General features: G+C 40.9%; 6 protein-coding genes across 11 annotated transcripts in view; 3 read left to right on the forward strand and 3 right to left on the reverse strand.

The window, feature by feature from the left end:
* Positions 1 to 434: 434 nt before the first annotated feature.
* NMT2 (N-myristoyltransferase 2) lies at positions 435 to 32,137 on the forward strand. Its single transcript, XM_065629156.1, has 12 exons — positions 435 to 544; positions 8,539 to 8,674; positions 14,151 to 14,295; positions 17,559 to 17,677; positions 17,776 to 17,867; positions 17,974 to 18,090; positions 18,747 to 18,917; positions 20,104 to 20,212; positions 23,728 to 23,898; positions 26,098 to 26,265; positions 30,386 to 30,523; positions 30,733 to 32,137. Exons 1-12 carry the CDS (start codon positions 435 to 437, stop codon positions 30,751 to 30,753), a joined length of 1,497 nt encoding a protein of 498 aa, XP_065485228.1. The 3' UTR covers positions 30,754 to 32,137.
* A 2,420-nt stretch (positions 32,138 to 34,557) lies between these two features.
* RPP38 (ribonuclease P/MRP subunit p38) lies at positions 34,558 to 38,861 on the reverse strand. Its single transcript, XM_065629605.1, has 2 exons — positions 38,794 to 38,861; positions 34,558 to 35,953 (listed from the first exon to the last, which is right to left on the reverse strand). The coding sequence occupies exon 2, from the start codon at positions 35,920 to 35,922 to the stop codon at positions 35,071 to 35,073; it is 852 nt and encodes a 283-aa protein (XP_065485677.1). The 5' UTR covers positions 35,923 to 35,953; positions 38,794 to 38,861; the 3' UTR covers positions 34,558 to 35,070.
* Positions 38,862 to 39,282: 421 nt separating this feature from the next.
* Positions 39,283 to 49,712, forward strand: ACBD7 (acyl-CoA binding domain containing 7). Of its 2 annotated transcripts, XM_065629102.1 has the most exons (5): positions 39,283 to 39,346; positions 40,441 to 40,683; positions 49,136 to 49,253; positions 49,360 to 49,422; positions 49,511 to 49,712. In XM_065629102.1, the coding sequence occupies exons 2-5, from the start codon at positions 40,672 to 40,674 to the stop codon at positions 49,582 to 49,584; spliced, it is 267 nt and encodes an 88-aa protein (XP_065485174.1). In that variant the 5' UTR covers positions 39,283 to 39,346; positions 40,441 to 40,671; the 3' UTR covers positions 49,585 to 49,712. The 2 variants fall into 2 exon arrangements, with proteins under 2 accessions (XP_065485174.1, XP_065485173.1); XM_065629101.1 differs by lacking the exon at positions 39,283 to 39,346 and having other exon boundaries at positions 40,238 to 40,683.
* A 471-nt stretch (positions 49,713 to 50,183) lies between these two features.
* OLAH (oleoyl-ACP hydrolase) lies at positions 50,184 to 64,028 on the reverse strand. The gene is made up of 7 exons (XM_065629103.1): positions 63,998 to 64,028; positions 55,034 to 55,165; positions 53,282 to 53,420; positions 52,607 to 52,706; positions 51,532 to 51,707; positions 50,561 to 50,646; positions 50,184 to 50,317 (listed from the first exon to the last, which is right to left on the reverse strand). Exons 1-7 carry the CDS (start codon positions 64,011 to 64,013, stop codon positions 50,184 to 50,186), a joined length of 783 nt encoding a protein of 260 aa, XP_065485175.1. The 5' UTR covers positions 64,014 to 64,028.
* Positions 64,029 to 73,241: 9,213 nt separating this feature from the next.
* On the forward strand, positions 73,242 to 92,613 carry CROT (carnitine O-octanoyltransferase). Of its 5 annotated transcripts, none has more exons than XM_065628783.1 (17): positions 73,249 to 73,356; positions 73,920 to 74,043; positions 79,295 to 79,419; positions 80,417 to 80,598; positions 80,782 to 80,906; positions 81,583 to 81,691; positions 83,683 to 83,776; positions 83,870 to 83,995; positions 84,424 to 84,525; positions 85,133 to 85,216; positions 85,333 to 85,440; positions 85,693 to 85,823; positions 87,205 to 87,328; positions 89,311 to 89,389; positions 90,201 to 90,294; positions 90,467 to 90,586; positions 91,666 to 92,613. In XM_065628783.1, the coding sequence occupies exons 2-17, from the start codon at positions 73,929 to 73,931 to the stop codon at positions 91,784 to 91,786; spliced, it is 1,839 nt and encodes a 612-aa protein (XP_065484855.1). In that variant the 5' UTR covers positions 73,249 to 73,356; positions 73,920 to 73,928; the 3' UTR covers positions 91,787 to 92,613. The 5 variants fall into 5 exon arrangements, with proteins under 5 accessions (XP_065484860.1, XP_065484859.1, XP_065484855.1 ...); XM_065628784.1 differs by lacking the exon at positions 73,249 to 73,356 and adding an exon at positions 73,594 to 73,812; XM_065628785.1 differs by lacking the exons at positions 73,249 to 73,356; positions 80,417 to 80,598 and having other exon boundaries at positions 73,953 to 74,043.
* A 1,959-nt stretch (positions 92,614 to 94,572) lies between these two features.
* LOC135985909 (ATP-dependent translocase ABCB1-like) overlaps positions 94,573 to 110,228 on the reverse strand; it is a 50,653-nt gene continuing 34,997 nt past the window's right edge. Inside the window, exons 19-27 of the mRNA XM_065629609.1 lie at positions 109,044 to 109,127; positions 107,984 to 108,187; positions 104,457 to 104,557; positions 103,139 to 103,279; positions 101,653 to 101,809; positions 100,231 to 100,428; positions 98,014 to 98,220; positions 95,992 to 96,138; positions 94,573 to 94,779 (exon numbers count right to left, since the gene is read on the reverse strand). Of these exons, the coding sequence (XP_065485681.1) occupies positions 94,573 to 94,779; positions 95,992 to 96,138; positions 98,014 to 98,220; positions 100,231 to 100,428; positions 101,653 to 101,809; positions 103,139 to 103,279; positions 104,457 to 104,557; positions 107,984 to 108,187; positions 109,044 to 109,127 (1,446 nt within the window). The remainder of the gene's footprint in view (positions 94,780 to 95,991; positions 96,139 to 98,013; positions 98,221 to 100,230; positions 100,429 to 101,652; positions 101,810 to 103,138; positions 103,280 to 104,456; positions 104,558 to 107,983; positions 108,188 to 109,043; positions 109,128 to 110,228) is intronic.

Raw genomic sequence — 110,228 nt, forward strand, 5'->3', positions numbered from 1 at the left:
GGACGTGGCAAAACGCGCTGCCGAGGCCCGGTAGCTGCCGGCCCACCGAGCGGGCCCTCGCCGTCCTGCGAGCCGCGGCGAGGCCACCGCCGGGCCTGCGCCTCGGGCCTCCCTGGCGAAGGGGGCAGCGCCGACCCGGTGAGGGGACCTGAGGGCCGAGGAAGGCAAGGAGCCCGGGTAGATGTTGGGGGGAAGGACGGGGGGGGTCAGACGGCGGCCGTGCGCGGGAGCGACACCCCCCGGGAGTGAGGGAGAGAAGGCAGGAGAGGGCAGGGTACAGCCCCACCCCGGCCCCCCGCGGGGAGCGGCTGGGCGGCCTCCGCCGGCACGGGGGAGGACAGCAGCTAGAGGGAGCTCCTCCAGACCGCATCTGCCGTGCGCCCCGGTTCCTTTCATAGGCGCCCCCGCCCCCTTCCCTCCCTCCTTCCCCCGTGATGGCGGAGGACAGCGAGTCCGCGGCCAGCCAGCAGAGCCTGGAGCTGGATGACCAGGACACCTGCGGCATAGACGGCGACAATGAGGAGGAGGCCGAGCACACCAAGGGGTAGGGCCGCGCTGCGGGCCGGGCGGGCACAGCTCGGGGAGGCAGCCCCCGTGTCTGCGGCCGCTGTGCGGGGCGGGCCGGGCCGCGCTCCCATCGCCGCCCGGGGCGGGCAGCGGAGTGCGAGGGCTGCGAGCCGCGCTGCTGTCAGCCGCTGCCGGCCTGCCCGGCCCGGCCCAGCCCGCTGCTCCTCCGCGGCGCCTGCGCGTGTGCCGGCCGCGGCCGAGGGGCCCCTTCGGCGGCTGCCCGCGCCCTCCTCCGGGCCGCCTTCCGCCGCGGGTGGCAGCGTGCGCGGGCGGGGAGGACCCGCCGCCCCGCGGGGCCGCCCGGCTCGGCTCCCCTCGCCCCTCCGGGGGCGGCCGCTGCCGAAGGGAGAGGCGGGGGCCCGGCCCACGGTGTGAGGTGAGGGGGGCGGCAGGGCTGGCGCTGCCCTGCCGGACACGGGCCTTAAAAGCGGGCATTAAAAGCGAGGGTAAATCCTGTTTTGTTGTCCGTGCTTTTTCAGGATTTGGGGGCTTTTCTTGGCTGTTTGTTTGTTTGGGTTTTTTTTCCTGTTAGGAAGACACCGTAGTGGGTCACGGCGCGCTGGGGAAGTGTCCCCGTGCTCCCCTGCTTGCTTTGGCTGGTTCCAGCAGAGCGGGTCCCTCCGGTCACCCCTCACACCCCTCACACGCCCCCCACCCGACCCGGGCACCTGTCCGGGCATCATCTGTGACCGTCTGTCCTGCAGACACTCATCCTCAATGTCACCCATTGTCCAAAAAGGAAACGTTACCTCTAAATCCCCACGCTGCGGAGAGCAGAGCGCGTGTTTTACCGAGGAGTGTGTTTTGCCGGAGCAGACGCTGTTGTGGTTGTAGGTCGTTCTCCACCAGCCTTGCGTCTTCAATCTTCCCACGCTGCAGATCGGGCGCTGTCTCCAGTTGCTTGGCGAGCTGACAGGAGAGGCAGTGAAGCCCTCGCACCCGCGCGGCGTTTGGCTGGCACGAGGTGCCAAGGGTCTGGCTTGCTCTGTAGCTGGGGGCTTTTTGGGGCAGGGAAGTGGGACGAATGTGTTCTAAAAATCGACTTCATTTAAATTTACTTCTTTAGGGTTTTTTGGGAGGGGTTAGAAAACATGATTGCAGAGAAAATGCTTTGTTGTCACAACTAGGAATGGCTGGAGTAACCTAAAATAGAAATAGGGTAATCTGTACACTCTTAGACAAATATCTTCCTCATGAATTTCTCATTCATCTGGTTGAGAGCGTTTCTGTAGGTGATTGATGTTTGAGGATGTATGCTGTTTGTCATTTCCTGCCCCTTGGATTTGCTTGGCAACAAGCAGCTCTGCATCATAAATGTGGTAAGAGAAATCTAAGAGACTTAGGTTGACTGACTTGTCTAAAAGGCAGGAGAGGGGAAAACTTTTATGCTTGCTGCTCTGTCAGTGAATTCATGGCATGCATGCTAAAACAGTTGTGTCAAAAATAATTACAGTAATATAAATCTGAGAGATTAAAAATGGGCAAAACAGAGTTTATTATCTTGGGGCTTTTGTTATGTTTATTTGCATAAATATGCCACAGCTGATGATTCCCAAATACTTAAAAGTAACACTGCTGAGAGCAGAGAATGTTTATTGCACTTCGTAGGAGCCAACCTGATGTGCCGGGCAATATTGTTTGATAGCTGGGTGATGCCTGTCTAGAATTCATTTGTATCTACTCCTGCTCCAGTTTCCTCTCATGTTTGTGAGCGGGACTGAGCGGTCGCTGCCCTCTGCAGCGTAGCCAGGCTGGTGGCCACACTCTCGGGCTGCAGTGGCAGCGGGTGCAGAAGCAGCGTGTGAGAAGCAGCCAGGGAACAAAGAATTGCACTTTGCTGTGTTCTGAATCACTGCTTGCTGCTCTACTCCAACTTGGGTCTTGCTGAGCTCTGAGGGACGAGTACTGTGGCTGCAGGCTGTACACCATTCTCCCCAAAACTGGTTTTCATTGAATATCACAGATGTATTTTAATGAGTATTTCAAAGAAGCTGCTTTATTAATCTTTGAATAAGAAAGTGAATGCTTCCAAGTAATATGAAGTTTAATTAAATTAATGGTAGAGCATTCCAGTAGAAAAAGCCTCTAGGTATTAGTATCAGTTTTCTATCAGGTTTCTGATGCATGAAGTCAAATATTGACTTCTGAATTACTTTATTTTCCTATAGTCTTCAAGACTCTTGTTTGCTACTGTTTGTCTGCAGGCTGAAGTATTTGAACAAATTCCAACAAATAAAAAGAAAAAATCTTACATTACAGCAAATACAAAGATCTACTCTTCATCTGGGACATTAACCCGTGGTAATAGAAGCCTAACTATTCTCTGTTTTCTCCCTACAATGGTGTGTTAATTTTTGAGGTAGCTTTAAAGTTTGCTTTGAGCTTTTAGATTAGGTTTTATATACCTAAGCAATTTATGAGCAGTCTTACTACTTGAGACTATGACTGTGTCAACTGACTTGCTGAATTCTGAATGGTCTTCATTGCTGCCCATCAGTATTTTATGCTATTGTAACCTCACTTTTTTAGAAGGGGATAGAGTATGTGTTGTGTGACAGTCTCTTGTAGGATTGCTTTGTAAATGAAGTTACTTTCAGGCTGTTTCTTGACATTTGAAAATATGTCCTTATAAGCCGACCACAAAAAAACGTGATTTGTGTATATATATATATATACACACACACATATATATGTATAATTTTGATTTTTTTTTAAAAAAAAATTCCTATTTTTATGTGCCTGAGCACTGAATGACTGCAGCACAAAATACCGTTTTATAGCTCTCAGCTGTGCAAATGTCTTTGTCCTCTGCTTCTGCTCCTGTTTTTTAGATGCAGGATTATGTATGTTGTGTGACTCATTGCTGTTCTCCCATTCTGTGTCTGCAGCTTGCTCCTGCTAGATGCATTATGCTATACTTGTTCTGTTTCATAATAAGGTGGTGTTTACAGAATAGCTTTGTTAGTGTGTATGTAGAAAAAAATTATTTATTGCACCTGGATCTACCGTGCTGAGCCCAGCTTTGTAAGGTCTCTCAGTTCTTTCTAAATAGCTCTTTATGTTCAATGGCAGAAAGGCTTTGGGCACAGGACATGTATTATAGTAAACAGACAAGGAAAAATCATGACCTTTAAATAACTCCACCAACCCTCAGAAATTATTTACTTCGTATGTTTTAGTAGTATACCCCTTTGATTATTGTCAAATGGCAACTTCATAATCAGCCTACTTTTAGATTTAAAAAAAAAATCTTTTTAAAGTGCTGGAGGCAGTGCTCTGTTTTAGCAGGTGAGATTTACATCTTGGTACAGCCTTACAGACTTGGAGGGGGAGGCAGAGGAAACACGCAGAGCTTTGAGGAGTAGCTGATGTGTTAGGTTTTAAGGCATTGCCGCTAGGTTTTCATGCTTAAAAAACTTCCATTTCCAAGTACTGAAATGTATGGAAATGAAATGTTTGTCCAGAGAGGTTGTTAGTAGCGGTAGTTTGTTAGTAAGTGGAATTTGGAGGATATAAGCCCTTCTGGTCAGGACCTTCGTATTCTCTGGAAGTGGTGGTAGTCTAATACAGCGATGGGAAAGCCCTTTGCATCTAAGCCTCCATTTTCTTTACTCTGAAATTTTTTTGAGTCTTGCCCATATAAATGAGATCTGATTTTTGTGATCAGAAAGATCTATATAACGTCTTCAGAAATGTGGTTTTGCAACCTCTCTTATTCACAGAGAGGGGAAAAAATACTGTGAAGGCAAAAACCCCACATAGGCCCAGGCCTTTGCAGCCTAAAAATAAACATCTGAAGTAGATGTTTGGTTTTAAATTTGAGAAATTGCTAACTTAAACTTACTATTCGATGTAATTTAAAACAGATTTTGATATTACAAAAAGCTGTTTCTGCTAAAGCAGAATTTAGTGTCCAAAAAGGCAATTAAAATAACACTGACAAAAAGAAAGATAATTTAAAATCAAAACCAAGGCAGCTAAAACAGTTTGACCACCTGAGTAGAGTAACTGTCAGGCTTCTGATTCATTCATCTCAGCTTTTCATGGTTTTGCTCAGGGCTTCACAAAGTAAGTTTATCTGCCTTTGCCACAGTCCTCCCTTCAGTGGGGTTGTTGGTTTGGGTTTTTTTTGGTTGGTTGGGGGTTTTTTTTGGTTGGTTTTAAAAAAAAACTAAAACAAAACAACAAACAAACAAAACCACAAACAAAAACCCCACAACCAACCAACAAACAAACAAACCCAAAAAACACCACCAAACCAAATGAACAAAAAGCCCCAGCACGTGCAGGGAGAAGCAGAAGTCTTTTTTTCACATTTATGCAAAACACCAGATGTGTGTACATAAGTGGAAAGGCATGTGGGTGGGATCAAGGGCTGGCATTTGTATCTTGCAGACAAAATCATGAAACCGTGAGCCCAAGTGACTGTCTCAGTCATATCAACAGCCTGTTTCTGTGGCAAGGTTAAGTCTTTTTGGGGCAGAATGAGATCTTTTGACTCTTCTTTTGCCTCAGTGGAATTTTGATTTGCACATCACTTTTGTGCTGGTCTCACTTCTTTCTTATTCATCAGACTGACAAAACCATCACTGTGGATGCAGTTAAAAATACCTTAGACCACGTCCGTGCTCAGGTACACCTCAGTCTCCGTGTGTAGGCTCGCCCGTCTGTCAGTAAAGTACTGACAGGAAAGTGCTCCTTCTATAAGCGTGTCTCTACTAGACCGACACAGTCAAAATCTTTCCAGAGCCTAAAGTTGAATATTTTTGTCAGTATAGCTGGCTGTGGTCTATGTGGTGGCTGGACTGCGGCAGATGTGTTGATCTGGTGTGTGAAAAGGTTACGTTTTCTGACCTGACAGCCAGATGTAGCATCAACCTGAGCTGTATATCGTTGTCCTGCTTCCCACGTGGGACCTGCGCTCTGAGTTGTGTCTCTTCAATGGTAGCACGATAGTTCAGCAGAAGAGATTTCACACTTAAAGATCAGCTTTCACAGAAGTGGGAATTCCCATCTCCCTTTCTACCCCCACCAAACTTCTAAGAGTGAGATACGTTTTGTGGTGTCATCATATAGGTGTACCTGACCAGATAAAGGAGAACTCATCTTAAGTCAGCCCACAAGAATGTTTAATTAAGAGGAAAGCTTTTCATAGGAGTCTTTGCTTTTAATCTCATTGCCTTTGCGTATCCTTTATGCTGTCACGTCCAGTGTCATTACCGCAAGTTGAGCAACAAAGTTCCTCCCTTCCCAGCTATTCTCTTCCACTTTTTAGAGCCTTTCGGCGTTTTCCAGGGTGGAGCATGAGAAGGACAAAAAAATCCTGAGATGTTTTGGTTTTGCTTTTGCCCTAATTTGCTTGGTATCTCTGGTTGTGACTTGTGTTGGACAAACCTGTTTACTCAGTAGAAGTTTCCACGTGCTGCTTGCTGCCAAACCTCTGGGTTGCAGGCATGCGTAAAGACTTGAAGGAGAAGTGGATCTCTCTTTAAATCTCCTTTACATTCGGTGGACTGTAACAGTGAAAAAAGACTTGACCCACTCAGGAGACTGCATAAATAACTGCTTTGAATGGTCCCTGGATAACCTGTCAGACAAAGATACCAATATTTATTTTGCAAGAGGCAATGCAAAAACTCTAAACCTGAAGGTCATAAGCTGAGGACTGGGATTTCAGAAGATTTAAAAAAATAAGTAGTTTTAAACACCATCTGTCTTTTACAGCAATTTAGTCCTCTCCTTCCTCTTTCTGAGCTAAAAAAAAATAAGCATTTCTCTATGAAAAAGACCTTGAGCTGGTCAAAGAACAGACCAAGATTATCCTGGTAGAAGTACAGTTTACCTGGGTTAACATTAGCAAAGCTTGGCAAAGTTGCTTTTTCTCCATCGCGGCCAAACTTTTTTTTTTTTTTTGGTGAGTACAGTGATTCATTATTTCACCAAACTAAATAAAACATTGACCCTCAGGTAATCCCAGTGAGCAGAATTCCCCGGTGGGTGGTGAGACTGGGGCCAGCTCCTGTGAAAGGCAAGAAGAGCAGAGCTGCACCGCTGCGGCTCGGGGGCAGCGTGGGGCTCGCGGCCGGCGGAGCGTGGCGGCTCCAGGACCGCGTTTGCTGAAACTCCTCGCAGACCCATGTTCAACACAAGAGCCCTTGGGAGTCAGCTCAAGGACACAGTCGCATCATATGTTTGCTGTATGTGAGATGTTGGAGGAAAAGGCAAAAGTTCACAGACAGTTCAAGAAGTAGAAGAGTACCTCATTAAATTGTCTTAGCAAAGGTGAAATCACTTCCTCTGGTGTTTTTATCTCAGTTTTGCCAGAGGTGGTGAAAAGTCCTAGGTCTTGCACACTTTTTTTGTTTGTTTGTTTTTTGTTTTGGTTTTTTGGTTGTTTGTTTTTTTTTTTACTCTCACATATTTATAACCTGTTGCCAGGCCCCTGAGTCTGTTCTGTGTTTAGCTTCTGTGAAAAATGTCAACTTGGTATACAGGCCTTCAAACAGATTTAAATTTGATTATTTTAAATTGAGGGTGTAGAAATTTGTAACAGAATCATCTAGGTGATCAGGCAGTATCTTCATTCTGCAACAGAAACTATTGTCATTTGAGTAACTCCTTGGTTCCATCCCAGAGGGTCCTGCATTTATAACTCTCTTTCTGGGAGCATAACTTAACCCAGTGTTACTGTGCATGTTAAGGACTTCTCAGGGTTGATCTCTCACTGCAGGCTGTTCTAGAGAACAGTAATGATCTCACAAACGTGTTTGTTGAGTTGTCTGTTTGATAAATGGCAGGCTTTTGGCCTCCTGGTTGGACATTTGAGTGTTTTCTTGCCAACTTCAGCTCTGGTGTGAGTGGTATAGATGCTAGGGCTGGACATCGTAATCCTGAAAGTGAGCGTGTTACAGTGAGTAACATGGCCCTTGCAAATCTTAATGACTTCAGTTACGTTCTTCTCAGTTCTTCTTTGGGTTTGCCAATATCACATCCGATTTTTTTTTTCCCCCTCCAGAATTAAAATAAACAGTTGGTTGTTGCACTGACTTTTTTCAAGAGAAAAACACCCAAGCCTCCCAAACCCCAATGTCTGTCTTGAGCTCCATTATGTAGAGTGCAGTTTTGCTGGGAGATTAACCTCTTCGGGAGGATTCAGTGTTAACTGACTCATTGCCTCCTTATTTGCCTTCTGTCTGAGAGCTGCCAACACCTCCCACACTTGCAAATTCTAATCTAATCTTGATTCTATATCTTGATTATCTGTCAAATTAGAATCTCCTCAAAGAAGAAAGGAGTGGTATTATCAATAGTCAAAATATGTCAGAATCTGCAAGTGCAATGTATGCTTTGTTGGTTTTGCTTTATTTTTAGTAAAGTTGACCCCATTCTACTTATCATTTTAAAAAACAAATATTTGATTAGTTTTGTGTTGTTTCTCACTGAGATTTCAGCAAGACTTCCATCACTACTTAGGTTAGAAACAAAACTCCCTGAATACAGAATGTTTTTGTTTGGATTCTTCTCAAATTCAGATGTCCCTGGTGGTTGAGGATGAAGGGGAAAAAATATTGGGCCACTAGTAGTTACTGAATTTCCAAGGAGGTTACTTTCCCCAGTTCTTGCACTTTCCTGAGTTCCTCCCAACTGTTGAATTTGGTCGTTTGATGTGTGTGCCAGGTAATAGCCCGGAGAAGAGCACTGGCTGTTATATAGTGTCACAATTTGACAACGGTGTGTCGAAATGCCTGGTTGTGCAGGGATCTGAGTATAAAACGAATTGGAAAGCAAGAAGTTTTTCGTCAGTTCTCTCAGTTCCCCTCTTCCTTTCCCAGCCTTTTATTCACAATCAAACTGCTGTTAGATTTTCATATTAAAATGCTATTTTTTAAATTTTTTAAATTTTTTTTATTTTTAATTTTAAGCTCAGTGGTATTGATTTTTCTTATTGCACATTCTCTGAATCTCTGGCAGAAGTCCTGGAGGGGATTTGGGAGCGAAGAAGAAGAAAAAGAAGCAGAAGAGAAAAAAGGAGAAACCAAATTCTGGAGGCACCAAATCGGATTCTGCGTCTGACTCCCAGGAGATTAAAATTCAGCAGCCTTCAAAAGTGAGAGCCTGGTTATTTTTTTAATTTGTGGTTGATTTCTGATTTAATTTTGTGTGTTGGTAGTTCTACGTTAACGTGTCAGAATTAAGCAAATGGTTACTGCCCTGAACAGAGACAGAAGCAAGGTGAGACCTGGTGTTTGCAGACTGTATGAAGTTATCTGGAGCGTTGTCACCACCACGGTGGTGTGCTGTGAGAAAAGCAGAGGAGGAGGTGTTTTGTCTTTCTTTTCCAGTGGTTAGAACTCAGGCTAGTGACAGCTTCTTTGCAGGGAATCTTAATCTGCAGTGGTAATGCTTTTAAATAGGCGTTGTGTTTTGATGAATTGCCTGTAGTTTAGCCACCATTGAACTTGGCTTAGTGCAGTTTCAGTAACTCGCACAGCACAGTGCTGTCTCCTGGCGAGCATCGGCAGTAGGAGGGAAGGTTTTTCTTGCTATGCTAGCCAGAGTTGCTTTTGGGCAAACAAGCAGCGTGTCATTTTACATAAAAAGCGGTAACCTCTAACTCAGAGATGCAGACTGAAGAAACTTATTGCCACCTGAAAGGCCTCTGCTGTATATAAGAGTGCAAAGTTACGTGACAGGATGTACAATCTTTGTGGGTATTGTGATAAAATAGCATTGTCTATGTGCTTTTGACTACCATGTTCTAAATGAACAATGAATGAGATGGCATGTTGGCTTTCTAACATACAGCTTTTATCTCAAGAGAAATCTGAGCCTGAGAACTGAAGTTTATAACATGATGATAAGAAAGTTTATGGACCATTGAGAATGTTGAAATAGTTATATTTGCTTTATCAGAGTGATGTGGAGAAAGTTACACCGTTGTTCTAGTAGTACTATTAATCCTGTAAGATTTGTGAAGTACATTGGGGTTACCAATTTATTTTAGGGAAAAAGTTGTGTTCTGGTTTGTTAACGTACTGATAGGTTTCGTCTTGTACCTCTAGATCTTCTCTGCATCACCCCCATTGCTTCGAATGAGCACATTTGGCACACTGGACACTTGAAAATATGTAGAGAGATCTTATGTACTTTCTGATCTCGCCATATGTTTTGATACTGTGTTTCTATAAAGCACGTGGCATGAATTACTAATACAAGAAGACGGTTTGCAAGCAATAACCAACTAACCTCAAATTCTTTTACAATTGGAGTGAGGTCAGTTTTAATGTTAACATAAAGACATAGTTTATTGCTGCAGTATCCTGGAAGTTCCTTGGTTCCCTGCTGACCAAACCTATTGTTCCATATGTTGCCTCTAATTGCATTAAAAGAAAGATGCTTCACTTTTTTTGTTTTCATGTGCAAGATTTTAGTTCTGAGCACCTTGCAGTCTTGCACACCATTTCTCTGGTGTGATGTGTTTTGCAGATGTGGAAGCCTATCCTTGTTTGAAGTTGTGTACTCAGAGTGACACTCTTTGTGATTATTTTATTGTCACAAGCGGTTTAGCCAGTTTGTTAGCAATGATACAAAATTTTCGCTTTTATTGCTATAAAAGAAAAGCCTTTATTTAAGTCTTTCTCTCAAACTCTAGGCAGCTAAACCATTTTACTGTTCTTATATGGCTTCTACTTTTCTCTAGTTGCAAATGCATCAGCATTGGCTGGGTTTTTTTCACCTTCTCTGCTGTGTTCCAAATGTACACATGGATAAGTAGATGCATATGTCTGTCTTGGACAACTTTCCTGTTCTAAATTTTTCGAAAGCATCTTAGACTGCTGATGTGGATCAGTGTGGAGAAGTATTATTTATTTTCTCTGCTACCCAAGTGATATTTAGATTTTGTATTCCATGTGCTATGTGAAATGTATTATAGCAAAAGGCTTTTAGCATTTGCTTGCTCTTGTTTGACAAGAGGATTACAAAATATTTCAGAGGAAAGTTACATTGTATACCTTACCTGTAAGAGAATATATGCAGGATCATCAGATGATACTCAGTGGGGCTTCTGAACTCATTGAAAATGATTTTGAAAAAAGATTTTGTGGTTGAGTGAGTTTGTAAACAGCTGTACCGGTCTGGGGAGGAGAAAAACAGAACAGTGAGTCTCCTTGTCTTCTCCCTCTCTTATTTGTGATATTGGACTTTTTGAACAGTGGCATGACTGTAACCACAGCAGTAAATTCTTGTTAGCATTATACGCTTACAGTTACCTTTAGGACACTTCACTGCCCATCTGAGAAGACTTTGATCTCTCCCCATTACAAGTCCCACTGGTGTAGACTGACCACACTGACACAAATGAAGCTTGCCTGATCTGCAATATTATCAGTCATTATTGTAGTCACCAGTGGCCTGCACAACATAGTCACAGAATGACTTCAATTGGAAGGGACCTTTGGAGGTTTTTTGACCAACCTCCCGCTTAGAACAGATTCAACTAGATCAGGGTGCTCAGGCCTAGGTCAGGTTCTTTGGTCTCCAAGGATGGAGAGTCCACAACCTCTGTGGGTGACTTCTTCCAGTGTTTGACTGCACCTTTGGTTAGAAAAATAGTAGTTCCTTATATTTGAATGTACTTTGCTGGTTTGCAACTCATGGCCATTGTTTCTTGTCCTATCATTGTGCTTAGCTCAGCTTCCTTTATGTCCTCCCATTAGGCAGCAATAAGATTTCTCCTGCTCCTTTAACCTTCTCTTCTTAAGGCTGAAGAAACCAAGATCTTCTCCTTGTATGTGCTTCAATTCCCCAGTCACCTTCATTGCCTTACATTGAACTTGCTCCACTGTGTCAATGTTTTCTTTGTAAGGGCGAAACCAAAACTGTGAGATGTGATCTCAGGGGTGCCAGACAAAGGCCAAGACTTGCTGGCCAGTCTTACTGGTACAACCCAGTCTGCAGCTGTCCTTTGCCAGCCAGCAAACTGCTGGCTCATGTTCAGGTCTGCCAACCAGGACCTCCAGGTTCTTTTCTGCAAAGCTTACAGCTTACAAAGCTTTCTGGCTTCCTGGCCACTCCACGCTGGCCTCTGCCATTGCGTGGGCTTTTTCTGTCCCAGATGCAGGCACTTTGCATTTACCTTTGTCAAACTTCATGAAGTATCTGTTTCCAGCCTGTCAAAGTAGCTTTGAATAGCAGCTCTGTGTTCTAGCATATCAACCTTTCTTCCCAACTAGGTATCATCTATGAACTTGCAGAGAAAGCACTCTTTGTCACATCCAGATAATTAAACAATATTGGCCCCAGCGTTCTCAAAATCCTCCCCCTTGCCTTCTTGAAGATGGGTGTGACATTTCCCTTTTTCTAGTCATAAGAAACCTCCACCAATTGCTGTAACCTTTTAAATTTGATCGATGCTAGTTGCAGTGACATCAGCCAGCTCCCTCAGCACCCTCAGATGCAGCTGGTCTGGTCTCACGGACCTGTGCGTGATGAGTTTGCTCAGTGGTCCCTGACTCTGTCTCCTGCTGCGGGTCATGGGAGTCCCACAGACTCTGCTACAAGGCTCAGTGACACCAAAGGTCTGAGTTCAGATCTTGTCACCAAAACCGAGGGCAAAAAAAGCATTGCCTACCTTTGCCTTGTTGTACAGCGGTGCCCATCTTGTGCTGTGAGGAGATATTTCCCCCAACTGAAATTAAACAAAATCATTCTTCTTTCTATTCATGTGAAGTTCTGCATAGGTTTTTCTTGCTTTCCATTAAAGGAAAACAAAGAGAGTTGAAAGTAAACTTAGCTAGGTAGATCTCTGAACATGTTGAATGGAGAGGAGATTCCTCCTGATGTCCCTGGCCATGTTGTGTTTAGTACCGGGACATGAACTTTGTACTTTACATATGCTAGTAAGACATTTTTCAGAATGTAATTTTTATATATATTTTTTTTCCTGTTTTCTTCTTAATGTAGAAAAAAACATTAGAGATTTAAACATACAAAATAAATTACAGTATGTCAGTTTTTATGTATGATTTTGTAATCTACTGATTTCAGAATTTATCTAGTGGCATTAGAAGTGTTTGTATCGGGCCACTGTGTAATAGAAAAGTTGATTTTTATTTGAGAAAAGTAACTTATGTCACTGTAATCTGGACCTAGAAAGAAGGTAGGTTTTTTTATGCTGCAATAGTGTTGTTCTAAAGTGTGTAAATATGTTAATTCACAGCTACTCAGATGACAGGTGTTTAAAGCATGCTCACAGGTAAAGTTTTGCAATAGTTACACTAATGAAAGAAAGGCAGTACAAGTTTTTATTATAAATAGAAAATGATGGCCTGCTTGAACTACCGGCAGGGAGTCTTACTCCTTTTGTGGCTGAGGATACTAGAGGCAGATGCCCATCCAAATGAACCTTTGCATCATTATTACATGTAAATCAGTGGTTTTTTTTCAACACATGCATCCTAGAAAGAAGGTGAAATAGGAAAATAGTGATCCATTGGTATTCAGTAAAAAAAATCAATTTGAAACCTCTGTACAGAGTTGCCTAAAATTTTCCAGTCCATTTGAGACTATTCCTTCAAAACCAAAATTTATTGCCCTGCAGTCTGGGAAAACCCGAGCACGAGCTTGCTGCTAGGATGCCTCAGAACAGGACTTACTGCTGGGGAAATTACAAAACAAAACAAATAAGTAGATTTTAAAAAGAGAGAAGAAAATCTCTTTAGATTTAGAAGTCTGTTACCATTATTCCTCTGTACTTTCCTGTGTAGGTAAAATTCTCGTTCCAGTTGCACTTACTCAGAGTGAACAAAAGTGAGGGTTTAAGAGCTCAGTTTAGAAATGCTTAGCCTTAGGTTTTATGCTTTTCAAATAACTTTTCTGTAGAGATTTTTCAACTTTTTAGTGGAAAGTTGGATTATTTTGTCAGTCTGCTTTTATCAGTTAAAATTATCTTCAGTTGCGAGTGTTGGCACTGTTGGAATTAGTAGCAAGATGGTTAACTCCTACATATGATACAATGCAGTAAGGTTCCTACTATAATAATTGCAAGCTAGTAGAAAGCAGATACAATATAACTAAAGTTAAAAAGTGGATATTTTTAGCAATACAGTATGCCTGAAATACTCAACCATAGTGAATTTAAATATTATTTTATATTGTATGTGTAAAGTACAACTTCAAACATTTCTGTGTGTACCAATAGTATCTTTGGATTGTTAGATAGCCATGCTGATTTGCTTTTTGCTGTTTTATTGGTTTTTACGAGAGAGGGCAGGGAATATAAGAAGCTTTTTATTACAATACTGGTACCCTGCCTTAGTGCTGCAGTATTTGTGTTAAGAACACTGGAGTTTCATGGTTAAATGCAAATGCTACTCAAAACTATTAAGTATTTTGTGAAGCTGCCTGTCTGTTGCCCACCTATATTTCCACCCTCCTGCCTCTGAAGGTGATACCTAAACTTACTATGGTAAGAAGAGTACGTGAAAAAATATATAGCAGTACAATAAATAGACATGTTTGTACAACTAGTTCAAGGTAAACATACTCAATAAGCTTCCTCTTCCATTTATCTCTGTGTGCAGAATCCAGCCATTCCAATGCAGAAGCTTCAAGATATCCAGAGAGCAATGGAGCTGCTCTCTGCATGCCAAGGCCCAGCAAAGAATATTGATGAGGCTACCAAACGTAAATACCAGTTCTGGGATACGCAACCTGTACCTAAACTTAGTAAGTTTAACTGGACCTGGGCATAAGGTCTGTCTTACTGACCACTAAATGAATGTGTGCCAGCTGTGTGGCTTGTTCTCTAAAATGGGTATGAAGTTGGACTGTGTGTGGTAGAGATCCTTAATCTTTTGTGTAGTTTATATGGAATTCTTGCTGTTCTGTAGGAAGGTGCTTGCAACCCCTCCAAATGATATGCAACAAAATACGGTGTTAATAAATCTCATTCTGATATTCTGTATAAAAATGGGAAATGCTGTTGAAATAGCATTCCTTTATATATTTTAGGTCTTAGCTCTTGAACAATAGAACATGGAACTCTTTTCTGCGTCAGGAAAAATAAGAACTGAAAGTAGCGGCAAAGAGTAAACTTCGATTTTATGTATTTATTGCCCCCCCCACTCTTTGTTTTTTTTCAATGGATGGATTTGCTATCACAGAGATAATGGCTCTCCTGCTGTAGGTTCCACTGTTTTCATGCAGCTGTAAGTGGATAATGGCGCTTCTCTCATGCATAAACACTTTTACTGCTGTGTGTTCACCTGCTTCCCCCACAATGAACACTACCTTGAGGACATGCTGTCTCAGAGTCCATTTTCTGTTCTTGGTACCAAATAAGACGGTGAGGCAACCTCTCCTTGCCTTTGAATTTGCAAGGAATTTGGCAGATTACTTTTTATACTGATCTGATCCCTGATAACGTGGTTGGTAAATCTTTGTTTTTCCTGGAGAAGATAGTTGCTGACTCTCTTGCTTTTTCTGAGTTGCTTTCTGCATCTTCTTAGTCTCCCTTCGTTACCTTCAAGCTAAGCAGTTGTAGCGCTTCAAGTGCCAACAAAACTTGGGAACACCACAAGTAAAGCAATCTCAGCACAATTGCTCTCACAGTTCTGTTCTGCAGGTTTCTCACCATGGCACTGGAGACTGGTGTAGAATAGGCAGAAATAAGGTAAAGTCTAAAGCACAGGAGCACTCTGCTCCTCTCTCCACAGGGCAGCATTTCACATTAATCCATTTCTGTAGCTTAATCCACAGTGATCTAATTTCTCTCTGACTTCCTTGCATACAGAAGTCCAGAGCAGAGTCCTTGGATGCAATATTTTCTACTGGATTGAACTGACCTGTCCTGGCTCTTCTCTGTACGAACTCCGTCCAGATACCTTTGTAAAGTAATGATAGTAATTGTCGCAATAATCCTGCCTTGGTGGAGGAAGAGCCTATCTCACAGTTTTAACCGCAGCTAGCAATCAAAACCACGATGGCTGCTTGCTCACTGCCCCTCACCCCCAAGTAGGGAAGAGAATCGAAAGGGAAGGGAGAAACTCATGAGTTGAGATAAAAAACAGTTTAATAAGACAACAAAATAATAATAATATACTACTAATAATAGAAAATAAATGATACTTAGTGCAATCCTGCACGAAACTCCAGTTGTGCCCAACAGCCGGTCCCGGAGAGGAGAGCGCTCTGGTCCCATGCAGCTGATCCCAGCGAGAGAGCAAAGAAGCAAAAGGCAGAAAGGCCCAAAGGCCAACTTTGGGCAAGCAAAACAGCAAAAGACTGAATGAACGGAACTCCCAAACAGAACTGAACCGAAACGGAAAAGAACACAGCCAGAACTCAGCCAGAAAAGCCAGCTCCAATTTTACACTGAGCATGGTGCTAATGGTAGGGAATATTTCATTGATCAACCTGGATGTCAATCAATCTAGGTGCTGTCCCACTTGCTCTCCCTCCTGGCTGCTTTGCCTTGCACCTGCAGCTGGAAAGTTGAGAAAAGACCTTAGTTTCCTTGACAACAGCTGAGATATCAGTGAGTTCTTACATTCTCTTCATACCAATTAAAAAACACAGCTACCCGCTGAAAGGAAAACATTAACTCTATCCTAGAGAAAAACAATGTTATCTCGTTATTCTTATGCTAAATGCAAAACAAAGACTGTGCTAGCTACAAAAAAGGAAAGTTTCTAACTGCATAAAGAAAATTAACTCAATTTCAGTCAAACCAGCACAGCCTAGCCAAAATAAGTTGATGTGTAAATCGAAAAACACTCTGGTCATAACAAAGCTGTTTCAGAGCTAGTTCAGGTGTCTGTGCAGCCATTCCAGGAGTTCAGTTCAGGTTAATCAATATATCTTACCTATAGAGAGGAGAGTCTGTCACTTGCCAGCCTAAAATAAGCAATACATTGGCTCTAAAAATGATTTGTGTTGTTCAGTAGAAATATATGTTGTTGAATTTGGCCAGCAAGAGGTTTTGTTCTACATTGTTTATCAATCGCTTCTTGATCCCGTTGATTATTTTTTTTTTTTACTAAGCTTTTCCTTTATCTGCTGAGTGAACATATTTGGAAGTCTTCACTGTTTGGTATGCTGGATATTTTTAGGTGGAAAAAAATAGTCTGTTGATTCAAGAATTAGCTGTAGGGATCTTTGCATTAAATTAACTTCAGAATCCTTCTGCCTTCTAGTTACGATTGTTAGCAATAGATCCTTTAGTTAGGCCAAGTCAGCCATGTAGCTGCAGTAACATTTAGGCTGTTGATAGTTTCTGGAATTTGTGTAAAGATGCTGGTAATGATGACCTTCCAAACTGGACAGCAGGCCATACTATTTGTCAGGATTGTGTGTCATTTGGGAAAAGTTTATACTACAAATGGACATTTGGCAAGTGCTGCTCCACAGAAGAGGAGCAGCTTCTGTTTATAGCTATATACTGAGTGACCAGAGCTGTCAAGTCAGGAAAGAGATGAAAGCATGCTTTCATGTAGGATTTTTAGAACCAAATTTCACATTTTACCGGCATCCCTTAAATGCCCTGACTTTGTGATGCCACTGCTTCTGAGTAATCCTGGTGAGTTCAGGTCTGTTCAAGTCGGTAGTAGGATCCAAGCCATAGCTTGTTAGCTGTCAGTACAACATGTTTCTCAGGATGAGGCCATGGTCTCGTGGCTGGCTAAATGCTATGCATGCGCTGATAAACTGCTGTCCTGTGTTACAAAATATTTGATAACAAGTGAGGTATTTTTGTGCATATCCATCGATACTCTGAGGTGGTCATTAGTCCGAATGCCATCTGAGAAGTAATATAAACTAGTAATACTGATTTTTTTCACCATTTTTAAAAGCTTCATGTTCCTATGACATAATGATGAGAAAATAGATGACGTGAGTTAAATGCAGTTTCAAGAACTACCAGGAAAGCTGGCAATGTAACCGTTCTTTTTTATTGTTGTTCTTTTTCTTTCTTTCTCCTCCCTCAAAAGACGAAGTTATAACTTCACATGGTGCAATTGAACCAGATAAGGACAATGTCCGCCTAGAGCCATATTCTTTGCCACAGGGTTTTATGTGGGACACATTGGATCTTAGCAATGCTGAAGTTGTAAGTAAAACAATTTTTATATGTACCTAAAATTGCTGAAGTTTATTCTGATTGATGTGTGTGGATAAATCTTTGGATTATTTTGTGTGTGTTTTCAGCTGAAGGAGTTATACACACTGTTAAATGAGAATTACGTAGAAGATGATGATAATATGTTTAGGTTTGATTATTCACCTGATTTCCTTCTGTGGTGAGTAGCAAGTTCCACATTCTGCTCTGGCTGGAGTGCAAAGAAAGCTGGTTTTGTTACATCTTCTTAGGCAGTAATTTGTAATTATTTCTGTCATCAATTCTAGGGCGCTACGTCCTCCAGGCTGGTTACCCCAATGGCACTGTGGGGTTAGAGTGTCTTCAAACAAAAAATTGGTAGGATTCATAAGTGCCATCCCTGCAAATATTCGTATTTATGACAGGTAAAATACATAATTACTTTTGTATTTGTAAAAGAATAACACCATGAAACAAATATTAAACCGGTATCCATTGCCGTAGAGAATTTAAAAAGGGAGAAGGCTCACTGATCATAAAGAGAAGAATCCTTTGTATGTAGCAGAGACTTTTTTTTTCCTCCTTTACTTCCTACCGTTCCAAAAGTTTATGAGCTCCTTACAGTGAGACCAGTAATACATATTTAAGCATTTTTCTTATTGATGGATGATACAGATAATGACATGGACTTTTCTGACCCTACTGAGATGTATTTAAAGGACATTCAGTCAGCTGGACTTCCTTGGCTGGGTCTTTCTACACTGATAATTGTAAAGTATTATGACACTACGTGGCATGTGCTTGGATGCCATTCTGCTTCTTATAGTAGTGTAATTGGTTAGGTCTTGATAGAGCTCTGAAAAAGGAGTGTTGCAAACACCTCAGACACGGCTTGCATATTGCACAATTTGCCATTGCAGTTGCAGTATCATAGATTAGTATTTGTTGCAGATATACTTTGTCACAAGCCAGTTTGTTACCTCAATTTTTTCTGTCACAGCACGGAAAACTATAATTATGCAAATGAAAATATGTAATGTGCAACTCTCTTCAACTTTTCTACTGTTTAATGTCCTTTCAGTGTGAAGAAAATGGTAGAAATCAATTTTCTGTGTGTCCATAAGAAACTGAGATCTAAACGAGTAGCACCTGTACTGATTCGGGAAATAACCAGAAGAGTAAACCTGGAAGGAATTTTTCAGGCAGTTTACACTGCTGGAGTGGTACTCCCCAAACCTGTGGCCACTTGCAGGTAACCTAGGTGATGTTTATTATAATATCATTTACTGTGGGAGTCATTTTAAGAAAATTTTATGTAATTGGCTAGAAACAATAAAAGCAAAAAATGCAAAGAAAGTAAATGTTGTGGCCTTGACTAATCCAAAGGCCTGAGTGTTTGTCAGGGTGGGGGGGGTTTCCCCTCTTTTTCTTTTTCTTTTTTTTTTTCCCTTCCCCCCCTCTTCTTTCTTTAATTTTTTTTTTCTCCTCTTTCCCTTCCCTCCCAATGCCTTGGATAAAACAGCTTCCCAGACTGAAATCTAATTTTCAGTTTGTTTATTGCACCTCAAATAGACTAATAGATGTTTCTCTTGACCTTCTGGTGGAAGCCATGCTAGCATTGACAACACTGTATACCTGTGTTTTTGAATTGGCCTGTTTCCCTCCTGGGACATTTCCCTGTTGACCTGCTTGCTTGCCAAAGGCAGCAGAGCATTTCTGGGAATTGTACAATGCTTTTTTGAAGTACTTTCATCTTTCCTGGAGAAAGGGGGACTTCATCAGCATTTGATAAAGATCAGAAAACTATCACGTAAGAAGAGTTGTATGTGATCAAGTACTATTTTGTTTCCTTGGAAGTGGTTTTATTTCTGCTGGGAACAGTTCAGTTTCAGCAGTATTAGTTCAGCTGTCTATCCTTCTGGAGGACAGGATAATATTTTATTTGAAATTGTGTTTGTACCTATCAACACCAAAGATCCTGTATGTCTCTGTAAGGAAGGATGGAAAAAAAACCCATCCTGTGTTAGAGTAACCAGGGATGTTCTGTTGCACAATGATCTCCTAGGAAGAGGAGATCTCCTTCAACAAACTACTTAGACATGAGCAGAGGCTCCTGTCTGTACAAGAAAATAAATGTTACTATGTAAGTATGGTGAGATTGTCCAGGCTATGGCAAGTACTAAAATGTTTAGCCCTGTGATTACTCATTTTGTAATAAAAAGCCTTTGCTTAGATTCAACATATGGTGGTAGCAGGCCTGTTCAAAAGCTATTGCTTGAATATAGCTTTATCTTTTGTTGCTCAAGCCTTTCACAGACACAGTACAAGCTTGCTTCGGAACACGTCTGGAAAGGAGAAGGAACAATGAAAGAAAGTAGGGAAATGGATGCAAGTAAAGCTGACACTTAAAGTAATCTCATTGTTAATTTTATTTCCAGGTATTGGCATCGATCACTGAATCCCAGAAAATTGGTGGAGGTGAAATTTTCACATTTGAGTAGAAACATGACTCTACAAAGAACAATGAAGCTCTACAGACTTCCTGATGTAAGCAGCGTGATTTCTAGAGAATCCCCACCGTTGTTCTGAGGCCCAAAATAACCTTCCATCTGCCTCTGACAGCACAGGCTTTTGTGTGGAAAGGCAGTGCATGCAGGACATTAAAGAAAAGCTCTGGTTGATGAGAAAGACCTTAAGGGCTATCATAAACAGAAGAGACTATTGCTGGAAATGTAGATCTGTATATGGAGAAAATAGAAATGTTGACCTAAAAGCCTTAAACAAACAAAAAGAAACCTTGACTGCATAAACATGTGGGATTGAGTTGAAGATGCATAAGACTATTCTCGGTATGATTAATCTGATAAAAGATTACTGGAACAGAAAATTAACAGTTCACGTCTTAAAATTCTTAGAGAAGTCCATCAGAAAGTTGGCTGAGCACAGTGAGGTTGTTGATTCCACTCTAATTCACAGCTTTTTCTGTTCTGTCAGAGAATGTTGTTCTTCTGCAAGGAGTAGGCTCAGCAAAAGCCACCTCTATGTTGTGTACTGTTTATTTGCATGGTCTGGCAAAAAAAAAGTGTTCTGGCATATCTAGGTTAGTTAAAAATATTTTTTCTCATGTTTGCAGCTAATAGTTAGGCTGGCACAAAGCCCTAGGATGCATTTCCATGACAGGGCAAGTCACTGTAAGTAGCCTGAGATGTACTATTAAAAGATATCATTGCTGTAATTAATAGCTTATAGAAGTTAGTCTCAGCTTTATGATTGAAAACAATTTCTTTACTTGTAAAAGCTACCTTTCTATTTGGAGGGACTGCAGAATATCCTTTACCTGTACCATATCAGTAAACCCTTTTCTATTCAACAAAACCTCCCTTTTGGTTAGGAAAAAACCCCACTTTTTTCCTCACTTGTAGTACTTTGTAATGATTTATCTGACTTCGGAGAATTGTGTCTGTTGGTTATATTTAGCTTGATGCTGCAGGGTCTGTTCCTGCTTAGACATTTGAGTAATACACTAAGCGCTCCTCAGTACAGAGCACGTGCCGTGATCTGAACTCCGGCTGCTGTCAGTGGGACCGGGTTCCTGTGCCTCCCGCGCGCTGCCCCCGCCTGCACGTGCAGGTTCTGCTTTGTGGGCAGGGCAGCAGTTTTCAGAGCTTAGGCATTAATTACCAAGTTAATTAGGTTTATATCTTGGAGAGCTAAGTATAGCTCTCATCAAATCTTGAAGTCATTTTTTAATAGTCTGAAAAAAGTGCAGTAGACAATTTCAAATATAGGTTTTGGTGGCAACTCTAGTACTGTTTCTCATGGAAACAATACAGGAAAATAATAATTTAAGCAATAAGGATCTTACAGTATAAACAGAAAAATAACTTATGGAAAACAAAGCACACATCGTATCTCATTCATAAAATATAAAAAAGGCAAACATACCGTACAGAGACGTGCGAATAGAAAATAGGTGCTTTGAAAATCAGTTTTCAAAACTAAGTGATGTAGGAGTCCATATGCCTCAAGTGTTCATTTATTTTTAGATTCAACTTGGTAATATCTCCCTTGGAAAATAAAGGTTTAATCTTTGTGCTAATGTTTTCTCTTTAGATCTTGTGCTTTTTTTTTTTTTTTTTTTTAGTTTTTTTTTCCCAAGAAAGGATTTGAGTGCTGTTGAGGATCATTATCCTCAGTTTCAGGCTGTTACAATGAACATTACTGCCACACAAATGGGTTCATTCCAGCCGCACTGTCCTGTTCCACAGCACCAAACACTGTTTCTTGCATTCTAACCCCTTTTCTTAGAGTCCTTGGCATATCATTGCCATTGGCAGCTGATCTCTCTTTAAGAGGAATTAATCATTCCTAATCACTTGAGCAGAGTTTAAAAGGTTTTCAGAAATAATAAATACTGTAATTTAAAATACCACCCTCACTGAAGACTATGTTTGTGTATACACCTATAGATAGAAAAAATAAATGGTTTTTTTGAAGCATTCAATCTCTTGAGCAAGGAGCTTTCTGAAAGAGGTAAATTTGGCTGTGTTTAGAATAAAGATAGGAGCTCGTTTGTCTCTGTATGTCTTTTCCTGACTGATTTTGATCCTGAGCCAGGATACTCACATGAATCTTGTGCCCAGTGCAGCTTGATGTGTGTAGTAGAGAAACAAATTTTAGCCCAGTTCTGTACACTTTCCCTCACTTCTGGAGCTGCAAATAATCATTTACTGGTGGCCATTCTGAGCATTGCTGGGGGATAAAGCTGCTTTTCCTCCCCTCCTGCTCCAGTGTATGCCTGTAGAAGACGGATGAAGGCTCAGAGCAAGTCAAAATTAACCTTTTATATTGTAGTTCATAAGGAGGTTATAAATGAAATACAGCACCGTGTTGACAAGTCAGGTGAATACCCCTATGGATTCACTGCATTTAAAAATCTAGATGATGTGTTGTGGAGGCAAACCGTAGTCCTAAGTTGCTCAGGAAAGCAGGAAGACTGAAATGTAATGCACAGGCCAGAGCTGTGGCAAAATGTGCCTTGATTTTTCATCTGGCTGCAGAGTATGTGAATAAAAACCTCCCCCAGGTATTTATCCTTTTTGAGCAGAGCATAATCAGCTACACTAATTTCAGCCTTCCAGTAATCAAGTCTCTACCTGGCTGCTCTTGCAATTGACTTTGCGATGATTAATGTGGTACATGCCCGAGTATGTAGCTCAAGCAGATGATGCAGGATAAATGAGCTCTGAAGAGAACAAGCCTTATTCTCCCTGAAAGGAAATATTCAGGAAAGCTAACAAGAGCTGGGGAGAAATCTTTAATCATCTTTGCTTGTTTAATCATTAATTGCATAGTACTGGAAAGCAATTTTTTTTTCCCTTCTGGTGTTTGAACCCAAAAAAACCCTTTATTTGTTAAAATACTGTAGCTTTTTAATTTCAGGAATCTGTAAGTTATGAGAACCTTTCTTGTTAACAGAACAGCAGTGGTGCCTGTATAGAAAGTTTAGTTAGGGAGTTTGCAAGTGTTAAGAATGGGCGGATTTTTTTGTAAAATAATTTATAATTGAACTTTATCAGCTGACTTTGGTTTATAGCTTGACTGTAACTATCATAAGTTTGAATGGCAAGTGTTCGTGTCTTCAGATTAACTTCTGATATTGCAAGTTGCTTTATGTTTTGTTTCTGTGTCTGGGCCCCAGGTAGTTTAGAAGGAAATAAGAAATAAAGACTGACCTGAAAAAAAAAAAAAAAAAAAAAAAGCCAAAATATATGGCGTCTAGCCTGTTGGCAATAATATCTCTTTCTCTGGAGAAATTAAGTTGTTTCAGTAATGAAATATAAAGATTAAAGCGCCCCAGACTGTCTCAATAATTAGAATAGTGGGAATTCTGATTGAAAGCCATTTGTAAAATAGCATAATGAATTAGGTGGCTGGGGTAAAGTAGGCTAATAATGAATGCATTATAGCAAGTGGAGTGACTCTGCAACCTACTTTCAACCTTTGCTGTGTATGCAGTTTTCCTTTCAGCATCTTAACATTTATTTTTCTTTTGTTACAAGGCCACAAAGACTTCGGGTTTGAGACCAATGGAACAAAAAGATACTAAAGCAGTACAAGAATTAATCAATACTTACTTGAAACAGTTTAATCTTGCTCCAGTGATGGATGAAGAAGAGGTAGCCCACTGGTTCCTGCCTCGGGATCATATTATTGACACTTTTGTAGTAGAGGTAAAACACGCTCTAACTACTTCAATGAATGTATATATGAATGCCACTTACAAAAGTTAATATCAGCATCAAGTTTTTGAAATGCGGACAGTATGAAAAAGTGTGCTATAGGTAGAATTCGATATCATGATTCCAAGCTTTGTTCTTTGTATTGCATTCTGTAAAGGAGAAAATGTTTGGTTATGATAAGCTATTTTAAAGAAGAATTTTGAAATCTCAAAATACCACCTTCTTGGAAATATTACAGCAAACAACCTTACGTATTTAAAAACAACCCCTCCACCTGTATTCAATTTTTTTGCCATAGATATATGACATCATAATAAGCAGTGGTCTTCAAATCTCCTTCTCTAGAAAAAAGGAAAAACGATACAAGACCAAGATAGGGATTTGGTTTGAATTCGGTATCATTCTCAGGTGTCTAACTGCCATACACCACTTCATAATTATTTATTTTTGAAACTAATTTTAGGGGCACCTGCTGGAGGAATTATGTTTTTTGAAAATGATCCACACTAACATACTTAAACGTACCAGCTTCTCCCAGAAGCCGCAGGTTGTGAAGCTCAGTGTTCCCTCACTGCAGCCAGAATTTGTGCAGGAGTCTCAGCTGAATGTAGAAACTTACTGGTGCTGGAGATAAGAGGTCCTGCTCATCGGTTGTCATTGTCCAAGTTTAGCTTTCTACTTACTTTGCAGGGGGTCTGGTGCTCATTGGACTCTTCCATGGTCTAATTTAATTTATTTGCCTTCCTTCTTTCTCCACCTCCTCTTCTCTCCCCACCCCCTCCTTGAGTTGGTTTTTGGCCTTGTTGTTAAGTGGAAGCCTACAGAAGAGTGCACAAGCACCAGGAGCAATGTGAGGGACAGGACAATTTCATTTTGACAGTGCCATTTCAACTGAGCAGCGCAGTCTTCACTTGCTTGCTTTACACTGTCTCTTGAACTAGTTTTTCACTATACAAAATGTAGATTTGTTAGTGCTTAAAATCTTTTTAAGACCTGCATGACCTGGAGAAGTTAGTATCAGATTTTTAAGTCATCTTTGCATGTGCAAAGCTAAAACCTTAAAATACTCTGTATAATTCCTGAATTAATATTTTCATCATCCTTACTGAATTCAGTGAGTGACTTAATAACTTTTCTGTTATTTGTTGTTAGTTTATCTCTACTAGAGAATCTGTACCTGCTCTAAGACAATAGCTTTTTTGCCTGTGATGGGTTCAACTCTTTTACTTTTTACTGTATAAGTACTATCAATGTAAGGATCCACAAGAGGTCCTTCATCGACCTCAGAATAGTGGGCACTGGTCATTCAAAAATAAAGCAAACAAGCAAAACCAACCATTTGTGTGTCTCCTTTGCCTTATCTTCTCAGAGATACCAGGAGACCCCATCGGAATAGGAGGAGTGAAAGTAGGTGTGGTGAGGGTTTTTTTGTTGTGGTTTTTTTTTTTTCCTCAACATGTCAGTCACAACCCGTTTAATAATTATTTCCCATTTCCCACTAATCTACACTCTTGAAGATGGTTGAACTTCATGAGGTTTGTAAAACATTACGAAAGTTTATGTAGGATACTTTTAGATTTCTGTTTAAGTACCTTTTTGATAACTACTGGTCTTATTAGAATTTCAATGTGATTTAGCACTGTTGTCTAGCAAATGGATTGTGCTTATGGATTAATAATCACTAGAGCTGCTTTAAATATGCTTTGTATACAAGCACAGTATATTTTCTTTCTGCTTTTAGAAAGCTGAGAAAATTATTGCTCAGTGTGAACTTCGTCAGTTTAAAAATAAGTTCAGTTGGAAAAAAAATTCCATACTTATTTTGGAAGTGTACTTTGTTAGCTTTGTTCATAGCAGGCTAAGCTTGGGAAACAAACTGAAATGCTTTGGCAATTTGTTGTCAAACTGTTATTGGTGTAATAGACTAGAAAAATCTAAATGTTTGTTATCTTTTCTGAAGCGACCATTTCAGGCTTCAGTCTCACTTTGATGTATAGATACATCCTTGGCAAGAATTCAGTTTCTTCAAATCTTAGCCAAGATTATCTGTTATACCATAATAGTTATGGTGTGTAAAACTGGGCTGCATTTATTTCATACTGTTTGTAGAACTGTGGTGTTAGCCTAAGCAATAACTGAGCGGTTACTTCTTACTAATTTACTTTTTGTTTGTTTGTTTGTTTTTGGTAGGGCTCAAATGGTATTTTAACGGACTTCTTGAGTTTCTACACGTTACCTTCAACAGTGATGCACCATCCTGTTCATAAAAGCCTCAAAGCTGCCTATTCCTTTTACAATATTCATACAGAAACCCCCCTCTTGGACTTAATGAATGATGCACTCATTATAGCTAAATTGGTAAGTTGTGGTTTTTTCTGCTTCCTTCACAAAAGTGTTCTTAGAAGTGGTGGCGAGGTAAGAACTGGCAGCACTTTATCCATGCCATTGCATTCTGTTTCCTGTTACTGTCTACAGCACAGAGTGCAGCTGAGACATATACAATATATATCTTAAAATATAAAACACTGTGCTCGTTTTTCCTTTTTACTTTGAGTGATGCTAGAGAATGACAAGTGCATGAAGATCAAGTGTTTGCAGTAGCTTGAACTGTGTAAACATCCAAGAGCACACTGATGACCATAGTCACTAAGTACCAGAAGGATGGAAAGTATCACTAAAATAGTTTCCCTTGGAAATTAGTTAATAAGTTCTATTAAATACATTATTTTGCTTGTTGAAACTAATTTTTATTTCTAGAAAATGGAAAAGTTTATTTGTGCTAGTTTTATCATTTTATCTTGTTACTAATTGCTGCCCGTAAAGCTCTGTAGATGATGTCATTTTGTAGCTTTTAAGCACGTCTTCATGCATGGAATTACACTGATAGACGATTTAGCTGAATGGAAGAGACTATAAATGCAGTTTTTAAACATAAGAATTGTACGGGTTTAGTGCCGTCTGATGAAAAACTAATGCTCAGCCCTTAAGCATCAGAGTTTCATGAGAGTGCAGTTGCAAACACTGATGGCAACGTAGCCTGTGGTTACTGAGCTGTGCCGGCGATGCACATCCCAACGCTCTGAATGAATTCTCAGAGACCTGCTTAGCCCTGGCAATTCACGGCACTGCACAGGCTTCATGCAGTCCGTGGTACCAATCCTAGCAAGCGTTCCCAGCACGCTGCCGACCCCAGCCGTGTTTTCCGCTCCTCGCCTGTGAAGCTTGCCGCTCCCAGCTGAAGCGTTGCTGCCGCGCTGTTGTGCTGCGGCACCACCAGCTGAGTGCTCGGTGCGAGCACACGCACGCCGTGCTCCAGCCAAGCGTGCTCAGAGCCGCCTGTGCTGCAGGTGGCACAGGGAGCTCCGTGTTGATCCTGTACGAAGGCAGCGATGGTCGGCGAAGGCTGTATCAGTTCAGACCTCAGGGTGCAGGAAAGCAGCCACGTAGTCTTCAGCTTGTCTGTCGCAGCCATGTTCGTGTGGCGCTGCAGCTGAGCGATGCCTGTGGTCCGAACTGCTTGCTGAAGCCTGTTGAGCTGTAAGCAGTATTGAGTTTAACTGTTTGGCAAGGAAAATTCCCGGATAGTCATGGGGAATACAGAACCCCATTATTCAGGCTCCAGAACAATACCAAAGGAAGTTCGGAGACTTTGAAAGGTGTTAAGATACGTGAGGATATAGGAAGGTGGCTAGTGTAATTTTCAGAAGTGGCTAAAAATACTAGTACTAGTTATTCTAAAAAGTCTGAAAAAGTTGGTCTCTGTTTGAAGTGTGGCACAGGGAGCTGAGTGGCTGGCCATGCACTAGGCCATGGCTGGAGCGGGTAAGGAAGCAGTGATGTGGTACAGCCGCAGGGCTTTGCACCTTCCCCTGCCTAGATTCCTTTCTAAATGTGACACGAGATTCCTTTCTTTTAAATGGATCATCATATGGTTAGAATAACGGGGTTTAGACACTTGTGGAATTCCAAAGTACCTGCTGGGCCTGCCTGCATCGTTAGATGCCTGATTACATTTGCAGGTCTGGCACTTGGACTTGTACATGAGGAGAAGTGAGGCAAGGGAAATGAAAAATACATTCCTCTTCACAGCTTTTCGTTTACAAATGTACTGAGTCTGGCTGGGATGGAGTTAACTTTCTTCCTAGCAGCCCATATGGTGCTGTGCTTTCTGTTTGTGACTAAAACAGCACTGATAACACACCAGTGTTTTGGCTACTGCTGAACAGTGCAGCACAGCCTCAAGGCTTTTGCTGTCACCCCCAGTGAGGAGGCTGGGGAGGGGACACAGCCAGGGCAACTGACCCCAAATGCCCAAAGGGATATTCCACACCATATGATGTTGTGCTCCATAATAAAGGCTGGAGGAAAGGAGGGGTGGGGAGGCTTGTGGTTATGGCATTTTGCTTCCCAAATAACCATTACACTTGCTGAGACCCTGCTTCCCAGGAACTGACTTGTCATCTGCCTGCTGATGGGAAGTAGTGAATCAATTCCTCTTTTTGCTTTGGTTGTGCATGCAGCTTTTGCTTTCTCTATTAAACTGTCATTAGTTTGATTCACAAGTCATCTTACCTTCCTTCTACTTTCTCCCCATCCTGTGAGAGGGGAACAAACGAAAGACTGGGTGCATGTGTGGCTCTTGGCTGGGGACAACCCACCACAGTCCTTTCTTTACTTTTACTCCCAAGGAATGCATTTTGGAGGTATAAATTCAACCCAGCAAGTTGCATTCAGGGTTTGCATATCAGTTTAACATTGATTTTTATCTTCATATTACACTATATAAAATTCGCTTAGAACTAAATCAAGTAAAATCTTGGCAATTGTAGGAAAAAATGCCTGGCCTCCAAAGCAAACCCCAAAATTTGGAGTTATGCACTTAGGTTCCATGTACTCTGCATGGAAAGAGTAATATAATCCCCCTAAAACCCTGCGTATTTTGTTGTTGAAGCTGACACTAGGTTTCTAGATCTGGAACAGGAGAGAGCTCCCAAGTTCACTTCTGAGTCTGCTCTAATGGCCTGGCACAGCTGTGGAGCAAGTACCTTTGAACAGGAACTTTTGCATACCACTCAGAAAATATTAACCTGAACCTAATCTGCTGATGTTTAGATACTGAATTAAAACTACATGTGTAGACTTCATCATTTATTCGGAGTGCTTAATTGCAGAGCTTCATTAGTGTGTCTATATCTACAGTGTGTCTGTATTCTCCCCCACTTCCCTTTCTGCCTTCTGAGATTTCTGTTATTACATCTTACTAACTTGGAGTATTTCATAATTTACTTCTTCAGATGCCAAGTGTCAAATCCTTGCCACCTTATTTGTCTTGTTTCTGCATGTTTTTCACAGCACATTTAACTTAGCATAGCTTCATCCGCACACAGAATGATCTTTGTGTAAGGTAGTGGGGAACCTTGCTAAACTCACTGTCCGTGGTTTGACTTTCCATCAGTTTAGAACTATTTAAAAAAGAGCTTCAAATACTCTTCTTCTTCAACCCCTTTCTTTCCTAATATGGGGTGCTTCTTTAAAAGAAAAAAAAATACATCTAGTTTTTATACTGAGTGAAGAATGTTCTTTACCATCTTCTTGTGCTTAAGTAACTGAGCATTATTGTTTTGTAACTTATTTTTACCCTAGAGTATAGAAAGTCCTGCTGGCAAACTGCTTTTGTGTTGTTAAGACTCTGGGAACTTAGGTCAGACTCCCTTGCACTTAATTGCAAGTAAATTGATTTCTATATCTGGAACTCCAAGCAAATTCAGCTATTCATACCTGATGATTGTCACTGCGATGGCTTAACTGACCTTGGTTTTATGTTGTTTGTTGAGTTCTCAGTGAGTTAGGATTTGAGTATGTTTATGCTGCTACATAAAACCCCGAGACTAATTTGGCTGTGTGGCTGTTCTGAGAGCAAAGTGGTTCTGAGTGGTGAATCTGGGAGGCTGGTGGAAAGAGGAGACGGTAGAGGGTGCAAGAGTAGGGGAGGGAGAGTAACATGAAAGGCTGGAGGTCTAAAGGCAATGGCATTTCAGAAAAGGACCAAATCATAAAAATACAATGTTTATCATTAACAGAATGATAAACGGCTGAAAACCACCGTAAGTTGTATTTATATGGTTTTAGCTGGAATAGGTCATGTGTGTCAAAACAATGTATGTGACTAAAAAAATGCATATCTGTAAGGATAAAATAGGGGACAATTCTTTAGGGACTCCTCAGACATTTATCCCTGAAAGTGGCTTTAAAATTCCTATCCTTTTGAAGTTAATTTTCAAGTAAATTTGTGCCTCGTACTTCACTTTTTATTGGGAAAATTTATTTGTGTGTGTATCTAATTAAAAAGCAAGATTTATTCCCAAGTCTTTTTTTCCACTTAATTAGCCTAGTCTCTTGGATATTGTTATGCCACTGTGTAAAGTATCATTTGAAATTTTAAAAAGTAAAATTTAAAAAAATGTTTTGCTATTGCCAGAAAGGATTTGATGTGTTCAATGCACTAGACTTAATGGAAAACAAAACATTCCTGGAAAAACTCAAGTTCGGGATTGGAGATGGAAATTTGCAGTATTATTTGTACAACTGGAGATGTCCCGGCATGGAATCTGAAAAGGTAAGGGAGGAAAAAAAAAAAAAAGAGCTTCTGAATTCTGTTAGGTATGATGGTGCATTAATCTACACTGGCCAAAATGAGCAAAAGTTTTAAAGTAACTTTTTTAATTGGTCATATTTAAGATGCATAACTGAGGTGCAGAAAACTAATGATGTTTAGATTTATTGCCATACTCGAACTAAACTACTCTATTTCTCTTCTTCCTTTAGGTTGGTCTTGTATTACAATGAGGACACTTATGTTTCTAGAACTCTGAGGTCATCGTTTGAGTTAATTTGATCTCCATAACTCTTGGATTGGTATTTTCAAGAGGAACAAAAGCACAACATCAGTGATACTGAAATAGTCCATTAAACCTGAACAATGAAGACATCCATCTGTGACCAAATTTATGCATTTTCAGATAGATCAGAAGGTCCATGAAACTCTTTTATTGCCCATGAAAAGAATAAAAGCACATTCATTTAAGTTTCAAAGCTTAGCTTGCACCTTGATGAGAAGAAGGTATTTTTTTCCACTCTGTAGAAAAAGACTGTTTTGTACAAACTGAACTTCAGTGGTGGATTAGGGTACAAAAATATTTGCTATTATGTGGATGAACTGCTGCATTTCTATTTATTAAGTGGTGGTGTATGTTCGTCAGTGTAACAGAATGAAGGATACAAACTTGGGTATCTTCGCTTATTTACTTAACATGGAGATCATCATTTGGGGGCAAATAATGAAGTACGATACATTTGTAGCTCTATGAAAGTCCTGGATGTTTTTGTAACTGGAGCAGTATGACAATGTACTGGTTTAACTAGTGCATTTGTTTCTCCAAAAGCAACGCTGCCAAATCAATAAAAATACAGATTTGTACTTTGATCTTCAATAGATCAGTGGATTGATTTAACAGTATCGCACTGTTCAGTGCAGGTGTTATCTATGTTGCTGGAATGATAATACATTACTGTACTTAATTTACAGTTGTGGCACAACACCTTAGTTTTTCCTCAGTAGAATAACATCAGCCTGTGTGTAAAACTAAGAATTTTAGTAGTGCTTTCAGGATATTTATAGTTTGAATGTTTTCAATGCTTCTGCAAAATTGCACATATTCCTTTGTCTACTATGATTTCCTATGAACTCTGTAATTCTAATGAAAAGTATCTTGTGTAAATACGTATTCATAAATTGTTCCTGGTAGTGTTTTTATCCTGACTTTGGAACAAGAAGTTTTGCTATAGATGTGGCTGGTGAGCAGAAGAGAAATGCTCTACCCTCAGTCCTTGGAAGTCTCTGTACTGCGCTTCCTGAATTGCAGGAGGGCTCATCTTTGGTGGTGGGGGACCTGGTTTAGTTCCCTCATGAATGCTCGGCAACCAGAGCGGCTTCTGAAGCACTTTACACGCAGCCCAGCATGGCGTCATCGCTAGGTAAGATGGCTCACAGATGCTGCAGTAACGTGAGCACCCAGAAAATCTGCGGTAAGAAACTGTTCTAGCTGAAAGTGCCAAATTGTGGTAGTGAAGCCTCTGTGCTGTGAGCATCTTTTGAATGTGACTTGAATATCTCATGAAATGCAAATGTCTACACTTTCCTTTTAAACATGCCTGTAATTCTGACAGCAGATTTCACTGAAAGTTGATTTCTGTACTTGAAAACATCAATTTAGACAAAGATAAATTTGTCTCTTCTTCATAACTGCTAGCCCTACCCATCTCCTTACAGCAGTGGGGGTTTTCTTTACTCCTGCTCCTTTTCCAATGTGTGGATGGTTTGTGGTTTGGTTGCTTTTTCTTGTTGAATTGTGGTGAGAGGATTCTGCCCTAGAGACAGTGATAAAGACTTTCCCTTATTGCATTATGACTCTGTGATTAAAGCATCTGACCTCCTTCAATCAAAGGAAGGGATTGCACTTGGCTTGTCTGACCCCTGGGTGTGCACCAGCTCAGGACCTCATGCATTTGAAAGGGCTTCAAAGTCTCCAAGGGGCTCAGTGTGTTCTGCTTCGGCTCTGAAGGCAGAGCCTTGGCAAGGTGGGACCTCAGGGCACAGCTCTGTCCTCCTGGCTGATGTACCTTCTTGCTAAGAAATGGTCACGGCCCAGCTCTCCCTAGTCCACGCAGGTGGGCTTGAATGCAAAGTGAATGATATGCTCATGTTCTCTGCCTTCCCTTTCCTCAAAAAAACACAAGTGGAAGAAATGGTAGGCAGACATTTTCTTCTCTCTGCACACTCAGAAGGCAAATCCTCCCCAGTACTATTGTTTGGAACAGCATTGAGGCCACGATGGGACAGCCTGGCTCTCTGCCCTAACCTTGGGGTAACTGCATGTGAAGGAAGGAGCGTGGCCACTACTTACGGTTTCATCTGGGAAAACTGTGCCAAGGGCTAAACTTCTGTCTTGTTTTCTGGCTCACACTGCGTGTTAATTTTGGGGAAAGAGGGCAGAGTTGTGCTCCTGTAGAAGCTGTGCAGCACTGTAGCTGGCAGAAGAAACGTACAGAGGGTGAGGGAAGCGGGCACCTGAGCTTGAGTGTTGGGGCAGTTCCTGGAGCTGTGTTCGTGAACCCGTGTGCTTCCTAACAGCTATGTAATCCAATGTGGGCTCTGCTGTCCCTGTTGAGTGCTTGGACGTTTTCGCCAGCCGTGCTCTTCACCTCAAGTGCTTTGCTGAAGTATCACAGCATCAAAAGGGTGTGAATCTTGAAGGTGTCTCGGCCTGCAGCCATGTGATACAGCAGTTACTCAGGAGGTGGAAATTGTGGCAACTCACTCTCATTTCCTAACCAGGTACTTAACGGAAAGTTATCTGCGCGGGTGCCACTGCCAGCAGCTCAATAGCAGACGCTGTTCTGTTCTTTCCCAAGTTGAACCTGTCTGTGCATCAGTCTTGCCATGAACAGCCACCAGGTAAGACTCCTCGAAACCTGACGGATGGTTTCACAAAGACTGGCACACTGAAGGCTCGCTCCACCGCCTGTCCCACCAGTCTTTTGAACCATCTCCCTCCTTTCCCAGAGTAAGTTCTATCTGCAGAGGGGACACAAATACCTTAAGAGACCTATAGACCTGGGCAGGCAGCAAAATGCTTGAAAGATGATTGCTGCGCTTACGTGCTTTACCGAGGCTAATCCTCATGCTCTGTTTAAAGGCTGATTTAAATGTTACCATTAGCCAGCATGGGAATTAAATACAGTAGTGCTAGCATGACTTCAAAATTTTAGGCATCCAAAAAGCCAAAACAAAGGGCCTGTAGAAAGGACTACAAAGCAAGGCAAAAAAACCCCAACCAACCAACCCCTGACCTCTTCTTGCTACCCTCAGCCAGGGAAGGCAAACATTTTGGCATGAAATGTCTTAGTTTTGTTTAAACTTCATGGAGCATCATGACTAGAGAATCACAGCTACTGTCTCCCTTTGTAGTTGGTATCATGAACTAAAGTCACTTCTAAATAAATCCAAAATACAGATTAGCTATCTGATGGCACTGGAAATCTGGATTAGTAAATCTCTGAAAACTACAACATGTCCATTCCAACTCAGTTTTCTGCTTTCTTCTACAGTACTGTACTGACTTTGCTTAAAATATAGAGTGCCAAGTGAAGTCTTAGACTGTTGATTTTGGTTGTCTGAATTGCAGCACTATTCCCTTTCCTTCCTACAACACAACTATTTCATTAGGACACTTCATAGTCCTCAGCAAAACTGAACTCAAAAATTATGTGGTATGTTTTCAGTCTTGCGGTGGTGGTAGCTGTCATCTACTTTACATACATCAGAATATGATTTGTCTCAACTTCCTGGGAAATAATTTTAGATTCCATATAGAAATCAAATAGAGTTTAGGTTAGTATATATTTTCTCACAGGATGCATGTTAAGAGTTTGCATAAGGAAGTCTTTTTTTTCAAAATGGAGCAATAGCAATTTGGTTTTGTTCTGTATTTGAAAATAAAAGCTTTTCCTTCAGCATATCAGACACCAGGTATTAGATGGGACCCAAGTCTCCATACATTCTTGACCAAAGCAAGTTTATTGTTCAGTAGAGCAACGTATGAAAGTTCGAAAGCAAAGTCTGTCTGTGTTGTTACAGCTGTTTACTTGAAACAAGCATTGAACCAGCTTTAAAAGAGTTATACCAGCATGGAGCTTTGTTTAAATAAACTTTCACTTTTGGTATTGATTTGTTTGAATAATTATACTTAAATCCATTTTGCTGGAAGCATGTTCTTCTGTGTAAAAATACAAAGTTCATTTAATGCTTTGCATTAATTCCAAAGATGTACTTATATCTTAAATTACTTTGGGATATTCATTACGGACTTTAACTCTGAGATCTGCTGCTGCAAATGAAATATTTACCCCCAGGTAAAGATTCACACCCAAGTTTAAGTAATATTCTTTATTAAAGCAGGAAATACCTCAACTGAATGCAACATAAAGTTCACCTTCTATTCAAGTGCTTTACACTGTAAAGCCTAACAAAATAATTCAGTTAGAGCTGTACTCTACACTGCATTAAAAAAATGAGTTAAACATGAAGAACCAAACTGAAATCGGTTATGCTGAAAAAGCTTTTTTCTTTTTGCGAGGTGGTTTCTTTATCTTGTTTGGATTTGGAACAAGTTTCTTGATTTTCAAGGGCTGCAAAATTACATCAGAAAGATCAAGCTGATTGCTTTCCACACGCTTTCGCTTCTGGCTTGTGAGCTCATCCCCTCGCACCTCTGCAAGCTGCTCAGGTTCGGGAACGTCTGAAGACTCTGCATGTGCGTGAGCCACAGATTCTTCAGCTCTGTACTGAAACCATGGCACCTCCAAAGCTGGTATCTTTGGAATTATTGCTTCTATTGCTTCAGTAAATTTATCAGACTGCTTTTTAAAGCCTAGTGCTAAAATGGATGTTAAGCCTAGAAGTGGTGCAACCGTTTCACTGAGACGGGGAACCTGGCCCGCTGGCGTGGCTCGACTTGCACTCAGCTGAATAAGGTGCGACGTGATCACGGCAGGTTTTGCGGACTTGCACACCAGCAAGAGAAGAAGTTCATTTTTTTCCAATGCTTTTGTAACTTCGTTAACTCCAATAGCAAGTTGTCTTCTGATATTTATGTCCGTCCATCCTGGGTTTTGTTGATGGCCTTCTGTTTTCTCTTCTTTAGGGAGTTCATCGGTGCTAGCATCACACTTTCTTTCCATTTGTTTTTTTGTAAGGGAACGTTTTTTCTTTCTTGGAGTCTCAATCTTTTTAAGTCCAATATGTTTAATCCTTTCTTCCAAGGTCTGTAGTATAAAATGCATATCTTCCCCATCTATGGTTTTCCATTGAAAAACAAAGGGGTTATCTAGACATGTTTTTACAGTGATTTTCTTGGCTTTACGAAGTGTTGCCGTCCGTGGCTGAACTACAGCCATCCTGAGGTGGTTTTGTGTTTTGCCACTCTAGCTGTGAAAGGAAGAAAGATGTGAAATAAGCATTAGTTCAAATACTGTCCTGTTTGCTGTGGACATCATTGCCAGAAGCTCCTCTTGAGAATGCAGAAGAGAAACATCACATCTCAAAGTGATACTGACCCCCCTCAAGACTAGCTCAGTGCTAATCCTTAATGAGCCTCCCACAAGACAACAGGTTGTCCAAAGCAGCCTGGACAGCAAGGCACCACCAGTGACAAGAGATCCTTCTGAAGCTGGATGAGAACAGCCACAGGTACTACAGATTTAAAAAAAAAAAAAAAAAAAAGAAGACAAAAAGCCCCACAAACAAACAAAAACCAAACACTCAAGCAAAACAACCTTAAGTTGAAGGAACTCTCAGTTTTCGCTGATGTGCAGCTGCATTTTAGAAGTATTATGACATGAAAAAGAAAATGCAGAGTCACAGCTGGAAACAAGCTCTAAGTTCCTGAACTTATTTAGCATTTTTTAAACTTTAATTTGCTCTTTCATTCTTTAATCCTTATCTTGCGTTTGTCTGCATTTAGAAGGTATGATAGAAATCTACAAGGACTCTTAATTTGTAGTTTTGGTGAAGGAAGGCAATCCTCTGCAGGCCTCCGGAAAGTTCAGAAGGGGCCTTTTACTCTTGTGTCACCTAGATCATGCCTTTGGGGATGAGAAAAATGAAACAGGAGCAGAGAAAGGAAAATTGCTGTAGCTCTGATTGATCTAGTACAGAGTAACAGCGAACACATGAAGACAGGCGTGATTACAGGCCGTGGTAACTCTCTAAGTCCTCATGCTGCTGCTTGGGTTATTATTCACCATCTCTTTGCTAAACTGGTAGTGTCTTCACCGTTGCACAGCCAAGCTTACAGAGTAAGAGCAGCTCGGGTTTCAAATCAGGAGAAATGTGGCATGAGTCTCTCCTCAGTTCCCTAGTTACCGCGGTAGGCCTATGGACAGCATTTACATGCATTTCTTGAGTGGTAGCCTTCACAAGGTCACAAAATACCTTTTTGCTAGTCATCAGTTCTCTGTGTACTGGTAATAAGCTACATTGATTAAAAAAAAAAAAAAAAAAAAAACACCAAAAAACAAAACAGACCCCATCTTCACTGAAATTTCCCCAACAGTATGTACTGCTATAAAGCAACACCCATCTGGAGGGATTTTCCCTCATTAAACCCTCGTCAGGGAGCCAGTAAGGGGAAATACATGGAACGCAGTTCTATCAGTGCAATGCGAACTGCAAAGCTGTCATCTGCAATCAGAGTCAAAAACACGGATGTAGTTTTCAGAGAAACAGTAAAACTGAGTAAGTATTTCAAAATACAACAAAGCACTGTGTCCCTCTCCCGGGACTCTCAGCAGAACCTATGAAATGCCCTGCGGGGCCACCCAGGCCACGGCCCATCCAGCCCAGTGTCCGCATCCAACACTGGGAACTGGAGAAACTGTGTGGGGAGCCAGGGCCGCCCCACCGCTTTCTGCCCCCCGTTGCGCTCCGCTCCCACGCGCCCAGAACGGCGGCAGCAGCGATGGAAGATCTGCCAACTTGTTTCATCCGTCCTTTACAGAGCTGTTGTCTGTGCAGTTACCTCATCCCTTTTGCTTACCATCACAGTGGAAACTACTAAAGAATGGAAATGGCCACCAGAAACCTTACACGGAAACTTACGATAGGTTTAAAAAAAAAAAAAAAATTTAAAAGTTTAGGTTATTGTGGCAGATACACTCCCCCCGCCCCACCGCAAAAGCACCAGAAATCCCAGGCCCATGGACCACTGATGGTCATGTACATGCCCCTTGGTCAACAGACAATGAAATGTCTCTGCTGAGAGAAGTTTCTGGATCACTGCCGTACATGACCACAGCTCAGATTCACCTGGGGTGTAGATGGAGCCTGCTGGAGACCCCCTTTGAGCTGGTCTTCCTTGGAGCAACAGGTCTGCCGTGGAAGACACCATTTAAGAAAAGTTCCTTGAGGCTCGGGACACCTTGTGTTATTGGTAAGCGGTCTTCTGGGTACCGCTGAGGGTCCTCACTTTGTGTGAGTGGGAAGATGTGCATTTTGCGTCATCTTTCCAGAGCTTTGGGATCCTTTCACACTGAATTGGCCAGGTGGTAACTGAAATCCTAACTGGCACCCAAACCTGTGGTTTATAATGCTGTCAGACAGCTGAACAATTTTGGATAAACCCTGTTTCTAGTTGGTTCTCTGCTAACCAGTTCTGGTTAGAACCAAGCCTGCCTGGAGCTTATCATGCACCTAAATTGATTCTTGGGGTGTCTCCATGAGTCACCGTTTTTAAAAGCTTCCAGCTGGGGGTGGTCTGATGACCTTTCACAGGGACTACCAGGTAAAGTCAGCAACAGACTCGGAGATGAGAAAGGAGCAAAACAGGAGAAATGATACAGTTGAAAGATTACACCTTTTTTTTTCTTTTCAAAACGGGCTCGACTGAGGAAAACGAACATGCAGGAACAGGAAATAACGAGGCAAAAAAAAAATAAATAAACCACCGAGCTTCTCCACCTCGCACCACCGCCAGGACCGCACCGCTCCCTGCGGCGGAACCCGGGCCTGCGCCACCCCGGCGGCCCGGCCCCGACCGCGGGGAAACGCGGGTCAGAACACGGCTCCTGCAGAACCCGCTGCGAACGCGCCGCCGGGGCCCGGGGGCTCCACCCGCCTCCCTCGGCACCGCCGCCACGGCCCGGCCTGCGGGAGCCGCCGCGCCCCCGCCTGCCCGCGGAGCAGCGCCGGGCCGGGCCCCGACTGCCGCCGCCCCACCGCAGGGCCCGGGCCACAACCGCCCCGCTCCCGCCGGCGGGAGCCTGCCCTACCTCCGGCACGGCCTGCGCCAGCCTGCCCGCTCCCCGGAACACGCCGCCGGCCGCGGCCCCGCCCCGCCCCTGCGCGCGGCCCCGCCCCGCCCCTCCGCGCGGCCCCGCCCCGCCCCTCCGCGCGGCCCCGCCCCGCCCCTCCGCGCGGCCCCGCCCCGCCCCTCCGCGCGGCCCCGCCCCGCCCCTCCGCGCGGCCCCGCCCCGCCCCTCCGCGCGGCCCCGCCCCGCCCCTGCGCCGGCACCGCGCAGCTCCGGTCGCTCGCACGGGCCTTCCCGCCCTGAGGCCGTGTGCGGGGCGGGCTGGGGCGGCCATGGAGGGGAGCGGGGAGGGGGCGAACGCGGCTGGGCCAGGCGCTGCTCGGCTGTGCACGGGCGGGGGGCGCAGGTGGAGCCGCCGGCACCCGGGTCCCGGCCGCTGCGGCTCGGCGGGCAGGCCCGGGAGCCCGCCCGCCCGGGCTGCGTCAGCACCGCGCCGAGGCGCAGCCGGCCGGCCTGCTCAGAGCCGCTTACGGTGCCGGTGGTGCCAGCGTGCGCTTGGCTGGTGTCGCCGCAGGTTAGCAGTGGCGTTTCCTCGTAATTCCCCGCCATAGGTCGTAGCTGATAGTACATCTGCTTTGTCATACATGAATGAAATCACGGCCAGGTCAAGTCAACAGGTGCTCACAGGGACATTACAGCAACAGAGGTGTTTCCCACTGCTGTTTAACATGTGCCGTTGTGTGCATACATCATGTTGTGTAACTAGCAATAAGATGACAGGTAAGAACTGGTTACATTCCGTCAGTAAGATGACAGGTAAGGACTGGTTACATTCAGTGTTTCCCACGCTGTGCTGTGAGCCGTTAACAAATCTTTACAGCCACTTTTAGTTTCTACATCCACCCCGGTGCACAACATGGTTGCACGCAGCCCCTTGTACCTGAAAGAGCAGAGCTTCCCAGCAAAAATAACAGCATTGTTGCTTTATGGTGTTGGAGTTGAGAGTTGATGCAGTTGTTTTCAAATTTTTTTAAGCTCCTTTTATTTAGTGACATTTACTTGGTTGGTTTTTCTCCTTAAGTCCTGGCTTAATTTAACCTGGACTTAAATTGAGGGGAAACACTCTTTTTGCATGGGTTTATGGAAGTTCATAGACTTTAAAATGCTGAAGCATGTAGTATTGTGATTAAACAATGCTCAAGAATGATAAATATAAAGGTATAGCGGTATGAATGTAAATAATGTATGAATTAATTAATAGATAAGTAGGGATGATTTTTTTTCCTTTAATGGTTAAAGTCGTAGGCTAGTTTATTGATTCATTTAATAGTCTTCTTTTTAATTCTGTATTGGGTACAGCAAATAACAGAATTCTCGAGGTTATTTTGTGTGTATAGCTGCTCGTGTGTGGTATTCCCAGGGTGACCCGCATGTTTTCCAGAGCTGCAGCTGGAGGGTGCGAGGTCCCGGGCAGGGCCGGGAGCAGCAGCAGTAACTGGTTGCAGTTCACACCACTCAGAAGAAATCCCTTTCTCAAACAAACGGCTTAGAAGTCTTGCTGTATCTGTGCTTTCAGGCTGGTGTTCTAATCCTCAGGGGTCTGGAAACGAGCTCAGGCTTTCCAAAGAAACTAGTGTGGGCTTAATGCCCTCATTGTCCTTTCCCCAGCGTTCATAGCCACCCGCTTCTCCCCGTGGGTCCCCAGAGTCACAGCCCCCGTGTCCTGCCCCGGCGCGGCTTTGCGCGGCGGGCGAGCTGAGGTCACTGGTACCCAGCCCGGCGCCCTGGCTGCAGCACGGCCCCCACCACCGCGCCCGCACCGCAGCAGCCCAGAGGCAGAAGCACCGAGTCCCTGCGGGAGAAGGAGCGAGGCCGCTCCCTGAGGATCTTCACAGCATCATGACTCTCCAGGTAAGCAATTCTGGATCAGGTGAGACAGAGATGCGAGAAGAGGAGAAAGAGTGGGGTGCACTGTCCGTCTGTGCAATGCCGTGTCAGAGACAGCCGTATTTCTTCAGCATAAGGATTATTACTGCAAAATCAAGGTTACCTTGTGGCAAGGGAAATTTCCCTAAACCTTTGGAGGATAAATAACGTGTTACTTTTTGCAAGCGGAAGGTGAGAGAAGTGCCGCATATTTTGAACTATTCATAGGTCATGTAAATTATTTGGAGCCTTACCTGTTTAGAGCGTGTGTGAATTATTTTTCTTTACGTGTGCATCTGAATTTGCTAGGACTGGATTATGCATTGAAAGGTAGGTACACATTTATTGTTTTAGTATCTAGCTATTGGAGCTGTAAAAGGAGTAGGGGAACTTGAAGCAGTGGTATATGTGCATTTGGGAATCATGAAAAATTTTAAGGGACTTGTGCATATTTTTTTAGGAGTGTGCATTTTTGGAATGGTACATTTTGATGGCCTTGTGTTTCTGTAAGAAAGCTTCTACTTTCTGGCTAGAGAGAGCTTCCTGCTACCTTCTCTCTGACTATAGATATAGTTCTTGAGGAAATTATCTTCATTGCTGGCTTTTAGCCTCCTATCTTTGTAGCAAACTATGAATACGTCCCTTGTCTTGCCCACGCCCTGATGGATTAGGCTGTTTTTCTTCATTAGGCTTTTCATTATCCCTTTCACTTCCAGATTTGCAAGCCCTTTTATCCTGGTCTCATTATAATGTCTGTCTCAGCTCCATTAGTGTGCGTGTTCTGCAAAGAGCGAACAACATAATGCTCTGACCTAGATGCAGGGACTGTATTGCCAGGAGCTCAGCAACTTTCTTCTGAGCTGCAATTATATCGAATGGCACAGAGGTTTCATTGTGGTGGTTTACAGCTAAGACGAAGAATCCCGTTTCTTCGGTGGGTCAGAATTGCCAGATCCCAAGCCTAACACCATCTTTATTTGATTAGTGATCACTGAAATTATAGTTTGTTTTATTGTGCCTTGGATTCACTCTAGAAAATAAATTTATTAGACTGATGTTTAAGCTATGAGCCATAAATCACTATTAGAAAGAGCTGAGCGCAATATGATATGTCATTGCTGTACACAGTTACGCTTTATACAAAAAAACCACTGGTTGAAATATTATGGTATTCTACACGTTCTGCATTAGACATTATAGAGGTTTTCTATCCACCATTGCATTGGTTGACAGCTACCAAGCTGTGTGGGAATGAGGACAAAATGAATAAAATAATGTTTTCATCGGGGAGGCTGTAAAAGTTTTACAAGTTTTGCAAACTGCCAAATTATGCTGCTGTAAAGAAAGAATTCAAGCTTTTTTCTTTAATGCATGTGTATATGTGTATGTTTATGTCTATATGTCTGCTTTTAATTTGAGGAGTGAAAGGGAATTAGATTGGCACATGATTAAAAGGAAATTATATTTTTATAGGCTATTCTTAAGCATGTTGTGTAAGCAAGCAAATGCTAAGCAACAGTGTGCACAATGGTTGGCTACAGGGAGATGAAGAAAGAAGTGGTTAGTATTTAAATTTCATTTCTGGGTATTTCTTGCTGTATAAGATATGCACTTGCATATTTTGAAAACAATATCTTGTGATATTTTCCTATAGATCTAAATAGAACAAAAGTATATGAAGAAGCTTATTAACTGTTTCCTTTATTTTTTTGAGTCATCTTTTGTTTTTGCAAGTCTAATAAAGCTTCTAGTTCATTCTTATTGTGAAGTTTAGATCAGAAAACAATTCAAGCCATGTGGAAGATTTCCACTGACTTGACTATCCTTGTACATCAATGCTGGGAGAGGCTCACATGCAGTAGTGACCACAGTATAAAGATAAAACTTATTTAAAGTTTAATCAGTTGTGTCAACTCACTTTTATTATCGATACTGCTTCGTAATCTTACTGTTAACAGAGCATGAATGCTGCTTTTGTTTATACATGTATGGGTAATATCAAGAGATATCTGTGATGTAGATGTCAGTGATAGCTATAGTCAAGTATATCACATCTGCTGGTGTTCAGATTACGAATGAAATACTTTAATAAAATCTTACCTATGAAAGAAATCTTAAGTGTCAAAGATGCACCATTCCAGTTTCTTTAGGATGCTATTTTTAATTCAGTGATAAGTTAGTTGCATTGCTGATATTCTTTCCCTTCATTGAGCACATCTCCACAATAAATGCTATATACATCTGTCAGAAATACTTTTGTTAGCACATATGTGGACAAGCGTTTTTCCATAATTAGACTACAGTTTTGGTACCTGAGTACAAAACTCCTTCGTATTTTAATTATGTGTCTGGAGTGACACTGGGGCAAGGTGGGATGTACAGTTGAAGCAGTAACTGCCCATGTCCTTGCTCCTGCCCTGAGGAGAGCTCAAAGTGGACTGGCCCTCTTTTCATGGAGGGATCAGCTGCCTGTGTGCCAAGGTATATCATGAGGTACAGAGTCATATGAACAATCTCACAAGACCTGTGAGTTCAGACTCCGGTTTATCTTATAGCCACGTGTCCGTCCGCCCCCAGCTGCCAGGCAGAAGGTGCCCGTTCTGTGCTCAAGGCACAGGGCAGAGTGCTATTGCCCCAAAGCCCTGGATTTTCTTCCTGCACTGTTGGTGACGTTGCTGCCCTCAAACCTTCCTGGTTTAACCCCAGCTGGCAACTAAGCACCACACAGCCGTGCGCTTCCCTCCCCCACAGTGGGATGGGAGGGAGAATGGAGAAAACAGTGAAACTCCTGGGTTGAGATAATGATAGTTTAATAGGACAGAAAACAATAATAATAATAATGATAAAAGAATATAGAAAATTAGTGATGCACAACACGATTGCTCACCATCCATGCTCAGCCTGTCCCTGAGCAGTTCCCGTGGCCAGCTTCCCCCAAAATACACACTGAGCGGGATGTCATGGGGTACAGAACATCCCTCTGGCCAGTTGGGGTCAGCGGTCCTGGCTGTGCCCCCCCGCCCCCAGATTCTTGTTCACCTGGCACAGTGTGAGAAGCTGAAAAGTCCTTGGCTGCTTAATAACAACTAAAACATCAGTGTGTTAGCAACTTATTCTAACCCCAAAACACTGCACTATACCAGCTACTAGGGAGAAAATTAACTCTAGCCCAGCTGAAAGCAGGACACTACCAAAAGGCAGGATAGTGATATTTACTTACTGGTCCTTGGCAATTTTTGGTGAAAAATTAAAAATTAATTTAACACTCGAACTTCCTGAAGCATTTCAGGTGGTTGTAGGAATTCAGGTACAGGTAGCCTACCGAAGGAGAACAAGAGAAAATACTACATAAGAAGAAAAATAAAGATTGCAAGGCTTTTATGAAAGCAAACATTAATACTACAAATATTAGGAATTCCTCATAATGAGGGCTTTAGTGCATTGCTTACAAGAAGCACACATGAACTATGGGCTGTGATTAATAACTAAAGCACTGGTTTTTTTCTTTTATGGCCAAAGATACTTGTCTTTAGAACATCTAGGATAACCCAAGGATTGAATGATGCTTGATTGAAAATGTTTTTGTTTGCACCTAAGTTAAAAGCTATCAAAGCTGTAATTTCTGGAGAAAGAATCCATTTCTTTAGTCAAATTTGAGATCAGAGTTTTCTTGTTTGTATGGATTTTTTTTTTTTTTTTTGCTATGGCATTAAGAACAAGTAGATGTAGAGCATATACAGTTTTCACATCAGTGTAATAACTGATCCAAAGGGAAATACTATTACAACTTGTGCTGTAAACTTCATAAAGTCAAATTAAATTCTAATGTAATTGCTTACAGAGTAATTAGCCGGAGTTTCTTTGTACCATTTTTAGTTAATTGCTGTTCAGCAGATACAGTATTTAAAGAAGAAATTAAATTATCTGAAATACCTGTCTGTAGTCACAGCTATTGCAATCGTGGCAGTCCAGCCACGGCTACAAAGATTTTGCAGCAGGAACTCCTTAGAGATCAGATCATATTACCGTGTCCATCATGAAAGCTTGGCCAGCTGACAAAAGATTTCTAAAGGTTTATCATTTACTGATTTGACCTGAAATATAAAGATTTTCGTTCTTGTATAATTATGTTCATAAAGCGTTTCTGTATTTAACTATTTCCTTTTAACATCCGCAATTTAAAAGAGTTTCAGAAGAAAAAAAAATTGACTTGCACTTTGTGGCAAATAGTAGAATTGTCTCCTGACCTATATATTAAGATATTTCACCACCAGTAAGATGGCAAAACCATCCATTCATGAATATACATATATGAAGTTTTTTATAAGTGCTAAGTCTACATCAATATTAATGTAACTATTGCTAATTTAAAATATTAAATCAAACTGAAATTATTTTCTTTAGCTAAATTGCCAGAAATGTTTGTTGTTCAGACCTGTCAGAAGATACAACCCCTGCTCCAGAGAGCTTATTCCTTTAAGATCATTTCCAAAAGTTTGGTTTGCGGCAGTGGGGGACGCACCCTTGCTTTAAGGCTACAAACTGCCACCCTGTACAGGTGAGAAAAGGCCCCTCAATATTAGCAGAACTTTACAAAAAGGTCACTGTGAAGGCTGAGGGTTCTGTGCATGCTATTGCATCCCTCCTAACCCTCATACAGCCCTGAAAAGTGTTTGCTATTAAGTGTTGTGTTCTTTTCTTGAGCTTCTTTCCTGTGGTAGGGTCCCTCCCATGAATAAGCCAAAGGTGATCAGAAGTAAGCTACAGTCACGGAAAGAACAGAGGAAACCCTTCAGCTTAACTAGTTGGTAACAACTAGACGCTTTAACGATGCTTGAAGTGGTTTTTGGGAAATGTTTGCTTTTATTATTATTTAATTTAAATCATTAAGCTGCTAATAGGGCTACTTTTTGAAGTGGGACCCTCCATAGACTTTCCAAGATTTATTTACTTATACCAGTGTGACTATTTGTAGCGTACCACTTGTGGAATTTTTACTTTGTCAGGCTTCTAAGGGGCACATTGGGCAACTATTACTGTCTGTATCATTAAAGTATTTGGGAGCCCTAGTCAGGAGCGCTCGGGTTCTGCAAACAGAGGACAAAAGTGATATTGACTCTGAGAGCTGGAAGGTGTCAGAAAAGCTGAATTTCTCTTCAATGTAAAGAACAGGTTCTGCTTATATAGCATATATGTAATTTGTGCAGTAATTGTATATTACTGCGACTTCTGCCTGAGAGTTCAGGACTTGTTATCATGTAGACCACCTTTTTCTTTTTTTAACTCAGTTTGGCTGCCACTCGGAGTGAGGATTTTAGTTTGCGTTTAAAACAGAGCCAAACGAACCCCTCAAATGTTACTTAAACTCTTGGATGAATTGGGACAGAAGACACTTTATGAAATGTTTAACAATTTACTCCTTCAACTGAGGTGAGAAAGCTTGTCCAATTTTCTAGTCTTTCAGGAAAACAAATAATCAGGTTTCATATTTCTGACATTAAACTTTGTAGAAAACAAAAAATCCGTTTTCCTTATACAGAAAAAAAGCAAAGCTTCTGTTGTCCATATAATCCATTTTTAATTCTGATCTAAGATGACTAAATCCAGTTACTTCAATTAAAATAGTTTTCATGATCAGTTTAATACCTGCTAGAATGCTGATTATTTTTTAAGTAAACAATAGAGTACATGGAAACAAACAAAAATGCTGAGAAGAGATGCTGTAAGGTCATTTCAACATTACCAAGTCAGCTTTTATATGTAATCTGGAGCACATGATTTTGGTTTATCTAAATTACATATAACATACTCTGGGTGTTTTGGTTTTTAATTCTAGAAAAATCCTGTATCTGTCTTGCAGTGCTCCCAAATATTTGCTTGGTAAAACAAAACAAACCCCACAGTGTTTAGTTGTTCTTAAAAAAAAATTTGACATAAAAAGTTGGATGCAAACCTTCATGTTTTTTCTGTGATTCTGTGGTGTAGTTGCATTTTATTAATATTGAGAATTATTTTGACTAAAACAGGAGCAAACTGCATAATCATAATTACATGGCTTTGGTCTATAAAGCTTTAGATTTAAGAATATAATTTGGAAGACATTTGATTTAGAATTTAATGTGGTAATTCTGCCAATCATATAGGGTATCGAATTACCAAGTTCCACAGCATTAAGCGGACAAAATGGCACTTGGAATCTGGCTAATTCTCAGTATTGTGCCGAATAAAGAATGAAGGAGCATTATATTCAAAATATCTCCACATAACTGCAGTGTTTCTCAAAGCTAAAACTGCTAAAGATTGTTTTAAAGACCACTGGGTGTTTGGTTCTGGGAGGCCTGGATGGGAATCAGCTGGAAACTGTCAGTTATGCACACACTGAGGTTCTTGCTGAGCTGGAAGTTTATTTGTTAATAAGCACCTACATTGCTGCAAGATTTTTGTCTGAAGAGCTTTCCTTCCATTGCATTTTTAATGGTGCTATAAACTGTCAGAACTAGAGATGTGGATTATCATCATGAACCCTTCTCGTCTAATGTTCTGTGAATTTATAACTGCAGTTTAAATAAGATTCAAGATCTGGTTTTAATCGCTGTTTTGCAGGGAGCATTCATTTGCTAGAACACCCTTTTAATCATACACCATGGGTTTTTGTTTTAAACATCCCTTTTAAATATACCTATCTGCCTGCTGCTCCTTGTTTCAACTCTGGTGTTAACCAATGTACGTGCTCCGGTGGTGAGCACTTCTGTTCTTGGAAGACTTGTGCCTTCTCTTTGTGGGTTTCAAATAGCAACTGAGAATTTTGCAAAAAAATTGAGAAATTCCTCAGAAGTTTGTATCTGGGAGCTTTACTCACTAGCCAAACTAGATTTCCAGGCCAAAAAAAAAAAAAGTTAATTCATTTTGGGAGGCAGAGGTGCCTGGTTTGGTGGGGGGGTGGCCGGGTGTGTGCAGAAGGCTGCAGTGTGCCCAGCTGCCCATCCTCACCCTCGTCCACCTGCTGCTGCCTTAACACGGCCACCGGCTGATGGGTCCTCACATCAATGAATGTGTAGTTTTGTGATTCCATGAAGGGGCCTTTCTTTGAAGACAGATACTTGAGCATCAGTCTCTAATTAAATTCTTTTTCATTTTTCCTTCTTGAATTTAAATACAGGAATAACCTTTCTCTTGTACTTATAGAATGCTATAGTGAAGCCAGCTCTGCATACTTGCTTGTTTCTATCACCTGGGCCACCCAGCAGTCATTTGCCAAGGAGAAAGGCATCAATTGGGGAGACAAGTGTGTATTAGGTTTTCTTATTTAAAAGAAGTAAAAATGTTTCCTGTAGCTAGAGAAAGGAAAAAGTGGTCTAAAGAAGCACAGTACAGACTGCTGAGGTAATGCCAGGGTCTCAGTTATCTAAACAGAGCCACAGCACTCATGGTGAAACCATTGTTGAATAGTTCACTGATTTTAGCACAAAGTTGTGGGCTGGTTTTGTACATATTAAATATACATGTAATAGCACATCTTGCAGGATATACTGTGCTTCTGCAAATGCAGGTTCAACTCAAAAGCTAAAATCATGATTGAAACCTGCATATAGCATGTTAAAGTGCCTGCTTCTGTTCTGAATTATAGTAGTGCAGTAACCTGGCAGGTCTATGGTCACTGTACAAAATCTCTCTCTGAAAAGTCCTGGGCATGAACCAGGACTCCAAACTTGATGCTAAAGTCTAGCCCAAGACCTAGTATATAGTGAGAGTAACGGCTGTAGCCTTGCGTTGATGTGAATGTGGGATGCATGACGATGAACGGAGTAAATTTTTTCTTCACTCTTGTGTTCTGCTGTGTTTGAGAGTTGGGTGTTGCAGGTCACACTGGCAGCTGCGCTGCCCATCTCTGTAGGGTACATCTGTACCAAGTGCTGGTCACCTCCTGCACTGTCAGCAGAGAAGGGGCAATGAAGGGGGCGGTGGGCAGAGCCCCTCAGGGTGTTCCAGCTCCATCTCCAGTCCACACTTTGCAGTCAGGGCCAGAAGGATTCAGGGATTACAGCTGGGGGGTGAAGTTCAGTGAACGCCTTATACCCCCAGCGTGACTGTGAAAGACATATACACTACAGCCATTGCATAGGGTGCTTGCACGAATGTATCTGTAACTATCCTGACACCAGGCAGTCTGTAATGGTTCCAAGTGTTTAGATGTAAAATTGTTGGAAAAAAGAGCTTTATTTATTTTAGCAGTGCTGACTGTCAGCTAAGTAGGCCTAGTTCTCTTTCTAACAACTTACGGTTTTATTAAGCTTCATTCATAGGAAAATGTCTAGACTTCCCACTAAATCCAAGTGAGTAATAAAGAATATCCAATGATACTACTGCGTGTGCTATACTTAGTTTTAAGCGCACCCCCTGAGAGGAAAACCAACACTTTTGTTTTTTCTTTCATCAGGCGGACTTTGATCATGCTGCAGAAGATGTAAAAAAATTAAAAACAACACCAACTGATGAAGAACTGAAGGAACTATATGGATTGTACAAACAGGCTACTATTGGAGATATTAATATTGGTATTCCTATTTCCTATATATACTTTACACTTACTCCCGTATCTTGATGAAATCAAACATTATGTAAATCTGCATGGTAATCAAAGGTATGCATTTATTTTGGCAGAATGTCCAGGAATGCTGGATTTGAAAGGCAAAGCCAAATGGGAGGCGTGGAACCTGAAAAAAGGTGTCACACGAATTAAATTTACATGATGTAGTCATGTTTATAGGATGACAAATGAGGAAAGATAATGACTCCTACTTTACTTTTACAGGTTTATCAAAAGAGGACGCCATGAAGGCCTATATCTCTAAAGCAAAAGCACTGGTAGAAAAATATGAGATCTAGAATACTCAAAATAATTCCCAATAATAACTAACTCTGCAGTAGCTAATGAACTAAATCTGTTGAGAAAAATACAATACTAACTCCTTATTGTGTAGTCTGACAGTAAAATTTTTTAAGCATAAACATAAGCCGTTTGATTGTAAGGAGTACTAACGTACATACTCTATTTTTAGATTGTATCTTACTCTAAATAAATTTGAACGTAATAAATGAAGCTTTCTGTAAGAATTGTGGATTTTTGTGAGCATTACATTCTATTTAGCGTTTTTACAGGAGCATGCAACCAGAGAAGCTCTAGAAGTATCATTTTTTTGCAAATGAGGTTTCTTTGTTCCATATGAAGTGAAGGGTTTGTGCAAATCCAAGATGAGAAGAGGGGAAAGATGAAAACATTTTTTTTTAGTTTTTAAGACCCAAAGCCAATGTTTAGTTTTCAAAAAAATCAGAAAAACTCCTCCTTTCAAAGGATTACAACTAAGTTCTCGAGGAACAGAACAACTCTTACGCATAACTGCATGAAATTCTACAGAAAGAGAGACATATTATGAAGTGCTGTGGACTAATCTTACACCTCCTGTCATTAAAATAGAGGGAAATACTCATAAACCAGCATTTTCTATACATTTTGTTATGTGTTTTGTCAAGAAAATTTCATTAGAGGGTTCCAGCAGATAGAAGTGACCTCCAGGAAGCTTGTAAAAGGAAACGTCTCCACTTGTTAGGTTGTGCCAGGCTGAAAAAGGTATTTAAAGTGTCAGAGAAATGACAATCATTGTGGTCATTTTACATAACTATTTCAAAGTTATTATTTAATAATTATTTTAAATCCCATATCAACTGCTTTGGTTAACACATTGAGATGGCTCTGTTGATCTCTTTCACTTAAGAAAGAGATAAAAGACCCTAGAAAACTCTTCATTAACTGATTCGATACAACAGGAAAATGCGTAAGAGGAAAATCATTTAAGCAAAGTACCTTCTGAATCACATGGATTATCTTCAGACCCATTAAAGCAGGTGATATCACAAGAGAAGGGAATATTCCTTTCTGCTGTCTCAAAACTGTGAACATAAAAAGTAGTAAAAAAACTTTCCATAAGACACTTATGTTTGAGGTTTGCTTCCACACATGAAATAGTTTTTCTTTCTCCTACAAAACATAACAAACTTCAGGCATTGATTGTGCAGAACATCAGGGAAGGAATTACTTCAAGATTTCTAGCTCCTTATCCTACAGCAATTTTAAAGAAAGAATGAGCCAACAGTTAGGAAAAAAAGAGCTTCAACCTGAAATAAAAATTCCCACCTACAATAAACGATTATGTTGTCTGCTTATATTCAAGTTCTAATATTTCAGGGCCTTATCAGTGTCAGGTTCCTACGGCCAAAATGGGTCCCACATCCAAGAGTGTCCTTGTCTTTGCCACAGGAAGAAAGCGTCACCACTCAGCTACGGGAGCAGTTGTGTAGGATCCAGTGAGGACAGCAGGGAGGACAGAAAACTGCCCATCGCCCTCTGGATGCCTTGAACCCAGGGATTCTTTGCTCTGGTTAGGCCAGGGCGCCTTGGGTCAGGAGGCTGAATGCAGTGATTGTGATGCATGATCAGTTCAGCTTATGAGCCTCAGAAAACAATAAAAGATGTGAGAATATTCCTTTTAGTGGCTACTGACTTTGGATCCTGAGTAGAACTGTCATTCTACCATGACATTCACTGCTGTAATAGCAGTAGTGGTTGCTACAGTAAGCAGCGTTTTCATCTGGGGCTTAAATACTACAATATAAATGGAAAAGCACAGAAAAGAGAACACTATGTTTACTGTTTCATATTCTTTTTAGAGCAGAAACAAGAAGAAATTCCAGAGAAAAAAGAAAACCTGAAATGATCAGACAAAAGTAAAACTGTAAAATACAAATATAAATGTAATACAAAACTGTGAAACTTACGAAAATGTCTGAAGCACTCTAATGTCGTCTTTGAAAGTATGTATCAGATGTTTCTTAATGTCTTCATTTTGCATGAGGTCAGGAGGAGTTCCTCCTAAAAGTTGTATATATGTAAGAATGTCTTCATCTTTTGTATCACATACGGGTATGCTTTTTATGTGAAGAAATTCTTCAGACTGTCAGCACAAGACAAAACAGATCAGATGTTGCATAACATACTTTAAATAATGTTTTCATTAAGAATCATTTTAGTAAAAAAGTACAGTAATTCTGTGTCCAAAATAAAATGGCTGATTAGTTTAACATAGAGAATACTTCTTGGAAAGAGTTAGTAAGACTGTTTTCTGAAAATACAGAATATGAGTGAGCCAAGCACCCTCAGGGTCTGAAACTTCCACAGACAACCATTGATTTAATTTTGTTCGAAGTTTGAACATTGAAATACAGCTAATAAAATAATCTAAGAGAAAGAAATGCCTAGCAGTGGACACAAATCTGACTAATGAAGGCCTGGAGAGACCAACCGATTATGGAAATTTGCAGGAATAATGATTGCTTCCATGCAGTACTAGCCTGTACTCAGGATTGCTAAGAAGCCCCAGAAACAGAAGAATGAAAAGAGCAAATGCTGACTGAGTACAGGAGTGCTGGGGAAAAGCCACTTCACTGTTGTTTTCCTGAGAAAGATGAGCAGAACCACCAGAACCTGAAGGAACTGAGGACAGGTTAAAAAGCCAACGAAGAAGGAGGAAAAGAAATAAATGGACAAATGTACTGAAGGCTGGTACAGGAGGTTTATGAAAGCTTAGTTTAGACCGTTCACATGTGACAGAGTAGGGAGTGGCACTTTATATTTTGTTTTGATTACATTTTTAGTATTAAGCCAAAGGCTATAGTAAATAATACAGTATTCAAAAATGGTGCCATTAGCTTAAGGAGACTGTTCTCCCTGGGCTAAGGTCAATGCTTGTTTTATATCAAAGCAACTCTGCATACCATATGGTAAAATGTTATTTTTGCTCTTGGTAGCTAATATACTGTTTTGCTTTGTACCATTAGTGATGCTGTAACTTACATTTGGGGCATGTGCCCCTGATACAAAAAGATGGATCGGCTCTAGTCCGTACTTTTCTTTCAAGTGTAGCGCAACTGCAAAACTAATATAAGATCCAAAACTGCAGCAAAAAGAGAAATTAAAGCACAGTAAGATAAAACATATGTAAAAACTGGAACATTTAAACATTATTTGAATTTCAGCACTAACTGGCTATCTTGAACAGTTACCAAAACCATATATGATGTGTAAATTACAGTGATATTTGCTACTAGACATGAAATGTATTCCTATACAGTCTAGTTTTACAAGTCAGGCCCTTTTGCAGTAAGAACAGTTATTTTGAATACTTGGGACTAAGTGATCTTCAAAATCTATGTGTTTTACAAATGGTTCACCCCCTGCATTCATGTAGAGTAAGCACTGACACAAATATTAAGAGTAAATAGAACTATAATGTATCATCGCTAGAAAAAAATAAATCGCAACACTGCCATTCTTAGAGGACGTTGTGCCTGAGGTGATAAATAAATAACCAGAATCTTTGAGATCAAAAGCGTGGTTTAGGATGACTAAAGACCTTTGCAGAAGTGTATTTTCCTAAAGTTTTTCAAATAAAGGCAAGTAACTATCTACTCCTAGTGTTCAAATATAAAACTCCTTCACCAGGGTATCTAAAAATGTATATATTTTTACCTGTGACCAAAAAATGCAAATGGTTTTTCCTGCAATTCTTTTAACAAAACACTTGTAATTTCATTAACTATGGTTGTCATGTCTTTTGCAAAAGGCTCCTCAAGACGAGATTCTCTTCCAGGAAGCCTTATAGAGGACACTGCAGAAGAGGTAGAAGGAGGGAGGGAAAAGAATTACAGTTATTTCAAATAGAAACAGTAAAATCATGTTAAGTTTTTAAATCTGTTCTGCAGAATATATAATTATTTAAATTAACCTTTCTTACAGTTGATATAGTGTATTTACTATTGCTACTGCTGTCTTTTAATCCTGTGAGAGATTAGGTCTCTGTCCCTTGCTTCACTCACAAATGATGCATCTCCCATTGATCTGATGGATAAATGCCTTGGGTCAGAAATCCACAAGGTCCTACTCTCAGCTCAGGTTTCAAAGCAACTTTATTATTATTATTACTAACAAACAACTACAATTCATTAATTTCAATAATAATAAGTTTGAGGGTTGTGTAAAATACATCCTTTCAAGGGCAGCATCAGAAAGTTAATCTATATTGGAATCATACGGTCCTTGTTTTCTCCTTTGCATGCTCTTCAGCACTGAACATAGTAAAATGTGGAATCATAGTATAAATTGATGGTAATTTTTATTTATATGGAAGGACATATTGCATGCTTTTATTCCTTTCAAATCTGGGGATTTCCCTCCCACTGTTTAGAGAGAGGAATGAATAGAACAGAAAAAATGCTGATTTTCTAAAATCTTCTTGACATCACACATACTGCCAAACTCACATGGAAGTAATGGGTCAGACACAAAGTATTTTAGAAGAGGTAGAATAAACCACTACCTAATACCATAGATAGCAGTACAGAAATGTTTGCATCTTCTATACTTCCAATCTGCACAAAACATCTTTGAAAGAGCATGCTACACTATGATTTTATTAATCCGTGTCTGCAGTTGCTCCTAGGCCATCTCCTTAGTAACTTTGCTGGAAGCATTTCCAGTGGACAGAAGTGGTTTTTTTAATTTAAAGTGTCAAGGAAAATTTGATGTGACTTGTGCAACTGTTTACAGAAAGCATACAAGCATTTAGAGGACTTGTACAATCGCAGTAGCAATGCTGTCTATAAATGCTAGATTATTTTTCTTATTTGTGGAAGGCCTGGAAAATGGCCTTAGTTCCTCTTCACACAGTTCAGCAACAGATCTTTTTAGTGCTGATGTAGCCTGATAGCAATGAGAATTACTTCACACTGTCACTAAATGTAATTTCACTGTTATAAATCCATAGTTTAAACTCCGGTTTTGATATGAGTGCAAAACCATGCAAACACTCTGGATGACAGAAATTCATTCTGTGCAGTCTCTCAACATTAAAAATAGTTCTCAGATCTTCACTGTTAACCTTGCTGATGACTTTTTTATATTAATAATATGCCAGTGTATTGCTGTTTCTGAATCATACCAATAGTTTCTGAAGCAGTCAAGCGTACCATAGTCTTGTGAAATTTAGCTCTGAGAGTGTAACTTTTTAACCCAGCCAAATATAATTTGGTCCAAGGTAGTACAGAAACTTAGTAAACCAGCACGCTAATGGAAATGCTAGTTTCTAATGGAATTCCTTTCTGGGTAAGACCCATTGGAGAAAGACTGAAGTGCTTTCAAGAACACTATATTTCATTCAGAAAAGTTGGCTACGTTGTATTTCAGACTTGCTTAACTTCTACTTTAACTACACAAATGACTAACCTTCAGTTGAGCTGCTGAAGAGTTTGCCCCATTGAGCAAGATGAGAAGTTCCACCCCCAGCCCACGGAAAGCAAATCAACCTACAGAGAGCGTTTGGCCTTTTGTATGGACAAGCAACCAGTTTCTCCATTTCTAAAAAACAAACAAAGAACCGCAAAAAACAAGAAAACCAAACATCATTCTAGAACAAGACTCTTCAGCTATAGGAAAATGAGAGTGAATGAAGTCTAATTTGAAACAATGGGCTGCAATATTTTCTGTCATCAGAACTGCTTGTGCCACAACGATCTGTTAGATAAGAGATAATCTTCATGCAACAGTGGAAACCAGTTCTGGTTTTATAAATGGTGATGGAATAGTATTGGGCAACACCCCTAGTTAATATTTTCTCCTATTCAAGTCACTGTCCACAAGGAATGTAACAAGCAGCAGAATAAATCGATATGGGATTTCAGGATGACCATTTAGAAACACAGGCTTTTAGAACATACAGAAAAATATAAGGTCCATCTAAAGACCTAGAAAACATAAGGACCACCTGGTTCAATATTCTCTCTAATGCAGTGGTAAAATGGATGTCAAGGGAACTGGATGCAGTTTCTTTATATATAGGAAACATCAATGAATTTCTCTTTCATGTATTTATCCAGTCTCTCCTTCAATTCCTATGAACAGGTGCCATCTATGACATCCTCTTTCAATGAGTTGCACAGCTCTACTATCTTGCATAAAGAATAAGCTCCTTTTTTGTTTTTAATCCAACTCCTGCAGCTTCATTTCATGGACACAGAGCAGTACTGCAAAGAAAGTGAATGGCAGGCCTCTCAGGATTTGCCACAGAGCGTTTCTGAGATCTTCTGTCATATTGCCTCTGGCCTCAGTCAGCCTTTTTCCTGAATGAAAAGCCTTGGCTTGCTTCAGTATCCCTCCTAGGGCGCTGCTTCCATACTCATGACCAGCATCGCTGCGCATCTCTGGACTTTTTCTTATTTTGTTATATTCTTTTTAAGACAGTAGGGTAACCACAACCACATTCAGCTTTGTCACAGCAGCGCTACTATTTTTGTTTACTGACTGACAAATGCAATAGCTGAAGCACGATTTATAACTACTCCTTCCTTCTCGCTGCAAAGGAAAAATAGCATTGAAGATGCCAACTCTGTTGCCTCTAGCATCAGATACTGTCTACTATCTGAAGAAAAAAGCAAGTTTCAACCATTTTTATTCTTCTTTCCCGATTTTCATGTCCTTTATTCCTGCTTATTAGGTTTGTGGACATAAGCACTGAGGTGACACCCTGCTACTGCTTGTGTGCTGGCAAAAGAACCTGGGAACACCATGTGCAACAGAAATACCTGGCAAAGAGAAATTAATTAGAAGCAACAGTGATACAGGATTTTTAAATAAAATGTTTTCCGCAACCATTACAATAAACTCACATGTTCTTGTTAAAAAGACTGAAAAATAGCAACTACAGGATAACAAGCAGCAAAATTCTATTTCCAAAATGCTGCAAAACATTATGCATATTATTTTTTTCTTTGAATATAGCTCAGTATATGCAAGGGCTGATTCATCATAAGATAGATCTACATGCCTACATGCAGTCTTTTTCGCCTGCACAAAAAGTTTGAGAAATGCAACTGGATCAGAATAGGCAGCAATTCAAACCCATTTTAAAAACACAAAATGAAGCAAGACAGAAGAAAATCTACACAAATGTTGCTGTGGCAATTTCTTGATTTTCACATATATTTAAACTGGAAAGTTTGTCAACATTTGTTAAGAATAATTTCAAAGAAACTATAAGAGTAAGCCAAAAAAAACTTGTATCAAAAATCACTGGGCACACAATGTGAGCTTAAAAATTGCTGGAGGATAGTGGAACCAGTTCTGCAGAGGACATAATTCCTCTGGTAGATTCATTTAGCTTCAGTACCATTAGTCCCATTTACACAGTCACTTCTGCCACAAAAAGACACAAACCCTCAAACATCTCTGAAGCCAACGTTTTAACTTGACAGTCAAATAAGAAAAGGAAAATCTCTTCTCAAACTGATTCCAAAGGTGATAAAAAAATTTCAAGCATGATGAAGAAGTACATGTAGTCAAAGTCCCTAAACTATTTAAAGATACATTACCGGTCACTGAGAATCTTTCACACTTTCTACTCATACAGGCTTATTCCATCACCATCCACCCAGCTGACTTTAGCTGCTAATACTTGAATAGGTCGGAAAAACCACCAGTGCCTGGAAAAGACAGCCCTAGGGTGGATCCAGTTCCCAGCGCTGCACAGAAAGAAGCAGGCATCGGGATTTCTACCTACCAGCAGCGATGGGAGCAGAGGCAGCCTGGCAGGAGAGGACGGATGTGCACCCGGGTGGCACAGCTGCTGCTTTAAGTCTTCTCCAGGCTCAAGGGGAGGAGCCCACACCCTGGAAAAAAGGCAAGTCCTGAGGCACAGAGCACCCTAAAAGGGAGACAGAGCATCAGGGGCTTGGCCTGACACACAGCGTTGGAAGCAAGATAAGGAAAGCACAAGGACAGATCGGTGCCAGAGACTGACAAAGCCCAGGTCAACGTGCCCACGATGGTGCTGAAGTTCTACCACTTTCAATATGGAGCCCCACACCTCGCTGAAGAAAAAGCCTGCATAAAGTAACCAAGAAAAGCCAGCCTTTTGTAAGAACTATATTCAAAAGTACAGCGCCCACACCTCTGCTGGACAGTTTTGTAGGGGCCTGAAGATGTTAACGTAGAAGAACATCGCCTGATTTGAATCAAACACTGCATTTGGTTAGTAGGCCAGTTATAATTTCTACAAGCCGGAAGACATAGCTGTGTGTGAATGATTTATATTACCTCCTGTGTTGTGCCCCTGGGGACCAGATTCTATCAGCAACCTAAAACCACCAGTATATTTTGTAATTGCATTTGTAGTACTAGGAATATTGGCTTTTTTTTTTTTTTTTTTGTTACTCTACCAAAATTATCAGTAGTGATAATAATAAAAACATGCAAAAGTAGTGGCCAAGACCAATGAATCTGAGTGCTCAAATGGCTTCTGATGTTTGAGACACATAAACTGGACTACTCTGTGGGTTTCACATTATTCTTCATTTCTAGGAAACTGAAAAATCTGTGGTGCTAAGAGAAAAGCCTGTCTGTTGATTTAGCCAGTCAGTAAGCAGTTTCCCAAATGAGGTCTGCAGTTTTCTACTCCCTGCTGATTTCTGCTTGCCTGGGGAACCCTAAATTAACATGACAAACAAGCCAAAATTCTGGTGTTTCTCAAATTTCAGTATTTCTCCCTTATCCCACCTCTTCTGACTGCAGCAGTTTCCATGGAAAAGTGCGGGCTCCACAGTAAAGGCTGGTCCTGGACCCTGCAGCTGCCACTTCCAAATGGCAAAAGTGGAAAGTGTTGCTAAGGCTTCTTTTACAGGACTTTTCTATTGTAATTATCATGAAGTAAGATGAGGCACGCCTATGTTTGGAAGGTGCACAATTTAAAGCAGCTTATATTTGCTAGTCCTGACCTGTGCTGTCATGCCCAATACGGCTTCTCCACATGATGTATGTACTATAAGAGGTATTTGATGATAAGGTACAATTTATAATAAAGTACCTAATATGCTTTATTTATTCCTACCTCAAACTGTGCCAACTGTAAAATCTGACACCCAGTGTTAATGTTATAAAAGCCAGCTGTTATAAACATCAGGTCAACTAATAATGTTCCTAAAAGTAATAAAATACTACTGGGAACTATTATTTCCTAACTAAGGCTGAAAATAAAATAGGTTAAGATTTTGAAAGTATAGCATTAATCAAATAGCATGATATTTCCTGAAAAATAATGAAATTATAAATTGTATGTATTGGTTGGTTTTGTTTGCCTTCTAAATTTTTTCTCAGTATCCAAAGACTAGACATTTGTTTTCATATGAAAAATTAATATTTTCACAAATTAAGCAGTTCCAGGAGGTGTCACTCTCAACAAAATTATGTTTGTCATTTTCAGGGCTGAAGGTAAAAGAGGGCTTTACAGAGCCAGCTTTGCCAACTCAGTACTAGCACAGAACAGACTAGACTAGACTGTTTCAGTTGGAAGGGACCTGTTAACACAATGATCATCTAGTCCAACTGCCTGACCAATTCAGGGCTGACCAAAAGTTGAAATGTTGTTAAGGGCATTGTCCAAGTGCCTCTTAAACACCGACAGGTTTGGGGCATCAACCACCTCCCTAGGGAGCTTGTTCCAGTGTTTGACCACCCTTTCAGTAAAGAAACTCTTCCTAATGTCCAGTCTAAACCTCCCCTGGCACAGCTTTGAACCATTCCCTCATGTCTTATCACTGGATCCCAGGGAGAAGAGCTCAGCGTCTCACACCCCACCTCCCCTTCTCAGGAAGCTGTAGAGAGCCATGAGGTTGCCCCTCAGCCTTCTTTTCTCCAAACTAGACAAGACCAAAGTGCTCAGCTGCTCCTCACAGGACATTCCTGCCAGCCCTGTCGCCAGGTTTCTTGCCCTCCTCTGGACACATTCAAGGACCTTCACACCATTCTTGAATTGTGGTGCCCCGAACTGCACACAGTACCTGAGGTGAGGCCTCACCAGCACTGAACACAGCGGGACACCGACCTTTTTTGACCGGCTGGTGACGCTGTGTTTGATGCCCGCCAGGATGGGGTTTGCTCCCCTGGCTGCCAGGGCTCACACTGCTGCCTCACACTGAGCTGCTGCCACCCAGCACGCCCAGGTCCCTTTCTGCAGGGCTGCTCTCCAGACACTCCTCTCCCAATTTATACTTGTGCCCAGCGTTACTCAATCCTAAGTGCAGAATCCAGCATTTGGACTTGTTAAATTTCATCCCATTAATCACATCCCAAAGTTCCAATCTATCTAGATCCCTCTGCAAGGCCTCCTGTCCCTAAAGAGAGTCAGCAGCACCTCCCAGTTTGGTACCATCAGCAAACTTGCTAATGGTGCATTCAACTCCTGCATCCAGATCATTGATAAACATATTGACCAGAACTGGCCCTAGAACTGAACCCTGAGGAGCACTGCTGCTGACTGGTCACCAGCCAGATGTAGCCCCGTTCACTACAACCCTTTGAGCTCTGTTCTTCAGCCAGTTCTTCACCCAGCGCACCGTGAATCCGCTCATCCCACAGCTGGACAACTTCTCCAGAAGGATGCTGTACAGGACAGTATCAAAAGCTTTACTAAAATCCAGAAAAACTATATCCAATGTCTTCCCTTTGCCCATGAGGCGGGTGACCTTATCACAGGAGATCAAATTGGTTAAAGAAGACTTTCCCTTTGTGAACCCATGTTGACTGTACCTGACAGTTGCATTATTCTTTAAATGCCTTTCCATAATAGTCAGTACAATCTTCTCCATAATTTTTCCAGGAACTGACGTTAGACTAACAGGTCTGTAGTTCCTGGGTCTTCCCTTGCACCCTTTTGGTAGATTGGAATAACCTAGGCTAGCTTCCAGCCAGCAGGGACCTCCCCAGACTCCCAAGACCTTTGGTAGATGATCGAGAGGGGTCCTGCCACAACATGTGCTAGCTCCTTCAGTACTGTGGGATGAATCCCATCAGGCCCCATGGGCTTGTGAACGTTCAGCTGAAACAGCTGGTCCCTTACAATTCCAGTGTCCGCAAATAGAAAATCACTGTTCCCACAGTCGCAGTCCTCCGACTCAGGACAAGGCAGCCCAGTATCCGTCAGTATTATTAAAGAATGAGGCAAAAAAAAATTGAATGCCTCTGCATTTTCTTCATCCCTACTAGATGAGCATCTTCAACATCCTCTTGCTATTAACGTATTTTACAAAGGCTTTCTTGTTATCTGAAGCAACACTGGCCAGTTTCAACTCTGAGCTTTGGCCTTTCATGTTTTCTCCCTGCATATATGAACCACGGCTCTATAATCTTCCTGCAAAACCTGACCTCGCTTCCAGAAATCATACTATTTCTTTTTTCTCTTGAGCTCCATGAGAAGTTCTCTGTTCAACCAAGCTGGTCTTCTGCCTCACTTGCGTGAATTATGACACAGTGGAATTGCCTCCTCCTTTGCTTCTAAAAGGTGCTTCTTAAAAACTGATTAACACTTGTGGACTCCTAAGCCCGCAAATGCAGATTCCCAGGGTACTCTGCTAAATATAATAGCTCCCTGAATATCTTAAAGTTTGCTCTCCTGAAGTCCAGGGTAGAAACTCTGCTGTCCTTTTTTCTCATTACACTGAAAATTTTAAACTCAACCATTTCATGATCACTGTGGCCAAGACAGCCACCTACGATCACATCCTCCACGAGTTCTTCTTTATTCACAAATAGCAAGTCTAGGAGGGCATCTTTCCTAGTTGGCTCACTGAGTACTTGTGTCAAGAAGTTATCTCCTACAGACTTCAAGAATTTCTGAGACCTGCTCGTCATGGCAGTATGACACTCCCAGTTATGTCTGGGAAGTTGAAGTCTCCCATAAGGACGAGAGCTACCGATCCAGAAATTTCTCCTGATTGCCCGTAGAATAACTCATCGGTGCTTACATCCTGGCTGGGCAATCAGCAGTAGACACCCAGTACAACATCTCCTTTGTTTTCCATCTCCCTAATCCTCACCCAGAGGCTCTCAACCACATCATCGCTAACTCTAAGGGCTGTGCAATTAAATCTCTCTCTTACATATGACACCTCCACCTCATTTGCCCTGCCTATCCCTCCTGAACAGCCTGTAGCCCTCCATTCCAGCACTCCAGTCGTGGGACTCATTCCACCAAGTCTCACTAATACCAATGATATTGTAGCTCTGGGAGCTGAGCAACGCTTCCAGTTCATCCTGTTTGTTTTTTCATACTGTGTGTGTTGGTGTACAAACATTTCAGATGTGCTCCTGAGCCCTCCATGCTCCCAGAAGCAATGTAAATTGCCACCGTCAGGCAATGCCATGCCAACCCTTGGCTTACCTGCTGCAATCCTGTTGGTATCCCTTTCCCTGCATTAATTCTAGCTTAAAGGTCTCTCAATCAGTCCCTCCTGCTTATGCCCAAAGATGCATTTTCCCATCAAGACAGGTGGATCTCATCAGGCCCCAGAATACCTTGTCTCTTGAAGGCTCTTCCATGGTTTAAAACCCCAAAGTTTTGGTAGAGGCACCAGTCCTGGAGCCAGGTACTGATATCCTGGGCTCACCTGTTTGTTCCAAAGTCTTCCTCCATTACTGGGAGGGCTGAAGAAAACACGACCTGTGCTTCTATATTTTTTAGCATTCTTCTTGATAGACCTCAGACTTTTTGACGTGACATCATTTGTACCCATGTGAAAGAGCAGGAATGGACAGTAGTCTGAAGGTTGTACTAGGCTCTTCAGTCTTGTGGTGACATTCCTAATTTGGGCCGCAGGGAGGCAGCAAACTTCCCTGAAAAGAGGGTCCAGTCTGCAAACAGGTCATTCCATTCCACACAGGAGGGAATCACCAATGACCATAATTCACTGTTGTTTCTTCTTGGTGCTGGTCTTAATGCAGGTTTTGTTGCAAGGGGTTGGTCTCTCTGACCTTGGCAAGACCGTTTGCACAGGTTCCTCCTCTATCTCATTATGCGCTTCATCTGTCAGACCCAGGGCCTTGTACCTGTTCTGTAAGGTCTTGTAGAGGGTAACTTAGAGGGTAAGGAGAGGTTTCTCTTACCACTCAGTGCTGTAACCTTTTTCCACCCCTTCTTATCCCTTGTGATGCTGCCTTTCTCCTGGCACAAAGCAGATCCAGGACCTGCCTCCATAGTGGCCGTGCTGAGTTGGCTTCCATGCATCACAGATGGCAGAGTGTGGCTCCACTGAAAACCGCCGTCTCAGACTCTCAAATACTCCTCAGAAGTTCCTCATCCTTAGAGACTTCTCAGCTGCTGCTTTATGGCAATTTTCAGTCTCTTTTTGACCACTAAACTAATACAAATGGACCTAAAGGTAAGTCAAGAAATGCCTGCATTCTCTAAAAACTGAAATTTATTTACTACCAATGGATGGTAAATGACAACATCTACTGTGCTGTATAAGCAGTGTGCATTCTGCAGGTCATAGCAACCAAAGTGCATGAAGTAAACTGTCACTTCTAGCAATCTGCAAGATTAAAAGTGGGTGAAACACTTAGAGGATTATGATTCTTTCAGAAACGATACTGAAATAGTGCAGGAGTAATCTTTTTAGCCAGTAGTTATTAGTACTGGAAACCCACCAATGTAATTCTTGTTTAAGAATATAAACATTGCTGGGGCAGTTGCAACTCACTAGTAGTAGTTTAATGTGACGCATTTTGAGCAGTAAAATGAACACATACAGATCCCTGAATTAAAGTAACAAAGCAACATGTGTTCCTCAGTTGTACACAATAGATCCAAAGAACTAAATTGTGTATGTTGCTCAATAAAGGTTGACTTTAAATACTGATAGTTGTGAAATACATTGGATTGACGTCCAACAGTCATTAATTGTCAATAATTATTTATTATTTCAACAAACCTGCATCATTTTTAGCACATTTACTGCAACTATACTTCATTTCGTCATCACTCAACTTTAAAGGATAAAAATAAGGATACACTTAAATCTTTCCCTTAAAAAATCACCCTTAGCCGCTTATATGGAGATGCATGCAATTAAGCAGTTCTCATACCATCCAAAAGAAAGCAGTAGTAAGCCTTCCCTCTAGGGCAGTCTTGAGACAGAGACAGTCTTAAATGAATCAAAAATAGCACGCATCCCAATTTATTATTAATCTTAATTATGGCCTCAGAGAATTACACACAAGTAATAAAATAGGAATCATTCAGCTGAAACATGGACGGAAAAGCAGAATTTGCAGAAGGGAAGACTTTAGAGATGCATTAGCAGAACCTCCTGGAGAGATTTGGAAAGATGAGTGACACCAGAAAGAGTACTGAAGAGATCTCACCTGGAATTCTGCCCATAGTGCTGGTCAGCCTCTTTAAGAAAAGTGAGTTCAAACCAGATCTGGCGCAGGGCGTGGCTAGAAAAGAGTTTATAAAGATAATACATTACTTTCTACAACTGCAGTGGAAGAGAAAGGTGGGAAAGTGAGGACGTTCCAAGCAATGGTTACAGCTTGTCCATGAACTAACCATGGCTATAAATAAGATTTTTTTTTTAACCACTGGATCCATCAGATTCTGCAACAGCTTTCCAGAAAAGCTACCTGCTTTAAGATGGGAATTCAGGTTATTAAAGTGGTTATAGAACATGCATGTGACAACGGCTTGGTGAACACTTTCAGCACCATGCGCCTATTAGCTTGATGCTGGAATGAGTCTGTACGTGTGTGAAGACAGCCAGCTAGTTTCAATGCCATAAGATAGTTCTGCTAACAGAGAACCAGTTTAGTTTAACAAATAGAGAGTTCTTTTTATTATTGTACTTAATACATAGTGCTAAGGTCTGCTGAGCAAGGAAGAAAATAAAATTTTTAAGTACTCAGGGAAAAGCCTGGAGTAGAATCCAGAATCCAGTAGAAAAACTGACTTTCCAGTCTTGCAAAAAGAAATAAAGCATGGAAGTTACAGAAGAACGGCCAGTCTGTATACATGGCTGGCCATGGAAAATAAAAGAAAACTAAATGGACATTTTTGTTGCTATCTCAGTAGGAGAGGAACATGTGTTGACCTATCATTATCTGAAGCATCCTAGTAACTGACAGAACTGCTTCACTGGTATAACCAAAAAAACCACTTCTGAGATAGAACAAAACTTCACCAATAAAGGCTTGCCCCTGTCCCTGCCCTGTCACCTGCAGGCACAGAAAGGTACCGTGGCAGGATCCCAGCTGCCTAGAGACCTTCCTGCACTTGCTCCCTGCAGCAAACACCCAAACCAGGGAAATTGTGTCTAAGTTCCAAAAGCCAGATTTTGTAACAACATAAATTAGAACAATGAACCTTCAAACAGAGAAATGTGGGCAGGAGACAGGCTTTCTCATACTATCAGCCTCTCAGCCCACACCAGAGTCTTGAGACTTCTGCCTAGGGCTGCTCTGATGCTCCCTGCCCGGGCACAACCTTGTGGCCCTCCACAGAAGTCTCCACCTGATGTAGAGTGCAGCAGCCTTAGCAATGCAAACTGCTGGCCAACCACAGCCTCCTATGGGAACACGGTGAGGCACACAAAATAATAAACAAAAAAACCCCATCTACTGTCATCTCAGATGCATCACACAGATTAGAAACCCAGTTTTGGTCTCAAATTTTGGAGACTCATTCATAGCTTTGGGACAAAGCTCACCCTACAGAAGTGCTTTCAACCAGGAATGTTCAAGGAAGGGATCCAAATGTCAATTACTACTATTGTAGAACAAGAGCCACAACCAGACTGTAACACTTCCAGGCAGCAACATCAGATAAAAGTTATCGGGTGCTATAATAAACTAGTGAGACAATGCAAACTGTCAACAAGAAAGCTGTGGAATAAGAAAATGAATTTGTTGGTCCTTAGATGCTCTGTGCCCTGTAAGTAAAAGGAAACCGTAGGGATTTTTTGAGTTCAACAACCACCACAGGTGTTCTCAGCACAAAAGAGAGGTGGAATTGCCACTGTGGACCCCATCCAGTTTGTATGAGAAGACAAAGACATATTTCAAGAACCAGGCACCAACCTTAAGTCAGAAATAAACACGTCTTTTATATTTCCTTTAGGTACAACCTGTGACACTCCTGAAAATCTCTTTCAAATCCATCAGTAGATACCACTGGGTTTGAATGATCACATTGTTTTGGGTGCTGAAGTGCTCCACAGTAAACTGAATCATATTTTAGAGAGACTTTCAGGCTTAAAGTTGACATTTAGACCAGCAGAAGGAGATTGAAAGATAAAGCAATCAACAATCATTAATCCAGCAATGCAGAGACTCCTAAAAAGTGTCAAAGACAAAATTTCAGGATGGACATAATGAAGCTAAAGCAGAAGAAGTCTATCAGCATCTATGCCAGGCATGTACTGAGCACTGAGGGATTACCACTGGACCCTAAAAAACTGAAGGCAATTAAAGAAATGCAAGAGCAGAGCATATGAATGACTTACAGTGACTGCCACAGAAAAAGAATGCAGACCTGATCTGAGCAAAGCATTAGATCTAACATACAATAAACAGATGAAGCAACTACAGTGACAGAGAGAGGCTTTCAAAAGATGCCCAGGAATAATGCGATACGGAGCCTTGGTGAAGATAGCCCGTCTAGACATAAAAAACCAGAGCTCATACAGAGATGGAACTGACTGTACTCCCCAAAAGGTAGTAATTCCATCAGTGCATGGAGCAAATATGCAATCTGGTAATGAATCATTAGGAAACAGCACGAGGAAACCATTGCTGAATGCTCTCAGGCATGTTAATAGCATGGAGGTGCTTCTATGGGAGGATAAAAATTTCCTGATATAGGTGCACTGAGCAGTACTCTGCCTTTGCCTTTACAAATGGTACATGCGCAGGCTGCAAACCCTCCACAACTGGCTCCGTAAAATAGGAGTTAATCAACAAATGTAGCAACATATTCACATTTGCATTTGGAAGCTCCAAGAAAGTCAGCAAACTCCATAGCGCTATAGCAGTAAATCTACGAGTATTGCGAGGATAGCCAGATGCGAAAGAACAGTCTATTGCACTTCCCTAAGAAGTAAGAGAGAAACTGCTTGTTAAAGGCAGGGTTTTGTTTAAGGGGACAAAGCAATGATAACAGTAGATAAAAGAAGAAGCCAAAATCAATAGATGCATGCGTCACACTTAGGGGAATAGGTGAACTAAGGCACATATCAACTGACGAGGAAGAGATGCAGAGCTGAGTATGCAGAATGAGAAGTTATCAGAGTACACTTACTGGCAACAAAAATCACAGCCCAGAGTCTGGAAAAAAGTTCACTAGATATGTGTTCACTTGTTATAGAGCAGCTACCTCACCATAGCACATTACAACTCCAGCTTCTGGAAGTAGGAGTATCTGGACACTTTGTGCACAGCTATATCAACAAATTCTGCAGGGTAACAGATTATTACACAGCAGTTAACTTGCAGAAACTATACAGTCTTCACCAACAGAAACAGTGATAGCATGAGACAGTGGTCAGTTGTACGAACACTTTTCCCTTCTCCCTCTGCACATCTGTAAAGTATGAAGAGTCACACAGCTGCCAGCACTTAGCCACTGAAAGTGAACAGCAGTGCTAATTTGACTATATATTTGACTACAAACTGCTGTTTAATCCTTCAGAAATCATCAATACTTTATGTGAGCCAAGTAAAATACCACCAGAGATTGAATCACAGAAAAGATAGAAACAGATATTGAAAAGCATGAAGGAACTCTTCTCAGTAAGCAAGGAATGTTGTTAGGGTTCCGAGAGACACAAGGCCCACAGCTCCAAGGACACCGGGGTGCAAATGCCTGCCAAGGGGAGCAGGGCACTGCACCAACACTGCTCCCCACACGCCCTTCTCATCTTGGCCACCCATGCATGTGGGGACAACGAGGCCCCCAGGGTGCTAGGCCTCAATGCTGATAATGAGAAAGGAGAGCTTGAGGAAGGAGTAGCAGGCTAGTGCTGACAGCCCACCAAAACAAAAGTGAAGTGCAACGTGGGACTGAAGAAGTGCAGGTGCTTATGTGTGGAAATAGCAGGCATGTAAGAAAAGTAGAATAGGAGTAAGAGCCTGTAACTGTCAATGCTTCTTTACTCCACCAGTGAGAGCTTAAATCTCTAGCACATTAGGTAACAGGAATAAATATATAGAATATTTGAAAATATTTTTGCTTTGTAGGCAATGTTAATGAGGATGCATGAACCTTCAGTCCCTGCTGTTGTCAGGGAGCAGACAAAGTGTCTCACCTCTCCTAGGTCACCGACCAAGAAAGACACAAGCAATTCTGCAAACAGCTAAATGAGCACACTTGCGTAAGTATCAACTGATCATATACTGTTGTTTACTACACATTGGACAATCAGGTCACAGCACAGAAATTTTGATAGGTATATGATGACATGAGGAACAAAGTTGTTTCTCCTCTAGAACAGCAATTTTGCAAAACAAAAAGAAATGCTAGAAATATTCTTGCCAACATACTGGTGAAATAATTCAGTATGGATGTAATTTAGTACCAGAACACACAGGCTTTTCCTTGAGAGGCTGTAACTGAGAGGACATTGAGTTGATTGTCATGCCTGACTAGACCACATGACAGCAAATATGCTGAGGGGTCTTGCGCTAAGACTTGTGAATTTTTTTTGGTATCTGCTACCTTTCTCTTTGTAAAAGGGTTGAGTTCATTCAGGTGTTACCATCATTAGCAGTTGTCATTAGCATAACAAATAGGCTTAATCTTCCCACTCTCCTTCCAGCTGTCCTACTCCTAGAGCAAACCCATGGGATCCAAGGAGAATTTGGTAACACATATTTACACAAGTTAATGAGCAGCTCATGCTGTAGGCATGAACTGACTGATGGACTGATATAACAAGATGGCCATAAAAGAGAGTTTAATCCTTCACAACACCATTGGCCCATACTTGATATTTTCTTGGAAGTATGGGTAGACAGCCCCTCCTTAAAAAGGCAAAAAAAAAGAGGGATTGTAAACTTTACTGATGTACTGGTAGGTCCACAAATTGTTCATACAGATCCTCTGCTCAAGCATTTGCTAAAGCAGGCCTGAAACTGTGACTGACGCCGGTCACTCACACAAGCAGAAACATGCTAATAAGGTATGGAAACAAATACAAGATTCCTGTCAAAAATCAGTAATGAGGCCCAATTTGTTGGTCACAGGATGACCTACAGTACTATTTGATGACAAAAGCAGTATAACAGTATTCAAAATCAATGTTGTTTTTGCTGCAAAGTTCTCACCAAAGTGAATGAACATGAATAAAGGCAAGGAAGTCTGTATTTCCTCCTACAGAGCTGGGGAGTCTGATACAACTTTCTTTTGCTGAATGGAGGATAATCTACAGAAAAAGGACCTGGAAAGGGCACCAAGGCTCAGCACACAGTGTCCAGAGGGATTTCCAGCTGGCAGTCACACTGGTTGGGATGCTTATGAAATCCGAAGCTAATACAAGTAAAGCAGCTATTGCTGCAACAGTGCTCACAAATGAAATAAAATTTAACTTTGTTGCAAAATCTGTGGGGAAGGCAAGTATGGGGAGGAAGGGAAACTGCACGATTCAGAGAGGAACCCAAGGCAAATCTGTAACTGAGATGCAGATTTGGTGTCAGCTTTGTCTGACCCTGCTGATGATGAAAGAGACAATCCTGCCCTTCCCAGCTTCTTGGAGCATAAATTTCCACCCCAATCTTTTTGTCAACACCAGCGACTACATAGCTATACAGTAAGAGCACATTGTTTATCAAGCTAAAAACTAGTACTTATCCTGTATATTTGTTTTCACCTACATCAGTCAGCTGATCCCCTACAGTCTCACCATCCTCCTGTTGATAAGGGATGGGTCCTTACACAACCTTTTTGTAAGATTTGACCCACTTAAACCAGCTGGAAAGGTTGATGCTGAGATTACATATACAGCCCCAAGGTTTGAATGTAAAAGACACATCTGTGCTAAACTAATGGAGTAATTAGCCCTTAAGAATTATTTTACAACTCTTACTGAAACAAAAAACCTCCATGGTCTGTCTTACTGGTTTGAAAGACACATTCCGCTGATCTAAATTTAATTCAGAAAAAAAATATATAAGCCACACACAAGAAAGAATTATTGCATGAATAGTTAATCTTCTTGGGCACACATTCAGCTGAATCTGGATTTATTTGAAATCTAAGATAACCGGTTAGAGAAATGTCTTTTTCTTTTTTTTTTTTTACTACAGAAATTCTAAAAAACCCCCCAACAAACCAACAACAAAACCAGAGACCCTAGTACAATGAAGGAAGGATACATAAGAATTCCTCAGTGCAATCAAAATTTTCCTGGATTGTAAAGTTTTCAAGAGAAACAAACTTTTATTACCTATAAATTTTAAGCTAGATATGTGATCTGATGAATTAATGGCAGACAAAAGAAGGAGGTGAACTGTAAGAAGGCAAATGTCAGCCTCATCTACAAGAAGGACTTAAAGGAAGATCCAGGAAATCGTAGGCTCATCAGTCTGACTTCAGTCCCTGGGAATTTTGGAACAAATCCTCCCAGGGGCTGTCACAAGTCGGTTGAAGCACGTGTGTGGGAACAGTCAGCATGGATTCACCAAGGGCAAGTCGTGCTTGACAAACCTGATCACCTTCTACAAAAAAGTAACCTGCTCGGTTGATTTGGGGTGGGTGGTGGACATTGTCTACCTGGATTTCTCCAAGGCTTTCGATACGGTTCCTCACAGCCTCCTCCTAGAGAAACTGATGTGTTACGGTCCACACAAGTGGTCTGTGCGGTGGGTGGGGAACTGGCTGACAAGCTGCACCCACAGGGTGGTGGTCAATGGCTCTTTTTCAAACAGCAACCTGTCACAAGTGGGGTCCCTCAGGGACTGATATTGGGCCCAATGCTGTTTAATCTTCAGAAGTGATCCGGATGATGGGATCAAGTGTATCCTGATGAAGTTTGACAATGACACCAAACTGAGTGCAGAAGTGGACACTTCAGAAGGGAGAGCCGCCCTGCAGGATGACCTGGACAGGCTGGAAGAGTTGGCTAACAAGAGCCTTATGAACCTCAACTAGGACAAGTGTAAGGTCTTGCACCTGGGAAAACGTAATCCAGGAATGCAGCACAGGCTGGGATCTACTTGGTTGAGGAGCAGCTCTATGGCAAGGGACCTGAGGGTCCTGGTAGACAACAAGCTCAACATGAGTGAACAGCGAGCTGCCAACAGGATGCTGGGCTGCATTAGCAAGGGCATCACCAGCAGAGACAAAGTCATTATCCCGCTCTACTCAGCACTTGTCAGGCCACACCAATATGTGCAGAAGCAGGTTAGGAAGCCTGGGAGTCAAACGATCCACTTCGGTGGTCAGCAGGGAGTCCGCTATTAAAGCCACTGGGTTGCTTACAGCCAGGCAGGCATCTAAGACACCCGGCTGGGAACATGGAACCCTGAACGAGTCAGGACATCGACAACTCGATACCTGCAAACCTGTAGTAACAGAGGTGATAGGCTGTAGGACAGTAAGGCAATGTCATTCTCTACTGATTTTATCTTTCACAAAAGAAATGCAGTTTGTGCAGCCTATGGATACCGGCATGTCTCAGTCCTAAACATTGTGATCTAGTTGGAATTTCCTACTTCTGCAACTGTGTCAGTACCTTACACATTACTATATCACACACATGCCTGTTCATATTCGACATTCACATAATCATTAATAAAAGCAAAGAAAAAAGCATTTTCCAGGGCTATCTTTTGTGTGTGCACATGTAACTGCAAATAGCGAAAGATGACTGAACAAAGTGGCCCAGGGAAGATGAGAGAGTGAGACAGGTGATGAGAAGCCATTTTGGCAGCAAAGGCACATAGGAACAAGGAAACAATCAGAAGGTGCCACTGCTGCCGATGGAAAGAGGAAAGAAGTCAAGGAGCAAAGCCTTGTTTACGTAAGCTGTGAGTGATAATGCCCTGTAGCAGCACTGACATTTTGTTCTGAGTATGGCGGTTATGTCACAGAAAATATTTTAACATTTATACCAAGGCCATGAAGAAAGTGAAGGAGATTTGGTGATCCCTGTTATACCATCTTCTGTCCTTAATCTTCCTGCTCTAAAAATGTACAGATTTAGATAATAATCTTTCTTTTTAGGAAGAGCAGAAGAGTAGGATTAAGTAGCATTTCAGCAGATGAACAGTCTACCTACTTTGCTTTCACAGCAGCTATGCTAGGTGTGCTCCTATGCAAGTAAAATGGTGAAGAATGATTGGAAAAAAAAAAAAGTATTCTTATTTCCATCTCTACAGCCTGAACAAGGTATTAGAATGTCTTGGTGTTATCTAAAATGCGTGGAAAGAAAATTTTTGGCTAGAGCCCAATTTAGATAATGTCACTGCAATTCCCATAGCTACAACTAAAGACTTTAGTGCAACATTTAAAGAAATCTTGCCATTTGTAATACAGAATATGAAATAGTAGTCTTTCTTCTTTCCCAGTTACCAATGCTTCAGTGGCAAGAAAAAAAAATGAGAAATTGTAGGATTTCAAGTTCAATAGTATTTTTTATCACATGCTGACTTTGCTGCACTCATTCAAAGCTAGGCTCACAGCTGTGAACTGAAACCTGAATTAAACCTTAAATCCACTTAGAAATGGCAACTATTACAACAAACCCCTTGTTAAACTGCATTTTTGGAAGAATGATACTTGTTTCTTTGCACAGGCTACTAATTAGATTTTTAGATGAAGATGTGATTGCCTTTGATTTTAATCTCTGAGCTGCCTTTAGACCTACCCGGGAATCAGTGAGATGGATCAAGCAAACTTTAAGTGTTAAAAAACAATGTGTGACAGGAACCTTTGATGAAAGGCAGGGCCACAGGGATCTGAAGTGTACAGTCCCAAGGAAAGAGCAGGCCATAGGAGACTGCAGTCCTCATACAGCCTAGAGTAGCAAAGACATCTGGAGCTTCACATGACACCTCATTAACCATGGCAGAAGGGACCGAGTAGGCCTCATGTGTCTTTCATCTTTCGCCGTACCAGTGGTGCTTCACCATGTGGTGAAGCGCCTGCTCCAGGACATGAGGACCACCCCAAGCCCAGTGCCACTGCTGGTGGTTTGTGCTTACCCCACTCCTGTGGAGCTGCAGGTCACACCCCAGAAGCCTCTCTCACACGCACACTATTGTAACAGGTCACACAGAAACCCACTGGTCATCTGGCTCGAGATATGTCCTTGCAGGCTTGTGAGCTCTTCCTCACCCACAAAGCAGCAGGGCCACTTGCCCCTGGGCCAGAAGCCCCAGAGCCAGCCAGGGACTGCAGCTGGGCTCGGGCTCAGGCCCAGTGGGGAAGCTGCTGGGGTTTGTAGCCAAGCACAGCCCACAGAGGACACCTATGCCCGCCAGTCCGGGGACGCCCGCCGAGCAGCGCACCCAACACAGCCCCAGCACCGCGCTCTCCCCTTGTGCTTTTGCCGAGGAGGCAGTGAGGCCTCTTTCTGCTCCCACTGCCTCCGCCCCGCCCGGCTTCCGGGCACGCTTGGAAGTGGGGCAGAGGTGAAGGCAGCCAGCCAGCCCGGAAGGCGGGCGGGCAGGCAGCGAGCCGGGCGGGCAGGCAGCGGGCCGGCTGAGGAGGCGGTGGGCCGGTCCGGACCAGGGTAAGCGGGGTTCTCCGCCCGCCGCGTTCCTCAGCTGCGGGCTGCGCGGCGGGGCAGAGGCTCATGCGGGGAGGTCAGCTCAGCTCGGGCCTCTCCGGGGCAGCTCCCCGGCGCGGGCCCTGAGCTGCCGTAAACACCGCCGCTGGGGCGGGGAGCGCGGCCGGGGCCGCCGCTGCTCGGGCTGTTCCCGCACGGCCTTACTGCGGCTGTGGGGCCGGGGGGCGGCAGCGGGGGTTGCCGCGGGGGCGATTCCCCCCTCGGCAGCTCTCCGGCGGCAGCGGGGCGGGGAGGACAACAGGCCTCGAGTGGTTTGTCGCGACATCTTCGGAGAAAGCATCGGTAGCCGCCTGGTTGTCCGTTCCCCGCGTTGTGTGTGTGGCTCTTGGGGCTCGCAGCCAGCAAGAGATCCTCAGACCCGGCTCTGTCACCAGGCGCTTCCCTGATACGCGTCTTACCGTGTAAATGGCTGGGGGGGGGCGGGGATGGAAGAAAAGAGTTTGAGGAGATACATCATCTGTCTCAAACTCGGGCTTTGTTAAAGGACTGTTAATGTTGTGCTGCAGATCTGCATCATGGAGAAGCAAGTGCTCGAATCCTCTGAGGAGCGAACATTTCAGTACCAAGATTCTCTGCCTTCCCTGCCCGTCCCTCCTCTTGATGAATCTTTAAGTAAATACCTTGATGCAGGTAATGACTTAATATTGTAATCGTAGCGTGGTGTGTGCTCTTGTAACCAGGCTAATCTGAAGGTGTTTGTGATTTGTAGAAACAGCTGGTATCAACTGCTGTAATTGGGATGGCGGATCCAGGCAAGTTTAGAGTGCAAAAGCTCTTTTTCAGATTCAAACCAAGAAACTAAGTGCCTGGAGCAACCTGAGTAAAAGTTTCTATTTTATCTCTGCCTTTCTTCAACATGGAGGGGAATTGGGAGTGTGGAAAGGTTAACTTTTTGGTTTGAGTTTTTTTCCGCCATAAGGTTTTATTTTTATTTTTCAGCTATATCAGCTGGCCTAATAAAATTCCTCCAGTCTACAAATTTTATTTTGCATGGTGACTGCCTTGCTTGTTTATGACTGATTTTGGCCATGATCTTTGTTTAAAAAAAAAGTTGTTTCAAACTTTTTCACATTTAGGTGTTCTTCTTTCTCACCAATACTATTAACTGTACAGTAGTAGGAAAAGGCAGCGGTGGGCATTTTTGGAGAATTTCTGCCTTGAAATGTTGGCTGTCTAAAGATCACATAGGAGAAAAGCTTTGAAAACAACACGTGTCTAGCTTTGTTTATAAAGCAGAGACAACTGGTTCGTTTTTTATTGTCATATCAGGCTTTGATATGTCAGGGATGACAAAAATGCATTTCCTAGTATCTTGAGATTAGTTTCCTATGTTTCTTTAGTAATTTTCAGAACTCTGAGACATCGAGCTTTTTTCTAGAACATCTGCTTTGTGGCTTACCATCTTACCTGTAATGCAGGAATCTTAACAGGAAGACCTAGAATTCTCTCCTTAGCAGAAGCACATTACAGCAAAATTTCCCTTGCCTAGAACAGAGATCATTGAGTTCACTCTGAGTTCTCTTTTATTCTGAGTGTAGTGGAAATGGCCCAGTAGATGGTAATAGGGTTTTTTTTTTTGTTTTCCTTATGTCATCACGTTTTGATGCAGAATGTTGAAATAGTGGTTTTAGAGAAAAAATTGGCGTGTATGTGTGTCAAAAATTTTTTAATTGTAGTGCAGGTTAATCAAAGTTTTGCTACAATAGTGGTCAATCTGAAATAATGGAATTGCCCTTTGGAGCTTAGTTTTATAAACCCATTTGGCTCTCTGAGTTAATAAATAACTCTGTAATGGAATGATAAAATCTGTCAGTGAATTTATTTCCTCTTGTCTTCTGATTATGATGTGTGTTTTCATAAATACCTTATCACATGTCCCTTTTTCATGCAGAAGTTACTTCTGCTTACTGTTCCTTGTACATAAATCATTCTATAACTTTGGTTGTCCTTGTTGTTCTCCTTCAGTCTCACTGGACATTGGAGGAAAGTCCAGTATTTTTTGTTCTGCCACATTCTTCTTTTGTTTAAATCACTTAAAGCCGGAATGTGCAGTGCACAATTCTAGACACTAGCTCGGTGATTCTTATTTTTTAAGCTCTTCATTTGCTTAGTCTGTGAAGGAAGGGAAGTGCTTCTGAAGAACAAATCAGAAGCTCCACATGACCCTCCATAGATGCCATGAATCATTCCTTGGAAACTCCTGTCTTTATGGGTTGGAGGAAGACCCCAGGCACTTAACTTGAGTCAGCACTCCTATTGGTAAACCACTGGTCTGTTTAAAGCCAGTCAACTGGAAAAGCTGGACAGAGTATGTCTCAAAAGGTGCCTTATTTGGGGCTTTATAGTAGCTACTGCTGCTCTGGATCCAGAATGACTGACCTTGTGTTGAAGGTAGGTCTTGAGCAGAGAAGGTGGCTGTAGCCATGTTATTTAGCTTTTCAGCACACACGCCCCGGAGGCTGAGACTCAGAAGCCTGGACTTAGCCTGAGGGTATGAAAACTCAGAGCTCCAGCTTTCCCAGTTGCATAGGAATCCCCTGGATTCTGTGGGATAGTTCTTGTTTGTGGACAGAGCTGATCTATGCAGAAGAGAAGATCTGTGGGCATAGAGAAAGTGGCAAGAGAAAAGTTTCACTGAACTCCTTCCTAATAGTGCTGCTTCTACATCTGATCAAATAGCTTTAAAATGGACAGGCTGTAATCGTAGGTTGGGAAGGGTTCATCTAGACCAGATCCCTGCCCAACGCTGGTCCAACTGCAGCAGGTTGCTCAGGCCTTGCTTACCTAGGTTTTGTATATCTGCAAGGATGGAGATTCCTCAGCCTCTCTAGGTGTGTTTGATCACACTCATGGTTGTGGGAGGGAACAAAAACCAAACCAGCAATGACAGAAAAACCCAACCAAACAAACAACAATCAAACAAACAAAAACAACAAAAAAACAAAACAAACAACAAAAAAACCCAGAACAAACCAACCAAACAAAACCCCTCACGTTTTTGTTGTCAGAAATTTCTGGTGTTCCAACTTCAGTTCATTTTCTCTTGTACTGTTCCTGTGCATCTCTGAGAGCAGCTGTGCTTTATCTTTGCTGGCCTTTCGATTCAGTTTTTATAGAGTGCAGCAAAGTCTTCCCTTCTCATCTTAAGCTGAACAACCTCAGTTCTCAGCCTTGTCTCATCATCATGTGCTCCAGTCCCTTAGCAATCTTGGTCACCCCTCGAATAGGGACCAAAACCCAGTAGTTTTGCTTTATTTTCTTTCTTGTGGGTGTGTGCACATTGCTCTGTAATGACTTCGTAACTTGAATAACAAAGGATAATCACTCTCTCTTACAATGTTGTGTGGCAGTAAGGTGACTCTCTGGGAAACCTGAGTGTTGGACTACCCTCAGTCTGGGGATGCTTTCAACTCCAGGCTTCCGGGTGAATGCGATAAACTGCTAAATACTGTAGGTGGATGGCTCTGTTGCTACTATTTCTTTTTTCATCTGTGTTCACAACTGATAGTGGTGCAATTCAAGCTGCATCTAGATATTGTTTGTATTGACTTTAACAAGGCTTTTGGCACATCAAAAGCTTTTTTTTTTTTTTTTTTTTTTTAAACGTATTCACACTTCACTGGTGAAGTATGGAGGAGGTAATGGACAGTCAGGTGGATTGAAAACTGTCTCACCAGCTGGGCTCAGAGGTTTGTGATCAGCAGCACACGTTCCAGATGTTGGCCAGTCTTTGATGATGTACACTGGGGGTCCAGTTTGCAAACGACACAAAGCTAGAAGGAGTGGTTTCAATGCCATCAGAGGGAGCTTGACAGGCTGGAGGAACGGGCTGAGAGGAGCCTCATGAAGTTCTACAATCAAAGGGAAATGCCAAGTCATGCACCTGGAGAGGAATAAGCTCCCACACCAGCACAAGCTGGGTCTGACTGTCTGGAAAGCAGCTTTGCAGAAAAGTCCCTGAGGTCTTGGTGGACATGAAGGTGAACATGCGCCAGCAGCGTGCTCTTGCAGCAAGGCAGGCCAGCAGCCTTCAGGGCTCCATTAGAAGGAGCATTGCCAGCAGATAGTGAGAGGGGATCCTTCCCCTCTGTTCAGCACTGGGGAGGCCACATCTGGAGTGCCGTGTCCATTTCTGGGCTCCCCAGTACACAAGACATGGGCATACTGAAGTGAGCCCAGCAAAGGGCCGTGAGGGCAATTAAGGGCTTGGATTGTCTGACATAAGAGATTGAGAAAGCTGGGACTGCTCAGCCTGGGGAGGAAAACGCTCTAGGGGGAAGCTTTGCAATGTGTGTAAGTACTTGATGGGAAGGAGTAACGAAGATGGAGCCAGACATTGTAGTGGTATCCACTGACAGAAGAGATGATAAGCACACATGAAAATACAAGAAATTCCTTTTAAAGATAAGAGAACTCTTTTTTTATTGTGAGGGTGGTCAAGGACTGGAACAGGTTGCTACCAGGGTGGTTGCAGACTCTCCATCCTTGGAGATATTCAACACCCAATGCAGCCCTGAGCAACCTGCTGTATCTGACCTTTCTGGGATGACATGTTGGACTAGATCAGGGGTGTCAAACTCATTTTCACCGCGGGCCACATCAGCCTCATGGTTGCCTACAAAAGGCCAAATGTAATTTTAGGACTGTATAAATGTAGGAGTCATAAAATTGCATTTGGCCCTTTGAAGGCAACCGCGAGGCTGATGTGGCCCCCAGTGAAACTGTGTTTGATACCCCTGGACCAGGTGATCTCTAGATCTGTGAAGAGGAAAAAAATAGTGGTTGTAGGCAAGCAGTCATAATTGCAGCAAGACACAGTTGTGAGGATGTAAGATTTTAATTCCACAAGTATTTTAATTCTACAAGTATTATAATATTTGAGACTTTGCCCAGTTGAAAATCCATTGTTACTCTCAAAAGCCAGATTACAAACGATACGGATACATGAATAATATAAAATAAACAAGTATCCTTCCTTGTTTCTTAACAGTAAATGGATCACAGAGTTAGCGCTGGCAGGGCAGGCAAATTAACTGACAGTTGTGTCCAGCAGACCTCATTGCATAGGCATTGAAGGAGGATAAACCCCACCACCACCATTCTGTTTGCCTCTGACTTCACAATCTAAGTATAGAGATAACAGAAAATACATTATATACAAGGTGAGTATAAGAAAATGAGATGTGCATGTTTGCAAACCAACAGAAGCAGTGCCCGTTACTGACCAAAGATGTCATGGTTAAAAGGCTTTGAGGTGGGTCTTAGATTAAAATAATGACTGGTTTTGCAAATCTTTGCAGAGAGCTTTGGCCTGTATGGCACGTGATCTGAGAGAAATGCAGAAGTATTTTAAAATATAAAAATTGGGTAGTAGTAATTGCCATCAGTGTCATTCAAAGATGGGGGACACATAGGAACAATGAATGAGGATTGATGGACAGGGCGCTTGTAGACCAGGAATGGACTTTTGAAAATAAAGGCAAATAGCTCGTGGCTGGTGCAGTAGAGTGACAGACATGTATGATTCAATGTATTGTTTTACAAAGTTAATGTAAATTTAATTATTCAGTGAGTTCTGTGGCAGCTGGTGGAGTTGCAGAACTCCATCATATTTCCAGCTACAGTTTTAAATATATTGATTTAGTGATCTGGTAGATATTTCAGGTTTTCAGCAATTGCTTTCATCTACTAACATCTGTATTTATTTAAAAGTATGTATTTGTTTTATTAGAACACACTGTGGTTTATTTACAGATTTTTAAAAAGTGTTTTCCCTTTAAACATAAATTCTGAGTATTTTCCTCCACTCCCCTGCCTGTGGATATCTGAATCTTGGAATAAATCTCAGTATATAGCTGTCTTTAACATTTCCTTTTTACAGTGAAACCCTTTCTAAATCAAGAAGAATATCAGAGAACTGAGCATATAGTTAAAAAATTTGGAAATGGGATTGGGAAAGAATTGCATCAGAAATTACTGGAAAGAGCTAAAACAAGAAGGAATTGGGTACGTATTTAGATACGTAAGAAATTGTAGTTCAACTTATGCCCCAGTTACATGTGCATGTTATTGCATGTGCTTTGCTAGGGTAGAAAATATCAACATCTCTTTGGAGAGCAAATGAAAAGTTAGTTGTTCAGGATGTAATTTAACCATTTAGCTTTTTTGAATCTTAAGATCTTCCTTACGCTGCCACTTGGCCTGTGGTTATGAACACATTCACTTATGTGTGTGTGATTTTTTTTTTTTTTTAAAAATTTTTTTTTTCCAAGGTCGAGTGGCTAAAAGAGTTCACTAACTGAAACGTTACCTACCAGCTTTTGAATGCTTTGTCTGTCAGTCTCTTCTCCTATCACCTCCATTCCCCCTCTCTCCACCCTACAAAACCAAAAAACCCCAAAACTAACAAACAAAAACCCAAACCTGGATTTTAGATTTTGGTCTCTATATCCCTGTTTCCTGAAGAAAGCTATGTGGTTGCATTTTATCTCTCACCATAGAAAGGGATACAAGGGAGATAGTTACCAAGTGGAATTAATAAGAACTTTGTAAATCTCAACGTGACACACTCCAGAGCAGGGATTTTTCAGAAGATGACAGAAAAAATACATTATGAGCTGTCCATCCCAGATCCTCTCTCTCACAAATCTCCTTTCCTTCCATTCTTCATGTAATACCAGTAATCTGGTATTTGCAGTAGCCGCAGCTGACATCTGTAAGAGTTTAAGATGATGAATGTCAGGGAGGAACTCTTCATAGGAGTTCACAGTTTAATAGTCTTGAGCAGTACTGAATTTTATTTCAAGCTTGAAAATAGAAGAGCTACATGTGTCACTACTCTCAGCAATTAGTTTTGAACCACTGTCCTGCGTTCTGTTACGTAGGAATTACTATTCAAAATATTTTTTAAAAATGTAAAGAAGGCGGCAGTTTAACAACCAGGTGATTATTAAAGAATTAATGCCTAAAACTTATTCTGATGCTAAACACTTTTCATTTTCAGCTGGAGGACTGGTGGCTGAATGTGGCTTATCTTGATCTTCGCATATCAACGCAAATACACTGTAACATGGCAGGCCCCGGTCCCTATATTGAACACTACTGGCCACCAAAAGAGGGCACTCAGATAGAAAGAGCATCTGTAAATGTATGGCACACCCTGAAATACTGGGATCTATTACGAGTGTAAGACTTTAAGAAAAAATAATGGATTCTAAATATTAATTATATATGCGTACTTTAGTCACGACAATCTGTTTATGTTCATTGGCAAAGTTCTTTGTGGTAAAATATGGAATTGTCATACCTTGATGTACTTGCACAATTACCACCTCCCTTGTTTAATTTTGGTGTATTTGTTTGCCACAGAGAGAAGGTGGCTATAGAGAGATCTGGGGATGCTGTTCTGGACATGCACCAATTCCGAATGCTCTTCTGCACGTGCAAAATTCCTGGAGTTACCAGAGACTCACTCGGCAGTTATTTTAAAACTGGTAAACAGACGCAATTTGGGGGTTAATACAAGCAAATGATTTTGCATTAATGGGCTAATGGAGTGGTCATTTTAACCATAAAATACTTGCTTCCTGAAACATTAAATCAGATATTGATTGTCGAGTGCTTACATAAGGAAGCAAAGAAAATATCTATCTATAAAGGCCCTTTTTAGTCCAATATTTAGTCCTTTCTAAGTAAGATTATAAGAAAGCTCTGCTTCAAATTGTTAGTGGCCTGATGCCTATAACAGTGTGCTAGCATTAAGAATTGAAAAAAAGACAAATTCCATGTGTTATAAACATAGGTGGATTCCATGTGTTATACGGACAGAATTTCAGCATCGTTACTAATTTCATCTTTTTTCACAGAATGCATTTCTCGAGTGTGCTCCTGTACATTCTGTTGGGATAATTCTTACTTATCTTCTATCAGTGTTTTGTACTTCTGTATATTTTCTCTGACAGTTTTAAAAATTTCTTCAAATTTGCAGTAAGGTCATGCAATTGGACTTCAAAAGTTATTCTTTTTTCTTTCCTGTTTTTAGCTGTATGAAGTCTGCCTCAGTTTGGACAAAAATGGGTCTGTAGGACTTGCTGAGTGTTTTTCCTGTATCTGTCACTTACTTTATCCCTGCAGCTGGATTTTCATGTTTTGGTTTTTGTTTCTTTTCAGAGACTGAAGGTGAATGCCCATCTCATTTAATAGTCCTGTGTCGAGGTCGAGTGTTTGCATTTGATGCTATATACGAAGGCAGTATGGTGACTCCTCCAGAGATTTTCAGGTTTTCAACCTACCTTGTTTCAAATGAACTGTCCTGTTGAAGTTATATGCCAAAGAGAGTCTTTCTTGGTTTAGTGCTAGAGTTGGCTTAGGTTATGGTTGGACGTGATGATCCTGAGAGTCTCTTTCAACCAAAATGATTCTGTGGTTCTATGATCCCCTTCACCCCAAAGAATTAGGTGTGACAGAGGCTATAGCTTCTCCTGTAGCTGAGGGTTCAGATTTGAGTAAATTCTTGTTTAGTGGCTGGCATCTTCTTGCCCTGAAGCATGGTGATCTTATATTGTTGTAAGATACCTATAAAACATCATGCAAAAGAGCTGAATTAAGATGTTTCAGTAGGAAACAACATTTATGTGTAAAGCTTCTTGTCGTGGAATTATTAGGATTATAAACAACACGATTCCTTTCAGGATCAGTCGATGTTGATCGTTGTCTCATTGCTACTTAATGACCACCACCACCACTGTCGTATTGATTCAAATCTAACACACTTGTGGTCAATTTTCTCAAGAACTGAGAGGCTGGAATTCCTGTTGGGGAGCACAGCAGAGTCCAGTATTGCAGTATATACTGATGGGCTTTCTGCTAGTTACAGAGCAGCACAGCAGCATTTCACTTACATTTCTTGCCTTTGTGCCAGACCTGAGCCGCTGCAAAGGAACAGAAGGAAAGAATTTAAATAGTTCTTTAAATAGTAAATTTCAGTACTAGTGCAAGTGGCAATGTTTAAAGCTTTCCGAGCTGTATCTCCCGTCTCCCAGTAGCATGCAGAGGTGCCAGCTTTTCCAGTTGGCAATACAGCTGTGGCCACAAGGTTTTCTACTCTGTTGGTCGAACTCTGGTGTGACATCCAGAGATAGTTTCAGCATAAGTCTCTTGTGATCAGTGTGGGATCCATATGCATCTACTTAGTAAAGAGAGATTGTGCATTTCATCTAGGAATAACTTACTGCATTTGCCAATGTGCTGTTTATAGAGTGCAACAAAAGACTTTGGTAATTGAAATTGGCAAAAGGTGGATGGCCAAATTCCTTAGGCAATACAAAAACTAGTTAGAAGATCAAAAATAACTTTTTTTTGGAAAGTCTAGTACTTAAATACTGAAGATATTTCAACGTATGTATTTCTAATGTCTATAGTTTTACCTGTTAGATCAAGCAAGTAACAAAGAAATGAACACCTGGAATATAGACAAAAACCCCTAAACCTTCCCATTGTCTATAGAAAGGGCAGGTTGTTTGGGGTTTGGTTTTTGGTTTTTTGTAACCTTGTTATGGGTATCTTATATTTTTGACAACTATTTATAATAACTAATGATCAGTACTGAAGTTCAATGGGCAAGAGTGCCAGAACAAAGGACAAGACAGATTAAACACCCTGTAATGTGTGGAGGTTTTTTAACACCTAAAACAATGTGAAAAACTGAATTTGTAGCTAAAAACAAACTTTCTGTTAATAGCTTTTCAAAAGGCCAATGCAAGGAAAAGGTAAGAAGAGAAGTATTCTTGTGTAGTTCAGTCTCTCCATTTAGGATGTCCTGTAGCTACCATTCTGCTTTAAATTTCAGGATTTATCTTGAGTGGAAGTTTTCCCCTTCTATCTGATTAGTTGCTATAAAAACTGCAAAGCTGCAGTATTGCAGATGTGTGCTGATTAGGAAAGTTTGATCTGCATGGCTAAGTCTTAAATCTAGTTTTAAATTAAGTGCGTACGTAGCACTTAGGATCATGATTGCTTACATCTAAGGTTGTACTGGGCCAGTAGCTGCAATTTGTATTAACCATTAGTGACCGAAAACAGAGCAGGTCTTCAGGTGCCGTTAGGGTCTGAGGGAGCTGATTCATGCTTCCTGGAAATTCACATTAATTTTTGAATGTGGAACCAAAATTCCAGCTTGGCAAAACAAAAAAAGAGAGAGATAAAAAGGATGACTTTTATCTTCTCTCCATATGCTCTCTGTTAACTTCAATTTTTGAAATCTTCCTAAAGGCAACTTATGTATATCCAGAAAAGATGCCATAATGAACCAGATGGCCCAGGACTGGCAGCCTTAACAAGCAACGAAAGGACAAAATGGGCAGAGGTGGGAATACTTTAGCAGTTGGTTCCTCAGAAGAGCATTGTGATTGCTGGAAATACGTCGTTTCACTTAGCTTTGTCTTTTTATGCTTTCTAGTTACGTGAATATTTGATTGGTCTTGATCCAAAAAACTTAACTCTTCTGGAAAAAATTCAGAGCAGCTTGTTTGCGGTCTGCCTGGATGATTCTAGTCCCCATGCAACTCCTGAAGACTACAGCGAGGTAGCTAAGGGGTTTTGATAATTCATATTTTGATTACATAAAAATTTCCTCTGCATGTGTGCAATGCTCTTTCTATAGTAAAGTAGCGCTTCTGACTCTTCCAGAACAGAGAAGATAAAACAGATAAATGTGCAGATAGTGCTACTTGCTGATCCACAGGATGAAATAGTTTGAATTGTTAGGACATTTGAAGTGGGAATGGCTGAAATCTGTCTTCAAAATCTTTTAGCCCTCTATACATCACAAATATAGTCATCGACTTGTTACCAGTCTGAATTTAAAAACTTAGGCTTATAATCTTTGTTCATTTTCAACTGGATGAAAATGTCTTATGTCTCAGGGAAGTCTCACTGGCTTAATGTAGGCTTGGTTTAGCTGACAGAGGTTGTCTGTTTTTGAAAACCCACAGTGTGTAACTTTTGCTTTAGGTTGCAAGGCTGGGGCTCACAGGTGATCCAACTGTACGCTGGGGAGATAAATCCTACAATAGCATATTCTTTTCCAATGGAACCTGTAGTGCATTCTGTGATGTAAGTTGAAAAATCCCTCCTCTTATAAACTTTTCAAGGATTTATTTACTAAGTTTTCCGTTTCAGAGTATTTTAAAATGTAGTTGTTTGATTTTAGTGTAGCCTTGTTTACCAGGCACCTTGTCTGGCAAGTTTCCAAAAGCAGCCTGCTTTCACAGTGTTTGATATTGCACCATACTTGAATTAACAACATGAGTTCTGAAATCATAATCTTATTTTTTAAAGTATTTCACGAGGAGTTCCAAAGACAAAAAAATACATTGCACAAGAAGGCTTAAAATTAACTCTTCGTATTATGTAGCTTTTAAAACTTTTTAAATTTAAACTTTAAGCTTTTTAAAATTTTAAAAAATTCGTTACCAAATGGCCAGGAGGGCCAACATCCAGCCTGAAATCTGCTTGTCCACAGCAGTGCTCTGTTGTGCCTCCCTCCCTGGCTGCAGAGCACTCAAACCAGTGGCTGGGTTTACAGTAGTTCTTTATGTATTGTAGAACTAGAAAAATAAGTCCAGCACTGTATAGGGAAAAGAGTGGGGTAGGGAAAAAAGCAATTTGATCCTCTTGCAGTTATGCAAATAATGTGATATCTTGTTTTGTATGATTTCAGCATTCTCCTTTTGATGCCATGGCTTTAATTACCATGTTATCTTTTGCTGAAAAGAAGATTATTGAAAATGAGGGAAAATGGAAGGTATGTATCCTTTAACTTTCAAGTGTAGTAGTTAGTGTGTTGGGTTTTTTTTCATATGGATAACGTTTTCGGTTTTGCTTGCTTGCTTGCTTGCTTTTCTGTCTGCATTCTCCCAGGGATCAGACAAAGTGAGGGATATGCCATGGCCAGAGGAACTCGTATTCACAGTGGATCAAAAAATTATAAATGAAATTGGACGTACTAAAGAATTGTATTACAAAAAGGTAGAATTTCTTACTGTTTCTCTTAATTATCACTGATTTTTTTTTTCTCCGTTCTGTTTATGTGTTTTAGTGGTCTTTCTCCATGCTGGAGAACAGAGATGAATATGTTATTGATAAATTGATGGATCAAGGGACTTAACACCATGCTTAAATTTGTTACATTATTGGTTTATGTTAAGCATGTTTTATTTGAAGTGGACAGAGTTGTGATATTTCTAGACCTCTGTGACTTTTTCTCCTTTGACATGCCAGGTATCTGACTTGCAGCTAGTGAATTATGCCTTCACATCTTTTGGCAAAGCATTGATTAGGAAGAAGAAACTTCATCCTGATACATTTGTGCAGCTCGCCCTTCAGTTGGCTTATTACAAATGCCATGGACGGTAAGAAAAGCTCATCACCCAGATTAGGAATAAAAAAAATAAATTCTTGAGTGAAGGGGTGGGTCTGGAGATATAATGCAGTGGACTTGCAATGGCACTGTGTAATTTGCTAGGCTGCTCTAAGAATGAAGAAGTAAGGGAGTTTTTCCTGTAAAGACTGAGTAAGGTCTTGTTTTGTGCCATTGAAATCCACGGGGCCTGTGCTCTTGGCTTCAGAAGAATTGCGTCCCTGCGCCCACAAGGATCATGTGTGTACGTACTGTGGAATGGAGGGCAGAAGTCAACCCACAAAAATGTGGATTAGGGCTGTACAAAGTAAATAACTGGGCAAATGCCAAACACGCAGTGGGTTGGGATTCTTTAATGCCAAACAGTTGCTCAGATGGAAAAGAAAGCTTTATCTGTAGCAAGTAACAGCCATCAGTAAAATAGTTTGTCTTCCGAACCTGTAAAAAGCCTCGCAAACCTCAGTGTCTCACTTTGCTTAGCACCACTAGATGTGAAGGTTTGGGCAGAATAATAGAGCTACAGACAGTGACCCTCTGAATGCTCGGCTCTGCATTTTTGGGAGCGTCATTTTATTTTGTATTGTTGGTAAAAGACAGCATTCTTCCTGGTATAGGTGATCCCAAATTTCCCTTTGCTAAATTGCACTGATTATAGCTTGTGTAAGTCGTCACTGACCTGAGGAGTGTTGCTTGCTTCAGAAAAAGGAGAGTTTCGTCATATGAGCATAGTTCTTAGTCACTGGAGATGCCTGTCTCATCATAAGAAAGGTCGAGATATCTCAGTTTGCTGAACAGTGGAATAAATCATCTGACTAAAATAGCCTGTGAAGTCTGTTCTGAACATGCAAGTATGTTTCGTGTCAGTTGTATATTAACTGGCAGACTGCCATAGCGCTGGCATGCTGGATGGGCATCAGTAGGCAACAGAGGAGGATTTGAGCCTTTTCCTTATAAATACATTGAGAGACACAGCTTATTTCTAGCGTGTCTCTGAATTTTTGAGGTTTTGGAGAGTGTAGATTGTTTCTTTTGTGGAAATATATAGTCAAACTGAAGCTTGTGTAATTTCAGCTTATTTATAGTAGAGGCTGGTAGATCTGCAGTCTGTAGAAAATAGCCATGACAATCTTGTCTTTCTAAGGTACAGTTACAGGCAGCACTGGCAGTTTTCAGTCATCTGTCTCATAAAAGCTTGCAGAACTCCTTTGTTGTTTTTTTTCCAGACACAAAATTTGGAGAAAATTAGTGGCTTGCTGATACTGGTAACTAGGCTAGATGTATAGGGTCCTTTGCAGAACTTTTTTTTTTTTCCTTGAGAGACCATATAGTTTTCTTATGTTAATGAGATACTCTTCTCCAATTTTTCTTCTTAGTCCGGGCTGCTGCTACGAAACTGCCATGACCAGGCGTTTCTATCATGGCCGCACAGAGACCATAAGATCATGTACTATGGAAGCAGTGGAGTGGTGCAAGTCCATGCTGGATCCTTCTGACAATGTAAGTACTGAGATCCTACTTTAATCATCACGTGTTTCGAAGACCTACCATTTGAACTGCTTAAAACTGGGTTTGTTATTGTCTCATTAATGGCAGTTGGCTTGTTTCCAGTGAGGCATATTTCAAACGTTGCTCGAAGTCTGCCTCTGGTCACCGTGAGTGAGACGAGCTCTCATGTCTGGCCTCGTTTGGTTTTCTATTCGATTAACCTCTTGGTTTCAAAAATGTGTCTCGACTTACATTTACACTGATTTTTTTTCACACCTTAAAAAGTGACAGGGTTGGAACCAATGTATTCTGCTGTCGAGTGATCTCTTGTTTTAATTGTTAGTGAAATCGAGACATGTTAATCTAATAATTGAGAGCAAGGTTGAAATCTGTTTGTGTCCTAGTGGGAACAGGAGTGTTTTCGGAGTTTGTCTCTGAATAGCTGAACTGATGACCTTTTCCCAGCAAGTGCCCTCTGGTCCTTGGCTGGCAAGACATGTCATGCCTTTCTTGCCAAGTGAGAGCTGTAGTAAAGGTCTTTCTGTTGTCCTCACTGCACATTTCTCAGAGCCTGAGAAGTGAGGCAAGGAGATTTTTTGAGACAAAGGGCTACATATCTTTAGGAAATTAAAAGGTTCTGTATTGTTAATGCATCTGAGAAACATACAGGAATATGGCTCTCAGGAAACATGTGTGATGGATAATTATGGTCTTCAAGAACATATTTGCCTCGTCTTCACTGGCTTCTTTTTGGCATGTGCTGCAGCTTTAAAACTCAGTTTTCCTGCCTTTATTCAGATCTGCTTTCCTATAGCAAATATTAATTCCTATTTTCCTGTTCTTCAGTTATCTTCTGACCAGTTATGAGGATTTTATGGCTAATACATGTAGAGGTTTGTTATTTCGAACACTAACTGTAGCCTTAATTTGTCCCTCTTTGTCATTTTAAATAGGATCTCCAAATATCCTCCTGTTGCTATTTTTTTTTATTATGAATTCTTGGGCATTGAAAAAGCATTTAATATGTTCAACAGTATTGAAATTAAGATGCTTAAAAGTCTACTTTTAAGGTACTAGAAAATACCTAAAGTTAGGTACTCCAGAAAAATCATTTTATCTCAACTTTTTGTTTGCCTGTTACGAGCTTAGTAGCTTGATTTTCATCCAAATTGAGTGGTTACTGCTCGTTTCGCATTCTCTGCTGCAGCATCTCATGTAATGAATAAAAGGTTTTTTTAAGTAGTTAAGAAGCTAGTAAGATCTAAGATCTTACAAGCCAAGATCTTGGGTGTCTAGAAATGTTTCTCTTGGACTCCTTTACCAAATCATGTATTCGTATTCTGTTCTTTCTGGTTTTAATTTGGAAGTTTCAATTAAAAAAAAAAAAAGTTGGGCAGAACTACTGTCATAGAAGTAATGCTTCAATCAGCAGAGAAAAGTTGGGAGTGCAGTTGGCATCAGTGTGTATTTTAATAAAGGTCGTTTTTGTTTGGTTTTCTGCTTTTGCTTCACAGATTTTTTTCATTTGTGGAGTTTGGTGGGGTTTTTTGGTTTTTGTTTTGTTTTTTTTTCCTCCATGAAAATGATCATGTAAATGCAACTGCACTTGCTGAAAGCCAGTATGCTTCTAAAGAAGTGGTATTGTAGAAAATTTTGGGGTTTGATAACTCTCTTTCACAGTGGCTACCTGCCATTGTTTCAGCTTGTTTGGGAAAGAGCATGAAGTTTAGAATATTATTCAGTGCAAAACTGATGCGAGTAACAGAACAGAGATACACGAAACAAATGAGCAAATTCTCCTGAAAAAGGAATTTGGACTGGGGAGAAAGAGTGAAAGAGAAGTTTCAAGTTCCTCCATTTTCTTCTGTCTAAAATTGCTAGGAATTGGAAGGGAAAAAACTTGCTGATCTGTGATTCCTGATGTGTTACTCATTTGGATAAGTTTTTCTTTTTTATTTATTTCCTTTTAACCCTGTCTCCCCTATGTTACACAGAATTATCAACGACTACAGCTGATGCATAAGGCATTTGCGAAGCACAATAAAATGAGGAAAGAATGTGAGAATGGAAAAGGTACTCTGGGATCAAAAGTTGTGTTGTTTTGTGAAAAGGGAATGTTCTTGTTTGCTAATACATTTTTCTCTGTCTCCTTGTTTTCAACCTGAATAGAAACTACCCCTTAACATTTTATAATTTAATTTCAGGGAGAGGAACTAAAACCTAGTCCTTTCACCCTTCCTTGTGCCCCAAAGATATGTTCACTTTGAAGATTAATCCACTTTTTCTGCCCAGCTAAACATTATTTCAGAATACCTTCTTATCAAACATATGCTTGGCTGGAAAGTGGGAAATGCAGTCTTTGAAGGTAGAAGAGAGATTTGGGTGAGATTCTAATCCAACTGGGTTAGCATGTTAAGTTATTCTATGAATGAGAAAGAGGAGCTGGGAAATAGTCACCTGATGAACGTTCATACTCTCTCCATCCTACCTGGTGAGTTATCTAGGCAGTTGTGGCCCTGAAAGCCTTTTCACCTTGTCCATGTAGTTGGGCCCCCAGTGGGCCAGTTTCACTGTGTGGAACTCCTCCTTGGCTGAAATGGGTGGGTTTTTTTAGTTTTTGTTTTCTATAGGAACTGTCCTGGATTTATATTCCTTAGCTCATTTGCATTTGAGCTCAGTGTTGCCAGCTGAAAGTGATGGAGGCCTCTTAGATCACATATTTGGGAGATGTTTTTGTATGCTGCAATATGAATCTTGATTTTTAGTAGACTGTCATTTATCTGCCCTTCAGTTCCTGTTTGAGCTTCCAGCTATCCAGACCAGAAGAAGCAGAAAAACGGGAAATGCTGCTGTTAATGATAGAGTATTTGCATTTATTTGACAGGCTTTGATCGTCATCTTCTGGGTCTCTTACTCATAGCACAGGAGCAAGGACTGCCAGTGCCAGAACTTTATGTGGACAATGCCTTCACAACTAGGTAATTCATGTTGTCCTGCGGGGAGGCTGTATCCCTTGATACTGAGGCTTTATTACATTGGCCTTATGCGTGCTGATTTCTTGATCTCCAGGACAAAATAACTTTTTTGTAAAACTCACTTTGTTTTAAATTATCTTTGAAAGTGCTGGTTTTGTTTTGCGTTGTTTTACAGTGGAGGAGGTGGGAATTTTGTTCTTTCAACTAGTCTGACTGGCTACACTAGGTTTAATGGATCTACACTCCCTATGGTACCTCATGGCTATGGCTTCTTTTATGCAATCAGAGATGACAGGTAAGGACATAATTTTGTTTTGGGCATGGTTATAGCTCTGTCACAAAAGGAAAGGCAGCTAACAGCTGGAATGAGGGAAGGGAAAGACAGAAGAAATACAGCTGAATGTGTAAGAAAAGGTCAAGTGAGGTACATGAGAAGAGAGGTAGTAACATTCTGGGGAAGCAGGTGTGGGAGGAAGAATGAACGGTGGAGGTGAAGCGAGCACTAAGATACTGGCAATAAGCAGAAATGAAAGAGTGGAGAAGGTCAAAGAAGGGAGGAACAAAAGAAGTTAACTTACTTTAAAATAAGCTTTTGTTTTAGAGATCATTAAATGTAACATGCAAAGATTTTTTTTTTAAAGTAGCAGTTGACTGAGATAGACCAGAAAGAGTGAAAGGTGACCAGAAAGGTGAGCACACTGGCCATCGTCCTTGGGAGTGACACACACATCTCTTGACTCAGACCAGACCTCTTTGAGTAACAAGGAGAAGCTAAAACATTTGGCTTCACTTCTCATAAAAGGGTTGGATTTGAAAAGATCCAATTTTGGCTTGTCTTATGGACAAAATTTCTTGCTTCTTTATCAAATCTAATAAACTATGTTGATTACAATATGTTGAGATAACTTGCTATTTTGTGATTAGGTGTAATTTGGATGACTTCTTCCTAAAGCTACATATGGTTGTGTGCGGTTTTGATTCAGTTTGCGAATATAAACCATTTGTACTTTGATTCATGGCTCTGTTAAGATAAATAGAACTAGATAAAGATTTACCTTTTATTAGGTAAATAGAAAAAAGTACTTTAAACTTCAGATAAATATAATTCACACTGTTTTCAAATATAAGTGGAAAAGTTACTTCACTATGTGTGTGGAAACAGGTATTTAAATCAAAGTATCTAGTTTCAAGGTCTGTCAACATTATTGCTTAGTGAAAGCACTAGGGATCTGAGTCCTTTTTGGATGTTGAGACAGTATGTTTGTGTGACAATTTTTTCTTCAGAATTTATGTGAACAATTTCACATTTCAGGGCCATTTGTGTGACTTTTGTCTTACACCCTGACAGTTAATCATTGTTTTCTATACTGATAGGATCGTTGCTACCTGTTCTTCTTGGAAATCGTGTCCAGAGACCGATGCAGAGGTGCTATGCAGAACTGTGTTCCAGTGTTTTCAGGACATGCTGCAGTTAACAGTTGTGGCTCAGCTGTAAGCTTGATAACAATGTAAAAGCCTTTGCAACTCACAAGTAATACTTAAATGAAAGGCTACTCAAGAGTACTGTTATACTCAAGTTAAAACATTTAATGATCTATGTGAAGTCTACCTATTATTATGGGATTTACTGTGGTAACAGTACTCATGTAAGAGTAGCATAGCCATTTGCAACAACAATGCAAGCAGTAGTACCTTATCTGTGTAGAACTATGCAATATTAAAATATGCCTCAACAATGCAAACACACTAGAGAGATGGGGTGTTGGAAGTGGAGAATTTATGGGAGATTTGCATTTATAATCTTAGCAGTAACACGTAGGATACTTTGTATACAGTCTACTGATAATGTTTACACCAGTGGAGCACTTAACTGGGTACTTAAGAGTAACCACACTATCCTCTTAGGTGATTATGCTTCCTACTCATAGTGGTTTATGGAATAGAAGGGCTGCCTCAATCAGGCTGTATGTGATTTTATAAATGATCTTTAATTTTTGCTGTTGGGTTTATACCCAATAAATGTTGTATCGGTAAATGGGGATGATTCCACTACATTTGTATTAGGAGAGCACTACAGTCTGAAGTCGTTTGGAAAAGGAGCTCTCAATAATAAAGACAGAAAGCAGCAGATAATTTCCACATTCCTCAAGAGTTTTCATCATTGAGTCAACTGTGAATGTCTGCTGCTTTACACTAATAATACATAATAAAAGTAAGCACTGAATGCAGTTGGATAGAATTTTCAGAATTTTAAGACTTGATTCCTCTGTTGGAGCAGCTTTGTATTTTCCTGTCATAGAAATAAAATTATTCTAAAAATCAGCTTTGTATGGATTGATTTGTGGGTGGACTGTTGAATGTGTGGCAACTAAACTTTGTGTAAGAAATTATCTTGGGGACAGATAAACTTGAAAGAGAGATTCTACAGTACCCTTTGTTTTCTCTTTTCTCTGTTTCTTGGAGTTTTGCGAGAGAGATGATTATTTGTTTTACAGAAATAACTGAACCAGCCTCTTTGCCCTGTGGAAGCTCTGTGGTTTATTTTTTTCCAACCTAGCAAGAACAGAGTTTCCTTTTTTATTTCCTTCCTTAAAGCCTGACACTTCTCTGAGTAACAGGCCAGAGGGTGTTATACTGTCTTGTTGCTCTCAGAAACTAGTATAGTTGTTTTGGCCTTTGTCTTCCCTGCCTTTATTGTACTACTTCTACATCCTGTCTCTATTATATCTGACAACCATTAATTGTTTAATGGTTGATTTTATGTCTTCCAAAGTTCATACAGAGAAAGAATTGATTCCTGTTCTGGAGTGCTTATAATAACCTGGTCTCTTTCTTGGAGGTGAATGACTTTATGAAATCTCTTGGTTAGTGAAGCATGTGTCCTCATGATGCTGTGGTTTCTGTGAGATAGATTAGGATTTTGGATCAAGCTATGCGTGGTGATTTTTAATTTTTTTTTAATAAGTTCTGTCTCAGAGTTTACAACCTTTCACCCCTCAGTTGGGTTAGTAAACCTGGTTGCAACAGTGATGAGGACAATTTGCTTTGAGCACTGATTTGAAACACTGATTTGAAATCTGATGAAGGGCGTAATTTTGCATTTATTTGCATTTTTTTTCCACACACCTACCCCAGCCTCTCAGGGTTTTGGAGATCATAGAAATCCTGGCAGAAATACAGAGAAAGAAAAACTATTTCGGCAAGTGTGTCATTGAGAAAATGTCATCCCATCACCAGCATAAGCAGAATTTCCTGTTCAGCTGGCACAGCCTGTGCCTTGCCTAGAGGAATGGAGGACAGACAGAAATGTATCCAGGGAGAACAAAATTAAAATCTGTGAGTTGTTAGAGCTACTTGTTCTTTGCTGTGGATGCACAAATTCATGAGCATGGTGTTAATTTCTTAACAAAGGAGTAAAGCATTTCTGATTCAAAGTTGCTTTACTAAGTTTATGCTCTATAGACCATACGGCACTAATGCATAAAGTGTTAAGTGGATTTTCGTTTTCCTGTGTGGATTTGGGAGCATGTATAAGCAATACATGTGTAGCCAATGCAGAAGGAGCATTGTGCAGTAGGAGCTCCGTTTTCAGATCTGGCTGGTTAAGCTGTGCAGTCCGTTGTCACAGGCCAGGCACCACTTGCTTTGAAGACACCGAGACTAAAGTGGGGGGTTGCGGAAATTGGCTGCACCCATTAGTGCAGTGGCAAGGCAAGAACAGGAGCCGGGTTTCTGCATCGGTGAGACTGAGCCAGTTGCCAATCGCGCACGCATTTGTTTAGAAACAGTCGTACCTGGAAAGGTGCTTTGGGCCTGGCTGTGCGGAGGAGCACATCACTGCCTTCTTTCTGGCTGTGCGGAGGAGCACATCTCTGCCTTCTTTTCTGCCTGTGAGTGCTGGCATGTTTGTGCAGAAGCAATAGCTACTCTGTTCCTTTCCAGAGACTGCTTTTGTGCCCAGCACTGATCCTCCCAGTGCCTGCAGGACAGGAGGGGCCCTTCACACCCAGAGTCCTTCGCTTTGCAGTGTGACAAGTCAGCGGGGCTTTGTCATGACTGCTGTGTCATCTTAATTTGAGCAACTATGAGTTTTTGTGCTGGTGGAAGAAGAGGGCTGGGTTCTTAAAGCAAATGTACTGCAGTTATTTATTAGTTAAGGGGTATAAGGAAACTATTTACAGAGTTTTACCAAATCAGAAGTAGTGGAACATCCTCAACAGTCTCATACAAAAGCCTGAACCAGCTGTACGGCTGCACTTCAGCAAAGGGTACTGCCCCCTGTCACACATTCCATGACCCAATTTGAACATTGACCAGAGAATAGTAGATGCCTTTTTCAGCCAGGAGCTGCTGATGGGTCCCTTGCTCTATGACCTTGCCGTTTTGGATCACGGCGATCTTGTCAGCATTTTGGACGGTGGAGAGGCGGTGAGCTATCACAATGCAGGTGCGACCTTCTCTGGCTTTATCCAGTGCTTCCTGGACAATCTGCACAAGAAACAAACCAAAAGGAAAATTAAAAACAAATACAGCAGCTGTTTCTACCTCTGGTGCCCTTAGTCTGTCATCTGTCATAGAGCAACGACAGAAGTGATGTTTCTGTGGCCTCAGAGGTGAAAACCGGCTACTCCCAATGGCTGGTTCGGATCCCTGTTGGTACATCTGGAGTGGGGACGGGACAGACCGCATGTGTTCATGCTTGTGCTGGCCCCAGAAGTCACCTCCAGCAGACTTGTCCAGGGTCACAGCCTGGCCCTTCCCTAGTGCTGTAGGCGGATCTCGCTCAGTTTTAGAAATTGGCCCCAACAAATTGGTCTGGTTAACAAGCCAGGCACTTTCTCTCTCTCAGCAACACAGAAAACTGCTCCAAATTTCAGGCCCGCTCATTGAATAATTACAACTTAATCCCCCAAATAGTTCCATTATAAAATCATTATATAATCAAATATAATGCTGGATAATTTTGTATTCCAGTTTCTAAGCATTAAGTATGCTGTACTTATTTGCCCCCCCTCTTTTTATTTTTTCATTCTCTGAAGGTTATGAGTTCTTTAATGTTACCTGATGTTCTAGGCTCTGTGGCCACAAAGATGCCAAATGTTGCCATAAAAATTTTTTGAAGATTCATAATACTGAATTGCTTTTGAGATGGGGGTTGGTTTTTACAAAACAAAAGAGCCTCCTGTTTGTAAGGCATATTTTTATATAAAGAATATGCTTAAATATTTTTGTTCTAGGTTGATAATGTCTCCATTCTTCCCTGCAGTCTTCCTTTTATCATGGTTCCATGCTTCTGTTCTGCTTTGTGCTGTTTGGCTGTTCTCAAAATGCAAATGACAACCTCCTACACTGCTACAAGCTGCAAGGGACAGCCGGGCTGTCCACGTGGGGAGTTTCTGCTGCTTCTCAACAAGTCTGGGCTGCTAGCAGGCCCGTCCTTACTTGGCATCCTAAAAGTTCCGACCGTAGGGATGCAGCCTCTGAGTTGTTTCCTGAAGGAGACTCCTACAGCTACCCAGAAAGCCTCTGTTCTTCTGTAAGAAACATCTGGGCTTGTTATACAGGTAAGGAATAAATACAAATACTTGTTTTCATAAAAGTCCTCCATTTCCAATTCAATGTTTTAGTTGATATATATCACAGCCACATCATGACCAGCCGACTCACAAATCCCCATTCCCTTTTGCAAAGCCAAGGTACCTTTTCACTTTCTGTATCCAGCGCAGAGGTAGCTTCGTCTAACAGCAGGATGCGGGGCTGCCGTACCAGAGCTCGGGCAATAGCGATGCGTTGCTTCTGACCACCAGACAGCTGGGTTCCTTTGTCTCCCACACGTGTGCTGTATTTCTAGATACAGAAAGGAAGCACAGGTGTAAACTTGGATTTGGACCTAATCCTGTGAAGTGTGACACAGCAACTGCATTTCCACCGAGGACCAAGTCTGGGGCAGCCCCTTTCTCAGGCGCCAGTACAGGGGTGGGTGAGGAGCCTACATACAGCAGCCAAGATGAGAAACACATTTCTGGGTGTATTTAACTGCAGAGAAAACCCTGTGATGCTGAGCAGGAGCAGTGCAGAGAAGCTAAGCACAGGGTGCAAGAGACGCTGTGCCATTGCTGGGAGAAAACCCAAGACTCAGTTTAGTGACAAGCAGCCCAGGCAGCCACTGGCCCAGTTCTTCTACCACCCCATTCTCTGTAAGGAGAAATCTCAGCCTGAGAAACATTGTGAGTGATTTAGAATGAATGAAAAGCCAGTCAAATCCAAAATTGCATCTGCCTTGCACCTTATTTTAAACCTGACACAAATTTACTTGAGACATTAAGAGAGTGGAGCATCTCCCGTATGAGGAAAGGCTGAGGGAGCTGGGTCTCTTTAGTTTGGAGGAGAGGAGACTGAGGGGTGACCTCATTAATGTTTATAAATATGTAAAGGGTGAGTGTCACGAGGATGAAGCCAGGCTCTTCTCAGTGACAACCAATGATAAGACAAGGGGCAATGGGTACAAAGTGGAACACAAGAGGTTCCACTTAAATATGAGAAGAAACTTCTTCTCAGTGAGGGTGACAGAGCCCTGGAACAGGCTGCCCAGGGAGGTTGTGGAGTCTCCTCTGGGGACATTCAAAACCCGCCTGGACACCTTCCTGTGTAACCTCATCTGGGTGTTCCTGCTCCGGCAGGGGGATTGGACTGGATGATCTTTTGAGGTCCCTTCCAATCCCTGACATTCTGTGATTCTGTTATTTGGTTCCCACTCTGCACTCTCCCGTTTATCAGACTCCTTGATTAACTACTGTGTGCACAATATACATCTCTTCACCTAAGGGATGAGGCTTTGCAGGGAAAAACCACCAACCTCCTAAGCCTGTGGGAATTTATTGATTGAGAAATATTTATCCTAGCCCGTATTTCCTACATGAGCAAGCTGACAAGAGGTGTTGGCTTCAGCTGGTCAGTTCAGGCAGCAGGTAGGAAGAGCCTTAGCAGCTGCTCAGCCAGACATGAACAGAACAACTTCTGTTTTGTTTTGGTTTGGTTTTTTCCCCCCAGTATAATTATTCACGGCCAATGTAGAAAACCTGAAACTGCTTTTCCCTCCAGGGTGCTGTTTATTTTACAGCAGAAAGGCCTACTGTACCGGAGAACTCAGTTTGTCACATCAGATACAACGGGGGTGTAACAACAGGTATAAATAGGGGAAGGGAGAGAAGTGGGAACAAGGTGGTGGGCTTCTGCAAGACAGCTCTGTGTGTGGCTTTACACTCCTGGCTAATGAGATGTTGTTCAGAAAAGGAGGGTGACACCAGCACTCATGGGGCTGCCTCAGCATTTTCCTACTGTTTTCACTTAACAGAAGGGAAGTACCCATCCTCTTTTTCCATACTTTCTGCCTGTCTGTTGCTCTTCCATCTAGAATAGCTTGCCTGAGTACCAATATCACCCAGGTTATTTTATTAACAGAGACTTCTCTTTCAGAGATGAAGACCCTTCCCATTCAGGCACCTGCAGCAATGGGACTGAGCAAACGCCTGCAGCCACTGTCACCTCCTAGCTCTCTGCTTGTCCTTCAGCTCTTCTGAGGGGGAAAATCCCCTATTTTCACTGTCTAATTCAGTAAGTCATAGAAAAAAAAAAAGCTTTTAACATGTATTTATTTAGGAAAGCATGGAAATACACTATATTTTTTTCCCAGTTGCAAGTTGGAAATGAGAGCCTAATTACCTTTGGTAGTGATTCAATGAAGGAATGGATGTTGGCTTCTTTTGCTGCATGAACAATTTCCTCATGCGGCACCTCCCGACTGTTATCCCCGTATGCGATGTTTTCAGCAATAGTGCAGTCAAACAGCGTTGGTTCTTGTGAGACGATGCCAATCTGAGCTCTCAGCCACTGGACATTTAGTGTCTTTGCATTTTGACCATCCAGCAGCTAAAAAGTCAGAAATAATACATTTTAATCATAGTACTTTATAGATGGCACTTTTAAATTTTTTTTGTTTGAGTTTTTTTATTTGCATATCTGTCTTTAGCAGACAGGTCACTCAGACCATTTTATACCCTGAGTCTGTTAGCTTAGACACTTGTGCATTGCAGCAGAGATGGGGAGATAAGTGTTAAAGTCTATTTACATTTGCAATAAATACAATAACACCAGACATCTATATAAACCTTGAAAAACTCCACCTGTATAAAGCCACTGCATTGCACTCCACTTGTTTATCATCCTAAATACAATAGCCAATACAGATCTACTTTCTCTGCCATCTTCCTATCAGTACTGGAGACATTCGGTACTTTGCTTCTGACAGAAAGATCTATTTCAGAAACCAGAAGAAGATCTATACCCCAAAGTATTTCCACAGCCGCTTCCTTTATTAGCAGCTTTATCCCATCTCCATTATGCTGGTCTGGGAATCAGATGTCCTCCTGTCTCAAATGACAGTAATGGGGGACAGTAATGAACAGTAATCATCCCAAGCCCATAACTGAATATTATCCTTGTACATCAGTGAGAAAAATTCCTCTACTGCCACTTGCTCATGTAAGATGAGACAGATGTAAAACTCTGTATCTCTGCACTTGAACTCCTTCTCTTCTCCCACTGTACCTTATCTGGACTTCAGCATTCACAATTATGTTTAACTACCTCCATTCTGCAGATGACTAATTTTGTCTAAAATAAAATATCAGTCTATATTTCTGCTTTATCCTCATGTCTTCTATCTAAAGCAGAGCTAATGAGCTGTGGACTAAATCATCGTCCTGTGCCTGCAGGTGCACTGGGATGTTGACCTTCTTGAGGCCAGATGATCTTTTTGTTCTGTTTGTACAGAACCTGGCATTGCAGAGAACCCTTGGATTCTTCAATACAAGGATCAACTAAAACCTAATAGGCTAAATGTTTCTATCGTACAAGAAATGTTGTATTTGTGTGCGCATGAGACTAGGGACCCCTTTGTAAGGAATAACTTGACTTGCCACCTGTTTTTGATGTGGGCTGATGAGATGAATCTGTCTTTTTATTCTCAGAATGTAATAAAAACCATTAAATGATTAAGCACAGAGTAAGGATTTTTTCCAGTGTCAGAAAAAGGTCTCACAGTTCAAGGCCACTCTCCTATTGACAGGCATCAGGAACTAAATACAAACTCCAGGGAGAAGCAGCTAAAAGGTCACTCCAGCATCTCCATTTGCAGTTCTGTTTGAGCCACAGGTGACAGTTTTGCCTTTCATGGAGAGTCAGGACTATGGTGGGAGGCAGATATCTGGGTTTGGGAAGTCTGGTGGTCACATTTTTCCCTGACTTTGAGAGGAAGAATCCAAATCCTCTGAAGTCCTGACTATGATTGACATAAAGATGTAAGTGAACAAACAGATGAAGTATGATATCTCTTTATTTGGCAAGTACAAAAGTGTCCTAGGAATGCACAGGCATCTATCTGCAGCCTCCAGATGCTTCAAGATCCATGAAGAGCCATTCAGTTTTTTCATCTTCCCTTTACTTGGTTTTTACCTGCTAGGTGATGATGCAATGAAGTTCAGTGGCTGCCCTAAGCAGTGCTGCTGTTGAACTTCCAACAATTCATCCTTACTGTAATTAAACTAAACCTCAGTGACACCAGTAGGCTCTGGTCAGGCCAGTGTAGCAACTTCTCTCCATTGGATCTTGTTCTAGTCAATTGAAATGTCATGGGAAATTTAGAAGTGTTACTTCTCTTTTACCCATGATTGCACAGAGAATATTGAAAATCCTTGATTTTCAAAAATATTACACAAAATATTAGAAACATCGACGAAAGTGCATTGTTACACTAGCAAACACGTAATAAGATTATTTAAGAGAGAAAAAAGATCCCACACAAACAAAAAAAATATATTAATAAAACAGAGTAAGATGTATCATGTACCTGCAACTTCCACTTTACTGTGGAACACTCACCATTTCTCCACTGAGTGGATCATAAAATCTCTCAAGCAGCTGGACAACCGTGCTCTTTCCACAGCCACTGCTACCAACAAGAGCCAGAGTTTGTCCCTTTTCTACATTGATGTTCAAACCTCGGAGCACTTTGGCCTCTGGTCGGGTTGGGTAGTTAAATGCCACGTCATTGAATGTTATGTTTCCACCAAATATGTTCTGATTGAAACGGTAGAGTTAGATCAATTTTTTAGGCTAATGTAACAGATCATAAAAGACTATGACGAATATTCATACAAGAGATCAGTGGGAATTTTTCCAAAGGACCAGACTTTTTTTTTTTTTCGCCAGGAATTAATATGTAGTGGGAAGTTATTGTGAAAAAAACAAATTCTCTCCTAAATATACCTAATTGTCTCCTAAATATGCCTATCCTATACCTACTCTGCAGGTATATTTTAACTAAAATTCTGTTCCATAAACACAAATTTTGGCAGCTTCTCTTACACTATCTATTAGACAAGATTGCATTTTGGAAAGTAACAATAACTCTAGGTGGGTGACTTCTGTCTGCTTTGCAAGGACCTTATTCATATTGTTGGCATGTTCTTTGCTGATTTTTTTCCATTATTGTCTGTAAAGATACTGAAAATGATCTACTCATTTTGTTCTGTACACCAAATCAATCTTTCTACTTAAAGATATTTTCTAATTAATTTACTACAAAATATAGTATAATATATGTAATATGGATATATACCTACACAATAAGAAACATAGTTCATGTGAATGAGCATATATAAAACATAATTACAGACATATGCAAATGACCAATCAACATAACAGCTCAAATGTATGATACTTCGTAAGACTTGATAGCTATTTTTCTTTATTATGTCTGTATATATATGCATCATAGACATATATATACATAATAAACACAAGGTTTAGAATATATATGTGATAGTTGTCTGGAATGTTCTGTCCTCTTTGTTATATGACCGGCCACATGCACCCATATGTTCATATACATTGCTGGTTACTAAAGCGTATGACAATCTATTACGGACAACTTGTAAATAAGTTATCCCTCAAAAATTTCTGGTTAAATATTAGTGGCCTAGTTATACATTCAAGATGCATGCTCAGGTGGCTTCATGCAAGAAAGTCTTGAAAAATAATTTCTGCTGCATCCACCCTATTTCCACTGGCTCTTAAAGATGCTTCACCAAGAGACAGGGGATATTTTGGCAGGAGAAGACACAAAGTAAAACTTAACCCCATAACCCCAGTTTGGTTGGATGAATCAGATGTGAATGGGCTCACAGAGTACCTGGTCTCGGTAGCTATGGAAAGGTAGTAGGAAAAAAAAAAAAAAGAAAACCAGGCTTGAAATAGATCAGAGGAGTATGCTATGCTGTGCATAACACTGTGCTTACTTACAGGCTTCTCTCCCTCCTCGCTGTAGCTATCTATGGAGGGTTCTCTTTCAAATAGCATGAACAAGTGGGCAGCTGACATCTTGGCTTTGGCGTAGTCTGGAGTGAAAGAAGTGCTTTGTCCTAATGCCATTGCGCCAAATACAATAGCTGAAAAAACTCTGTAAAGATAACAAGGAGAAAAATATATTGACATCGATGTGGCAAAGGCAAGAAAAGCTTTTAGGGGCGGATTAGAGGCTTCAGATAAATACTCATTAATAAGGCTGAAGTAGGATAAGAGCTGTCTACTGCAAGCTCTGTGCCTTTTTTCCTTACTGAGAAAATCCCCAACTTGTTTGTAAGGAGGAGGGTAGCACTCTAAGCTTCCCTTCCTTGCCCTCTTGTCTGGATTTATTTGAAATGGATGTGTTGATTTCTCTATCTGTTCTTAATTCATGAGATGTGGTAGGATGTATAGTTTCTTGCAGCTCAGTTTCTTCATCTATAAAATTGAACGTATTAGTTGTGGAGCAGTCTGAGAATTACGGAGAAATTTGCCATTCCACATTTCCTTTGAATGGCTCAGTCTTCCAGCCACGATCAAATCCTTGAGTTCAGGAGAAAAAGATAAAAGCCAAATGGGAGATGAGAAAGAGGCATGAAATCTGGGATGAGCAATGGGCGGCAGGAGACACATGAGGAGAAGGGATTCACTTGCATGCGTAGGGAAAGGGAGGGTAACGCTGGTATTTGAGAAGGGGTTGGTGTAATCAGGGTAAGAAGCAGCTTTAGCTTCAGCAGCATTTTTTTTGCCAGGCAGGAGTGCGGCAAGTGCTGAAAGCAAGTGTGGGGTGTGCATGGGAGACAAGGTGGCTATTGACAAACATGGACAGGGATTTCAGCTGCAGGGAGAAAAGCAAAAGACTTGGTTAGATGCTGGAGATAGGGAGGGAGGAAAGAGAAGGCTGGAAAGGTGCCAGTGAGTGGGAACGACTCACTGGAAACACTCGGACAAGCTTCTTCGGCTCTGGCTGAGCATTTCCCAGATTGGGTGTTTGCTGAACCTTTCTCCTGCTCCCCACCTCTCTTTTGCCAGGGCTTGTAATTTCCTCACCTCAGTTTCACTCGGTACTTGCTCCACTTACCTTTTAATCTCATCCACCTATGCTCCTTACAGCTCAGGCATGTCATTCTGTTGTTAAAGAAACCTTGTTGGCCATGCAAACAAGAAACAGCTTTGCTTTGCCTGTTCTCTTGTTGCCTTCCTTTTCCCCCAGGTCACCCGATTACAAGGAAAATTGTATGTATGTAGCTAAACACAGTCTAAAATCATCACTTCTTTTGGATTTGTAATAGTGTAAGGAAGAAAGGGGAATGTAAGGGTGAAAAATGGAAGACAGAAGTATTTTTTGATTTTTTCAGTTCATACTCTATGATTTCACGATACCTATAGAAAAATCACAAAACACCAAATAGACAAAAAAAGAACCTAACAAAGAGATACTTACAAAAGCACATCTTTAAACTGCATATGTTGGTTTCTTACTAGATAGGCACCAAACCTAAAACACCCAGCATAAGTAAAGTATATAATAGCTTGTGTAAAGGCAAAAGTAAATCCAAAGATATGTGCCTTCTTTACAGAATTTCTGTAACAGAAAAAACATATAATCATGATCATATTTTACATCCACTAGTAGCAATCAAGAATGTGAAGAGTATTCTATAATTAAAAGGAATCCACAAGTCCTTATTATTTTGAAGTAAAATAATCTCCAGCTCTTTTTAAGATCTTAACCTAAGACATAATCATTCATACAGTTGCAATTCAAAGTTTCAACTGACACATGAGGAAAAACGTCAAGAACTTCAGAATTTCTACAAAGCAGAAATGAATTCAATAGAACAAATCTTTGTGCTTTATCTTATAGAATCACAGCATCATAGAATCATTTCAGTTGGGAGAGAACCTCAGGATCATCAAGTCCTAACTCTGGCACTAAACCATGTCCCTAAGAATCTCGTCTAAATACCTTTTAAACACCTCCAGGCATAGTGACTTCACCACTTCCCTGGGCAGCCTGTTCCAATGCCTGACAACCCTTTCCATGAAGAATTCTTTCCTAATATCCCATCTAAACCTCCCCTGGCACAACTTGAGGCCATTTTCTCTTGTCCTATCACTTGCTACTTGAGAGAAGAGACCAACACCCTCCATGCTACAACCTCCTTTCAGGTAGTTGTAGACAGTGATAAGGTCTCCCCTCAGCCTCCTTTTCTCCAGGCTAAACAGCCCCTTACATTGAACCAAAGCAAAGGACAATTCATGAAGTTTCATATGATCTGCAACAGTACTTTGACAAAATAGCAGAGTAAATGAATACAGAAGCTGCTATGCAGGTCTACCCTTCTGGTTCCATCTTTGGGAAAATCCCACTGATCTGTATATGAATTTTACCGAAAAATACAGATAAAGACTCACTTTTGGTTTGTTAAACAATAGACTCCCTCAGAAGAAAGGGCTTGTGATTGTAAGAATTAATTAAAAATTCCATTTCCAGAATTACAGCAGTCAATAACATCATGGAGACATTGAGGAAAAAAGAAAGTAATTTAGAACTTTACCTTTAGAACATTAGCCAAAATGTCAAGAACATTAGCTTGAAGGGAAAGATAACCCATATTTTTATGTCAAAGCTGAGTTTGGAATGAAAAATTTTATGATGCACTGACAGATATAAATTATGGTTCAGTTTATTGGTGATAATTTATGTTCATTTTAAAAAGGAATATTTCAGTAACTATTTTAAAGAAGCATTCTTTTACCTATATGACGCTTGCAAACCTTGTCCATACATAAGCTCAAATTTTCTTTCCTGAGTCAATGTAACAACAGTTCGAATATTTTCTATGGCTTCTGAAGCAATCTGTATTGGAGAGCAGATATCCATCATCAGAAAAACAAGATTATATGAAAATTTTTAAACATAATCTGATAAATAGAATAACTGCAATAAAAGTATGCCTACAATACTGTTGAAAGCATGGTTGCAACATTTGTAGATATGCTGCTGCTAAATATATCCAATTAGCGTGGATTATATCAGTGAAGGTGAGACAGCATTCATTTTAGCACAGGCCAGCAATGGGATTTTATTTTCCAGTGAACTTGTGCAACCTGTCCCAAGGATGATGCCATGCAGCTGTCATGGCTGTGGGAGCCCAGACAGGAAAAACTGAACAAGCTTCATCACCTGCAAATGCATTTGGGAACGCAAAGTAAACTACATGTCCACATTTTCAAAAGCAACTAGTGATTCTGAGCTCAACCATAAAGAAATGATTTTTCCCAAGGTTACATTCTCAGCATTTTTGGAAAATGAGGAGTCTTTCAAAACTCATAAAGGAGAAACTCCAAACCACTGGCCAATCCTAAAAATGTAGATACAGATTTTCCTGGCCCATATGGCAGCTCGGCATATAATTCTATTAATTTTGTATCTTTGAAAATCTTCCTGGTTTGCCACAGAAGAAAAATTAGAGAAGTTTTCCGAAATGATTAATGATGTTAGGTACCCAGAACTAGTGGCAGATCATACCTTAATTCTCTCAGTGCTTCCCAAATATTAAGGGGATTCACTTGTAGTTAATTAATATCATCAGCAAATCTTTTCATAACAGTAGTCGATTTAGCCTTGGTCAAGAATCCAGCAAATCAAAACTCAAAATGCAAAGCATCTTGGAAAGTGACTTTGTAAAGTATATTCATAGAGCACTGCAGTCATATCAGCTTATAATTTAGTTCCAATGTACACATTTTAGGGGAAAAGAAAATGAAAAATTATCCACTGTCTCGAAAGTGACCCAGGACCTGGGACTCAAGCTCAGTTCTTTCTCACATGTTGTCACGCATGTAAGATTCGCACACCATGGAATCCCACCACTTCCACAGAAGCTCCTGCAGTGTCTGTGCTGCTCCAAATCGTGTGCTCATGGGTTGTACCAGGAGCTGACGGGCTCCATTAGGTAAGTGTGTGATGAATCCTGCCGCTCATAAGGAAGGCGCGAAATACATTTACTCTCTTTTAGCTCTATTGTTTCTGCACTACCTTTCAATGAGAGCAGTTTATTTTTATCTCTGGTGTGTGAAGATGGTGTTTCTCCACAGGCAGTTTTCCAGGGAGAACCCCTCTTTCAAAGAGAAGAGTAGATTTTTACCTAGAGCTAAAAATAGATGCTTGGGACTTGTTTTCCTTCAGGTTTGCTTGATCTGTTGAATGTGAAACATTTTGCTGAATTGCTATGGAAATATATGTTTTACGTTTTGCCAGAAACTGGGAATCTACAAAAAATTGTTTTGACTAATACAGTCTGCCAAAACCAGATATTCAGGTCATCGTCTAACAATTACATAACTGTTCTTACAAATAGTCTCCGAGGAAGCTGGCATGAGATAGTGATAATCAGCTGTAAATAACCTGACTATGAGATAGCTTTAAAATATTTTAGTGCATAAGAATGTACTCAACAAGGTTACTTTTTTGGCAAAGCTTTATGAATAATTAGTGATGGTATCTTGAATTTTTTCTTGATTACCCTATCATGTAAAGAAGAACAGATGTCTTTTTTTTTTCCCAACAAATATAATATTTTAAAAATAAATCTCTTTTAACTTCTTATTTTAATATATAACAAAACACCTCTAGCCTTCTGAATCATCAGCTTTTACTGTAAATGTAGAAAATAGCTTGGAAGCAAACATGACTCTCAGCCTTCAACTCAGTAAGAAAAAGGAAAAGCCTGGCAGGTCTAAATACATGAGAACTAACCTCCAAAAACTTAACTATACCCATGCATTTAGCAGACCCTTCTTTCTACATCATTACTTCTACATAATAATTAGAATAAATACTTAGACAACCTACAAATAAGAAACACAACAGACTAAGTAGCATGAGGGATAGGATATTGAAATAATTAAATAAAGCGGAAAAACTAATGTAACTGCTCATAAATATTATCTGGGTCCTCTACAAACACATTTTCTTTATGTCTGTGTTACCGATAAGAATAGTTTTACAGATGTGTAAAGTGAATTTTTAATCTGCGCAAACAATTTTTAAATGCTTTGAGGCTGAGAAGCTTTACAGTTGTCTTACTAAAAACCTTTAATGAATTTGCTCCTCTTAGAAGCAAGATTGTTCTGGATTGTTTCTTCGTTTTTCTAACGGCCAACCTGTGGGCTCACAGAGGTTTCCAAGTTCCACTTCTGGTCCTTGCATTACTCTCTCTTGCCTTTTCCCAACCACTGCTATCAGCCAATGCTGATAAGTAGCCAGTGCAATCATTGTATGATCTGGAAAGTGACATAGAAGATAGATAACAATTTTAGCCAGATCATCAGCCAGTGCGATGATTGCACTGGATACTAATTTCAAAAGAGTGTTGTGAGACTTTGCTTGTTAAATTCAAGTTGCATTTTAAGCCTCAACTGAAAACTGTTGTAGAATTCATGATAAATAAAAGATGAGTTAATTCCCTTGAATTCTTTTGACTGTTTGTTACGTTTTTACTGGATTTATAGATTTATATCAAAATGCCTGGCAGGCAAAACCGAGAGGAGTTTCTTTTTATTTTAGTGTGAAAAGGGCTAGGAGTAAACACCCCAAACCATTTTCTAATCAGGCTCGGGGCACAGAAATGCCTTGGAGAAACTTTCCTAATATAAATCATGGAAAGAGCTAATAAGATTCGCTGTGCCCAGACTCCACTGCACAACTGACGATGGTATAATTGGGAGGGAGGGAAAGGGCAGAAGATCACACAGGTGTTGTGCTGCTTGGGATGTGTCAAAACCCCTGTGGCCACAAAGCACTGTCTGTCCTGAGACGGCACGTCTTGGGAAGCGAGAGAACAGTTCTTCTCAAAGTTATGATATGAAGTGACACCCTCCCTCTTTGCTGCCACACTCTCACTTTTGTTTGAAGCAGATTCCCAGGCTCCTGCTTCTCTTCCCAGCTGAGAGGGGAAGAAATGAAAACCAGAGCGAGAGCCTGCAGGGCACGGTCAGCTACGCTGTCACCGTGATGTTTCGTGCATCCTTGTCACTGGTGGCTTCTATACTGTACCTTTTTATATTAATTTATATTAATTTTATATTAAGCCCACAGACAACTGCAAGGTGTGAGAAATTTTCAGCTTCATATTTGCTATATCACCGTTCTGTCAGAACAATACAACAATGTAGACTTTTACGTATTTGAGGAGTCAATTCTTGATCCATCACCAACATCCCTATTAAGCAACATTGTGTATTACAACATAAAAATAGATAAAAACGTCACTGATCCCACCTTTCCTGCAATTTCCAGTTCCTTCTTATCTTTTTTTGCATGTCCAGCAAGCATCTTCATTTCAATCATTTCTGTAACAGCAATAATTGGCACAATGGCTAAAAGCAGAAGAGTCAGCTGCCAGCCATGGATCAATGACAAAACAATCCCAGTCCCAAGATTAGCTAAATTTTGGGCAACTAGTGCCAGTCTGGAACCTGTAGCCTGGAAAAGAATGAAACCATTGTAAATTACTCTGTTTTATTTGAAAACTAGACAGGAAATTTTTGTTACCTAGACAAATGTGATTTATTCACTACAGGACATCTGAAAATGTTTAATTTGGTCTAAATATTCTGCAGAACTGGATGCTTTATCTTTTGAAAAATGATTCTGTTATACAGATCATTCCGTCAAGTCTTCTGTGTCTTGTGTAGCCTTTCTCCTCTGTTTCCATCTATTCACTCTGATTTATAGTCCTTGTTTTCAGGTTATGCCCCAAAAACCAAAAAGACATTTCATAAAGCTCATGTTTTTTATACATAGAACCATGACTTCAAACTTGCTAGGTCTCCTGAAACACGACATTTCCTAACCTGGAGTCTGAGATGACCATTTTTTCTCTCTGACCACTTTTAAGCACTTGTACAAACACAGTGCTGAAATGAGCACAATTCTCATTTTGAGGCATAAGCTCAGGAATTTAGTTCATATTTGTAGCATTTAGTATGGAAACACAATGCTGTCTAGGTATCCAAGCAGGTTGGAGAAAAAACTTTAAATAAATGGACTCCTTGGATGACTCATTTATACTAGCGACAACAGGACTGAACACTAGTATGAACTAAAAGCAAATACATATAAAAAACATATCTTACCCACTATTATGATAATAATTTTTTTTGTGACACCAAAATAAATATTCTTTAATAAATACTTGTTTACTAAATAATACTAATTATTTAGTAAATAATAACAGCTTCCAGATGACTGTGCGTGCAGGATTTCTGCCTATCAAATACAATCTGTAACTTACTCCATGCTAAAGCAGATATGAAAAAAGCCAGTGAATGTTACTTACTCCTTTCACTTGTAAGGCATCATTAGCAAGTCTCGTAATTAATGCTCCAGTGTTATTTTTGGGATCATCGAACCAGCTGATGTCCTACAACATGAAATCTTGTTATTATAATCTTAAAATTTTTAGAATGCACATCGCCTGATTAGGCTACATAAAATAATTTAATCACTTTGGATTACAATGGGATGACATGCGTGATATGGTGTTTCTAACATGTAACCATAAATACAATAGACCTAAATGTTTAATAAAGATATGGGAACACCAAATTAAAACCTAAGTTGTATTAACAATGTGTATCTTTTTTGCAATAGCACAAACAACACCATGTTATTTCATATTCGATGTAGCTTTACGAGAAATTTTCGCTTGTGAATTTAACAAGTTTTTGATGATCAGATGCTCACCAAATAGCAATACCAAAGCATCTGCCATTTAAAGACAATTACTTGGGCGTATAACATGCATCTGCAAAGACTACTAACTAAGCAATATACTGTCTCTTGTTATAAAGCTAAAAATACATCTTAATTCTCTGTCGGCTACAAGTACTGTAAAATCTGTTTCTGCTGCGAAGTGTTTTGAAAGTCTGAGTGTTGCTGCAAAATCTCTGTGGTGTCTGAGAAGACATATGTAAAATGATATGCAGTGCTGGGAGATTGCTCAAGGCTGCCTCTTTCTCATCTGGGAGACACTATTTTCAGTGAAAAAATGTCAATCATATAGTTTTGTATCTCATTAACAATTCATATTAATTGGTCAGAGGGAGCAGTGACTCTAAAGCACTTATTTGAAAACTAAAATGTTTGAATTAAATGTGAAACATTTGTCTTACTTAAACCTAAGTAAAAATAAAATATTCACTCTTTCCTTCAAATTTGACAAATTTCAAACCAAAAAGATCACTATAATGAAACAATCTAACTATTTGTATCACTTTATACACGCATAATTCTTACCAACAGTATGGTATTTTTCTGTAATAACTGTCCATAAGATTGCTGTAAGAGCTTTTATATTTCCTACCATTAGTTTATAAATGCATAACCTTCAGATCAATAAACATGGTACGTTTTGATTTTAGGCGTTTTATTACAGGTGAGGGATTATTTTTAAGTGCAGTAAAGCACTGTATTCTTAAATACAGTATGAAAAAAATATGTAAAACAAACAGGTTCACTGTGG

Source organism: Caloenas nicobarica, chromosome 2 (genome assembly GCF_036013445.1).
Source record: "Caloenas nicobarica isolate bCalNic1 chromosome 2, bCalNic1.hap1, whole genome shotgun sequence".
Lineage (NCBI taxonomy): Eukaryota > Metazoa > Chordata > Aves > Columbiformes > Columbidae > Caloenas > Caloenas nicobarica.

Bases quoted from the DNA above. Each gene is read 5' to 3' on its own strand.
- NMT2 (XM_065629156.1), top strand. From the start codon at position 435: ATGGCGGAGGACAGCGAGTCCGCGGCCAGCCAGCAGAGCCTGGAGCTG. The intron at 17,678-17,775 runs GTAAGTAAAACA...GTGTGTTTTCAG, and splicing joins ATCTTAGCAATGCTGAAGTT to CTGAAGGAGTTATACACACT. The intron at 17,868-17,973 runs GTGAGTAGCAAG...CATCAATTCTAG, and splicing joins TCACCTGATTTCCTTCTGTG to GGCGCTACGTCCTCCAGGCT.
- CROT (XM_065628783.1), top strand. From the start codon at position 73,929: ATGGAGAAGCAAGTGCTCGAATCCTCTGAGGAGCGAACATTTCAGTAC. The intron at 81,692-83,682 runs GTTTTCAACCTA...ATCTTCCTAAAG, and splicing joins ACTCCTCCAGAGATTTTCAG to GCAACTTATGTATATCCAGA. The intron at 85,441-85,692 runs GTAGAATTTCTT...TTGACATGCCAG, and splicing joins AAGAATTGTATTACAAAAAG to GTATCTGACTTGCAGCTAGT.
- OLAH (XM_065629103.1), bottom strand. The intron at 51,708-52,606 runs GTAAGTTACAGC...TTGTGCTGACAG, and splicing joins CAGGGGCACATGCCCCAAAT to TCTGAAGAATTTCTTCACAT. The intron at 50,318-50,560 runs GTACTTTGCTTA...TACCTTTTTCAG, and splicing joins TAATCCATGTGATTCAGAAG to CCTGGCACAACCTAACAAGT.
- ACBD7 (XM_065629102.1), top strand. The intron at 49,254-49,359 runs GTATTCCTATTT...TTATTTTGGCAG, and splicing joins TATTGGAGATATTAATATTG to AATGTCCAGGAATGCTGGAT. The intron at 49,423-49,510 runs GTGTCACACGAA...TTACTTTTACAG, and splicing joins GGCGTGGAACCTGAAAAAAG to GTTTATCAAAAGAGGACGCC.
- RPP38 (XM_065629605.1), bottom strand. From the start codon at position 35,922: ATGGCTGTAGTTCAGCCACGGACGGCAACACTTCGTAAAGCCAAGAAA.